General features: G+C 41.9%; 8 protein-coding genes and 2 pseudogenes across 14 annotated transcripts in view; 9 read left to right on the top strand and 1 right to left on the bottom strand.

The window, feature by feature from the left end:
* Positions 1-7,016: 7,016 nt before the first annotated feature.
* On the top strand, positions 7,017-13,060 carry LOC119742899 (monocarboxylate transporter 13-like). The gene is made up of 7 exons (XM_038219155.1): positions 7,017-7,195; positions 8,849-9,078; positions 9,501-9,803; positions 10,317-10,762; positions 11,463-11,688; positions 12,181-12,327; positions 12,658-13,060. Exons 2-7 carry the CDS (start codon positions 8,922-8,924, stop codon positions 12,789-12,791), a joined length of 1,413 nt encoding a protein of 470 aa, XP_038075083.1. The 5' UTR covers positions 7,017-7,195; positions 8,849-8,921; the 3' UTR covers positions 12,792-13,060.
* Positions 13,061-18,574: 5,514 nt separating this feature from the next.
* On the top strand, positions 18,575-22,976 carry LOC119742901 (monocarboxylate transporter 14-like). The gene is made up of 7 exons (XM_038219156.1): positions 18,575-18,680; positions 19,162-19,391; positions 19,804-20,106; positions 20,388-20,812; positions 21,001-21,226; positions 21,724-21,870; positions 22,205-22,976. The coding sequence occupies exons 2-7, from the start codon at positions 19,235-19,237 to the stop codon at positions 22,336-22,338; spliced, it is 1,392 nt and encodes a 463-aa protein (XP_038075084.1). The 5' UTR covers positions 18,575-18,680; positions 19,162-19,234; the 3' UTR covers positions 22,339-22,976.
* A 492-nt stretch (positions 22,977-23,468) lies between these two features.
* LOC119742900 lies at positions 23,469-29,825 on the top strand (annotated as a pseudogene).
* Positions 29,826-32,547: 2,722 nt separating this feature from the next.
* Positions 32,548-37,886, top strand: LOC119742897 (monocarboxylate transporter 13-like). The gene is made up of 6 exons (XM_038219154.1): positions 32,548-32,704; positions 33,157-33,459; positions 33,591-34,036; positions 36,007-36,232; positions 36,771-36,917; positions 37,246-37,886. Exons 1-6 carry the CDS (start codon positions 32,548-32,550, stop codon positions 37,377-37,379), a joined length of 1,413 nt encoding a protein of 470 aa, XP_038075082.1. The 3' UTR covers positions 37,380-37,886.
* A 1,912-nt stretch (positions 37,887-39,798) lies between these two features.
* Positions 39,799-45,570, top strand: LOC119742898 (annotated as a pseudogene).
* Positions 45,571-48,328: 2,758 nt separating this feature from the next.
* On the top strand, positions 48,329-57,286 carry LOC119743216 (monocarboxylate transporter 13-like). The gene is made up of 7 exons (XM_038219601.1): positions 48,329-48,477; positions 51,735-51,960; positions 52,831-53,133; positions 53,583-54,025; positions 55,259-55,484; positions 55,813-55,956; positions 56,353-57,286. The coding sequence occupies exons 2-7, from the start codon at positions 51,804-51,806 to the stop codon at positions 56,502-56,504; spliced, it is 1,425 nt and encodes a 474-aa protein (XP_038075529.1). The 5' UTR covers positions 48,329-48,477; positions 51,735-51,803; the 3' UTR covers positions 56,505-57,286.
* Positions 57,287-60,377: 3,091 nt separating this feature from the next.
* Positions 60,378-86,574, top strand: LOC119743088 (monocarboxylate transporter 9-like). Of its 3 annotated transcripts, none has more exons than XM_038219437.1 (8): positions 60,378-60,450; positions 65,730-65,932; positions 66,671-66,967; positions 67,986-68,156; positions 69,393-69,733; positions 71,435-71,660; positions 73,690-73,836; positions 76,294-77,590. In XM_038219437.1, exons 2-8 carry the CDS (start codon positions 65,776-65,778, stop codon positions 76,449-76,451), a joined length of 1,497 nt encoding a protein of 498 aa, XP_038075365.1. In that variant the 5' UTR covers positions 60,378-60,450; positions 65,730-65,775; the 3' UTR covers positions 76,452-77,590. The 3 variants fall into 3 exon arrangements, with proteins under 3 accessions (XP_038075365.1, XP_038075366.1, XP_038075364.1); XM_038219438.1 differs by lacking the exons at positions 60,378-60,450; positions 76,294-77,590 and adding exons at positions 61,599-61,722; positions 86,501-86,574; XM_038219436.1 differs by lacking the exon at positions 60,378-60,450 and adding an exon at positions 61,599-61,722.
* Positions 86,513-97,724, top strand: LOC119743089 (monocarboxylate transporter 9-like). The gene is made up of 7 exons (XM_038219440.1): positions 86,513-86,699; positions 88,886-89,182; positions 91,669-91,833; positions 92,510-92,850; positions 93,885-94,110; positions 95,698-95,844; positions 97,350-97,724. Exons 1-7 carry the CDS (start codon positions 86,543-86,545, stop codon positions 97,505-97,507), a joined length of 1,491 nt encoding a protein of 496 aa, XP_038075368.1. The 5' UTR covers positions 86,513-86,542; the 3' UTR covers positions 97,508-97,724.
* Positions 97,725-103,127: 5,403 nt separating this feature from the next.
* On the top strand, positions 103,128-116,806 carry LOC119743536 (monocarboxylate transporter 13-like). 5 transcript variants are annotated; one of them, XM_038219959.1, is made up of 7 exons: positions 103,128-103,319; positions 104,256-104,308; positions 109,928-110,224; positions 111,341-111,762; positions 112,395-112,620; positions 114,066-114,212; positions 115,678-116,806. In XM_038219959.1, exons 1-7 carry the CDS (start codon positions 103,225-103,227, stop codon positions 115,839-115,841), a joined length of 1,404 nt encoding a protein of 467 aa, XP_038075887.1. In that variant the 5' UTR covers positions 103,128-103,224; the 3' UTR covers positions 115,842-116,806. The 5 variants fall into 5 exon arrangements, with proteins under 5 accessions (XP_038075887.1, XP_038075888.1, XP_038075891.1 ...); XM_038219960.1 differs by having other exon boundaries at positions 103,241-103,319; positions 104,131-104,308; XM_038219963.1 differs by having other exon boundaries at positions 103,246-103,319; positions 104,144-104,308.
* An 11,983-nt stretch (positions 116,807-128,789) lies between these two features.
* The window catches only part of LOC119742616 (glutathione peroxidase 7-like), a 6,694-nt gene continuing 6,392 nt past the window's right edge, over positions 128,790-129,091 (bottom strand). Inside the window, exon 3 of the mRNA XM_038218738.1 lies at positions 128,790-129,091. This exon is cut by the window's right edge and continues 777 nt beyond it. The gene's annotated coding sequence lies outside the window, so the exon portion shown is untranslated.

The following is a 129,091-nucleotide window of genomic DNA, read 5'->3' as shown; positions in this document are numbered from 1 at the left end:
GCTCAGCTGACATGTTGAGGCTGATAAGGATCGTATACGAAAAAACTAACTGTGTCAGCTCTGCATGATTTCCGAAGTTCTGAAGGCCTAGGCACCGTTACTAGAGTCAGTCAAAACGTAAACATAATCTTAATGCCGCCGCTCGTCGCTGGCCGCCAATTTAAAGTAAATATCGTCTGCAAATGCACTGCTCCCTCACTGCTATACGTTATATTGTGGAACGTGAAAGTACTGCGGGGTACCAGTGAGTACAAGTATAGTCTGGTTTAAACGCGGTCCGCGCATAATGGTTTGGACTGTGGGGCGGGGACTAGTCTACGTGCATGTGATATCACAATGTGATATACAACGGGAGTGTGCCATGCATATTTATCGCCCGGTCAGGTGATCGTCCTGGGCCAATGAAAATACAGTATAAAGACAGAGGTATGACAAATTGCAGTATTCTCAGATAGGCATGTATGTTGAAATGATGATAATAGTAACGTCCACGTATGTAGACGCAAGGCACTAAGAGAACGGTGTTAACATTATCTGCATCCAAGAAACACACTGCGAAACAGAAGATCAACAACTACTCATCGAAGGCTTTCATCTGATCTGCTTTACTAGTATACAACACACAAAACATGGTATCGCCTCCAAGGTCAAACAAGGCACCAAAATATCCAACATTCGGCAGTCTTTTGAAATCTCAGCATTATGGAGAACTTTTACCACCCATATGTGCAGAAAATCGAAGCCCTGCATGCTCTGCGGTCACACACAGGGTGCATTGACCCGGCGACCTGCACAGCCCCACTGCGTAGACCGGACTATACATAAACAGCAGGTCAATCCTCAGAACAAAAGCGATGTCTGATTTGACAAGAAAAGTACCCCTGGTTCTTCTTTACCAATCAAAACGATTGTTACATGAAAGGAAAGCTTATGTTCTCTTTCAGAATCTGTGCGAGGTAATTGTATGCGACCGGGTTCACACGTTCGAAGAAGTAAACTTGCACCCTCAAAAATAGACGAAAATGATGTGCCGTGACCTCCATAGGAAATACGACATTTTCACCTGAGTTGCCCGCTTTTCAGAGGAAAAGTGCATATATTATTCGACTTTACCCATTAAGAGATTCTATTCATTTGATAGAGGAAAACCTCTTTTATAATGCGATGCGAGGGAGTAAAGTTTAACAATACAAATTTCCGCATATTAACGAAAGTTTGCATGCTCAGAGCGCCTAGACACAAACCAGTCTTCCCACGTAAACATAGCTCCAGTAGACAGTGGCGATCGAGTGGGCAAATGCTCCTTAGTACCCCATGCTATCCAATCGACCACCTCCGAAGCTATGGGTACCCATTTTTGCAACCGCAAGCCACCTCCAGTAGAAAATGAGCTCCTTCCAACGATACCCGCAACTCCTTTGTATGCGGAGACTTCAACAGCCGAAACACCGCTTGTCTTCACTGCAGTAGTTACAAGACGGACTACAACAACAGACTGGTTCCGTAAAGATAACATGCCATAGACAACATGTCTACGAGGCGGGTTAATTCCCAAGGGAATTTTTGGTGCTACCAGAAAGAAGGAAAAAACGCACGGCAACGAGCTGGATACTCACCTTGATGACGTCACATGGGCTGGTGCCATGTTTACCTCCCGGACGCGCGGTGGAATCGGCAAATGAAGTGATCAAATTTTGATCATGACTATTAATTATAGGTATAAGGTGTAGTAAAAAGTCCAGGCCCTTGTTATTCCCCCCCCCCCCCCCTTGACAGCGCCAGCAAGCGGTGATTACACCATTCCCCAACGTGCATTCTCCCTTGCCGCTGGCCCAGGCTGCGCACCGGTCGCTTTTATCATGTAAACATTTTCCTTGATGATTATCGAATCCTCATTCATGAACCAGCAATATTTCAACATATTAGGGACTCTGTCACAATATAATGAAGTAGGGAGATCAAGTTTTGTTATGAAACTTGGCGTAATTTAGGATTTTCGTTCAGCTCTCCGTTGCTCATGAAATTTGATGGAGGCCCTCTTGCGTGCACATTGAGAACGTTTATTTGACATGTCGCTTTGAATCACGGTGTTTTCATCATAATTACCGGTCAAAGGTTTTCAACTGTAGATAAATTGATTATTTTTGTGTGTAAAATCAAAGTGCATTAAATCGCTAGGTCAGTGTCATTGTATTTAGTTGATAAATTCGCAGATTATGAGTGACACAAAATAATCTGAGAATTTCGATGAATTGGATTTAATCTCTGAAATAATTATTGTCTTTAGAGAGAAATCCCTTGCTACAGTTTGTAATTGATTCACGGTCTTTACTTTTACTGTATAGCTTAATATATGACTGTTTAAAGACAGGCTGAATTAATTCCCTGTTATCACTGTCAATTTAGAAAATGTTGATTTTTACAATGAAATTTATGTGTTTCTTGAAGAATTTTACAGTTAGGGTGGGTATTGTGCTCTGACACCTCGACAACTCTTTCTCGTAAGTGAAATACTCTCCTAGATATTTATAATTTATGTACAATAGGGTCTCCCTCAGGAACGATGTTACATTTTATGGTTTTCGTTTCGTTTTTCTCCCTTTTCTGTCCTTGTTTGTAATAATTTAATTGTTTCCCCAACGTGCTGTCTCCCTTGCTGCTGGCCTGCGCACCGCTCGCTTTTAACAGAATAAAACCCTCCTATATGCTATGGAAACATGCATTCCGAGCCATGCTGTTACTTGGGTCAATATTGGTCAAGTGACTCATTGGTTTGTTAAAAGTATGCCAGGGGAAGTGGAAGGAAATTTGACCATTTGTGACCTTTTAAACAGCAGGAGAGTTAAAGGAGTGACTCGAACCCGGGTGTTGGTGTGTTTGTTTATTTATTTATTCTCACATCACACTCCAGCGGCTCCCACACAAAGAGCAATCAAATTTCCAGGAGGGAAACTTTAAAAGTCTCATGTGGGTTTTGAATTCTATTGCCGATCGAGTCCAACAACTGCATGATCCACAACACAGGCCAACAACTATAAATCCACTCAAAAAGATACCAATTCTTATTAGGAGGCCTACGTTTAATAATCAAGACACTCAAAAATCTAAATCGGAAATCCTAAAGATCGCTAAAATAAAAATAATAATGTGGCGCTTATATAGCGCTTTAAACGTAAGGCCTCAAAGCGCTTTACCATTATTACCCCTGTTCGGCAGGCCACGAGACCAGTTTCTGCAGATGAGCGTATTCTGATCTCTACCTTCACATATACCCATATATACTCCTGGGTGGAGAGAGGCAATTGTAGTAAAGTGTCTTGCCCAAGAACACAAGCATCATGTTCACCGCCAGGGTTCGAACCCACGTACCACGGCACGTGAATCGAACAGCGTAAACATTGGACCACAGCGCTCCACCCTGAAAATACACCCCGACTATATGGTGCATAAAAACCAAACACTCATTTCTTTTTTTCTGCCGAATCTATAGACCATATGTGGACATCGTGGATTCTTAATTACTGAAGTAATATGCGGAAAGATGGAATCGTACTTTCGATTAATTGCACATTGAGAAAAGCAGCGGTATAATGTTGATGCATGGGCCGTGTCTACACTTTGATGGGGCCCATGGCATGTTCGCTTATAAATGACGTATTCAAACACAACTTATTTCAGTGTGTTGTAGCCATAGTTTCGTAAACAATTATCATGCTATCATTTGTATCACTTTTCGTGGGACCCTCTTCAATGGCACTGTGCTATAACTAATTACCTATTTTTTTTCGATAATCGTTTGCTAAGAGTGATACGGTGGGACTAATTCAAGTCTGTGTTTTTACGAACTGCTATTAGAAAGAAAGACAAAAATTGCATTTGATTTTGTTGATTATGCCAGCAATTGTGGAATAACCTTTGAATTTTCTCTCTTTTTTTGGTCAGACTTTATCATATTATCTTGACCTTTGCTCAAACGTTAGGTTCATTGTTTACTTTAAAGGTTTTTATGCAGAAACCGGACACCGAGAGTACACACACAGCAGTCTATTCGCATCATGTTAACGACTGTGCAAAGAAATTAGTCATGCATAATTATTTTGTGCAACATCAGTTAGCGACATCAGAAACTCATGGTAAGAAGCACTTTGAAATGCCGGATCTCCTTTTTGGCAACACGGTAGGAAATTCATGTAGTGGCTTGGTTGGATGGTGTGGAACAAGCAAACCTCGGATTCACTGCCTGAAGTCCTTTTATTGCTTTAATGTGTACATGCAGTAGTACGCTGGCGAAGTTTCTCGTAGTCTAGTTCCCTGATTATTAATCAAATGACGTCTCTTAATAGATGGTTGGTTGGTTGGTATAGACGTCACATTCAAAAATTGAACACGACGCAGTAAATTCCCCTACCCGGCCTTCGTCCGATCGTATGTCAATAATTATGCCTATATATATACTTGAGTTTCAACGCTGTTACATGTCTGTTTCGTCATGCAGCCTTGACATCTACTGTTCAGTACCTAAGTTTAATATTCGTCAGATACGTCGGAATCTTTTGATCTGGGAACAACACTAGTTTTCCCAAGAATTTATCGGTTTCAAGAAGTGACACATTTTATTAATTTTGAACAGGACTCGGGACTGAATACCGAAATGAAATGCTGCGACAGTAACGGATGCGTATTCTGAGGCTGGTACGGCCGACATGGTGTGCCCATCAGGGTCCCGTTGTGGATGGTGGCGTTGGGCCGTCACATTCGCGACTTTCGGTCTGTTTGTCTTAACTTGTGGACTCCTGTACAACTTCAGCACACTCTGTGAATTTATCAACTAAATACAATGAGACTGACCTAGAGAATTATTGTACTTTGATTTTACACACAAAAACAATCAATTTAACTACAGTTGAAAACCTTTGACCGGTAATTATGATGAAAACACCGTGATTCAAAGCGACATGTCAAATAAACTTTCTCAATGTGAACGCAAGAGGGCCTCCATCAAATTTCATGAGCAACGGAGAGCAAGAAAATCCTAAATTACGCCAAGTTTCATAACATACTCTATCTCTTTACTTCATTATATTGTGACAGAGTCCCTAATATGTTGAAATACTGCTGGTTCATGAATGAGGATTCGATAATCATAAAGAAAAATTTTTACCTGATAAAAGCGAGCGGTGCGCAGCTTGGGCCAGCGGCAAGGGAGAATGCACGTTGGGGAATGGTGTAATCACCGATTGGTGGCGCTGTCAATGGGGGGATAAGAAGGGCCTGGACTTTTTACTACATCTTAATAGTCATGATCAAAATTTGACAGTGCTGACACCAGACTATTTCATGTACTTACGAAGAACTTCAATATCTTGTGCTGAATCAAGGTGCAAAATCTACGAAGGCCGTTATCGACAAGGCAGTGAGGCTACTGAAAAGACAGTGAGGCTACTATTCATGAGGTGTAGCAAAACCGAAACACAACATGGTTCGCATTGGGAGGTAGTGAAGCTGACCTACACCTTGGGACCAGTAATTCCCACTACTTCCCCTCAAACCATGCTATATTTGTATAATCCGGCCACCTATTTTCAAGATTCTATAGGGGTTATTAGGTAAGTAGACAACAATTTCGTTCTTAAATCAACAGGCCTCTTCACTCGTTCTTTGGTAATTTGTTTAATGCCGTCTTTTGGGGTTCCCTCCCCTCCCCCAGTCATGATCCTTCTTGACGGAAAGTAAGGTCGTGTCCGATTTGCTTGGCTGCGGCTGGATGGAAAAAACACGCGGTCAATGTAAGGAGTGGCTGCAGTAGGCGCGTGTCATTAATAAACTCCGAGCCGCCGGGTATCTGCTCCGTTCACAAGCACCCCGGCCCTCACCGGCAAAGGAAATACAGTTGGGGGTGACCGACTGACGCCATCTTGCCTGACTGCAATTCATTTGCCGCGAAGCGAGGCCACTTCGTGTTAATCGAACAAATCCCCTGGTGTATACGTGCGTCACACACAAGGAACGGTGCGAGTCAACCAGTGAAATGTCCCGCCCATGGGGCGTCGTTGTTAGGTTAAAGGGCGCCCTCTTTTGGTAGCGCACGGAGCTCATAGAACTTTCACGTGTGATTGATGAGTTTGTTTTCTATAATACTTTGTTTTTACGAAGATCTGAACCATGGAACGGCCATAAGTATGGCTGATATATTCAAAATGAATATGACAATAATTATATGAAAACGTGTATGCTGTCTAAATTATTGAAGAAAAGCAGAAAAAAATTGACCTGAGCATCAGGTTGCAACGTGATTGGCTCAATGTCGGGATGAGAAAGTCTGGCCACCAAGAAGTTTGATGTCACTGGGGACAGTGAGTTTGGCGGTTTTGAGACATCATCTTTCATTGAAAAAAAAACGTTTTCATTTTGCCGACGCGCATTGCTGCGGCGACGCGCGCGCATACCAGAAACCGGGGACTTTTTTGGGGCCTAATGCGAGGCCACTCATGTAGAGATAATTGAGAGACTCAGAGACCAATCACTTATTAGAGGCTAATTTAACGAGAGGTCCAGCATATGACATGATTCTGTGTAAATAAATCAATCAGTAATGGAGGTCATTGACTGTTGTGTACTAAATTGTCTGTCCTTGTCCAGGAGGTTGAGGGGCGTGGGTGAGTGCTGCTACGCGTATAGGGCGGTATATTTCCATCCAAACGGGCCTGCATTCCCGGCTGCTGGGGTACTGATCCCAAGCTAGGTTGTCTGGGTAAAGGGACGGATCGGGTGACAGATATACCCGCCACAGTATTAAATAGTCACATGCTTTAACCTCTTCGATAATCGTTGGGTAACACTTATGGTGGGATTAATACAATTCTAAAAGTCTGTGTTTTACGAACTCCAATTAGAAAAAGAGAGACAGAGATTGCCCTTTATTTTGTTGCTTATGCCAGCGATTGTGCAATATTATTATAACCTTTGAATTTCCTTTTTTTCTCGGACTTTGTTGTACAGATTATTATCTTGACCTTTGCCCAAACGTTACGACCATTGTTTATTTTACAGGCTTTTTGCAGAAACCATCGATAGAGGCCGGACACCGAGAGTGCACACACAGCAGTCTATTCGCATCATGTTAAACACTGCGCAAAGAAATTTGTTATGAATAATTTTTTTGTGCAACATCAGTGTGCGACATCAGAAACACATGGTAAGAAGAACTTTAAAATGCTGGATTTCCTTTTTTGGCAAAACGGTAAGAAATTCATGTGGTGGCTTGGTTGGATGTGTTGAACTACCACAACAACGGACTGACTGCCTGAAGTTAAGTGCTCTGATGAGTACATGCAGTATACCCTGGTGAAGTTTCTTCTTAGTTCCCTGATTAAACGATCCAATGACGTCTCTTAATAGATCATTGGTTGATACAAACGACACAATCAAAAATTGAACACGACGCAGTAAATTGCCCTGCCCGGCCTTCGCCCAATCGTGTATGCCCACTTGACTTTCAACGCTGTTATAATTTTATGTCTGCTTTGTTATGCGACCTTGCTTGGCATCTAGAACAACACTAAGTTTTCCCAAGAATTCATCGGTTTCAGGAAGTGACACATTTTTATCAATTTTTTAAACAAGAAGGACTAAAGACCGCAATGAAACGCGACAAATTCTGAGCCCGGTGTCGTGCCAAAAACCGTCCGGTGCCAAATAGTGTCCGCTGAGCATGCGCAATAGGCGCCAGACACTATTTGGCATGTAATACATGCCAAATAGTGTCCGGTGCCAAATAGTGTCCGGGCGCCGTCGATCGAGCGAGAACAAGGGCGCACGTACGTACGTACGTCCTGCCGGACAGTATTTTGCAGAAAAAAATCGGATAGTATTTTGCAGAAAACATCGGACAGTATTTTGCAAGGGGAAATCGGACAATATTTGGCAGGGCGGGGAATCGGACAGTATTTGTTGGCAGGAAAAATCGGTCAATATTCAGTAGCGGGGGAATCAGACAATATTTGGCAGGGGGAATCGGACAGTATTTAGCAGGAAAAATCGGACATTTTTTTCGCAGGGAAATCGGACACTATTTTGGCAGGGGGAATCGGACACTGTTTAGCAGGAAAAATCGGACAGTATTCGGCTGGAAATATTGGACAGTATTTGGCAGGGCGGAATCGGACAATATTTGGCAGGAGGAATCGGACAGTTTGGCAGGAAAAATCGGACAATATTTGGCAGGAAAAATCGGACAATATTTGGCAGGAAAAATCGGACAGTATTAGGTGGGAGAAACCGTAAAATATAATGTTGGTTATAATGCTACACACAGCACAGTACGTACTACACACACTTCACACGGCGTTAGGTCTACGTACGTACTGCATGCCAAACAGGTGAACTGACGCGAAAAAACACAAACATTTTGCACAAATATATTATTAGGGAAACCAAGTCAGATAGTTATCACAGATAACAAGGAAAACGTTAAAACAGATTGTAAAAAGCAAATTCAGGTGAAAAGAGATCTTTTCTATACGAGTATTGACAGCTCGACAAGGCACGCAATAGGATGCACGCTAAGCGCGGACACTATTTGGCAAGCGTCCGTAAACAATGTGACGTCATAGACGTATGACCAATCAGATCGCATTATGCTAATTAGCGGACACTATTTGGCACCGGACGGTTTTTGGCACGACACCGGTATAGCCGACATATGGTGTGCCCATCATTAGCAGGGTCCTGCTGCGGATGGTTGCGTTGGGTCGTGCAATTCGCGACTTTCGGTCAGTTTTTCCTAACTCTTGGACCCCTGTTCAACTTCAGTATACCATTCCAGAGTCATTTTCTTTCTATTCTCTAGACGGACGTCTGAAAACATCGAGGAGAAGCGACGGTGAAGGCTCCGCATTCTGAGGCTGCATGGTACGGCCGATATGGTGTGCCCATCAGGGTGCCGTTGCGGATGGTGGCGTTGGGTCGTCACATCCGCGACTTTCGGTCAGTTTTTCTTCACTCTTGGACCCCTGTACAACTTCAGCATACTGTTTGTGAGCCTGCAGGAGGATTTCCATTCCAGTTCGGCGTTGACAGGTTAGTACGGAAATACGATCCAGCGGGATGAGAACTTGATTTGGGTATGTCTGATGCAGGCTAGAGCCGGGCCGTTCGTGGACCGCGTTGCCAAGTAGCGTTTGGAAACTAAGAGCCGCCATAAAAAAGACCGCAGGCCTGAAGCGGTGAATCAAGGTTTGCAAGACAGAGTGATGACGTCATTAAGGGATCTTAATGAGAGAGAAAAAATGGGGGGGGGGCAATATACTATATTGGTCAGTCGGAGGGGCCTGATCATTCAGATTTCACGATTCCGTAGACTATAGAAAGGGGACGAATAGCATCGATTTAAAAGCAGTCTCTGATTCTCTTCTATAGTTGTTTAATGCCTACTAAAAGAATATTTGTTCAGGTAAAAAAGAAACCTCAGGGTAATTTTATAATCCCCATTTCGCTTTCAGGTTGGCTAGGGTCTCTGTCAATTGCACTGACTTGTCTTGCTAGTCCTCTCTGCTCTTTCCTTACACACAAGCTGAGCAGTCGAACCGTCGCCATCTTGGGAGTGATTGCCTTCTGCGCAGGACTGTTGACGACGTCATTCGTTCCCGTGCCAACACTGGGATACGCGTTCTTCACGTTTTCGATCTTGACGGGAGTGGGCGTCAACCTGGCCACGAATGCTTCCTTGGCCCTGCTGCTGGACTGGTTTGCCAAGGCGAACTTCTCGCGGGCGAGTGCCCTCGCTCTAATGGGATCCACAGCCGGTAAATTTGAAGATAGTTTCCCACAACTATGTAGACATACAAGGGCGGATCCAGAACACAATTTTTTGGGGGGCCAAAAAAAATTTTGGTCCCCAAAAAAGTGGGTCAAAAAATTTTTTGGATTCTAGATGCTCTGTGGTGCGATCTGAGGCAATTTCTGACCATTTTAACCAATGTTTTTTTGAGGAAAAGATGGTGGTGTACTCATTGCCTGCCTTTATTGCGATGTCACTTAAAAAAAAAAAAAAATTGGTTTCGTTTTTTTGGGGGGGGGCCATGGCCCCCTTTGGCCCCCCCCCCCTGGATCCGCCCTTGTAGACATACACAGTTTTTCCTTGTCTTCTAAAGAACGAATCCAATTTCTAGCGATGAGAGTGTTTAAGATAATTAAAGATAAGAGCGTTAATGATTGTTTGACTCATTTAAATAATGCACTAGTATATTCTAGTCTACTAGACTAATTTATATTTCATTTTAATGGCAATTTTCTTTGTTAATCTGTCTGATATGCAGGTATGCTTGCCTTTAGCCCTCTGTTGACAGCCTTAATAACTCACTACGGATGGCGTAATGCGCTGAGAATTCTCAGCGGTGGAATACTCGTGATCGGGATAGCTGACGGTCTGCTGCTGGCTGACCCACCATCAACCGAGGACTACGCTAGGGCGCCCGATGAGTCTCCTGGTGACGAGAAACATGAATTGGAGAGCATGGTCCCGGGAAAGCAGGTTCATGATGACGGCTGCATTGAAGGGACTGACGATGAAGCAAGAGAAACTGACGATAAAACTACCAACAATGAGGAAGCACACATTTCAAATCAAGGATCTCTCGAAGTTGGAGAAGAGAGACATTTTCGTGGAAGACTGATTAGTGCTTTAACGAACCCTGATGCTTGGGCGTGGTACTTGGCTGCGGTTTTCTCATTCGTGGGCTGGACTTTCTTCAATACTAATTACGTACGTTTCCCAAAAATCCAAATATTAGGGAAAATGTTGCCTTTTTCTAAGGAGCTTTGGTTTTATAGCTGTGGTAATTGAGGTCCAGTATTGTTTCTGATCAGAATTATACAATTCAAGACAAATATAACTGGAAGGTAATCTCAAGTCGTCACTTGAAATTGTACAGAAGATGTATGTGGGAATCAATGGTGCTCAGTCATCTGCTAATGATGTTGGTTAAGAATCAACGTAAAGTTTCTAAACCACCATCTCTTGAGATTACCATGTTTGACATATTCTTTGTATTATTTGTACGTTTTTCCATGTTTTTCTCCGTAACCGGAAGTGCCTTATAATTTGAAAGTAGAAGACATGTGAACTCGCTTTCAACGATGTTAGCCTCTTGCTACATTGTAAATTACAAAAAATACTGGTGTTGTCTTAAATTGCCTTGTAATATGAAATTGGTAAAAGATATGCTCCTGCTTTCAACGATGTTTTAAAAAGAAAATTACAATTGGCTCTGACCACTCTGCATTTTTCTATTGCATTTTTCTATCATTCTATAACATAACATAAAAAATACAACAAAATATTGCCGAAACAGCCCTGTGTTTGTCCACAAACATAAATTTGGTTTATTTTTCCCTTCTTTTTGGTGAAGCGTAATGTTTCTCGAACGCACAACAACAAAACAAAATTACTTTGGTTCTTGCAGGCTAGTTATATGGATGGACTTGGTCTGGACAGCAACCAAATTGCCTCCGTCATCGTGTACTTTGCTTTGGGGGAACTTGGCGGGAAGGTCCTGATAGCCGTAATTGGAGATCGTCTGCCTTTCTTGTATCTTTATCTATTGATGGCCTCATGTCTCCTGGGAACCGTCGTTCTGGGGTTTCTGACCATTGCCAAGACGTTTGGTGTGATGGCACTTCTTGCAGTGGGTAAGTCAATGCATGTTCTCAGGTTTTTAGTGCAATACTGTACAACAACTTATCTCTTATATAATTATTGCTACTTCGAGATACTTAGGGACCATATAGAAATGGTAGGCATTCTGTTATTGAGAGCGTGTTCCGGATGCTCGGATTTTGGGTGCAACTTTTGAATTGAAATCGAGCTCCTAGAATAGTGTTTTCTCAGAATGTACAGCATCTACCCATCAGGTTACCTGTTAAGCACCCGTCTTTACAGAGTTTCAAAAAATAATGCCACTCGCTCGCTGATGAAGCAAAACGATAGAATGCACATCAAGACAATTAAAGGCCGCTCCATGTTGGCTGATATTGTCTTCCAACGAAAATTCTCGAAGCGGTCAAACATTTCCATTATTCGTTCTGGCATATAGCATAAACACTGTGTCACACAACTTTATAACGTCCGTGGAATGTTTGATTCACATTGTTCGGTTTGTTTGTCTTATGCTTGGCTTCCAGTTTCTGGGGTTCTACGGTCAGGCGTCTTTGGGACACAATTTACAGCCGCAGCTGAACTTTTCCACGAGCAGTATGGCACTAACGGTGTCATGGTAATGTCGTTAGTTCCCTCCGGAATCGGAATTCTGATCAGTGCACCGTTAGCGGGTAAATACGTCCAACACATGGGTGTACATGTTATTTCAACTAGAGAAAGAGTTTATTAGACACAAAAAGTACCATTCGGTAATACATGCAATACCTTTTTTCACTCATTGACCTACTCACAAGGCAGTGCTCTCGTATATGATTACCCTGTAACGCCGGTGAATGGGCTAAATCTGGCCCATTGTACACAGATACAAGAACAGTCTCCTCCATGCAGTGTGAACACACAGCCTGAATTATTGAAAAGAATTGTGTGCATTCAGTGAGCAGCTTTACTATGTTGCGTTGTCTAGCATAAGTGCTTATTTTCTTCTCTTTTCTTTTTGCTAGGTGCAATCTATGACGTCACAGGTGACTACGTTCTTAGTCTTCTTGTCATTGTCGCCCTCTTCCTTTGCGCTTCAGCGGCCTTGATTTTTATTCCAGTAAGGAGGAGAATTATTCAGGCCGTGCATGTTGTGTAAACACGCCCACCCTCTATACGAATATGGAGATTGTGTCCCGAATTTCGTTTCAAAAATAAAGACGAATCCTGGCACGTGATCACTGTACACTCCCGAGGCCCCCTTCAATGGAGAAACCATTGCGCACCCTAATGTACAAAGCAACTTCCCCGTGACGGATTATCAGAACGATAGCTACAATCCCGGCCAAAATGTTAGGGACACTTCCTGAGCCTGCCACGGTCACCCACTCCCCCGCTCCCCCTGTCAATGTTGTTCTCTCCAGCTGATGGAGCACACACCGCGCAATGACAGACAGCATTGAACGGGGGGTTGGGGGCCCAGTGAGATTTGGCCAGGATTGTAGCTCAGTGCTTTTGCCATAGCTTGGGTTCTAGCTGGTGGGGCACACACCGCACAATGAGACACAACACTGAACGGGGGGGGGGGTTCAGCGAGATTTGGCCAGGATTGTAGCTCAGTACTTTTTGCCATAGCTGGGGTTCCCACGGTGAAAAAGGGATAGCATAATAATGGTTTACGATAATATGAATAGAACAGAATCCGTAATTTTTAAGCAAACATGCCATGGGTCCCATCAAAGTGCCCGATATTTTAAACAGAAACGGCCCAAGCCTCAACATTATACCGCTGCTTTTCTCAATGTGCAATTAATCGAAAGTACAGTTCATTCTTTCCGCAAAATCAGTAATTAGGAATCCACGATCTCCGCATGGTCTGTAGATCAGTGGCGGTTCTACGGGGGGGGGGGGTGGCTAGGGGAGGGGCTTTAGCCCCCCTGCCCCCCCCCCCCCATTTTTGTCTAGCCCCCCTTTCAAAAAAATTCCATTAAAAAAAATGCAATATAGCAAAATGCAAGAATTTGACGTACATTGGAGCGGTCTCCCCCTAAGGGTGCATTTGTACACTTTTAGTTAATATAGTGTGCCTGATTGTAGGATTGTTTCAGCTCTCCCCATTGAAAATATGGCACGACACGACCCCCTACCCCCACCCCCCTCCCCCCCCCCCCCCCCCCCACGTATTGATTTTCAGAGGCCTAAGTGTCCGGGGAAAAGAAACCTATCTACATTTCAGCACGCCTAGAACCGCGCCTGCTATAGATTCGGCAGAGAAATGAGCGTCTGGTTTTTATATTCATGCATATTCAGGATGTATTTTAAGGGTGGAGCGCTGTAGTCCAATGTTAACGGTGTTCGACTCAGGTGCCGTGGTACGCGGATTCGAACCCTGACGGGGAACATGTGTTACACCTGCAACAGGGAGAGATGAATATGATGTTCTCTCAGTGTGGTCTTATTCAAGAATCAATCATTTTACAATGATACACAATAGAAATAACATTATTCAATAATAGTTTAACATATAACATGATATAACAGACGTACATAGCTAATGAAAACAACTAAAATAACTGGTGTGGCCATACACAAGACTAGCCTATTTAGCAATTGAGTAACAACGTGCAGAATTCTTCTGGCCAAAAGTCTTGTTACCATGGATACATTGCCTAGAGCTTTGGCAGCACTGAGCTCTGGTCTCCTTATCTAAACAAAGAACTACTGTCTTAGATAATGGATTTAACATCTGGTGCTGGACCGCAGTCCTCTATATACAGTAGTGGTCCCACCCCAGGGGGGGTTTCTGGCCAACTAATTATTTATGCACCAACACTTTCTACCATGCCCATGCTCAACAGTGTAAGTGCCTGAGGCATAATCACTAGCAACATTGTTTCACTACACAAACCGTTCCTCTGTACACAAATGTCCTTGGTCAAAAGACTGCACAGAAAAGTGTGAAAATTACAATACTTATTCTATTCTAACTCCATCTCGTTCTATCTATCAAGTGGTCTAAATTCAGTACTGGGGACAAACCATAACTTCCATTTCATCTTAACTATTAATACTTAAAGGTGCACTCAGTACAGGAAATACTGTACTTCTAATACTAGATTTAAAAGTAACTTATATGCTAACTAGATAAAAGTTAAAGAGATGATTAATAAAGAAATCTACAAAGTAATGTTACAAAAGTATAAACTTGAATTAGAAAAGAACTGATAAATCACTGTTACTTCTGTTCTCAACTTGTACTTAGCCATGATCCTTATTCAGTTAAACACCATCTCAAGAACACAGTATCTTCCTAGATCAAAACCTTCTCCAATGGCTAATTCTGTTATCTAGTTCAACTAAAATGCATTAAAAAGAGAGAAAATATATACAAGTGCAAAGTATTGTCAACTAAAATGTATCAAAATTAAATAGAATAATCTTCAACATACCTGCAACAGGGAGAGATGAATATGATGTTCTCTCAGTGTGGTCTTATTCAAGAATGACCACAAGTAGGCCACATGTTATGCAGGTACAAGTACTAGCTAGTAGGACTATTCCAAAAATAAAAATAGGGGTGCAACAATTTTGTGTGGGGAGGAGCAGATCGGGTCCCTACACATGATGCTTGTGTTTTGGGGCAAGACACTTTACTACTATTGCCTTTCTCCTCCCAGGAGTATATTATGGGTACCAGTGAAGGTAGAGAACAGAATACGCTCAGCTCCAGCTGCTGCAAAAACTGGTCTCGTGGCCTGACGAACAGAGGTAATATTGTTGAAGCGCTTTGAGACCTTTGGTATAAAGCGCTATATATAAGCACCACATTACTGTTATCATTTTAGCGATCTTTTTTTATGATTTCCGATATGGATTTCTTGACTGCCTTGATTATTAAACGTGGACCTCCTAATGAGAATTGGTATCTTTTGAGTGGATTTATTGTTGTTGGCTGGATCTGTTGTGGATCATGCAGTAGTTGGACTCGGAAATAGAATTAAAAACCACAGGAGACTTAAAGTTTCCCTCTTAGATCGCTCCTTGCAAAAAAGAATGAACACAGAATGAACTATCTGTTTGTTATATAAAATTCTTGAAATTATTTTAGTTAGCTGGTCTCCACTACAGTATACGTGTATGTACCCAGGCAAGGGCGGATCCGGGGGGGCCAAAGGGGCCATGGGCCCCCCCCCAAAAAAAAACGAAACCAATTTTTTTTTTTTATGTGACATCGCATAAAGGCAGGCAATGAGTACACCACCATCTTTTCCTCAAAAAAACATTGGTTAAAGTGGTCAGAAATTGCCTCAGATCGCACCACAGAGCATCTAGAATCCAAAAATATTTCGGGGCCCTTAAGCGGGCCCCGAACCCCACGCCGTAATTTTTTGGACCCTAAAAAAAATTGCGTTCTGGATCCGCCCTTGACATGGGCGCGTGTCATGTTTACTTCCCGAACGCGCGGTGGAATCGGCAAATGGAGTGATCAAATTTTGATCATGACTAAGGGAATAAATGTGTGCTCCGGAGGTTTTTATCACTCGTTTAATACCGCTTAGAGTCTGGGTGCTGATAATTACCCGAGCCGGAGGCGAGGGTAATTATCAGCACCCAGACTCTAAGCGGTATTAAACAGAGTGATAAATACCGACCGAGCACATATTTATTCCCATTCATAAATACCTTATTCCGTAAAAAAATATCAAATAATTCGTTCAAAAAATCCCGATTTTGTTCAACAAGTTCACTTCATGCTTTTTGAAACATCCCTCTGGCAAAATAATGGAGTGTTCAGCTGGCGAGTAAGATGTAAACAACCCTTTTATGGAGATTGACGCGCGCGTAACATGTTCTGCGCGATGTCACGCAGAACGCACCTGGGGCGTTGCGTTTTGAATTTAGAACTATGAAATTCTGACTCGCTTGTAGTGTTGCGCATGCCTACGTGAGGATTGTGAACGTTCAACCAATGAAACGGTAAGAGGCACTGGATTTTTAGGAGTCCACATTTTATTGTGACACTGGAAAAGTGTTTAAGACCAGCTAGCCATGTCTTTATCATCCGTTTAAGACCGGCCACGTGACGGGCTCTCGACCAATAGGAATAGCTAAACTGTCTGAGGTATTTATGAATATAAGGTATAGTAAAAAGTCCAGGCCCTTCTTATCCCCCCCCCCCTTGACAGCGCCAGCAAGCGGTGATTACACCATTCCCCAATGTGCATTCTCCCTTGCCGCTGGCCCAGGCTGCGCACCGCTTGCTTTTATCATGTAAACATTTTCCTTGATGATCATCGAATCCTCATTCATGAACCAGCAATATTTCAACATATTAGGGACTCTGTCACAATATAATGAAGTAGAGAGATCAAGTTTTGTTATGAAACTTGGCGTAATTTAGGATTTTCAGCTCAGCTCTCCGTTGCTCATGAAATTTGATGGAGGCCCTCTTGCGTTCACATTGAGAAAGTTTATTTGACATGTCGCTTTGAATCACGGTGTTTTCATCATAATTACTGGTCAAAGTTTTCTGTCCTTGTTTTTAATTGTTTAATTGTTTCCCCAACGTGCTGTCTCCCTTGCGGCTGGCCTGCGCACCGCTCGCTTTTAACAGAATAAAACCGTCCTATATGCTATGGAAACATGCATTCTGAGCCATGCTGTTACTTAGGTCAATATTGGTCAAGTGACTCATTGGTTTGTTAAAAGTTGGCCAGGGGAAGTGGAAGAAAATTTTGACCATTTGTGACCCGTTTTAAACAGCAGGTGAGTTAAAGGAGTGACTCGAACCCGGGTGTTGGTGTGTTTATTTATTTATTCTCACATCACACTCCAGCGGCCCCCACACAAAGAGCAAGTCAAATTTCCAGGAGGGAAACTTTAAAAGTCTCATGTGGGTTTTTGAATTCTATTGCCGATCGAGTCCAACAACTGCATGATCCACAACACAGGTCAACAACAATAAATCCACTCAAAAAGATACCAATTCTTATTAGGAGGCCTGCGTTTAATAATCAAGACACTCAAAAATCTAAATCGGAAATCCTAAAAAAGATCGCTAAAATAATAATAATAATGTGGCGCTTATATAGCGCTTTATACGTTAGGCCTCAAAGCGCTTCACCATTATTACCCCTGTTCGGCAGGCCACGAGACCAGTTTCTGCAGATGAGCGTATTCTGGTCTCTACCTTTACATGTACCCATATATACTCCTGGATGGAGAGCGGCAATTGTAGTAAAGTGTCTTGCCCAAGAACACAAGCATCATGTTCGCCGCCAGGGTTCGAACCCGCGTACCACGGCACGTGAGTCGAACAGCGTAAACATTGGACCACAGCGCTCCAGCCTGAAAAAAAACCGCGACTATATGGTGCATAAAAACCAAACACTCATTTCTTTTTTTTTTGCCGAATCTATAGACCATGTGGACATCGTGGATTCTTAATTACTGAATTAATATGCGGAAAGATGGAATTGTACTTTCGATTAATTGCACATTGAGAAAAGCAGCGGTATAATGTTGATGCATGGGCCGTGTCTACACTTTGATGGGGCCCATGGCATGTTCGCTTATAAATGACGTATTCAAACACAACTTATTTCAGTGTGTTGTAGCCATAGTTTCGTAAACAATTATCATGCTATCATTTGTATCACCGTGGGACCCTCTTCAATGGCAAAAGCACTGTGCTATTTTTTTCGATAATCGTTCGCTAAGAGTGATACGGTGGGACTAATTCAAGTCTGTGTTTTTACGAACTGCTATTAGAAAGAAAGACAAAAATTGCATTTGATTTTGTTGATTATGCCAGCAATTGTGGAATAACCTTTGAATTTTCTCTCTTTTTTGGGTCAGACTTTATCGTATTATTTTGACCTTTGCTCAAACGTTAGGTTCATTGTTTACTTTAAAGGTTTTTATGCAGAACCCGGACACCGAGAGTGCACACACAGCAGTCTATTCGCATCATGTTAACAACTGTGCAAAGAATTAGTCATGCATAATTATTTTGTGCAACATCAGTTAGCGACATCAGAAACTCATGGTAAGAAGCACTTTGAAATGCCGGATCTCCTTTTTGGCAAAACGGTAGGAAATTCATGTAGTGGCTTGGTTGGATGGTGTGGAACAAGCAAACCTCGGATTCACTGCCTGAAGTCCTTTTATTGCTTTAATGTGTACATGCAGTAGTACGCTGGCGAAGTTTCTCGTAGTCTAGTTCCCTGATTATTAATCAAATGACGTCTCTTAATAGATGGTTGGTTGGTTGGTATAGACGTCACATTCAAAAATTGAACACGACGCAGTCCGGCCTTCGTCCGATCGTATGTCAATAATTATGCCTATATATATACTTGAGTTTCAACGCTGTTACATGTCTGTTTCGTCATGCAGCCTTGACATCTACTGTACCTAAGTTTAATATTCGTCAGATACGTCGGAATCTTTTGGTCTGGGAACAACACTAGTTTTCCCAGGAATGTATCGGTTTCAGGAAGTGACACATTTTATAAATTTTTGAACAGGACTAAGGACTGAAGACCGAAATGAAATGCTGCGACAGTAACGGATGTGTATTCTGAGGCTGGTACAGACGACATGGTGTGCCCATCAGGGTCCCGTTGCGGATGGTGGCGTTGGGTCGTCACATTCGCGACTTTCGGTCTGTTTGTCTTAACTCGTGGACTCCAGTACAGCTTCAGCATACTGTTTGTGAGCCTGCAGGAGGATTTCCATTCCAGCTCGGCGTTGACAGGTTAGTACGGAAATACGATCCAGCGAGATGAGAACTTGATTTGGGTATGTCTGATGCTGGCTACAGCCGGGGCATTCGCAGTCGTTGCCAAGCAGCGTTTGGAAACTAAAGCGCTGCCAAAAAAAAAGTCTGCGTGCGTAAAGCGATGAATCAAGCTTTGCAAGGGTGGTGACGTTTATATTCAGGGATTTTTTTGGCATTATGTTAACATTGGTTAGTCGCAGGGGCCTGACTTCTTTAGATTTCCGATTCCAGACTAACCAGGGGACGAGTAGCATCTACATTGTATTTAAAAACAGTGTCTCCTCTTTTAGTGGTAAAAATATTAAAGAGTGTCTGCTAAAAGAATTATTGTGAAGGTACAACAAGTATGCTTTAGGATTATTTTATATAATGCCTGTTTCGCTTTCAGGTTGGCTAGGGTCTCTGTCAATTGCACTGACTTGTCTTGCTAGTCCTCTCTGCTCTCTCCTTACAAACAAGCTGAGCAGTCGTACCGTCGCCATCTTGGGAGTGATTGCCTTCTGCGCAGGACTGTTGACGACGTCATTCGTTCCCGTGCCAACGCTGGGATACATGTTCTTCACGTTTTCGATCTTGACAGGCGTGGGCTCCAACCTAGCTACGAATTCCTCCTTGGCCCTGCTGCTGGACTGGTTTGCCAAGGCGAACTTCTCGCGGGCAAGCGCCCTCGCTCTAATGGGATCCACAGCCGGTAAATGCGATGATAGTTTCCCACAACTATGTAGACACACAGTTTTTCCTTGTCTTTTATAGAACTAAACGCAGTTTGATCCAATTTCTAGCGATTAGAGTTATTAAAAGTCGGTAGAGACGTGAACGTTAATGATTGACTCCATAATGCACTGGCGTGGACCTTATACAGAAAGGAACTGTATGATTTATTCTATATAGTGTACTATATTCTAGTCTACTGTAGACTATTTTAATGTTATTGTAATTGCAAATTGCTCTGTTAATCTGTCTGATATGCAGGTATGCTTGCCTTTAGCCCTTTGTTGACAGCCTTAATAACTCACTACGGATGGCGTAATGCGCTGAGAATTCTCAGCGGTGGAATACTCGTGATCGGGATAGCTGACGGTCTGCTGCTGGCTGACCCACCATCAACCGACGACTACGCTAGAGCGCCCGATGAATCTCCTGGTGTTGAGAAACATGAATTGGAGAGCATGGTCCCGGGGAAGCAGGTTCATGATGACGGCTGCATTGAAGGGACTGACGATGAAACTACCAACAATGAGGAAGCACACATTTCAAATCAAGGATCTCTCGAAGTTGGAGCTGAGAGACATTTTCGTGGAAGGCTGATTAGTGCTTTAACGAACCCTGAGGCTTGGGCGTGGTACTTGGCTTCGGTTTTCTCATACTCGGGCTGGACTTTCTTCAATATTAATTACGTACGTTTCCCACAAATCCACATGACTTTGTAGGGGAAATTGTTAACCTTTTGGGGCATGTTTAGTTGAATAGCTCCCCCCCCCCCCCCCCCCGTCGTCTCTACCCAACTTTGGTAAGCCAACGTTCTCGATCTGACCGGCTCAAAGTTTGAATATAAAAGTAAACTTTGGGGTTTTTTTCCTTGCAGGCTAGTTTGATGCACGGACTTGCTCTGGATAGCAACCAAATTGCCTCCGTCATCGTGTACTTTGCTTTGGCGGAACTTGGCGGGAAGTTCCTCATAGCCGTGATTGGAGATCGTCTGCCTTTCTTGTATCTTTATCTATTGATGGCCTCATGTCTCCTGGGAACCGTCGTTCTGGGGTTGATGACAATTGCCAAGACGTTTGGTGTGATGGTGCTTCTTGCAGTGGGTAAGTCAAGGCATGTTCTCAGGTTTTTAGCCCAAGACAACAACTTATCTCTTAATTATTGCTACTTCGAGATACTTAGGGACCATATAGAAATGGTAGGCATTCTGTTATTGAGAGCGTGTTCCGGATGCTCGGATTTGGGGTGCAACTTTTGAATTGAAATCGAGATCCTAGAATATTGTTTTCTCGGAATGTACAGCATATACCCATCAGGTTACCTGTTAAGCACCCGTCTTTACAGAGTTTCAAAAAAAAATTGCCACTCGCTCGCTGATGAAGCAAAACGATAGAATGCACATCAAGACAATTAAAGGCAGCTCCATGTTGGCTGATATTGTCTTCCAACGAAAACTCTCGAAACGGTCAAACATTTCCATTATTCGTTCTGGCATATAGCCTAAACACTGTGTCACACAACTTTATAACGTCCGTGGAATGTTTGATTCACATTGTTCGGTTTGTTTGTCTTATGTTTGTTTGTTTCTTATGGCTTCCAGTTTCTGGGGTTCTACGGTCAGGCGTCTTTGCGACACAATTTACAGCCCCAGCTGAACTTTTCCACGAGCAGTATGGCACTAATGGTGTCATGGTTATGACGTTAGTTCCCTCTGGAATCGGAGTTCTGATCAGTGCACCGTTAGCGGGTAATTCATGGTCCAACACATAGGTGTACATGTTATTTCAACTAGAGAAAAAGTTTATTAGACACAAAAAGTACCATTCGGTAATACATGTAATACCTTTTTTCACTCATTGACCTACTCACCAGGCAGTGCTGTCGAATAGGATTACCCTGTAACGCTGGTGAATGTGCTAAATCTGGCCCATTGTACACAGATACAAGAACAGTCTCCTCCATGCAGTGTGAACACACAGCCTGAATTATTGAAAAGAATTGTGTGCATTCAGTGAGCAGCTATACTATATGTTGCGTTGTCTAGCATAAGTGCTTATTTTCTTCTCTTTTCTTTTTGCTAGGTGCAATCTATGACGTCACAGGTGACTACGTTCTTAGTCTTCTTGTCATTGCCGCCCTCTTCGTTTGCGCTTTAGCGGCCTTGATTTTTATTCCAGTAAGGAGGAGAATTAATCAGGCCGTGCATGTTGTGTAAACTCGCCCACCCTCTATACGAATATGGAGATTGTGTCCCGAATTTCATTTCAAAAATAATGACGAATCCTGGCACGTGATCACTGTACACTCCCGAGGCCCCCTTCAATGGAGAAACCATTGTACACCCTAATGTACAAAGCAACTTCCCCGTGACGGATTATCAGAACGATAGCTACAATCCCGGCCAAAATGGTTGGGACACTTCCTGAACCTGCCACGGTTACTCACTCCCCCGGTCTCCCGGTCAATGTTGTTCTCTCCAGCTGATGGAGCACACACCGCGCAATGAGAGACAACATTGAATGGGGGTTGTGGGCCCAGTGAGATTTGGCCAGGATTGTAGCTCAGTACTTTTGCCATAGCTGGGGTTCCAGCTGATGGAGCACACACCGTACAATGAGAGACAACATTGAACGGGGGGGGTCCAGCGAGATTTGGCCAGGATTGTAGCTCAGTGCTTTTTGCCATAGCTGGGGTTCCCACGGTGAAAAAGGGATAGCATAATAATGGTTTACGATAATATGAATAGAACAGAATCCGTAATTTTTAAAGAGGTTGTGGAATGCTCGAAAACATTTCCGTCATTTTTTGGGTATATGTAGCCTAAGGTGTGATGAAATAAAAACGACTATTGTGTCTGTCATGAAATGAGTACAAAAGGTACTTTTGAGAGCTATTGTTCAGGTCCTGTTTCGACCCGAACGCGCAATTTGTGTAAAAGTCGTCGTTGCGGGCAGCAAACAAAACACAGTAAATCGTGACGTAATAAACAGGACTCCCGATGCAGAGTAGCATACACGGGTCCTGTTTATTACGTCACATTGGATTTTGTGACTGCCTTGATTATTAAACGTAGACCTCCTAATAAGAATTGGTATCTTTTGAGTGGATTTATTGTTGTTGGCTGGATTTGTTGTGGATCATGCAGTAGTTGGACTCGGAAATAGAATTAAAAACCACAGGAGACTTAAAGTTTCCCCCTTAGATCGTTCCTTGCAAAACAGAATTAACACTGAATGAACTTTGTTTATTATATAAAATTCTTGAAATTATTTTAGTTAGCTGGTCTCCACTACAGTATATGTGTATGTACCCAGGTGGCTTCGGAAACGAAATGGGTTGGGGGATAAGAAGGCCTGGCTGGCCCGCGAATCTTTTTTATCCCAAGCGACATTCATATCCCATCTTCTGTTTGGTCCATTACATGCATATCTAATGCCTTGTTCTCCACAACACAAACCCAACATAGGCTTCACGTCTTTTGAGAAATATTCCTTCCTCACTTTAATTATTTCATATTAAAATACCTGAGACAGTTTACCCATTCCTGTTGGCCAATAGCCCGCCACGTGGGTAGACTTTTAACACCGATCAGAGTTCAAACAACGATGTCCCGACTCCGATAGGCTCGGTCATTTTTTTATCGGCGGCCAGGTAAGCCACCAATCCATTTGTATTGTTATTTGGCGGGACTAATACAAATATACACTTTATCGCGCTGATTATTATCTTGACCTTTGCTCAAACGCTACAATTGTTTATTTTAAAAGGCTTTTTGCAGAAACCATCGATAGAACCCGGACACCGAGAGGGCACACACTGTCTTTTCGCATCATAATAACACTGCAAAGACATTTGTTGTGAATTGTATTGTGCAACATCGATGTGCGACATTAGAAACTCATGTTAAGAAGACTTTGAACAGCGTGAATTTCCTTTTTGGCAAAACGGTAAGAAATTCATGTAGTGGCTTGGTTTTATGGTGTGGAACCGTGACGAGCAAACACCGGATTGACTGCCTGAAGTCTTTTCATTGTTCTTATGAGAACGATCCAATGACGTCTTTTATAGATCATTTGTTGGTGTAGACGTCACATTCAAAAATAGAGCACGACACAGTAAATCGCCCTGTTCTCGTCCGATCGTGTACTTGAGTTTCAACGCTGTTCCGTGTCTGTTTGGTCATGCGACATTGACATCTACAAATTATTTGTCAGATATGGCGGAATCTCAAGTGGTCTGGGAACAACACTAAGTTTTCTCAAGAATTCATCGGTTTCAGGAAGTGACCAATTGTATGATTTTTTGAACAGGAAGGACTGAAGGCCGGAATGAAATGCTGCGACAGTAACGGATGCGTATTCTGAGGCTGGTACAGCCGACATGGTGTGCCCATCAGGGTCCCGTTGCGGATGGTGGCGTTGGGTCGTCACATTCGCGACTTTCGGTCAGTTTTTCTTAACTCTCGGACCCCTGTTCAACTTCAGCATACTGTTTGTGAGCCTGCAGGAGGATTTCCATTCCAGCTCGGCGTTGACAGGTTCGTACGGAAATACGATCCAGCGAGATGATAACTTGATTTGGGTTTGCCTGATGCCGGCTACAGCCGGACCGTTCGTGGTCGTTGGCAAGCCGTTTGGAAGCTTAGGTCTGTCATAAAAAGACCGCATGCTTAAAGCGGTGAATGAAGGTCTGCAAGACAGAGTGATGACGTTACTCAGGGAACTTCATGAAAGAGTTTTTGCTTTATGTTAATTTGCATTATGTTAACATTGGGCAGTCGCAGGGGCCTAGATTTGTTTAGATTCCCGATTCCAGACTATTAAACCAGGGGACGAGTAGCATCTACATTGTATTTAAAAACAGTCTCTCCTCTTGAAGTGGTAAAATTATTTAAAAGTGTCTAGGCCTACTAACAGAATGATTGCTATAAAGATTAAAAGTATACTTCGGGGTTATTTTATCATTGTTATGCCTGTTTCGCTTTCAGGTTGGCTAGGGTCTTTGTCACTTGCACTGGCTTGCATTGCTAGTCCTTTATGCTCTCTCCTTACACGCAAGCTGAGCAGTCGAACCGTCGCCATCTTGGGGGTGATTGCCTTCTGCGCAGGACTGTTGACGACGTCATTCGTTCCCGTGCCATCGCTGGGATACGCGTTCTTCACGTTTTCGATCTTGACGGGCGTGGGCGCCAACCTGGCCACGAATGCCTCCTTGGCCCTCCTGCTTGACTGGTTTTCCAAGGCGAACTTCTCGCGGGCAAGCGCCCTCGCTCAAATGGGATCCACATTCGGTAAAGTAAAATGTTTAATTCGTTCAAAATTATCTTGCACCGTACCTTACAGAAAGCGACTGTATGATGATAGTTTAATATAATTCATGGCAATTGATGTTCTCTCTTACTCTGTTCGATAATTTATGCAGGTATGCTTGCCTTTAGCCCTTTGTTGACAGCCTTCATAACTCACTACGGATGGCGTAATGCGCTGAGAATTCTCAGCGGTGGAATACTCGTGATCGGGATAGCTGACGGTCTGCTGCTGGCTGACCCACCATCAACCGAGGACTACGCTAGGGCGCCCGATGCGTCTCCTGGTGATGAGAAACATGAATTGGAGAGCATGGTCCCGGGGAAGCAGGTTCATGATGACGGCTGCATTGAAGGGACTGACGATGATGCACGAGAAACTGAAAAAAACCACCGACAACGAGGAAGCAAACATTTCAAATCAAGGATCTCTCAAAGTTGGAGATGAGAGGCATTTTCGTGGAAGACTGATTAGTGCTTTAACGAACCCTGAGGCTTGGGCATGGCACTTTGCTGCGGTTTTCTCATTTTTGGGCTGGACTTTCTTCAATACTAATTACGTATGTTTCCCACAAATCCATATGTTGGGGAAAATGTTGCCCTTTTCTTAGCGCCTTTAGTTTCATGGCTTTGGTTATTGAGGTCCAATATTGTTTCTGTAAAATTCAAGAAGAATGTAACTGGAAGGTTAATTTAGTCGGCAATTCCTATTGTATAAAAGATGGTTTTTGCCGTATGTGTGAGAATCAATGGTGCTCAGTCATGTATTACTTCTGTTGTGCAATTACGAATCAACGTAAAGCTTCTAAACCACCATCTCAAATGCAAAATCTATTAGTTTTGGATAACCCATGTTTGACACACTCTTTGTAATATTTGTACTGTTTATGGACGTTTTTAAGTCTCCGCTATAGACGGTTTGTACATGCAGTTTGTGCAGTTTGTACAGACCACTCTGATTTGGCTGTTTCAGCAAACAGCCGAACCAGCCATTGTTTTTGCTCTTTTATTGCGATTGTGGAGTATGGGACACATTTCCCGATGGCTGAACACAATCTATACTTGTACGTTTTTGTTGTGAACAGCCATGTCGTAGACAGATTGCAGGCTTTTTTTTGTTGAGCCGAAATCTGGGGTTAACTGGTCAAGAAATGCGATATTGCGCAACATCCCTTTATACACGTCAATGCGCCTGGCGGCGGGATAGGGGTTGGGGTAGTTTTGACCCAGCCGAAACGTAACTTGCGCAAGAAAATCGCATTTTCCACCTTCAAAAACTTTCTTAAATTACAAAAGCAGGTGTCATTCGGAATAGGTCGGAAAAGTCATTTTTAAATAGCATTTGTACACGTTTTTTTTTTTGTTCCTGGCACTTTGGCCACTAAAATCAATCCGATTGCCTTTATACTTGGCACACTTAGACAAACAGCTGCAGGTGTGTGCCAAATATTGACGTCATCATGACATCATCACGTGTCACTTGACGTCACAATAAAGGTGCATATTTAGAACGTCTATATCTCCGTAACTACATGTCCGATTGGAGTGCAACTTGGTATGTACCTAGACCGGGATGTGTTATAAATGACAAATGGAGTGACGTCATGATGACATCATCATGGGTCACGTGATGTCACGCTAAAGTATAAAATCAACCGTGGGAGACCTGAACTTGACTTTTGCGGGAATTGATGAAATATCCAGGATCTTCATTTTTTTTTCGTGTGTGTCAAATCACGTGACCCTTCCTTCCGGTCCAAGGGGAAGTGCCTTGTAATTTGAAAGTAGAAAAACAAGTGAACTTGCTTTTAACGATGTTAGTCTCTTGCTAGGTTGTCCTTCACAAAAAAAAATTCTGGTGACATCATAAGATATTATTAGCGGCAGGTTGAAAAATGTTTAAAATAAATAATCAGTTGATGTGTATGGCGAAGGGCAGAAAAATTGATGACGTCACCGAAAATCACGAAATTTACTCCTGTTTTTTTGCCTCAAATAGCACAGTTAGCATAGCTCTCGAGCTTTTTGGTAATGACGTTACAATGAGGTAATTAAGTATCAGATTACAAGCAACCAAAGATTTCTAGATTTACTCTTTTAAAATCAATATAAAATCAACTGTGAGAGATCTGATTTTGTTTTTTGATATAACGTTCTAAATCACGTGACCCTTCCTTCCGGTTTTAACCGGAAGTGCCTTGTAATTTGAAAGTGGTAAAATATGCGCACTTGCTTCCAACGATTTTTTTTATTAACCATTGGCTCTGATCACTCTGCATTTTTCAACTGCGTTTTTCTATCACATGACATAAAAATGCAACAAAAACGTGCCGAAACAGCCCTGTGTTTGTCCACAAACATAAACTTGGTTTATTTTTCCTTTCTTTTGGTGAGAGGTCAGTTTTCTCGAACGCACAACAGCCCCCCCCCCCCCCCCCCCATCGTCTCTACCCATCTATGGTTAGCTGACGTTCTCGATCTTACAGGCTCAAAGTTTGAATTAAAAAACCAATGCTTTGGTTCTTGCAGGCTAATTATCTGGACGGACTTGATCTTGACAGCAACTGCATTGCCTCCGTCATCGTGTACTTTGCTTTGGCGGAACTTGGCGGGAAGTTCCTCATAGCCGTGATTGGAGATCGTCTGCCTTTCTTGTATCTTTATCTGTTGATGGCCTCCTGTCTCCTGGGAACCGTCGTTCTGGGGTTTCTGACCATTGCCAAGACGTTTGGTGTGATGGTACTTCTTGCAGTGGGTAAGTCAAGGCATGTTCTCAGATTTTTAGTGCAAGACAACAACTTATCTCTTAATTATTGCTAATGCACAGATGACAAATGATCTGTAAACCACCAAAAAAGACAGGACAATTCCGGAAGGTTAGTGAGCTGTATTCCGATCGAGAAACGTGATACGTGCCGCGATTGATACAGCGTCCCGTCCTAAGTGGTGCCCGGTACGAAGACGTTCACAGCCTAAACTTGCACTGTTCACTGTGTGATCTAGAAGTGTAATACGCAATATTAATGAGGGAATCAGTAGACAGAGTTTCAAACAAGAATTGCCACTCGCTCGCTGATGAAGCAAAACGATAGAATGCACATCAAGACAATTAAAGGCCGCTCCATGTTGGCTGATATTGTATTCCAACGAAAATTCTCAAAACGGTCAAACATTTCCATTATTCGTTCTTGAAAAGCCTAAACACTGTGTCACACAACGTTATAACGTCCGTGGAGTGTTTGATTCACATTGTTCGGTTTGTTTGTCTTATGTTTGTTTGTTATGGCTTCCAGTTTCTGGGGTTCTACGGTCAGGCGTCTATGCAGCACAATTTACAGCCGCAGCTGAACTTTTCCACGGGCAGTATGGCACTAACGGTGTTATGATTATAACGTTAGTTCCCTCCGGAATCGGAGTTCTGATCAGTGCACCGTTAGCGGGTAAATACGTCCAACACATGGGTGTACATGTTATTTCAACTAGAGAAAGAGTTTATTAGACACAAAAAGTACCATTCGGTAATACATGTACATGCAATACTTTTTTCACTCATTGACCTACTCACCAGGCAGTGCTGTCGTATAGGATTAGCCCGTAACGCCGGTGAATGTGCTAAATCTGGCCCATTGTACACAGATACAAGAACAGTCTCCTCCATGCATTGTGAACACACAGCCTGAATTATTAGAAAGAATTGTGTGCATTCAGTGAGCAGCTTACTATGTTGCGTTGTCTAGCATAAGTGCTTATTTTCTTCTCTTTTCTTTTTGCTAGGTGCAATCTATGACGTCACAGGTGACTACGTTCTTAGTCTTCTTGTCATTGCCGCCCTCTTCGTTTGCGCTTCAGCGGCCTATATATTTATTCCAGTAAGAAGGAGAATTAATCAGGCCGTGCATGTTGTGTAAACACGCCCGCCCTCTATACGAATTTGGAGATTGTGTCCCGAATTTCGTTTCAAAAATAATGACGAACCCTGGCACGTGATCACTGTACACTCCCGAGGCCCCCTTCAATGGAGAAACCATTGTGCACCCTAATGTACAAAGCAACTTCCCCGTGACGGATTATCAGAACGATAGCTAGCTCAATGCTTTTGCCATCACTGGGGTTCCCACGGTGAAAAAAAGGATAGCATAATAATGGTTTACGATAATATGAATAGAACATCGGCGTGACACTGAAATAAGTTGTTTGAATCCGTCATTTTTAAGCGAACATGCCATGCGTCCCATCAAAGTGCCCGATATTTTAAACACAAACGGCCCATGCATCAACATTATACCGCTGCTTTTCTCAATGTGCAATTTATCGAAATTACAATTCATTCTTCAGACGCTATAACTGAGCAGTGAAATTCACGAACCCCCCAAAACATGGCATTTTGAACGTTGTGTTTCTCAGAAAAAAATATGCTCGGTATGATTGAAATGTTACATTCCAACTGAAGAAGAAATTCTAAACTTCATGGCAGTAAAAAAAATCGCCGTCATCCATGCCGAAACCTCAGTACTGGTTACTATCAAAGCTGACCTTCAAGCCTGGAAGAAATCGTTCGAAAACTTCCCCAAATGTATGTATTTATCCCAATTCCTAGGAATTTATCCCAGTTGTTGAACTGGGAGTGAGTTAAACACTTATATCGTCTAAGTATATTCCGAATTTCAGCTTAATCTGTTGTTGCGGAGGCTAGTGTTACAACAATCTCCATCGGGAAGAAAAACAAAAAATTGTTTGCCGACCCAACCCGTGTGCATTGTTCAGCAAAGCGCCGTAGGCGCTACGGCTGACCGATTTCGGCCCAGCACACATTGATGACGGGCATATTAGCATATTCATTAGCGTCACTTGGCGTGACATGGCGTGGGTCTCGGCATCGACCAATGGAAGCTGGCAAAAAGGGTGATATTTGTTAATTAACAACTCGTGAAGGAGGCTTTTATCCCATTGTTTACTGCACACCGTAATGGATAGGAACCTAATTAATATTCGTGAGGCTTGAAAAGATAGATATTGCGCACGCCAGTGTTACAATTTTCAAAATTGCACGTAGCGAGACCTATTTTTCCGATTTCAACGAAAAGTAATGAACATATCACAACGACTTTTAGCACATACTTGGATCATTATGGGGGAAATAAATCCTGAAAGTTGTATGAAGATACGGTCTTCCAAACTGGAGAAATTAATTTTCAAAGATTTCACCCGCCAACGTGACCATGTCTGTGAACATGTAGTTTCATTCAAAATAAAGTGTTATCGTAACCTTTAGAAATCGCCCTTCGCAACCATATGGCTGATATTCAGGGTGTATTTTCAGGCTGGAGCGCTGCGGTCCAATGTTTACGGTGTTCGACTCACGTGCCGTGGTACGCAGATTCGAACCCTTACGGGGAACATGATGCTTGTGTTCTGGGCAAGACACTTTACTACAATTGCCTCTCTCCACCCAGGAGTATTATATGGGCACCGGTGAAGGTAGAGACCAGAATACGCTCAGCTCCAGCTGCTGCAAAAACTGGTCTCGTGGCCTGACGAACAGAGGTAATATTGTTGAAGCGCTTTGAGACCTTTGGTATAAAGCGCTATATATAAGCACCACATTACTGTTATCATTTTAGCGATCTTTTTTTATGATTTCCGATTTGGATTTCTTGACTGCCTTGATTATTAAACGTGGACCTCCTAATGAGAATTGGTATCTTTTGAGTGGATTTATTGTTGTTGGCTGGATCTGTTGTGGATCATGCAGTAGTTGGACTCGGAAATAGAATTAAAAACCACAGGAGACTTAAAGTTTCCCCCTTAGATCGTTCCTTGCAAAACAGAATTAACACTGAATGAACTTTGTTTATTATATAAAATTCTTGAAATTATTTTAGTTACCTGGTCTCCACTACAGTATATGTGTATGTACCCAGGTGGCTTCGGAAACGAAATGGGTTGGGGGGGATAAGAAGGCCTGGCTGGCCCGCGAATCTTTTTATCCCAAGCGACATTCATATCCCATCTTCTGTTTGGTCCATTACATGCATATCTAATGCCTTGTTCTCCAAAACACAAACCCAACATAGGCTTCACGTCTTTTGAGAAATATTCCTTCCTCACTTTAATTATTTCATATTAAAATACCTGAGACAGTTTACCCATTCCTGTTGGCCAATAGCCCGCCACGTGGGTAGACTTTTAACACCGATCGGAATTCAAACAACGATGTCCCGACTCCGATAGGCTCGGTCATTATTGATCGGCGGCCAGGTAAGCCACCAATCCATTTTTATTGTTATATGGTGGGACTAATACAAATATAAAAGTCTGTGTCGTACGAACTCCAGTTGGAAAGCCAGAGTCAGAGATTGAACTTGATTTTGTCGATTATGCCAGCGATTGTGCAATTGTACCCTTTGAATTTCCTTTTTCTTTGTCAGACTTTATCGCACTGATCATTATCTTGACCTTTGCTCAAACGCTACCATTGTTTGTTTTTAAAGGCTTTTTGCAGAAACCATCGATAGAACCCGGACACCGGGAGTGCACTCACTGTCTTTTCGCATCATGTTGAAATTGCAAAGACATTTGTTGTGAATTGTTTTGTGCACCATCGATGTGCGACATTACAAACTCATGTTAAGAAGACTTTGAAAAGCGCGGATTTCCTTTTTGGCAAAACGGTAAGAAAGTCATGTAGTGACTTGGTTTCATGGTGTGGAAAGAGCCAACATCGGATTGACTGCCTGAAGTCCTTTTATTGATCTTTTGAGAACGATCCAATGGCGTCTTTTAATAGATCACTGGTTGGTGTAGTCGTCACATTAAAAAAATAGAGCACGACAGGAAATTTGCCATGCCCGGCCCTCGTCCCGATGATCGTGAATTAATATACTTGAGTTTCAACGCTGTTCCGTGTCTGTTTGGTCATGCGACATGACATCTACATTTCCTAAGTATCCGTCAGATATGGCAGACTCTTTTGGTCTGGGAACAACACTAAGTTTTCTCAAGAATTCATCGGTTTCAGGAAGTGACCAATTTTATGATTTTTTGAACAGGAAGGACTGAAGGCCGGAATGAAATGCTGCGACAGTAACGGATGCGTATTCTGAGGCTGGTACCGACGACATGGTGTGCCCATCAGGGTCCCGTTGCGGATGGTGGCGTTGGGTCGTCACATTCGCGACTTTCGGTCAGTTTTTCTTAACTCTCGGACCCCTGTTCAACTTCAGCATTCTGTTTGTGAGCCTGCAGGAGGATTTCCATTCCAGCTCGGCGTTGACAGGTTCGTACGGAAATACGATCCAGCGAGATGATAACTTGATTTCGGTATGCCTGATGCCGGCTACAGCCGGACCGTTCGTGGTCGTTGGCAAGCCGTTTGGAAGCTTAGGTCTGTCATAAAAAGACCGCATGCTTAAAGCGGTGAATGAAGGTCTGCAAGACAGAGTGATGACGTTACCGGCAGGGAACTTCATGAAAGAGTTTTTGCTTTATGTTAATTTGCATTATGTTAACATTGGGCAGTCGCAGGGGCCTAGATTTGTTTAGATTCCCGATTCCAGACTATTAAACCAGGGGACGAGTAGCATCTACATTGTATTTAAAAACAGTCTCTCCTCTTGAAGTGGTAAAATTATTTAAAAGTGTCTAGGCCTACTAACAGAATGATTGCTATAAAGATTAAAAGTATACTTCGGGGTTATTTTATCATTGTTATGCCTGTTTCGCTTTCAGGTTGGCTAGGGTCTTTGTCACTTGCACTGGCTTGCATTGCTAGTCCTTTATGCTCTCTCCTTACACACAAGCTGAGCAGTCGAACCGTCGCCATCTTGGGGGTGATTGCCTTCTGCGCAGGACTGTTGACGACGTCATTCGTTCCCGTGCCATCGCTGGGATATGCGTTCTTCACGTTTTCGATCTTGACGGGCGTGGGCGCCAACCTGGCCACGACTGCCTCCTTGGCCCTCCTGCTTGACTGGTTTGCCAAGGCGAACTTCTCGCGGGCAAGCGCCCTCGCTCAAATGGGATCCACATTCGGTAAAGTAAAATGTTTAATTCGTTCAAAATTATCTTGCACCGTACCTTACAGAAAGCGACTGTATGATGATAGTTTAATATAATTCATGGCAATTGATGTTCTCTCTTACTCTGTTCGATAATTTATGCAGGTATGCTTGCCTTTAGCCCTTTGTTGACAGCCTTCATAACTCACTACGGATGGCGTAATGCGCTGAGAATTCTCAGCGGTGGAATACTCGTGATCGGGATAGTTGACGGTCTGCTGCTGGCTGACCCACCATCAACCGAGGACTACGCTAGGGCGCCCGATGAGTCTCCTGGTGATGAGAAACATGAATTGGAGAGCATGGTCCCGGGGAAGCAGGTTCATGATGACGGCTGCATTGAAGGGACTGACGATGATGCACGAGACACTGACGACAAAACCACCGACAACGAGGAAGCAAACATTTCAAATCAAGGATCTCTCAAAGTTGGAGATGAGAGGCATTTTCGTGGAAGGCTAATTAGTGCTTTAACGAACCCTGAGGCTTGGGCATGGCACTTTGCTGCGGTTTTCTCATTTTTGGGCTGGACTTTCTTCAATACTAATTACGTATGTTTCCCACAAATCTATATGTTGGGGAAAATGTTGCCCTTTTCTTAGCGCCTTTAGTTTCATGGCTTTGGTTATTGAGGTCCAATATTGTTTCTGTAAAATTCAAGAAGAATGTAACTGGAAGGTTAATTTAGTCGGCAATTCCTATTGTATAAAAGATGTTTTTTGCCGTATGTGTGAGAATCAATGGTGCTCAGTCATGTATTACTTCTGTTGTGCAATTACGAATCAACGTAAAGCTTCTAAACCACCATCTCAAATGCAAAATCTATTAGTTTTGGATTACCTATGTTTGACACACTCTTTGTAATATTTGTACTGTTTATGGACGTTTTTAAGTCTCCGCTATAGACGGTTTGTACATGCAGTTTGTGCAGTTTGTACAGACCACTCTGATTTGGCTGTTTCGGCAAACAGCCGAACCAGCCATTGTTTTTGCTCTTTTATTGCGATTGTGGAGTATGGGACACATTTCCCGATGGCTGAACACAATCTATACTTGTACGTTTTTGTTGTGAACAGCCATGTCGTAGACAGATTGCAGGCTTTTTTTGTTGAGCCGAAATCTGGGGTTAACTGGTCAAGAAATGCGATATTGCGCAACATCCCTTTATACACGTCAATGCGCCTGGCGGCGGGATAGGGGTTGGGGTAGTTTTGACCCAGCCGAAACGTAACTTGCGCAAGAAAATCGCATTTTCCACCTTCAAAAACTTTCTTAAATTACAAAAGCAGGTGTCATTCGGAATAGGTCGGAAAAGTCATTTTTAAATAGCATTTGTACACGTTTTTTTTTGTTCCTGGCACTTTGGCCTCTAAAATCAATCCGATTGCCTTTATACTTGGCACACTTAGACAAACAGCTGCAGATGTGTGCCAAATATTGACGTCATCATGACATCATCACGTGTCACTTGACGTCACAATAAAGGTGCATATTTAGAACGTCTATATCTCCGGAACTACATGTCCGATTGGAGTGCAACTTGGTATGTACCTAGACCGGGATGTGTTTTAAATGACAAATGGAGTGACGTCATGATGACATCATCATGGGTCACGTGATGTCACGCTAAAGTATAAAATCAACCGTGGGAGACCTGAACTTGACTTTTGCGGGAATTGATGAAATATCCAGGATCTTCATTTTTTTTTTCGTGTGTGTCAAATCACGTGACCCTTCCTTCCGGTCCAAGGGGGAAGTGCCTTGTAATTTGAGAGTAGAAAAACAAGTGAACTTGCTTTCAACGATGTTAGTCTCTTGCTAGGTTGTCCTTCAAAAAAAAATTCTGGTGACATCATAAGATATTATTAGCGGCAGGTTGAAAAATGTTTAAAATAAATAATCAGTTGATGTGTATGGCGAAGGGCAGAAAAATTGATGACGTCACCGAAAATCACGAAATTTACTCCTGTTTTTTGCCTCAAATAGCACAGTTAGCATAGTTCTCGAGCTTTTTGGTAATGACGTTACAATGAGGTAATTAAGTATCAGATTACAAGCAACCAAAGATTTCTAGATTTACTCTTTTAAAATCAATATAAAATCAACTGTGAGAGATCTGATTTTGTTTTTTGATATAACGTTCTAAATCACGTGACCCTTCCTTCCGGTTTTAACCGGAAGTGCCTTGTAATTTGAAAGTGGTAAAATATGCGCACTTGCTTCCAACGATTTTTTTTATTAACCATTGGCTCTGATCACTCTGCATTTTTCAACTGCGTTTTTCTATCAGTCTATTACATGACATAAAAATGCAACAAAAACATGCCGAAACAGCCCTGTGTTTGTCCACAAACATAAACTTGGTTTATTTTTCCTTTCTTTTGGTGAGAGGTCAGTTTTCTCGAACGCACAACAGCCCCCCCCCCCCCCCCCATCGTCTCTACCCATCTATGGTTAGCTGACGTTCTCGATCTTACAGGCTCAAAGTTTGAATTAAAAAACAATGCTTTGGTTCTTGCAGGCTAATTATCTGGACGGACTTGATCTTGACAGCAACCGCATTGCCTCCGTCATCGTGTACTTTGCTTTGGCGGAACTTGGCGGGAAGTTCCTCATAGCCGTGATTGGAGATCGTCTGCCTTTCTTGTATCTTTATCTGTTGATGGCCTCCTGTCTCCTGGGAACCGTCGTTCTGGGGTTTCTGACCATTGCCAAGACGTTTGGTGTAATGGTACTTCTTGCAGTGGGTAAGTCAAGGCATGTTCTCAGATTTTTAGTGCAAGACAACAACTTATCTCTTAATTATTGCTAATGCACAGATGACAAATGATCTGTAAACAACCAAAAAAGACAGGACAATTCCGGAAGGTTAGTGAGCTGTATTCCGATCGAGAAACGTGATACGTGCCGCGATTGATACAGCGTCCCGTCCTAAGTGGTGCCCGGTACGAATACGTTCACAGCCTAAACTTGCACTGTTCACTGTGTGATCTAGAAGTGTAATACGCAATATTAATGAGGGAATCAGTAGACAGAGTTTCAAACAAGAATTGCCACTCGCTCGCTGATGAAGCAAAACGATAGAATGCACATCAAGACAATTAAAGGCCGCTCCATGTTGGCTGATATTGTATTCCAACGAAAATTCTCAAAACGGTCAAACATTTCCATTATTCGTTCTTGAAAAGCCTAAACACTGTGTCACACAACGTTATAACGTCCGTGGAGTGTTTGATTCACATTGTTCGGTTTGTTTGTCTTATGTTTGTTTGTTATGGCTTCCAGTTTCTGGGGTTCTACGGTCAGGCGTCTATGCAGCACAATTTACAGCCGCAGCTGAACTTTTCCACGGGCAGTATGGCACTAACGGTGTTATGGTTATAACGTTAGTTCCCTCCGGAATCGGAGTTCTGATCAGTGCACCGTTAGCGGGTAAATACGTCCAACACATGGGTGTACATGTTATTTCAACTAGAGAAAGAGTTTATTAGACACAAAAAGTACCATTCGGTAATACATGCAATACTTTTTTCACTCATTGACCTACTCACCAGGCAGTGCTGTCATATAGGATTACCCTGTAACGCCGGTGGATGTGCTAAATCTGGCCCATTGTACACAGATACAAGAACAGTCTCCTCCATGCAGTGTGAACACACAGCCTGAATTATTAGAAAGAATTGTGTGCATTCAGTGAGCAGCTTACTATGTTGCGTTGTCTAGCATAAGTGCTTATTTTCTTCTCTTTTCTTTTTGCTAGGTGCAATCTATGACGTCACAGGTGACTACGTTCTTAGTCTTCTTGTCATTGCCGCCCTCTTCGTTTGCGCTTCAGCGGCCTATATATTTATTCCAGTAAGAAGGAGAATTAATCAGGCCGTGCATGTTGTGTAAACACGCCCGCCCTCTATACGAATTTGGAGATTGTGTCCCGAATTTCGTTTCAAAAATAATGACGAACCCTGGCACGTGATCACTGTACACTCCCGAGGCCCCCTTCAATGGAGAAACCATTGTGCACCCTAATGTACAAAGCAACTTCCCCGTGACGGATTATCAGAACGATAGCTAGCTCAATGCTTTTGCCATCACTGGGGTTCCCACGGTGAAAAAAAGGATAGCATAATAATGGTTTACGATAATATGAATAGAACATCGGCGTGACACTGAAATAAGTTGTTTGAATCCGTCATTTTTAAGCGAACATGCCATGCGTCCCATCAAAGTGCCCGATATTTTAAACACAAACGGCCCATGCATCAACATTATACCGCTGCTTTTCTCAATGTGCAATTTATCGAAATTACAATTCATTCTTCAGACGCTATAACTGAGCAGTGAAATTCACGAACCCCCCAAAACATGGCATTTTGAACGTTGTGTTTCTCAGAAAAATATGCTCGGTATGATTGAAATGTTACATTCCAACTGAAGAAGAAATTCTAAACTTCATGGCAGTAAAAAAAATCGCGGTCATCCATGCCGAAACCTCAGTACTGGTTACTATCAAAGCTGACCTTCAAGCCTGGAAGAAATCGTTCGAAAACTTCCCCAAATGTATGTATTTATCCCAATTCCTAGGAATTTATCCCAGTTGTTGAACTGGGAGTGAGTTGAACACTTATATCGTCTAAGTATATTCCGAATTTCAGCTTAATCTGTTGTTGCGGAGGCTAGTGTTACAACAATCTCCATCGGGAAGAAAAACAAAAAAATTGTTTGCCGACCCAACCCGTGTGCATTGTTCAGCAAAGCGCCGTAGGCGCTACGGCTGACCGATTTCGGCCCAGCACACATTGATGACGGGCATATTAGCATATTCATTAGCGTCACTCGGCGTGACATGGCGTGGGTCTCGGCATCGACCAATGGAAGCCGGCAAAAAGGGTGATATTTGTTAATTAACAACTCGTGAAGGAGGCTTTTATCCCATTGTTTACTGCACACCGTAATGGATAGGAACCTAATTAATATTCGTGAGGCTTGAAAAGATTGATAGATATTGCGCACGCCAGTGTTACAATTTTCAAAATTGCACGTAGCGAGACCTATTTTTCCGATTTCAACGAAAAGTAATGAACATATCACAACGACTTTTAGCACATACTTGGATCATTATGGGGGAAATAAATCCTGAAAGTTGTATGAAGATACGGTCTTCCAAACTGGAGAAATTAATTTTCAAAGATTTCACCCGCCAACGTGACCATGTCTGTGAACATGTAGTTTCATTCAAAATAAAGTGTTATCGTAACCTTTAGAAATCGCCCTTCGCAACCATATGGCTGATATTCAGGGTGTATTTTCAGGCTGGAGCGCTGCGGTCCAATGTTTACGGTGTTCGACCATGGAGCAAGGAAAACGGATTTCCTTGCTCCATGGTTCGACTCACGTGCCGTGGTACGCAGATTCGAACCCTTACGGGGAACATGATGCTTGTGTTCTGGGCAAGACACTTTACTACAATTGCCTCTCTCCACCCAGGAGTATTATATGGGCACCGGTGAAGGTAGAGACCAGAATACGCTCAGCTCCAGCTGCTGCAAAAACTGGTCTCGTGGCCTGACGAACAGAGGTAATATTGTTGAAGCGCTTTGAGACCTTTGGTATAAAGCGCTATATATAAGCACCACATTACTGTTATCATTTTAGCGATCTTTTTTTATGATTTCCGATTTGGATTTCTTGACTGCCTTGATTATTAAACGTGGACCTCCTAATGAGAATTGGTATCTTTTGAGTGGATTTATTGTTGTTGGCTGGATCTGTTGTGGATCATGCAGTAGTTGGACTCGGAAATAGAATAAAAAACCACAGGAGACTTAAAGTTTCCCCCTTAGATCGTTCCTTGCAAAACAGAATTAACACTGAATGAACTTTGTTTATTATATAAAATTCTTGAAATTATTTTAGTTAGCTGGTCTCCACTACAGTATATGTGTATGTACCCAGGTGGCTTCGGAAACGAAATGGGTTGGGGGGGATAAGAAGGCCTGGCTGGCCCGCGAATCTTTTTTATCCCAAGCGACATTCATATCCCATCTTCTGTTTGGTCCATTACATGCATATCTAATGCCTTGTTCTCCACAACACAAACCCAAGATAGGCTTCACGTCTTTTGAGAAATATTCCTTCCTCACTTTAATTATTTCATATTAAAATACCTGAGACAGTTTACCCATTCCTGTTGGCCAATAGCCCGCCACGTGGGTAGACTTTTAACACCGATCAGAGTTCAAACAACGACGTCCCGACTCCGATAGGCTCGGTCATTTTTTTTATCGGCGGCCAGGTAAGCCACCAGTCCATTTTTATTGTTATTTGGCGGGACTAATACAAATATACACTTTATCGCGCTGATTATTATCTTGACCTTTGCTCAAACGCTACCATTGTTTATTTTCAAAGGCTTTTTGCAGAAACCATCGATAGAACCCGGACACCGAGAGGGCACACACTGTCTTTTCGCATCATAATAACACTGCAAAGACATTTGTTGTGAATTGTATTGTGCAACATCGATGTGCGACATTAGAAACTCATGTTAAGAAGACTTTGAACAGCGTGAATTTCCTTTTTGGCAAAACGGTAAGAAATTCATGTAGTGGCTTGGTTTTATGGTGTGGAACCGTGACGAGCAAACACCGGATTGACTGCCTGAAGTCTTTTCATTGCTCTTATGAGAACGATCCAATGACGTCTTTTATAGATCATTTGTTGGTGTAGACGTCACATTCAAAAATAGAGCACGACACAGTAAATCGCCCTGTTCTCGTCCGATCGTGTACTTGAGTTTCAACGCTGTTCCGTGTCTGTTTGGTCATGCGACATTGACATCTACATTTCCTAAGTTATCCGTCAGATATGGCGGAATCTTTTGGTCTGGAAACAACATTAAGTTTTCTCAAGAATTCATCGGTTTCAGGAAGTGACCAATTTTATGATTTTTTGAACAGGAAGGACTGAAGGCCGGAGTGAAATGCTGCGACAGTAACGGATGCGTATTCTGAGACTGGTACAGCTGACATGGTGTGCCCATCAGGGTCCCGTTGCGGATGGTGGCGTTGGGTCGTCACATTCGCGACTTTCGGTCTGTTTGTCTTAACTCGTGGACTCCTGTTCAACTTCAGCATACTGTTTGTGAGCCTGCAGGAGGATTTCCATTCCAGTTCGGCGTTGACAGGTTAGTACGGAAATACGATCCAGCGAGATGAGAACTTGATTTGGGCATGCCTGATGCTGGCTACAGCCGGGCCGTTCGAAGTCGTTGCCAAGCAGCGTTTGGAAACTAAAGCGCTGCCAAAAAAACAGTCTGCATGCGTAAAGCGATGAATCAAGGTTTGCAAGGGTGGTGACGTTTATATTCAGGGATTTTTTTTATTTTTTTTTTGCATTATGTTAACATTGGTTAGTCGCAGGGGACCAGACTTTATTTATTTATTTTTATTTATTTATTTATTTATTTATTTATTTATTTATTTATTTATTCTCATCATGTAAAAACATGAAACTTGTCTCCTCGTTCTGCACACAAATATAATGTATAAAACACTTAAAAACTTCACATTAAAACCAAAAAAACATATAACGTAAATGTACAAATAGGCGTATAAGAACACTGACAAGAGTACACGTAACCAGAAATAGAACAACAAATTTAGCCTAATTAAATAAATAAAGACTTCTTTAGATTTCTGATTTAAGACTAACCAGGGGTCGAATAGCATCTACATAGTATTTAAAAACAGTGTCTCCTCTTTGAAGTGGTACAAATATTAAAAAGTGTCTACTAAAAGAATTATTGTGAAGGTACAACAAGTATGCTTTAGGATTATTTTATATAATGCCTGTTTCGCTTTCAGGTTGGCTAGGGTCTCTGTCAATTGCACTGGCTTGCCTTGCTAGTCCTCTCTGCTATCTCCTTACAAACAAGCTGAGCAGTCGGACCGTCGCCATCTTGGGAGTGATTGCCTTCTGCGCAGGACTGTTGACGACGTCACTCGTTCCCGTGCCAACACTGGGATACGTGTTCTTCACGTTTTCGATCTTGACGGGCGTGGGCGCCAACCTAGCTACGAATTCCTCCTTGGCCCTGCTGCTGGACTGGTTTGCCAAGGCGAACTTCTCGCGGGCAAGCGCCCTCGCTCTAATGGGATCCACAACCGGTAAATGCGATGATAGTTTCCCACAACTATGTAGACACACACAGTTTTTTCTTGTCTTTTATAGAACTAAACGCAGTTTTGATCCAATTTCTAGCGGTTAGAGTTATTAAAAGTCGGTAGAGACGTGCAGGTTAATGATTGACTCCATAATGCACTGCCGTGGACCTTATACAGAAAGGAACTGTATGATTTATTCTATATAGTGTACTATATTCTAGTCTACTGTAGACTATTTTAATGTTATTGTAATTGCAAATTGCTCTGTTAATCTGTCTGATATGCAGGTATGCTTGCCTTTAGCCCTTTGTTGACAGCCTTAATAACTCACTACGGATGGCGTAATGCGCTGAGAATTCTCAGCGGTGGAATACGGTGATCGGGATAGCTGACGGTCTGCTGCTGGCTGACCCACCATCAACCGAGGACTACGCTAGGGCGCCCGATGAGTCTCCTGGTGATGAGAAACATGAATTGGAGAGCATGGTCCCGGGGAAGCAGGTTCATGATGACGGCTGCATTGAAGAGACTGACGATGAAGCAAGAGAAACTGACGATAAAACTACCAACAATGAGGAAGCACACATTTCAAATCAAGGATCTCTCGAAGTTGGAGATAAGAGGCATTTTCGTGGAAGGCTAATTAGTGCTTTAACGAACCCTGAGGCTTGGGCGTGGTACTTGGCTTCGGTTTTCTCATACGTGGGCTGGACTTTCTTCAATATTAATTACGTACGTTTCCCACAAATCCACATGTAGGGGAAATTGTTAACCTTTTGGGGCATGTTTAGTTTAATAGCTTTGGTTTTTGAGGAGGTCCAAAATTGGTTCTGATCAGAATTGTAAAATTTCAGAAGAATGTAACTGGAAGGCAATCTCAAGTCGTCAGTTAAAATGTTACAGAAGATTGGTTTTGCTTGATGTGTTAGAATCAATGGTGCTCAGTCATCTATTTATGCTGTTGTACAGTATAAACGTAAAGCTTCTGAACCACCATCTCAAAATAATGTAACCACACATCAACTGTTTAAATTCTAAACTATAACATACTAATCTATAAGTTTGGGACAACCAAGTTTGATACATGAACAGTTTGTAATATTTGTACTACAGCTGTATAAGGTCTCGTCTATAGACGGTTTGTACATGCAGTTTGTGCAGCTTCTTTCGGTGAGGGGTCATGTTTCTCGAACGCACAACCCCCCCCCCCCCCCCCCCTCCCCGTCGTCTCTACCCAACTTTGGTAAGCCAACGTTCTCGATCTGACCGGCTCAAAGTTGGAATATAAAAGTAAACTTGGGTTTTTTTCTTGCAGGCTAGTTTGATGCACGGACTTGCTCTGGACAGCAACCAAATTGCCTCCGTCATCATGTACTTTGCTTTGGCGGAACTTGGCGGGAAGTTCCTCATAGCCGTGATTGGAGATCGTCTGCCTTTCTTGTATCTTTATCTATTGATGGCCTCATGTCTCCTGGGAACCGTCGTTCTGGGGTTGATGACCATTGCCAAGACGTTTGGTGTGATGGTGCTTCTTGCAGTGAGTAAGTCCAGGCATAATGTTTTCTGGTTTTTAGTGCAAGACAACAGCTAATCTCTTGATGCGAATTCGAGATACGTAGGGGCTATATTGAAATGGCAAGCGTACGAAATACGTATGCGACTGAAAACACTTTCCGGATGCTCGGAATTCGGGCAATTTATTTCTTTTCTTCTTCTTTTTGAAATCGAGATCCTAGATTAGTGTTTTCTGGGAATGTACATATTCACACAGAGCTAATACTTCATCAGGTTAGTTGTTAAGCACCCGGCCGTCTTTAGATTTGAGTACTTGTTACTCCAAACGAAACAAATGCATAACAAATGACCTATTCTACCCGTTAACAACAAAAAGGCAGGACAAGTAAGTGAGCTGTATTCCAATCGAGAAATGTAAATACCCCGGAAAAAATACGTTCACAGCCTGTAAACTTGCACTGTTCACTGTGTGATAATTATGTATTAAACCATTGCTATGACGTCACACTATTGTTAAAAGTGTGGATTCGGATCTACGAATCTTTAGTAAAGTGTGGATTCGGAATTACGAATCCTCACTTTGAACACGTCGGGCAATTGTTCTCCATAATGAGCATGAATAGGACCGTCTGCGTGAAAACTTGCTTTCCGAAAATTACCAATGCATCTTCACTGTCAGATTCTCCGCCGTCACTGCAAAAAACTATTTTTAGTCAGAAAGGAATCGTCGTCTGAACTATCCATTTTGACGTAAGGGGCCTATACACACAAATGACTTGGCTGTACGGGTGTGGCGATATGCTAAACACGCCAGGAAAAATGTTGCAACCTGACGCCATGCACTTCCGCGCTTGTGTACAAAGTCTATGGAGAGTCATTTCAAGTATTTCCAAACAAATTGGAAACATTTCTCAGTCCCAGATCCATGTCTTATCATCATTTTTTGCAACGAATGACCTTCATTGAGATGATATATGAAGAAAAAAGTGGCGTTAGGTTGCAACATTTCTTTCCAATACGTCTGTTGACGCAGTGGTTTAAGTCGAAGAATACACTCGCAAGTGTGGATTCTTAAATTACGAATGCACTCGGCGCTTCGCGCCTCGTGAATTCTTAAATTACGAATCCACACTTTCTTGTATAGGCCTATTCTCTTTAACATACGCGTTATTCATGAGGGAATCATGATGTGGTAGGAGGTTCAACATTTTTGCCACTCGCGCGCTGATGAAGCAAAACGATAGAATATATGCACATGAAAACAATTTTGTGTCTTTCGGGGGGAATGGTCGCCACATGTTGGCTGGCATTGACTTCCAACGAAAATTCTTGAAACCGTCAAACATTTCCATTGTTTTGATCTGAGAGTCTATTAAAAACACTAAGTCACACAAATTTGTAACGTCAGTGGAAATGTTTGATTCACACTGTTTAGTTTGGTCGTCTTATGTTTGCTTGTTTGTTTGTTTGTTTGTAATGGCTTCCAGTTTCTGGGTTTCTACGGTCAAGCGTCTATGCAACACAATTTACAGCTGCAGCTGAACTGTTCCACGGGCAGTATGGCACCAAAGGTGTTATGATTATGACGTTAGTTCCCGACGGAATCGGAGTTCTGATCAGTGCACCGTTAGCGGGTAAATATCTTAAGTACATAGGCGTATACACTGAGTAAAAAGAAGTTATAGTTCAACTAGAGAAAGAGAGTGTTTAATAGACACAAAAAGTACCATTCGGTAATATATCTGGTCCCAGAGGGTCACTTTACACCTATTTTACTGACTGTCTGTAACGCCGATGAATGTGCCGAATCTGGTCCATTGTACACAGATAAATGAATAGTCTCCTCCAGTGTGAACACACAACCTGAATCAATAATTGAAAAGAATTTTGTGCATTTAGTGAGCAGCTGCTTTACTATGCTTGCGCTGTCTGTCATAATTCTCTCAGACTTTCTTGATGCTTATTTCCTTCTCTTTTCCTGTTGCTAGGTGCAATTTATGACGTCACGGGTGACTACGTTCTTAGTCTACTTGTCATTGTCGTCCTCTTCGTTTGCACTTCGGCGGCCTATATATTTATTCCAGTAAGGAGGAGAATAAAACATGTTGTGTAAACACGCCCGCCCCTTTAAGAATTAATAAAGCTTGTGTCCCGAATTTTGTTTCAAAAATATAGACGAATCCGGGCACGTGATCACTGTACACTCCTGAGGCCCCCTTCAATGGAGAAAGTATTGTGCACCCTAGTTTACAAAGCAACTGCCCCGTGACGGTTGAACGATAGCTAGCACAGTGCTTTTGCCATTGAAGGGGGTCCCACGGTGATACAAGTGATAGCATAATAATGGGTTCCGATTCATTGTGGTATGCAGTATAAATTTGGAGAAGAGCCTCCTTCACGCTCTGTCCCAAAAAAAATTATCATACAAATTCCTAAAAAATAACTCGAAACCCCACACTACAGCCCCCCCCCCCTCCCTCAGTTTTTTTATTTCACGGAGGCCAAGTGTCCGGAAAAAAAAAAACCTGTGTACATTTTCAGATTTTTTTGCTGACGAACCCCCCCCCCCCCCCTGCGAAAATTCCTGGATCCGCCCCTGAGATCCGCGACTGCGGCACGTCGGTTGTGTCAACAGAAAAGCCTCGTCGAAAATTTCCATGGAGATGGTTCTGGTTGGTATACTGGCGTTTGCAACAACAGATTAAGCTGAAATTCGGAATATTCTTAGATGATATAAGTGTTGACTGTTGAACTACTCCTTAAATGACAACTTGGAGAGATTCCTAGAAATTGAGGTCAATACATGCATTTGGGGAAGTTTTCGAACGATTTCTTCCAGACTTGAAGGTCAGCTTTACCAGTAACCAGTATTGACGTTTCCGCATCGATGACCGATATTTTTTTCACTGACATGAAGTTTAGAATGTCGTCTTCCGTTATAATTTCACATTTCAATCACACTAAGTATATTTTCTTAGAGACAAAACGTTCAAAAGGCCATGTTTTTTGGGGCGCATGGATTTCACTGCGTATTATAGCGTCTGAGTACATAATCGGATTAGCCTTGCCTAACAACGCCAATCAATGATATCAATCAAAATAGAAGCCGTTTTGAGTTTTCACTACAGTGGTAGCTGTTTTAAAGTACATGTATTTCAATGGATATGGCCATTGTTATTCATTGCGGCTTGCAAATACATGATTTTTGCCCATGTGGTAATGATTTTACCGACAAAGCCAAGTTATTGGTGGGTGGTCACACCCAACCCTCAACCCCTAGCAATGCCCCCGGGTGGGGGGGGGGAGGGGAGGCTGTGAAAAGGAAGTCTATGTAATTTCTGAAATGGTCACTTGCAAATTATTTATTTTCATTTGCTTTGTTATGCAATTAGCAGCTCTTCAAGTCATCATGTCTCTTTGTACTACGATATAGTATACAAATATTGAATGCTTCGAGTGGTGTAGTAAAACTAGGCTCCCGAGGTGATCCATGGACATTCTATTTTCCCGAGGCGAAGCCGAGGGGAAATAGAATGGTCCATGGATCACCGAGGGAGGCTAGTTTTACTTCACCACGATATAAAGCATTCAATATTTGTTTTATAACACTTCACCCACAGAATCTGCTTGATTTTAATATTTTACATGACTTAAATCTGAACACAGTTGAAATAAACTTCAATTTCAATACAAAATCGGTGGAAAATGTATTTCTCTCTTAAAAACTTACCCTTCACGAGATGTTTGAACCCAAGTCTGCGGCGCGCTCTCTTTGCAATAAATAGGCCCTACGCACAACGTGCAACGCGCACACACAAATTGGGTGTTCCACATGCACCACATGACGTTCGACATTGTGTGAATCCTTTCTTTCAATTGACAGACACGACCACGTGAGTAATTTTGCATTATAAGAAAAGACTTTTACATCATGTACATTACAGTAGGCTACACTCACTACAACAGTAACTGTCAGAAATCATTTTTGTTGTAATGCCTATTTATATTATAGTAGTCTTGCAAATGCAGAGCGGCATAGTTCAAAAAATTCCCCTCGTGATGTGACTGCATTGCACACGACGGACATAGCACATATGAAAGGGAGCGGCCGGTATTACGCATATCGTCTGGATAGTTGATAGAACGTAATCGCAATGACCAATCAGAAGCCAGCATTTAACCTACTTAGCATAATTTGGCAGGCAAGTTTGAGGAGCCAACTGGTCCGACCCATAGGACTTTTAGTTCTGATAATTTAGCTTTAGAAAGATGACGGGCAGATTTAATTGTTTGTGAATGCTTGTGTGCTGATGGTTTGGTATACAATTTTGTTATGCTCCTGTACATATAAACCAGACTTTGTGAGGAGAGACACATACAAATACGTTGTGTTCCAGGATTCCTTGTTTCTTGTCTCATCTGGTCACATCTAGCACAAAACAGGGCGTCTCAATATGCACTATTTGTCAAAGAAACTGAATCAAACGAGCACATATTTGTGCACGAGATACACCCCGCTATCTTTAAAACGGAAGGCCGTGTGGAATTAAGGGTTCGTTTAATGGAAACAGCGCCCTCAATAACTCAAAAATGACTTTATATCAAAAACGTCAATATTGAAGTTACACCCTAAGTTTGCCGTGAGGGGGCCGCCTGACACCTTTCTTGGCAACTATAACCTCGTTGTATACTCAGTGTCACATTTGTCATTTTGAGGCTCCCGTACCGATATGCTAGCGCATAACCCACACGTAAATACACCGCGAGTCAATTAAGAGTAATACCCGCCACTCGGAAATACACCCCCAAAATCACTGGCTACGAGGTTGGAATCACTGCAAAAGAAACAATTCAAGTCCATTGCATGCCAGCTACGCGAACTGAGTGGGGGTCCATTATTTGAGAACGAAGCAACACAAAATGAATGGGAGTTGCTGAAAAAAATTCTAAGTCCAAACCATGCAACCACCCTGTTGGCGGCTACGAGGCTACGGAGTGGGAGTCCCCTGAATATGCTTGAGAACGAAGCAACACAAAAGGAATGGGAGTTGCTGAAAAAAGTCCAAACCAACTACCCTGTTGGCGGCTACGCGGTCACGAAGTGGTAGTGCAATGGAGCATGACGCATAGTACATACAATTACAAGTAGCGCTGAGAATGTTTATTGAGGTCAATCAGCCGTGACCTTGTAGCCGGCTACGAGGTGGATAGATCGAGTGGCGGGGTATTCTGCAACTGTGCCGGGAAATGAAGCAACCAGAACTTGTCTAGTAGTAGTACATGGCAGGAAAGCATCTGAAAAAGACATCCAATGAGTGAGTAACAGAAACTGTAGTCCAAACTCAAAAATAAAACGTCAACCGTTACGCATGGCAGCTCGTGATTAACATTGTACTTTATCAGTTTCGTGAAAAATTTCACATCTAGTTTTGCAGTGCAACAAATCTTCGGAAGACAGTTTCAAATGGAAAAAGGAACTGAAACCGAGAATCTCTAAAGCAATGAAAAACTCATTGTAAAGAGATTCACTGCTAGACTGTCCAAATCTGTCTGCAAAATCTCACGGCCGAAAACAAAACTACGGAGGCCTATATCAGGCATGTCAAGTTAACAGAAAAACAGCACCTGATCTGCCAAAAGAATGGAAGAGATTAGAACAGCAGGGTCATTCCATGCCAACTCAACAAATGGTGCACACCATCACCTCTTGGATTGTTTTCTTTGTTGGTGAACTGAAAGATACTTAGGGAAAATGCAAATTCTGAAAATTTGGGGTCTCTATGACTTTTCGTTCTTGCGCAACAGCATTTGAAATTTGAGGTTGGCGGGGCGTTTCGTAAGATAAGAAACTGACAGAGAAAAACAATGAATTTTAACACTAACCGTCACAAAAATGTATAAGGGAGATTACCAAGATAACAAAAAAAAACACTAACAAAAAACACAAACAAACAAAAACAAGCAAATGAAAACAAACAAACCCACACGTACACCCAGATTTGTTTATGGTGTAAATCAAGGATGTTCTATTGTTCTTCTTCCCTTTTCTTTTGTACTCTAAACTGCTCTCATTGGTTTTGAACACGTTTTCTAATCGAGGTCGTGCTTGATTTGGTTCCTGTCCTCGATTCACCAATGATGTTGCACGTGTGTGTCCTCGATTTACACCATAAACACACCGTCGTGTTTTACTATACTCTCGAGGACAATGCTTTGTCTTTTCCTTTGTCCCTGTAATATAACACTCTCCCATAGACTAAGCACACAAACCCACGACCGAGGACCGATTTCAACAAAAGATGAACTCTCGAGGACAACAAAGAATCTGTTGTTCTCCCTTTGTCTGTCTGTCCTCGGGGTGTATATAGTTCACGTACAAACGCACATACCCACACACACACAAACACACAAAAAAGACTGAAACGAGGAAGGATGATTGAAAAGGCAAACAAAAAACTACTAAAAAAATGAATAAATTGAAACGTCGAAAAACGTCTTAGGTGACTTAAGTGGGGAGGATAAAAAAGCAAAGCAGAAACAAACAAAAACCAAAACAACAAAACTGACAAGAAACAGAAAAAGTTACAAAAGTTAAAAGTGACAAGAAAAAGTTAAACATTAAATACAAAAATGATACACCGGAGATAATTACCGTGATCAACAGACACACACACACAAAATATAAGAAGGGGGAAGGATGATAGGAAAAAGACAGAAAATAACACTGAATTTAGACAGAAAAATACAAAAAATATGCGAAAGAAAAAAAAGTTGAGAAAAGTGATTATAAAGACATAGGCCCTAATGATGGAAAAATAATGAGTTAAAAACAATGATTTAAAAAAAAAATTATATAATCAAGAAAAAAAATCTTCATCATCCTCAGTCAGTCCAACAGGGAAGCTGAACGTGCCATTCAGACAGTGAAGCACTTGTAAAAGAAAGGTCAGGATAAAACACCTCACGATGCTTGACTATCGCACTACCCCATCTCGCAAGCTGTTACCTCTCACCTGCTCATGCTCAGCTGCTCATGGGACGCAGGCCTCCAAACAAGCTACCTGTTGCACGAACTCTGCTTCGTCCCGAGGCGCAGAAGACATCTGACATAAAACATCAAATCAACCAAGACAAGGATAAACAACAACAACATTACTTCAACAAGAAAGGACATGACTTACAACCACTTAAAGCTAAAGTCCATCAGTTGCAGCCATCCGAAAAGTAACTGGCGTAATTATTGTTGAAAACAAACTTGGTTGAAAGATAGTAAGGGAACTAAACTCCCTGTGAAATTATTCCTTCTGGGAAGCTGTCATTTTGAAGTAATCAACGAAAGAGGGCATTTCCAACGGTGATTCTTAAGAAGCACCGTAGGAAAATTTAAATTAGTAGTTCGTTTTGTTATTCAGCGCAGCGCGCACAAGTATTGGAACGACGCACACGCGCGCGCGGTTGTTATAATTCGTCGGATCAGTGCCCTACGTTGCGTATGGCTGCAATTCAAAACAATTCAAAACATGATTCAGTAACTTTTGATTTGAAATTGAGATCTTAGAATGCTGTTTTTCTCGATATGTACAGCTGAAGCTTAGCTGAAACTTCATCGGGTTAGTTGTTCAGTATCCTTCATTAGATTTTGAACCCTTTTGTTGCTTCAAACAAACAAAATGCACAAATTACAAATGATGGACTATAGCTTTAAGTCCGGAGACCCGATGAGGATGGCACCATTTTCAGGAGCTAAGCAGTGGGTTCCAGCCACAGTGGTAGATCACTATGAAGCACCAAGGTCGTGCATAGTTCAGTATGGCCACTGCAAGTACTGACACAATTGACGATACCTTCGTCTCTTTACCTACCTGGCCAATAAACCACCCCCACCAGCAGTTTTCCAAAAGCCAAAGCCAGACCATCCATCAATTCCTCAGACGACCACACCTGGCCAGACCCCCAAACCTAACGCGAAATGTCGCGAACCCCAAACCAGCAAACCAAGGCATCAGTCAACCCACAAAGCCACCCTACATAACCAGACACATCGTCAGACCCCCGTCCACATGGACTTTAAACTGGACCTGAACACTCTAGTATCACAAACTACTAATACTCATACTGAAGTAAGTCGTATTCTCAAATTAAGTTAGACAACAAACACAATCCACAAATGCAACTCGGTCACACAAAGTCCGTTTCCTTCACATCAAGTGCCAGATTTTATTGGAAACTCGCACATGGCCATTGTTAAACCTTTGCCGTTCACCTCCATTGCAAATGTTTATTCAAACATACTTACAAACATTAAATGGACAGTTATTAAGTTTATAATTAAAGTTGACCGTTAAAAGTTTACAGTTAAAGTTACAATTTTACAACTCCTTGTATAAAACAGGGAGATGTCATATATGACGTATCATTTTGAAGCTCCCGTACAATGTACCGATATACATTTTTTGTACTACTATGTTCACAACATGAACATTGTAATAAAGCATTGCTTCAGAACCCACCCGTAAATACATGAGTACGTTACACTCAGAACTGCCAGAGTCACTTTCTTGTTATTCTCTAGATGGTCGTCTAAAAACATCAAGGAGAAGTGACGGTGAAGGTTGCGTACTGTGAGACCGGTACGGCCGATATGGTGTGCCCATCAGGATCCCGTTGCGGATGGTGGCGTTGGGTCGTCACATTCGCGTGTTTCGGTCAGTTTTTCTTCACTCTTGGACTCCTGTTCAACTTCAGCATACTGTTTGTGAGCCTGCAGGAGGATTTCCATTCCAGCTCGGCATTGACAGGTTAGTCCCGACATACAGTGCACCGAGATGAGAACTTAACTCCTATTGTGAACAAAACTAGTGCTGCTGTAAGCAAAGGTTAATGTTATGCATGTAGTCACAGGCAATGTGCATGTGGTAACAAGCATTGTACCAAAAAGTGGTTTGTACTGGTAAAGCCTTTTGCCACTTTGCTTAACCAGGCTGTGCTCAACAAAACGTGTACGTTTACGAATGCGTTAGGCATTTGCTGATTCAACTGGGCCAGCCTATATTATCCTCGTCGTACCTAGCTACACTGACTGACACGCTGTCATTTATATGAATAGGACTGACTGTCTCTTAAAGTGGTCGGGGATAAGCCGAGACTTGCCTGTTCATGTATGTTACCTCGCATCATGTGCATTAGTCGGGCGCCACTTGCTTCATATATTAAAGCTACTTTCAAAATACATGTAGCAAATAAGTCCACCCGGTCCAACTACCCACCGTCGTTTACTAAAGTGAGACTTTTGCGTCACAATTCCACGTTCCGGGCCTGGCGGTAATATATTGTGGTAATCGTGTTATAATTGACACGGCTAGTATTTTCTTAGGCAGTTTTTGGACTTTTGGTCACCCCCCTATCCGCCATTCGCCGACACAGATTTACGCCACTGAGAAGGGATGATATGTCATGTCTCCATGTGAAGGACGAAAGGAGATTATTGAGTACCATCACTTTAATACATGTACCACGTTACCTTGTTCCACAAACTTTGTAGCCATTCTGATTCAATTGAATATAATTTTGTGTGCTCTGGGACCTGCTTCGCTAGGCTTGCCTTGTCTATAAGAGGAATGATGATTACTTTATACATAAATTAGTACATGTATCTGTTTTGTTTTCAGGTTGGCTAGGGTCTTTGTCACTTGCACTGGCTGGCCTTGCTAGTCCTCTCTGCTCTCTTCTTACACACAAGCTGAGTGGTCGAATCGTCACAATCTTGGGGGTCATTGCCCTCTGCGCAGGACTGTTGACGACGTCATTCGTTCCCGTGCCAACGCTGGGATACGCCTTCTTCACGTATTCGGTCTTGACGGGCGTGGGCGCCAACCTGACCACGAATGCCTCCTTTGCCCTGCTGCTGGACTGGTTTGCCAAGGCGAACTTCTCGCGGGCGAGTGCCCTCGCTCTATTGGGATCCTCATGCGGTAATACGTGGTCAATTTGTTTTCTCCGACCACTGTGAATTAATTATATGTGGCGACCACGATGGGGGCCATTTACTGAGGTGGCACGATGCTCGCGTACGGGTCGTTGGGACGCACTCTGTGCTCCTTTATGGGAGGCCTGCCACCTCATGCCTGCGATTTTTGGTGCCACCTTAATATTGGCTTCTGATTGTGGTCCCCGTTTTTGACTGAACAAAACCCTATATCTAAAATTGAAAATCAAAATTATAACCCAGTTTATAGCAATGACTGGTTTGAATAATGTTAAAAAGCTGATGTCCTTTGTTTTGAATGGCCAACGTCAGGCAATATTGTCGAACTTGTATACAGGAAGGGAGGATTTTGAATTATTGCATTTAAATTTAACAGTGGATAATTAACATGATTTTTAATGGAAATTTTCTCTTTTAACTCCGTGGGGTATGCAGGTATGCTTGCCTTTAGCCCTTTGTTGACAGCCTTAATAACTCACTACGGATGGCGTAATGCGCTGAGAATTCTCAGCGGTGGAATACTCGTGATCGGGATAGCTGACGGTCTGCTGCTGGCTGACCCACCATCAACCGAGGACTACGCTAAGGCGCCTGATGAGTCTCCTGGTGATGAGAAACATGAATTGGAGAGCATGGTCCCAGGGAAGCAGGTTCATGATGACGGCTGCATTGAAACTGACGATGATGCAAGAGAAATTGACGACAGAACTACCAATGACGAGGAAGCAAACATTTCAAATCAAGGATCTCCCGAACTTGGAGAAGAGAGACATTTTCGTGGAAGGCTAATTAGTGCTTTAACGAACCCTGAGGCTTGGGCGTGGTACTTGGCTACAGTTTTCTCTTTTTTGGGCTGGACTTTCTTCAATATTAATTACGTACGTTGCCCACAAATCCACATTTAGGGGAAATTGTTAACTTTTTTAGCATGTTTAGTTTAATAGCTTTGGTTTTTGAGAAGGTCCAATATTGCTTCTGATCAGAATTTTAAAATTCAAGAAGAATGTAACTGGAAGGATATCTCTCAAGTCGTCAGTTCGAATTGTAAAGAAGATGGGGTTTACCTTATGTTTTTACCCCTCAGCTGAGAGGCTTGAGTGGTATTGTCATCGCCTACGGCGTCCATCCGTCCGTACAGATGTCCGTGCGTCTGTCCGCCCGGGCAGCTTAGTTTTCGGATGATAACCTGAGTTAGATATGTTGTTTAGGATTGAAACTTGGGTAGGGGTTGCCCTTAGGAGTAGGCAAGTTGGGATTGGTTTTGAGGTCAAAGGTCAAGGTCACTGTGGTGAGTTAAGGGTAAAAGGTTTCCGGATGATAACTTGAGTTAGAGAAATGAGATTTTGGTGTCTAACTTTGGTAGGGGGTTGCCCTTGGGAGTAGGCAAGTTGGGACTGGTTTGACGTTCAAAAGGTCAAAGGTCAAGGTCACCGTGGTGAGTTAAAGGTAAATGGTTTCCGGATGATAAGTTGAGTTGGAAATGAGATTTTGGTGTCCAACTTAGGTAGGGGGTTGCCCTGGGTACAGGCAAATTGGGATTTGGTTTTGAGTCAAAGGTCAAGGTTGAGTTAATGGTTTTCGGATGATAACTTGACTCTGGCTGAGGAGTTTCAACAGCAACGCTGTTATATTTGAATCGATGATGCTCAGCCATTATGCTGTGGTGCAATTCATCAACGTATAACCACTGAAATGCAACGAAATGGCGAGTGTTGAAATTCATAATTAGAATTACGGACATCTCTTTGAATAAGTTCATCTGGATTGTTGATAAAGCATGAATTAAGGAGGTTCGAACCTCCTTCATATCACTGCTAAATTATTATTTTGGAATTACCATGTTTGATACACTAGCTCTTTGCAATATTTGTATTTTTTTGTTACATAGATCTCCAATACACAGTAGGTAGTTTGAACAAAGTCATCATCATGCAGCTTCCTCGTACCACTTTTCAAATGTCTTGTTCCTTTGTTTTGTTGAGGGGTTATTTTGGGCTGGATGGACCCCCCCCCCCCAGCTATCCCACTAATGGTTTATAGCCAATATTCTTGATCTAACCGGCTCTAAGGTTGAATTCAACTTAAAAATAAACTTGCTTTGGTTCTTGCAGGCTAGTTTCATGGACGGACTTGGTCTGGACAGCAACAGCATTGCCTCTGTCATCATGTACTTTGCTTTGGCGGAACTTGGCGGGAAGGTCCTGATAGCCGTGATTGGAGATCATCTGCCTTTCTTGGCTCTGTATCTGTTGATGGCCTCATGTCTCTTTGGAACCATCGTTCTGGGGTTTCTGACCATTGCGAAGACGTTTGATGTGATCGTGCTTCTTACAGTGGGTAAGTTAACTCATGTTCACTGGTATTACGTCCAACACAGCTGATCTCTTGTTGCCAAAGTATGGACCATAAATCGCGTACTAGATACTTATGCGGCTCAGAAAAAAAGACGCTTGTTAAATCGTGGCTGACTGAGAACGTGTTCCGGATGTTGATTTCGGGCGCAATTTTTGAAGTCCTAGAATATCGTGTTGTCGTAGTGTACAGCATTCACAGAGCTAAAATTTCCATTATTTCGTTCTTTCATGACTTCATAACGTCCGCGTGGACAGCTTTCACTTTGTTTTGTTTCATGTTTGTTTGTTTGTTTGTTTGTTATGGCTTCTAGTTTCTGGGGTTCTACGGTCAGGCTATACAGCACAATTTACAGCTGCAGCAGAACTTTTCCACGAGCAGTATGGCACTAACGGTGTCATGGTTATGACGTTAGTTCCCACCGGAATCGGAGTACTGATCAGTGCACCATTAGCAGGTAAATACCTCAAGTTCAACACAAAAGGCGTACACTGAGTAAAAGCCGGTATTTTATTTTAATTACAAAGAGACTGTTTATTTGACATAAAAAGTACCATTCGGTAATATAATAATATCTGGTCCCTGAGGGCCACTTTACACCTATTTCACTGACTGACTGCCTCACCGGGCAGTGCTATCGTATAGGATTACCCTGTAATGCCGACGACTGTGCTAAATCTGTCACATTGTTTACACAGATACATGAAAAGTCTCTTGTAGTACCAAATAGGAATTGCCATTCTGAATCCAAGAATTTTGTGCGTTTAGTGAGCAGCTTTTCTTGCATTGTCTTGTACAAAATTTCTCTCTGACTTTCTTAAAGCTTATTTTCTTCTCTTTTTTTTGTTGCTAGGTGTACTGTATGATGTCACGGGTGACTACGTTCTTAGTCTACTCATCATTGCCGGCCTCTTCGTTTGCGCTTCAGCCGCCTATATATTTATTCCAGTAAGGAGGAGAATTAATCAGGCCGTGCATGTTAGTGTAAACACGCCCACCCTCTAGACAAACTCATAAAGCTTGTATTCCTACTTGTTTCAAACACAGACGAATCCGTGCACTTGATCGCTGTGCACTCCCGAGGCCCCCTTCAATGGAGAAACTATTGTGCACCCTAATGTACAAAGCAACTTCCCCTCGACGGATGAACAATAGCTATAGCATAGTGCTTTTGCCATTGAAGGGGGTCCCACGGTGATAAAAGCGATAGCATTATTGGTTTACGATAATGACTAGACATATCGGCACGACACTGAAATAAGGCAGTGTGTTTGAATTCGTCATTTATGGTTGCAGACCAGTAAATAAACTTCCATAGACCCCAATGGTAAATGCTCCCACTTCAGAAATTCGGGAAAAATACTCACAACTCTCCAAGGTGTTCGAAACACACATCAAATTAAAGCTTATTTCATCATCTTTCATTTGTTTTTCAATTTTCGGGGGGTCAACTGATGACTTTTAGGAGAAATTTCTATCCGAAGATGATCACACCTGAAAATAGTCCTGAAGCCCATCGCCATTTTGAAAAACGATGCGTACACTCCATTGCAAAATACAGTGCTTTAAGGGCCCCAATTTCATCCAAATTGAATAAAACTACAAGCTCAGAGTCCTGTGCATGGCTTCCACCCATATTTTTTTTTACAAACCCTCAAGTTCATGGCCCACAGCATGTTCAAATACTGAAGATTTTGAGGGCATGCAAATCGTGATTTGGCCGGCGTAGGCAATAACGGACCGATTTACTGGTCTGCAACCTTAAGCGAACATGCCATGGGCCCCCATCAAACTGACTCGTGCCCGATTTTTTCTAATAGACACGGCCCATGCATCAACATTATACCACTGCTTTTCGCAATGTGCAATCAATCGAAAGTACAATTCATTCTTTCTGAAAATTATTTCAGTTATTAAGAATCCACGATGTCCACGTGCAGTGGTCTACAGATTCGGCAGAAAAAAATAGTGTCTGGTTTTTACACGCCATAATTTTATTCAGGGTGCATTTTAGCAAATACTTTTTTTTATGATTTCTGATTTCGATTTTTGACTTTTGATAATTAAACGTAATAAGAATTGGGATGTTTTGGATTGGTTAATTTATTGTTGGTTCTGTTGTGGGTCATAGTCATATATTCTCTTTTCCCCTTTCTTTCCCCCATTTTCTTAATCTTTTCATTCATATAAATATTTTACCTGAGACAGTTTACTCATTCCTATTGGTCGAGAGCCCGTCACGTGGGTGGTTAAACTGCCGGTAAAACACTGGTCACGTCATTTACGTCAGGGTAAACTGGTCGCGGTGACCGTTTTTAGCCGATTTTCGGCTAACTTTGACATATTTTTTTTTGTTAAACGAGTTTGACAGAAATTTGACAGAATGGATTTTTTGGCAGATTTCTGGCAGAATTCTGCACAAATGGTTATTTGACAGAAAACCATAGCAAATTTGAAAAAAAATGGTACATTTGTATAAAAAGCTTCAATCTTTTTTAAACAAACCCTTGCATAATGGGACAGGACGTTGGCTGGTCTAGGTGCTGAGGTTTACTGGGAACCAGACTTCGTCGTGACGCGCGTTTTGCCTGAAATTTACGCAATAGTTTTGTAACATCTTTGAGTGACTATAGATTGTTTATAATGTAATTTGAACCTTAATTAAGGAAATACTACAACATCTGCATGTGATTGTAAGTGTTCACGGTGTTTTTTCGAGTAATTCTGGGGAATGTGGCTGATTTTTGACAAGTGCATTTTAAGCAGAATTTTGCCATGACCTTACGGTCACCCTGCGCCTAAGATTCGGCTCAGGAATTATCGCCGGTCAGGTGCCTAACTGGCTTTTACCACACGAATATAGCCATGTGGTTGCGAAAGGCGATTTCTAAAGGTTACGTAACACTTTATTTTGAATGAAACTACATGTACACACATGTTCACACAGGCGGGCGAAATCTTTGAAAATTAATTTCTCCCGTTTGGAAGACCGTATCTTCATGCAACTTTCAGGGTTTATTTCCCTTATAATGATCCAAGTAATGTGCTAAAATCGTTGTGATATCTTCTTTACTTGTCGTTGAAATTGGAAAAATAGGCCCACATGGCTACGTGCATATTTGAAAGCTGTAAGTGTAACACTGGCGTTAGCAATGTCTTTTAATCTTTTCAAGCCTTACAAATATTAATAAGGTTCCTACCCATTATAGTGTGCAGTTGCATTAAAGCCTTCTTCACGAGTTTTTAATTGATAAATATCACCCTTTTTGCCGGCTTCCATGCATTGGTCGATACCGAGACCCACGCAAGTCACGCCAGGTGACGCTAATTATGCTAATTAATATACCCACCGTTATTGCGCTGTGCCAGGCCGAAATTGGTCAACCGTAGCGCCTACGGCGCTATGAAAACCATGCAAGTGGGTTGGGTCGAAAAAATCCTCGTCGAGATTTTCCTTAGGAGATATTTTGAGCTGTAACACAAGCGTTAGCGCCAACAGATTAAGCTGAAATTCGGAATATACTTAGATGATATAAATGTTCAACTACTCGTGAAATAACAACTTTCGTAAATTCCTAGAAATTGATATAAATACATAGATTTGGGGACGTATTCGAACGATATCTTCCAGACTTGAAGGTCTGCTTTACCGTACCAGTAACCAGTACTGAGGTTTTGGCATCGATGACGGCGATTTTTTCACTGACATGAAGTTTAGAATTTCTTCTTCCTTTATAATTTAACATTTCAATCATACTGAACATATTTTCTGAGAAACACAACGTTCAAAAGGACATGTTTTGGGGGTTCACGAATTTCACTGCTCTGTTACAGCGTCAAAGTACGTAATCGGATAGGCTTTAACCAGCCAAGCTTCACCCTCGCAACCATAATGGCTGAATATTGTATGCATGGAAACTGCTTAATCACACTTAATATTATCCCCTTATAACTATTTCAAGATATATACTACAGCGTGTGTCAATAAAAACGCAGGATTAGAAACAAAAATATTAAGAATATTCGCGGCTTTGTCTAATTCCGGCAAGTTAAAGGGAATGTACATCATTGGCTTTTGCTGTTATTTTCAGAAATGAACAATTTGAGGGGTTAGTTTAACAGATCAAATATTGTTAAACTGACACGTTTGAAGTTTTGTGTTCGAAAATGCTGGAAAAACCCAAAAAACAGGCATGCAACTTTTCCTCGGATCAGCTGATTTCCTCTTTTTTTAATTCTCAAGTTTGCCATTGAAAATAGAAAAACGCTGTACAAAGTCTTGGAAAGATGTGAATTTCCTCTCTTTTTTTGTGACTTCCCAGCCGCATGCCTGAGAAAAACAAAAATGTTCAAGTAGTCTGGTTCCTTGACTCCAGTAAAGATAAAATGGATCAATTCATAGATGCCTGAAAATTGTAAGGTATATAAGGGAACCAGTCTAGCTGGCCTGCACCCGGATATCCCCGTTCATGAACATGTATGATGTAACCAATAGCAAACGAAATTTTGACTGAAAAAAAAGTTTAAGGTGGAGCAGTTGTTGAAAAATAGTTAGGTTTTTCCAACGGAGGTCGGCCGACCACCATAAGAAATGTATACAAAAATACCATTTTCTTGAAAATGACTTCACACCAGGTGCCACAATTTTACAGGATGCTTTAGACTTGTCATTTACCAACATCCTAGTAGTAAGGTGATTCGTAAAAACTTGGTAGTTTTATTTTTCGATGTTTGCAAATGTTGTATATTCCCTTTAAGCCACAATGGCCTTGACCCGGCGAAAGGCTAGTGTGGCTGCAGACTGCATGGACCGACGCCGACCTTGCTTGACACTTAATTGTTCAGCCTTTAGTTCAGTTGGGCAGCGCAACCGGTACGTCTGTACGTGCATTTGCCATTTGGACTGAGCTGAGCTGACTGCTTTATTTTGTGAGAACTGTCTAAAGCGGAGGTAAGCACAAGTTTCAGCTCTGGTTCAAAGCTGAGGATCGAGGAAATTTAGCGATCTCAATGTTGTGAGCCAATTTGAAGCCAACAATAAACAATTAAAATACTGACACTTCACTCGGGGCCTTTGCTAAATTGCTTTCATGGTCGGAATTTTCAGAAATGTGTAACCGGGGAGAGTGGGATTTATTAGTTTAAAATGTGGCACCCTCCTTACAACCGAGTGGTTCCACTAAAAATAATTTGGGTGGAGCGAAGTTTCTGTTTGTCTACGTCTCAATAATATCAAATGTTTTATTTACAGCACAAATATGAGACAATATACAAATTATTAGGTATTTACAAAAGAATTACAGTATATATATATGAACTTTGGGTATATCAAACGAAACTTTGTTGGGTCTATAAAAACGACAGTCAAAAAGGGAAAATAGGCTAATGAAGTCGCTCCAAGGATGGTATCTGAAATGCATAAAAACAATAAATGATTAATGAATTATGGGAATAACTTCCATATCAAAATACATTATTAACGATATTTAATTCAAAGAAGTTTGGGAAAAACTGGTTTCCTTATTTGTAAATCAAAACACTTTTTTATACATGCATCAGTAAAGGAACAAACTGTGGCATAAAATGATTGTTGCCCAAACAGAAGAATTATTTAAATGGCAATTAACAAAGCATACAAAAGACCAGAATGTTTCATAAATGATGGCATAAAAAGATTCAGGCATAAAAAAGGTTTTAGGCATAAAAAGTGAAATATCAGACAAGGGATTTACTCACCACTTGGGATGGTCTACGTTCATGCCTTCTCCGTGTCCGATGTCAAAATCGAAGTTCAGCAGTGAAAATAGATGAAAATATTTTACTGCTATAGGGAGCCTCTCTCAAAATTTGTAGATGTAAGTGGAGAGTGTAAGAGCTCGCAAAATGATGGTCTGAACGCAACAAGGTGTTGGATCGAAATCAAAGTTATTTCGCAGCAGGCCTTACAAGAAAACTAACCGAAACGCCCGGAATGCCAGCTATTTCTCTTAAACAAAGCGCGGTGGAATGCAAACCTCGCCTGCTCGCTACGCCCATTGCATTTTTGAGCAAAATTCTAGGCGGCGCGCGCTGTAAAAAAAGTTTAGTTGGCCGCGAGAGGGCGTTAGGCAAAAAGCATGATCGTAATGGCTGCTCACATTTGTGACTGAATCGACACAAACACGAAGTTAAGAAGTTATGATAATTGATATGAATGCTGGAGTAAGGAACCTGTCGGGTGAAAGTAAGTACTGAAACCCGACCTGGTTACAAATGGATGGATTTTGGGGTTTTATGGCAAATATTAATATTAAATGTTACACTGACTTGTTTGACGTTTTGGGTTCGTAATGAAAACCAAGAAAAACAATCATGTTCTTGCAGTCTGGTTCCTAGCCCCATAAATGTGGCCAATTTACTGGACTACCTCCGTAAATAAAGGCCACACTTCCACCATGTACAAAAACATGTCGAACTGTGTCAAATTTTGATTTTCAAATTTAGGCTTAGTTTGCAGTTTCATACTCACCCTCTTTATAGGCTAATCAGAAAGTGCTGCCTTTTTCAGATGTCTATTTTTCGTGAAATTTCCAGATTCGTTTGCACACGTTTGCGTATCAAAATTTCAACATGAATTTTTTTACGAAAATTAGACATCTGAAAAAGGCAGCACTTTCTGATTAGCCTATAAAGAGGGTGAGTATGCTTCTAAAGCAAAAATAAACTACAAACTAAGCCTAAATGTGAAAATCAAAATTTTACAAAGTTCGACACATGTTTTTGTACATGGTGGAAGTGTGGCCTTTATTTACAGAGGTAGTCCAGTAAATTGGCCACATTTATGGGGTTATCTGGTTCCCTGACCATCATGACCATGCTAACCCCACTTCACCTAGCTTGAGTAACTCCAGCTGACATGCTCCATATTCATTCACATTTGAATGAATATGGAGCATGTCAGCTGGAGTTACTCAAGCTAACTTCACCCAATGAGCAAATAGATGTCGGGAATTGTAAGGTCAGGGAATCAGTGTATATGGCCTGTATCTATTCACTTTGTGTACTTTTGATTGCAAAGAAGATGCAGACTAACTAAATATAAATTTATAGCAGTATTTGGAAAAAAAGCCAGTTCTTTTCCAATGCTGGTTGGCCGACCAGCGTTGGGAATTGATAAAAAAAAATACCAACCTCGTTTATGGAGGATGAAAAGAGGCTTTTCTGCTACCAATGGGCCTTTGATCTAGTGAAACTTAAGACTGGCCATTCTGTGAAGAGGGTCGGTGATACTATGCTTTAAAACAATCAGGGGACCTGTTCCCGAAATTTTGATTAAACCCTATCCAGCTCTCATTATTTGCTCAGTCATGTCAGTTTGTAGCAGAAAAGCAGATGGCCACTTTTCGGCCGCCTAAGTAAAATCTGCTTTTCCGTTATCCAAAAAGCAGAAAAGTGGAATTGCACAGTTGTCAAAAGGTTCAATCCACTTTTCTGCTCTTCTGAAAGGAGAAAAGCAGATGGCCGCTTTTCGGCCACCTAAGTAAAATCTACTTTTCAGGTGGCAGAAAAGTGGAAAAATGCATTCTCACAAAATGTTCAATCTGCTTTTCTACTTTTCTGATAGCAGAAAAGCAGATGGCCACTTTTCGTCCGCCTGAAAAAGGAGGGAAAGTAAAATGTGCTAAATCAGGAAAGTAGAAAATTCAAATTCTGCTTGCAGAAAAGCAGATGGCCACTTTTCGTCTTCCATACTCGTTTCCACGGGTATGATCTTGGGTGATCTTAACCCCTGAAATTGTGTACTTTAGATGTGCCAAACAGTGGCACATTTAATTGGACTGCAGTCGATGTATCTATCTAAGGCCAAAAAAAAAAATATTCGGTCTCTGGTCAGACCAAAATTCCGGAATTGACGGGGCTTCTTTTTTTTTTTCTTCAAGCTTGGATTGTACAGACAAGGTGGGGTACTATTTTGCTTTTCTGGTGTCCTCATGTACATTGGTGTCCTCCGTAATTTGCCTTGGTGCTTTCGATCATTTGCCTTGGTGCAATTTCCCATTGCTTGGTGCTCGTTGGTAAAAAAAAATTGAGGAGAGGCGGAAATAGAGGGCGCTGTTGGAGCTACCGCGGAACATTTTGGAAAAAAAAAAGATCGACGCGCATGATTAAAATCGACGGGCGCGCTGACCAGAGACCGACTTATTTTTTTTTTGGCCTAACGTAGTGTTTAAAATGTTTTTTTTTTGAAGAATCAATCCTTTCAAACATGATATTTCGACGTTGCGTTATTTAGCAAGGATTTATACTAACTGTACTGTACGTAATTCTGTCGTACCGGTACCTTTACAACGCAAGATACAGGTTTTGGGGGGCAAAAACAACGCTTCCATAATCCATATCGTACAGGCATCGTGTAGATTTGAAAAAAAAAATTGTACGTGATGTGACGTGCAGGAGATGAGGTGCGAGCAGATATAGGGCGTGCAGTCTTCAAAATACGCGCGCAGTGCGCTCTGAATAGCCGGTCAGCATCGTTTCCGTGGTCCTCGCAGCTGGCCGCCAAGGGGTTAGTGAAGGAACGCGCATGCGCCCACGGAGTCGAGGCTGCAAAAATACCTTATTTTCTTGAAAATGTCAGCACACCAGCACCCGATTTCATCAAACTCTTCGTAACTTACGATGCATCGAAATTTGTTAAAAGGTCAAACAAAATGGCGGTCGTGCGATGCAATTTTGAAGGAAAACAAGCTCTCAGTGGACTGTGTAGCTACTTTGAAATTTCAACTCTAATATTCCGGTCTAATTTATAATTATTCAATGAATTTTCCATTTACAACTTTACACACATCGCCTTGAAATTATAATCTCGTTAATGTAATTTTTATGGCATAAAACTGGCTTAGAAATTACTCTTCTTATTTTGCGATACACTAGACACGTCTTAACTTGCGACGTGTTTTAAGCCGTTGTCAAGGAACTTACGACGCGTTCAACACATCGCAACTTTCGTGAAATGGAAGATACGACACGTCGCGAGTTGCGACGTGTTACACGTCGTAACTCGAGTTGCGACGCGTCGCAGCGCTTCGTGAAATCGGGTGCAGGTGCCATGATTTTAAAGGATGTTTTAGACTGTCATTCACTATTACACTAACAGTCCAGTATATTTCAGGATAATTTGGTAGTTTTGTTTTTTGATGTTTGCAAATGTTTGTAGGCGCCTATATTCCCTTTAAGTATTACAAAGAGTTGTTTTTCCTGAAATCCTACTGCAATAGTAATATTGAGTGGCTCAGAGTGGAATGGGAGGAATATTATCGCAAGGTAAAATCTGGACTTCTCTATTTTACGAGGCGAAGCCAAGTGAACTGGAAAAGTCTAGATTTAACCGAGCGATAAGATTCTTCCCATTTCACAATTTAAAGCCACTCAATATTTGTTTTGTGTAACTGACAGATCCTTGTCATTTGATTTACAGTTAAAATGAACTTCTATTTCAATACAAAATTTGTGGGAAAAGTATTTCTCTCTTCCAAACCACCCTTTCATGAACTGTTTGAACCCAACTCTGTAGCTACTTGCTCTTGGGAACAATACGGGCCAAGCTCAACGCGCACACCAGCATGCATTTACTTCACCATGGAACAAGAATGATCCTAACTGTTCAATAGTAAATCCCATTCACCATGGGCAATTGGGAATTTTTGAGACCCGGCGTGAATGGGAGCAATAACCAATGTCACGTGAAGTGAGTTCCACCAATTAAATGACATTATAAGGATCTGTATTTACTATAATCATGCTAATTTAGGAAATGTGAGGCCTGCTAAATATTGCTAAATTTAGTTCCAATTTCCAGGTCTGACTGAGTGTGGCCTCCTTATTACGCAGCAAAACCGGGAGGAAGGGGGGCATCTCTCCCCCCCCCCCCCAACCCACCCCTCCCCCCCCCCCCCACACCCCCTACCCATATCATGAGCCACACAGCAATGTATATTTGTGTCCCTGTAAAAATCCTTCCGTCTTTCCAAACAAAACTTTCTCCAATCCAACAAATCATCTACAGAAAAAGTAGATTTTTCCTGCCATCGGTCGGACATTTGGAATTGTTTTCCTCAAGTTTTTTAAAGTTAGCACTGTGACTTCACCTTCCCCGCCCCCCCCCCCCCCCCATACGGTCCCAACGTTTGAAAGCCATGTTAGAAAATGTGAAGTTACCATCAACTTTCATACTTTTTATCCGAACAACAGAACAGACTCGTGGGCATCTGTGAGTGGTGAACACCCGTCAGCTCCAATGGGCTGCCTTCCCCAAGCCCGCTGCAGATGGTGGCGTTATGTCGTCCCGTTCCTGTTCTTTGTTAATTTCTTCCTGTGCCCGGGGCTTCTCTTCAACTACAGCATTCTGTTTGTGAGTCTGCAAGACGAATTCCAATCCGGTTCAACACTGACAGGTAACCGAGAAAAAAAATGATTGTGGGTCAAAATATCCCAATTGTATGTGGGTGATGCCATAAATTAGTCCGAGTATCACCAGTTATCCACGGATGAGCCAAGTCTCCTGTATAACGCCTGATGTTTACGAAAACGTAATGAGCGACATGTTTACAGATGATGAATTTCGTCAAAATATATCCGCATTTAACATCCTCAGTACGAACATGCTGTGTAGACTCTTACGCCCGCGTAACTATGTATGTAGTTGTTGGCTGTATTGTTACAAGCTACCGTAGGGGGCTATTTAGTCTTGAAGCCGGTCTTTATATCACATGTTAATACACCCCACGTGATCGAGTCTTGACCAAACGGAAGCTATCAACTCTCCAAGGTACGGTTTTTATTAACCCTAACTCCCCAGCCTAATTTACTAGGAACCATACCCATTCTGGCAAATTCCAACACCCACATGGGAAATTGTTCACACGCACTGTTGGACTTAGTTTCTGGAGGTATGCCAAACCCAATGCAAAAGACCATCAGTTTAGGGGTACTCTACCTATCCCAACAGATTTAAACAAAACCTGCTGTTGAACTTTGATGGGTTGAGTTCGGTTAGGGTTTAATGTGATATAGATTCATAACGGTGATTTTGCAATACTGTAACGATAGCAGTTGAAAATCACGTTGCGGAAGCCGTGAAAATAGCCACTACATTTGCAAAATTCGGTTCTTTGTATATTTTTTGTCCCCAGGATGGTTGGGATCTCTGTCCATTGCTTTGCTGTGTCTCCTCAGCCCAGTCAGCAATCTGCTCCACCCAAAGCTGAGCCGACGAGCGGTCGCCCTGGTTGGGATGACCGTCTATTGCGCAGGACTGTTCTTGACGTCGTTGGTGCCTGCCCTGGGCTACGCCTTTGTGACATATGGAGTCCTGACGGGAGTGGGCGGTAACCTCGTCGTCAGCGCATCGATAGGAATGACGCTGGACTGGTTTGTTACGGGAAACTATTCCCGGGCTGCCGCCATTGGTTTCACAGGATCGACGTGTGGTAAATGCAAATGACGTACTTATGGACCAATCAGAACAGGCTATTCACGGAGGCCTCCTTCAGTGGCGAAAGCATTGTGCGAGATATTGTGTGACGGTGTAGCGTGAATATCCGACTTTATAACACCTCACCCACAGATTCTGTGTCTTGATTGGCCGAGAGCGAGTCACATGTTACTTTCTAATTTTGCTATCTTTCTGTGCACGGCCAAAAGTACTATGCGCATAGCAACCAAAGTACTATACCATTAGCAACCAAAGTACTATTTCCACGGCGCGGTATTTGTGTGCAAATGCATGCTGGTGTGCGCGATGTGCGTAGCGCGTATTATTCCAAAGAGAGCGCGCCGCAGATTTGGGTTCAAACATTTCGTGAAGGGGTAGTTTTTAAGAGAGAAATACATTTTCCACCAATTTTGTATTGAAATTGAAGTTTATTTCAACTGTGTTCAGATTTAAATAATTTAAAATATTAAAATCAAGCAAAATCTGTGGGTGAAGTGTTATAAAACAAATATTGAATGCTTTATCTCGTGGTGAAGTAAAACTAGCCTCCCTCGATGATCCATGGACCATTCTATTTTCCCTCGGCTTCGCCTCGGGAAAATAGAATGGTCCATGGATCACCTCGGGAGGCTAGTTTTACTACACCACTCGAAGCATTCAATATTTGTATACCATGAAATATGGACTCATTGGTGGTATTGCGCATGCGAGAGTACGATAATATGCTATTTTTAGGATCATAATGTAAGAGTGACCTGTCACGTGCGAAGGATTAACCAAGGGCCTCTGTGAGTGTACAATGATAGCGTGCTCGGAATGGTCAATCACATCCGGTGGATGTGCATTCTTCTTTCTGATGGGACGGACACAATAGGAGGGCGCCATTTGCTTTGGGTAAATCTGGGAGCAAGTTTGATCAAGGACCATAGTTAACCAAGTAGAAAAAAATTGCCATGAGATGAGTGAGTGTTTCTTTACATAAGAAATTATTTTTTATTTATTTGTTGTTAAAGGCATGCTTAGCTTCAGCCCTTTGCTGACAGCTGCCATCACCCGTTATGGCTGGCGCGGGGCGCTGAGGCTATTTAGCGGTGGGATACTCGCGGTTGGCACACTGACTGGATTGCTCTTCGCTGAACCGCCCACTGCTGAGGCTGAGGGTCAGAACGACAGCGTCGTTAAAGGTAATGGACAACATTTGAACACAAGAGGGCGCTTTTTTACCTCTTTCGAGAGCTCCAGTAAAAATGTACACACATGGGTGAACATACTGGCTCAACTGCAAACAACGCGAAATACACGTGACTACATTCGTTCTGAATGTGCACAGCAAACCTGTCTTGGCGTGAGCGTCAGTGGTCTCCCCCAACTCTCCCTTTTTAATCGTTGAGGGGGTACTTGTGCACAGAGTCCCATAATGTGAATCGAATGATTTCAAGACTAGTAATTTATGGCAGATATCACTGCACTGACCAGTTGAACATTTTGTGTGAATATAGGTGCCAGAAAAAGACAAACAAAAATGGTGGGGTTTTGCAACATCAAAATTACAGTTGCTGCAACTTGTCTCGGGTGAGATTCAACGGTTACAGGCCATGCCTGAGTGCGTCGTTTTTGTCTTGGGAAAAAAATTCCTACCTGTACCTGTATCTGCACAAACGCACAAGGTTAATAGCTGTCTTGCCCCCTAAACAGATCTAGTAAGCTGTTTTTTCCAACATTTGCTTGGCCAAAACTATTGGAAAATGATACAAAATTTTACTTTTCCTAAAATGACAACATGTGCCAAATCTATGATTTCACATGATGATGCCGTTTACCGGTACTTCCAACCAAGTGAGCTTTGTCGTAACAGTTTGACAAAAAACATTTTTTGGGCGAACGTTGTCCTCTTCCTTTAAAGGGAATATACATCATTTGCTTTTGCTGTAATTTTCAGAAATGGATGGAATTGGAGGGTTGGAAATATATAGCAAATATAGTTACACTGACTTTTTTGAGGTTTTGGGTTCGAAAATGCTATAAAAACCAAGAAAAACAATCATTTTCCTGTAGTCTGGTTCCCTGACTCCATATAAGAAGAAACAGAGCAGTTTACATACATTGGGGAATTGTAAGGTCAGGGAACCAGTCTAGCTGGCTCGTACCCGTTCATAGGTTTGTAATCGATTGCAAACAAGTGCGATGGTCAATTGGGGCCAGTATTTGAAAAAAGCCAGTTTTTTCCAACGCTGATCGGCCGATCAGCGTTGGAAATTGATACAAAAATACCACTTTTCTTGAAAATGACAGTATACCAGGTGCCATGATTTTACAGGATGCTTTACACTGTCATTCACTAACAGTCCAGCAAGGTATTTCAAAATGATTTGGTAGTTTTATTTTTTGATGTTTGCAAATGTTGTATTTTCCCTTTAAAGACACCTCTCAAGACCACAAAAACAGCGCCGACACCGAAGTGGCGATGCAGCAGATACGCGCAGGTGGTATGGAAGAGAGTGGGTACAGTGAAGTACAGGGAACAGAGTCAACAGACCCTGACCCTCTGGACCTTCACGATGACGACAAAGACCAGGGTGAGGTTGATAAAACCGAGGCGACAGAAGCTGACGACACCTCTGCCCCACGGGAGGAACCCGTGTACGTGGACACTGCGATCAGCTATGGATATCTGGCCATGATGAAGGACCCAGAGCAATGGCTTTGGAGCATTGGGAACCTTCTGGCCTTTCTGGGCGTGACATTCTTCAATATCAATTTTGTAAGTGAACTTTTCATTCTTGTTATGCCAAATAACTCTGTAAACAATTGGTCGCAGTTCTTCGAATGAATGTCTTTTTTATCTGCAAATGTCTTTTTACAGCAGAGTAATCACAAGTTAAGGGACAATACATCCTGGAATGCGCCCAATTGGGCTGCTAAACACGTTTTAAATGAAATGATGTATGACTTCATGCTTGTTTAGCCGATGTGCAGTGATGTACATTATAATATAAAGTTTGTGTACAAAGTTCACAAAAAGTAATAATGAGCTAGTAGCAGTGTTGGAGTACTCGTACTCGAGTACAACTCGAGTACACACAAGTACTCGGCCCGTACTCGATATCACTACTCGAATTTTGGCACGGACTTGTTGGTTTGGACTCGGTACTTGACCCCAGTACTCGGGAGTACAAATCGAGTACATTTTAAAAAAATAGATTCTATATACAGTGTACATGTAGCTCATCCTGGAATGCAACGCGAGTGCGGCGGCGCGGTTGCAGTCTGTATTACGTCCATAGATATAGAATAAAATGACTAAATCGGCAGCGCGTGCATATGCCCCATTCACTGTGCGATAAATGTGCACCATTTTTGTGTTCTCTTGTGGTTGGCAAAAAATTAGCCTAACTTTATAGCCTTAAGTAGGACATAAAGTTCAAATTATAACAGTGCTCAACGGAAAATAACTTTCAAGCTTTCGGTGTGTAGACCTTCTTCAGGGGGCTATGGCTTAATCCCCTGAAGAAGGTGTACGCACCGAAAGCTTTGGGAGTTATTTTCCGGTGAGCACTTTTATAATTTTAACTCAGTATGTCATAATTATGCTCCATAGTGCTATGCAACATCTCCACTTTTCTCATTCATTATAGCTAAATATGTCCTCCAGAACGTGACCTAGCTCAATGCGCGCGAAGCTAGAAATGCGCACCGAGTATGTAAGCGCTGCGCATACACTTGCCGCTTTCCGTTTCGGTTACGATAATTTTATTTTCTGCAAACTTATAGGCCTAAACGTGTAAACCTTTACATTGTGCAGGCCATTTTTCTCAAGAGCAAATGGTTTTCAGTAAAAGCCTTTGCTGAATTTTTATTCATACAGATGGGAGTAAATGCTAAAAAAATTGGTAGTAATGCAAATGCCAGTTTTTATTCATACGAACTACCGTATGGTATTATTTGTACTTATTATGAACTTTGTTAATATTAATTTTTCGCGATTAACTTTAATAAATGCAGTAATTTTTGCACAAAATTATGTGCATTTATATTTTCCAGGTAGCCCCAACCCAGCCTTGAAATATGACAAGTAAATATTTGAAATCTGAAGCATTTACCCCTTTTATATTCATAAGAAACAAAGTAAACGCTTATAGTGTAGCAAAAGCTAAAAGGTAAAAAGTAATTATTTTCCTGTTTAAGCAAATGGGCAATTACACGGTTACCCACGTTACATTTTTGATGTACTTTTGAGTTTCCTTGGACTGTAATTACCTTACTCAAAAGGTTTAATAACTGTTATCCCCATGGTAGATAGAGTAGACCTAGGCCTACCTAAGCACCAAAGATGACATCCAGAAAAATGTGTTATGTATGATAAACAAGACGCCAAAAATCGGTTACTCACCTTACATTTTCGTAACGTGAGTAACCGATTTATTAATGTCTGTTTTGATTGTGTGATATTATTTGTGCGCAGGCTAGTTTCTTGGACGGTCTCCATTTCGATGACAACCAGATAGCCTCGTCCATTGTGATTTTTGCTAGCGGGGAACTCGGTGGCAAAGTCCTGATATCTGTGGTGGGCGACTGGCTGCCCTTCTCCTATCTGTATGTGCTCGCCGGATCAACCCTCTTATGCACCGTAACACTCGGCTTACTCTCTATCGCTAAGACATATACAGCAATAGCAGTCCTTGCTGTAGGTGAGTAACAAGACAAGGCAAGCCTAAAATTGTAGTCACGCAAACTGCTGTCTGACTGGATTGACCTGAAAATATACAAATCTAGAAAATTGATGCGGCCTGACATTGCAAACTTAACAAATTCTTCTTTAAAACCCTAACTCCCTAGGCCTTTTTGCTAGGATGTAGCCTCAATCCTGCAGAATCCTCCAATTGGACTCAAAATAGCATAAAGCCTGAATCCTGCAAAATCCTCCGGCTATGACTGTCAATAGGCTGAGGCAGAGGCAGTGACATCCTGGAGCTGTGCGGAGGATTTCAAGTATAATCAAGGGCTAAATTTATGCATGGCTGAGCATAAACAACACAAGGTCCGGCCTAAGACCTTGACACAGTGCGTACTCCAAAATCCGCCACGCACTTTTGCCATGTAACCTCAATCCTGCAAAATCCTCCAATTTGCAAAAAGGATTTTGGAGGATTCAGGGCGGTTAGGGTTAAAGGCCAAATGACGGAGGTTAGTTATGGGTGTCTGTCCAAACGATGACGACGTCTCCCCCAATGCAGAAAGGAAAATAAATTTAAAAAAATATAAATTACACACCTATGAACGGATACAAGCCAGCTAGACTTGTTCCCTGACATTACAATTCCTCGACGACTATAAATTGCTCCGTTTCATCACAAGTGGGGTCAGGGAATCAGACTACAGGAACAAGATTGTTTGTCTTGGTTTTCCAGCATCTACGAACACAACTCTTCAAATATGTCAGTGTAACGATATTTGCTGTAAAATACTAAGCCCCCAAATCCATCCATTTCAGAAAATTACAGCGAAAGCAAATGTTGTATATTCCCTTTTAAACAAGCTGTAACTGGAGGATAAACCCAGAGGTACCACGTAGGGTTAGTCTCGATAGTCCGAAGTCCCATTGGTCCGAAGTCCCATTGGTCCGAAGTCCCATTGGTCCGACGTCCCATTGGTCCGACGTCCCATTGGTCCGAAGTCCCATTGGTCCGAAGTCCCATTGGTCCGAAGTCCCATTGGTCTGACGTCCCATTGGTCTGAAGTCCCATTGGTCTGAAGTCCCATTGGTCTGAAGTCCCATTGGTCCGAAGTCCCATTGGTCCGAAGTCCCATTGGTCCGAAGTCCCATTGGTCCGACGTCCCATTGGTCTGACGTCCCATTGGTCTGACGTCCCATTGGTCCGAAGTCCCATTGGTCCGAAGTCCCATTGGTCCGAAGTCCCATTGGTCTGACGTCCCATTGGTCTGAAGTCCCATTGGTCTGAAGTCCCATTGGTCCGAAGTCCCATTGGTCCGACGTCCCATTGGTCTGACGTCCCATTGGTCTGAAGTCCCATTCGTCTGAAGTCCCATTCGTCCGAAGTCCCATTGGTCTGACGTCCCATTGGTCTGAAGTCCCATTCGTCTGAAGTCCCATTGGTCCGAAGTCCCATTGGTCTGACGTCCCATTGGTCTGAAGTCCCATTGGTCTGAAGTCCCATTGGTCCGACGAAACATAATACAATGTACTGTGTAGTTCCACTTGTTCAGGTTGACTGACCCTAACCCTAACCCTAATCCTATGGGGCGTCGGACCAATGGGACTTGGGACCAATGGGACTTGGGACCAATGGGACTTCAGACCAATGGGACTTCAGACCAATGGGACTTCAGACCAATGGGACTTCAGACCAATGGGACTTCGGACCAATGGGACATTTATACCGATGGAACATAGAGAAATGGGCCGTCAGACCAATGGGACTTCGGACCAATGGGATGTCGGACCAATGGACCGTCGGACCAATGGGACTTTGGACCAATGGGACTTCAGACCAATGGGGCTTCGGACCAATGGGACTTCGGACCAATGGGACTTCGGACCAATGGGACTTCGGACCAATGGGACTTCGGACTAAAGAGACGTCCCCCCCCCCCCCACGTATACCCACATAACATCTTTAAGTAAACCTTGAGTTAGCACATGAGTTAATTTTGCATTCTCCCCTAATTGCATGCTCTCGTTTCTTGATCTGTCATTAGTTTCAGGCTTCTTGCGTGCTGGTGTGTATAGTACGTCCCTGGTAGTCGCTACAGAATTGTTCCACAAGACCTACGGAACAAGCGGCAGCCTGACCCTGTTCATGTTTCCGGTGGGTGTTGGAACCCTTGCTAGTGGACTTCTATCAGGTAGGACACACACTTGTTCGAATCTCATTTTTCATTTGAGTTTTGTGGTGGACCGATGTGAGCGCCACTGTGTGTAAAGAGACTTTCTGCGCCAGTAGTGATTAATAATAAGCTCACTTCAAAACTGGTTCCCATCGCCTCCTGTGGTAGACAAGTTGAAAACAAAACAAGGCAGGCCTCTCTTCCCAGAGCACACATAATTCTTTTCATTCGATTCAGAGTTGCATGTGGCCTACACAGTGGGCCAGATTTAGTCCGTTCATTGGCGTTACGGGGTAATCCTATTACAAACTTTGAGCCCAGTTGAGACTTAGCAAGTGTCATTTACAAGTGGCAGTGAGCCAATGAGGTGTAAAGAGGTCTGTAGGCTAGCCTTGGTCAAGGCTCTCGTCGTTATAATCGCAGTAATCAATCGGCGGCATATCCTCGCGCGCTATATGCAGTGCATGTAAAAATTACAGCGCGAACAGCGACCTCATGCGGCCACTATTTTATGCAAATCAGTTGGACCCGATCGAAAGCCTTGGATCGATCGTCCATATGAGGTTTTGGGGGTGGTGCTCATTATGCTAATAGCCTAAGCTGACCATAAATGTCGTTTTCTTATTGGTTGATAGTTGCGTGGAAACTTGCATAGCGGTGCCAACGTGGCACTGTACATAATGCATACACAAACATGACAAACGTTGTGTGGCTCTGCACACAGCACCAATGCACAAAAAATGTGGTTTCTGTAACGTTCGCAAAAGGCGAATAGCTGCAAATAATTTGATGACGTCAGGATTTACCAAGGCGTGATTGGACACTCCACATATTGGCCCCGCCTACACATTATCTGTATTCGCATACGAGGTCGTGCACTAGAAATCCAGCGCAAAACAAAGAAAAACATAAGCTTTCGCCGACGACTGAACCAAGGCTCTCGATCAGGTCCAACTCAGAGATGAAACTTTTCTGATTTTAATCGGAAATCCGACTTTTTGGATTTCCCAACGAAATTTCTGATTTTTTTACAGTGTGTTCCACAAAATTTGATTTTGTAACGATTTTTTCACAAAATGTCATTTTATTTCAATCATAATTTCAAAGAAATGTCGATGAAAAGTCGATGGAAATGGCACGTTATAATCATCGCGAACGTAGTTTTAATCTCTTTCGCCTAAAGCTAAAGCCCCCCCCCCCCAAAAAAAAACAATATTCCATAAAAAAAAAAAATTACACTAGCAAAATGTAAGAATGTGACATACATGCGAATGGTCTCCCCTAGATAAATAGTTGTGAGAAGGGTGCATTTGTACACTTTTAGTTAATATAGTGTGCCTGATTGTAGAATTTTATCAGCGCTCCCCATTGAATATGGCACAAGCCCCCCCCCCCCCCCCCCCCCCCCCCAATTGATTTTCGGAAGCCCACGTGTCCGGAGAAAATAACGGGTCTACATTTCAGCACGCCTACCGGGTACATGAACACAATTTCTTGATCCACCCTGCTAACCCCCCAAATATATTGGCTTTAGAACCGCGCCTGCTACACATACCTTTTAGTTTCAATATTAAATGCCGAAATAGCGCACAAATCTATATTCTTAATCCCCTTTTTGAAAAAAAAATACTTAAGTCCTCCGCCCCCCCCCAAGAAATTTGGCTCTGGATCTGACCTTGATGACACTATACATGATTGTAGCAGTAAGCTACCCATAATTCCTTGCAAAGCTTGCATTTCCTCCACAAGATTTCTTAAATGGAAATATTGTTGATGTCTCATAACGTGGCGCACTTTGATTTTTCGCCTCTAGCGCCTGCCTAGAGCAAAAATTTCGCATTCCTGTCATATATTGTGAGTTTATCTACCCCTTACAAAGGTAGCAGGGAAATTTACTTTGGCTTGATTTTCCGATTTTATTTCAAAGTGAACCCTTTGAAAATGCGCCCAGAAATAATAAAACAATTTTCTGACAAATTTCAAGTTGGGTATGTGAGTGGAGATTATAATGGTTTATCAGAATTTTTCAACTTGAAAGAAATTCTTAAATGTTAACTTGAGATTTTCAGAGATTCGTCAAGTGCGCCACGTTATGGAACAATCAGCTGATTTTTTGCCCAATTTCCGAACGCCACTGTTTTTGAATGTCGGGCTAAATTTGATGACACTGGAATTGTTGGCAAAGGTTCAACAGTGAGCATTATTAAGGTAAAAGTTCCAGTATGTATTACTGAATGAATTTGAAGTTCGTCAAGAAAGAAGTTTGGCAACACTATATGAGGAAAGTCAGGGGAAACATCAAAGTGTGCCACGTTTAAGGAGCACGACAAAATTTCTGCGCAGTTGAGTGATAGCACAAATCCTGCACAGATCACACCGATTGAGCAAATGTACAATTGAGATGTGTTTGGTAGTGTTATCGCGTCTCTGAGTTGACAAGTCTTTTTCCCTCTTGCGTTTTTCTCCTGTTGCCAGGCATCTTGTACGACATATCGGGTGATTACGTCCTCAGTCTGATCGTCATTGCCGCCATCTTTCTCTGCGGCTCGACCGCCTTGTTGGCCATTCCACTACGCAGAAGGATTCGATCACGTGGTCTGTGTACGCACGAAACACATTCCATCCAAGGATAAAATCGTCGTGTGACAAGGAAAAGGACGTTAGCAGGCCAGGCACACAAAAAGCACTTTTGGAGATAATCGAGTTGAAAGTTTTTGTGCTGCCATTTCTTGATTAAAAATCACATAAGGTTGAAATTTTGACTGATGACATTCGTTAATAATTACAATAATATTGTAAATTTTTATGTCAAAAAATTACTTAAGTTATTTCAATTTTCATGCTAACGTCCTTTTACCGTGAACTTCCCAAGCCTTAAACGTACGTTTTTAAAGCAGCATGTTAAATCCTTACGTCCTTTTGCCGGGAACAAAATTGGCTTTGCGTACCCACTTGAGTGGGAAGTTAGCTCGCTTCGAACATTTTTTGTTACATTAGTATTACACGTTAACGTCCTTTTGCCGGGCACAAATAATGAAAACTGCCCTCCGTCTTTTGTTTACTGTTAATTACTACAGAATACGTAGCCCCTTGAAACAGTATGTTTATCAAATGAAAAATATTTCCAAGCTCTATCGATTATCCGAAAAATCTGACTTTGACCTTTTGACCCATTTTTTGCCCTTACGACCTTCTTCCAGGCACCCGACGAAATATACTCTCAAGGTCTAGCAAATTTCAGCAGATATGTGTCCTAATGTAATTCTGGAAAAAGAAAAATTTCCTTTGGGGATAATTTTGTTTGCAGGATGAAGCTTCAAATATTGAGAAATAAATAAAAGTCTATTAAAAATGCTTCGGACTGCAGTGACCTCAAATCTGGCATATGACCCAACCATACGAAGCGATTTCTAATTAGTCACAAAGCTACATTTGAGATACAGGCCTTTGTAAAAATGTCACACATTTTTTATCCACATATTGTCCAACTTCAATGGAATGTCGAAGTGTGTGATATTATTACATTGAAGAGCCAAGTTTACTCTTCTAAGTGTGGCCTACATGTTGAAATGAATAAGTGAACAAAAATGTCCTTAAACTCAGGTTTTGAGCTAAGCACCAGTGTGTTGTACATTTTGTATACAAATAAATCGTGACTATTTATTTTGACAAAATATTATATATACAGGTAGTATAGAATAATTTCAGGGTGTTTTTTTCCTAGGGTGTGTGTGCAAATTGAAATAAATGACTGAAAAAGCATTAAACAATACTGTGTTTTTGTCAATCTGGTCTTGCAGCTTATTGCAATAAATCTCGATTTTTGACTTGTCAATGTCATCTCGTAAGGATAAGCCCTTGTTAGCAAAATCTTGCATTCTGGGGAAAAAAAGAGGGAGGCTTTCATTTCCTTTACATTTTTCCTGTGTGGTCATAATGGACCTAGGGAGAGGGTTTACCCACCCCCGGTAATTTTTCAGTCGACATTTTTCAGTCGGTATAACGAACCATCAAGATATCCCTTGCTTTGCTTCACTCTCCAAAACACTTAAATGTTTGCAAATTTTGTTTGTGAAGTCAATGGCCTGTGTTAGGGTTAATCTTGTCAGGAGATTCCCATTTTAATGTGATTCGTCACATGAATAGCGCCACGTAGTGTCAGATGTCTAGTGATGTCGCAATGAAGATCACCTTCATATTAATGATGTCTAGCCAAATCCCCCTCTGCACGCCATTTCAACCCCAAAATGTAAAACTGATGATCGTTTTACCCCCCAAAAAGTTGGTTGCACTGGTCAAAAATTGCCTCAGATCGGACCACAGAGCGTCTAGTAGTGAGGTACCTTAGTGAAAAAATTGTGACACAGTGGACAAAAGCACAATTTTTTCACCAAAGCATCTCCATGGTATACCTTTTCGAAAAAAAGACGGACGCAAAAAATTGGATGATGGGAAGGGCATATCTAATTATTACATGAAAAAAATATAAATTGATAATAATCTTCAGAACTACAAGCATTACAACAACAAATGTGGTATCAAATTAAAGGGGACAGCAAGCTCTTTCATTTGAGTGGTATGTCATGGGGATGGAATATAGTTAAGGGTGATTTTGTGGGTCAAAAAAAACCTTTTTTGGTCAAAAGACATGTTTTTTAGGCTAAAATCATGGATTTTGGGTAGTCACATTGACACTTTGTTTAAACATGCAAACAGTAAGTGGTATTGTGAGATGTTGTTTTTAAGTTTGAGAGAAAAGTTCAAATTCTATGCCAAAAGAGTTTTTGTAATTGATTATTAGTATCATAAATATGTTTAAACTTGTTCCAAAGATAAGCGGAAAAGTGAGGCATCTTATAGCGAGCTACATTAGTAACAAAAATGCTAAGGATCGTTACATGGTATTTAAAAGCACCATTTTTTTCACCAAAGCTTTGCCAATGTGTTACGATCAAAAATAGGGTAGGATGCCAAAAATCAGATGACAGGAAGGGTACTTTATGACGTAATAATGACATCACAATATACTACCGAGCTCGTACAGTAATTAATTGTAGAAAATAAGGTCGTGAAGCGTTGTGATGAGATTCCAAGTAATTAATTTGACATTTTGAGGGTCGGGGAATTGAAGAGTGATATAATCAGTGACATTTAAGTAACAATAAGCTGATTTGCTGTTGCAGTGACGTCACTATTTTCAAATTTTCATGAAAAATCTAAGCATTTTTGATTATGGACAAAAGTGCTACAATGACGGTATTTGTCACGCAGAAAATAAATTGTGTGAAATTGTGCGGCTCCTTGAATTTGGTCTTTACCACATCCATTTGTTTTGACCATTTACTATAGCTGGAAGACGTAACATTCTTATATGTGTTGTATATAATGGGTAATGAGGTATGGGTTAGGAGCCAGACAGAAAGGAACGTGGTAACCTGAAATAGATTAACAGATTGGCCGGAAATGGTGATGGTACGTCTTTTAACAATGTATTACAAACGGGGGCCGCTCGATAGTCCGAAGGTCCAATAGTCCGAAGGTTCTTTAGTCCGAAGGTTCGATAGTTCAAATGCACAAAATTTCCATGATAAGGGGGGTTCGTTAGTCTGAAAATGAAATAAGGTTCGTTAATCCGAACATTTGATGCGATAGTCCGAAGGTTCATTAATCCGAAGGTTCATCAGTCTGAAGGTTTATTTATCCGAAGGTTCGATAGTCCGAATTTAGAATAAGGTTAATCATTCCGAAGGTTCAATAGTCGGAAACGAAAATAACAAGCCCGCGGGAACGGGGGGGTGCTGTGGGTGCTGCAGCACCCCCAACTTTTTGGATTGGGGTGCTGAAATATGCTTCAGCACCCCCTACTCCCGGGCAAAAATGTGTTCCAGCCAGCAGTTTTCTACGACGTTGAAATTGCGCCACTGCGCTATACATTATGCTTGCTCTAAAAATATCTCCTTCGTTTTGTTCGTTTCTAGTTTTGCCGCGGCTAAGCGCGGCGCTTAGAACGTCTAGCACAAAGTAATACTGTAAAATATCAGGAGGAGGTATTTTCTAAATTTTCAGGCAGTGCAGAATCGATATTTCTCTCAATGTATCTAAAATCATGACATGTCTATGATATATTTCCGCCATGATGGAAGCTTTGACCCGAAAAAAATAACCTCGGCCATGACAATGGTGGCAAAGTTGATTATGCTTGCCACGATTTTTTTCTTTCGATCTTTCAATAGGGGCAAAGTTCATACCTTTCCCCTGAAGGTTTTTCTTTTCATTTAAAAGTTTCATTGACGTTGCTAGCATTCTGTACTCAACATTAACAAATATCAAAGTTCACACACATCCCAACCTAATAGGAGTGGGACGGGCTTCCATTGAAACTAGTTCCAGTGTAGTTTCGTTTTAATAAAAAAGCTATTCATGTGTTACCCTTTGCAAGTTTTTTCTCATAAAAACTCAGTAGACCGATAAATCCTTGCCTAGCCCCAAATTTGCCACCTACCGATCATAAACATAAAGATGCATTTGGTCTGTTAGTCTTTTATATTTGCCATTCCCTGTAACAAACAAATAACACTGCAACTATATCAAGAGCTACATCGTTTAGGCCTATGTGAGTATTTTTATGAACAGAAATTCACCCGCTTCCAGTGGAACAATTCACCCGCTTCCAGTGGAACCATTTTGTTTTAACTTGAACCAAAAAACACCCTTTCGGGTTTTATAAGTGTAAGTATATACTTCAGTATATTTCATCACAGTGCATCCAGAATCCAACATTTTCAGGGGCCTTAAAGCAGGCCCCTTGCCCTGTGGCCCGACGCTGTAAGGGCTCGGAAAATAAAACAAAACATACAGGACGGAATTTACTAAATGTAAGAAAGCAGCCTAGCAACAATAATATTTACATGCGATGTCATGCATAATGATACAATTCTTTGTCCAGAATTAAATGGAACAAAGAATGGAGATAAAAATACAGGGTTTTCGACTTTTCAGTACAGTAGAAACGTTATAAGAGCAACAGTATATTCTAAACAAAAAAGTGAAATAAATTGTCTTAATAATCTCAAAAAAACGTTTGCTAAAAAAGTCATATGAAAGTGGCCAGAATTCGCCTCATATTGCACCACAGAGCATCCATATTCCAAAACTTTTAGGGGCCATGCCACGCCGTAAGGGCTTTGCGCTCCACGTTCGCATTAATTTTGTCCGTCCTTTAGAAATTCCAGCACCCCCTGGCAAAAGTTTGTTCCAGCGGGCTTGAAAATAAGGTTCAATAGTCCGAAGGTTCGATAGTCCGAATTGACAATAAGGTTCGATAGTCCGAAAGACTCTATGATGGTCCGATGGTCCGAATCGACAGTAAGGTCCGATAGTCCGAATCGACAATAAGGTCTGATAGTCCGAATCAACAGTAAGGTCCGATAGTCCGAAGAGTCATACTGACGAACCGTATTGCCCATTCAGACAATCGAACCTTATTCTCAATTCGGACTATCGAACCTTTTTCTCAATTCGGACTATCGAACCCTATCATCTATTCGGACTATCGAACCTTCGGATTAATTAACCGTATTCTATTTTCGGACTAATGGGACCTTCGGACTATCGAACCTTCGGATTATCGAACCTTCGGACTATTGAACCTACGGACTAACGAACCTTTGGACTAATGACCCTTCGGACTAGAGAACCTTCGTACTATCGGGCTGTAACCATTACAAACACAATACCAGTGCAGCAAGTCATGTCCTGCAGTTTGTAAAGGTTTTTAGTTTGGGACGTGAAAAAGACAAACAATTATCCATGATGCACAAGCACAAGTGTGTTTCTCGATTAAATGCACCATCCTTGTCGTTGATGGACCGTCTATCCTATTGAAGTATCCATCAGACATCATCTTCTGTGTGACACGAGCAGAGCATCTCTGAAGGTCCACTGTGTGAGTAGTTTATCCTTTCTTGTTTCCACAAAGCTGGATTGCGACTGAGATCGTGCAAATAAATAATCTTTAAAAAAGCTTCATCTGTAGTCTTGTTTATTAATTATTAGAGATTTTGGTAAAAATGAACAGAAGTCTTTGTAGAAATTGTAGATATAATTCATCTTGCGTAAAATATACCTTTGCAAGTTTACAAACTTCCACAAAACGTATTATTTTGCAACATTGGAACGTATAATTGGTTTGAACATTCTACCTTTTTATTGCTTATGTGAACTGTTACTATCGTATTTCCAGGACAGTCATCATGGATTGGACTGCTTGGATTATCTGCATGCAAACTACACCAGAAAAACTACGTTGTCCACAAAAAGGCTTAAATTGTAACGCCGGAGAAGTATATGCTCAATTCCTGGCTAATGTTGAAGGGTTTAGGGCAATAAATGCATTGCCAGTTGATGTAGAATACGGAGCCTAAGGGACAGTGGAAACGTTTGTGGAAAATAATGCCTCGTGGCATCAGTCCTGAGGTAACATTGATGAGATAATCATGACGTAAGACATTGCATTTTAACGAATCATTGATCACAACAGGGGATAGGAGCGAGGGTCAAATGTACATGTACATACATGTTTAATTTAATACATTAAATTAGAAAACATCCCTCATTTTATCAAACTATTTGTATTTAAATCTTTTAAAGAACTAAGAACAAAATTGGCAACTGCACTGATTTCCTTGATCTCAGAAACGTATATTAAATGTAAAAAAACAATCCATGGCTTATATTCCTAACTAATATCTCAATTTTAATGTATAAGTGTGTAATAATTAGCCGATGACGTCATAATGATGTAATAAATGGCCCTTCCCATCATCCAATTTTTGTATCCTACCTTGTTTTCGAAAAGGTAAACAATGGAGATGCTTTGGTGTGAAAATGGTGCTTTTGTCCACCCGTGTCACGATTTTCTCACTAAGGTACCTCACTTTTCCGCTTATCTTTGGAACAAGTTTAAACATTTAAGATACTAATAATCAATTACAAAAACTCTTTTGGCATAGAATTTGAGCCTTTCTCTCTGACTTAAAAACTCTTTTTGGTCTTTTTTGACCAAAAAGGTTTTTTTGACCCACAAAATCACCCTCAACTATATTCCATCCCAATGACATACCACTCAAATGAAAGATCTTGTTGTCCCCTTTAATTTGATACCAAATTTGATGTTGAGAAGCTTGCAGTTCTGAAGATTATTATTAATTTATATTTTTTTCATGTAATAATTAGCTGATGACGTCATAATGACGTCATACATGCCCTTTCCATCATCCAATTTTTTGCGTCCGTCTTTTTTTCAAAAAGGTATACCATGGAGATGCTTTGGTGAAAAAATGGTGCTAATTTTGTCCACTGTGTAACGATCCTTAGCATTTTTGTTACTAATGTACTCACTATAGCATTTGTTCGGATCAAAGTACATTCCCTCTTCCACTTTTGAGAAGCAATTGACGCCCTTGCAGCCACGCCCACTTCGTCGGTCCATTACAGAAAGGATCATAATACCGACCCAATATCAGCAAATGTGTTCACCTAAGTTTCAGCAGCAGGCTACATCATCGTTGGAGTACTTATTCTAACGGCGGCAAAAGAACGATTAACTTGTAAGTTATTTTCATACAGAAAATTCTCACATGATTGTACATGTATTAACTTTAACGGTGGAGGATCACTGAAACCATTAAAGTTATAATAGCTTTAGCTTGAGTAACTCCAGCTGACATGCTCATATTCATTCACATGTAGCTACATGTGAATACGGACCCAATGCATGTCAGCAAATGTGTTCACCTAAGTTTCAGCAGCAGATCATCGTTGGAGTACTTATTCTAACGGCAGCAAAAGAACGATTAACTTGTAAGTTTTTTGATACAGAAAATTCTCACATGATTGTACATGTATTAACTTTAACGGTGGAGGATCACTGAAACCATTAAAGTTATAATAGCTTTAGCTTGAGTAACTCCAGCTGACATGCTCATATTCATTCACATGTAGCTACATGTGAATGAATATGAGCATGTCAGCTGGAGTTACTCAAGCTATAATAGCTTGTGCTGTGAACCCGTTTTAGCACGTTATATGGTTTGACTTAACAACTTGACAGTGGTGTATTTGCTGGTGGTGCCCTATTGGCGGGGGTGCAGGGGGGGGGGATCGTTTTCTCGTTGGTCACTCACAAACAATGAAAACATGAAATGGGCACAACCAATGAAAAAAAACCCACTTTTTTTGGGGGGGGGCATTCCCACAAATTCTGAGTTGGGGTTGGCTCAAGCTGGAGATGGTTGGGCCCCAGTGCCCTTGGTGTTCCAGTTTTTTAACCGTCACTGAAACTTGGACACAATTTGTCCAACAAAACTAGATCCAGAATTCTCAAGCTAATGTATTTGCAGTCCTGTTGTAAAACATTAAAAGAATGTTTTCTGATTGCAGGTTCAACATGAACATAGATAAAAAAAAATGCTAGTTTGGAACACCTTTTCGTAACATTGTGCCATGTACATGTAGTATATACCCGGACATCAACAAAACCGTGGACTCGGTGGGGCGGATCCAGAAATCAGACAGAATGGGGGGGGGGCGGGACTCACTCTTTAGTTGAAGCCTTTGAAGATATTTTGTGTAGAACTAGCTTTGTGAAACGGCAACAATTCTGTGTCATTCACAGGTATACTGAAACAGCCGTGTGGAACCAAATTCTGAGAATTTGGGGACTGGGTGATAATCAAGCAAAAAATGGAGCTTCACCCACTCCCACCTCACACACACACACCCATTCTGGAATTTGTATTCCTGTGGAGACATTTCTTTGTTCTCGTGTAGTAAAGTTTTCGAGTTTGAAATTGAAGTTTCAAAATGCTCTTACTTTAACCTGAATTAATTTCCTGGGCTGAAATTTGGACTAAATATCCCTTTTCTAAAACTCTTCCATTTGCGACAGATCAACCTAACTTGGAAATTCCTAGTTTTTGAGTAAAATCCATATATCTATTTCGTGAAATTCTTGTGGAGACGTATTCATCTATAGAAATGTTCTTCTGGAGACGTACACAATCTTTTGTTCCCTATTGTGTTCATGTCTCCGTAAGGTAGTAAATTCCAGCACACACCCACACATGTGTTCACCACTGATCGTGGGCATCCTATTGTCCCTCTTTTGTTTGTACTCTAACTTTTTAGGAAGACTCCCATAGGTTTTGCACACGGCCCAATCGCGGACGTGTGCTGGGAATCGTGGACAATATTGTTCTCTTTTGTTCTCTGGTATTTTTCGTCCACAATTTGAAAAGATGAACACGTACATCCTGACCACCAACACTAGCCCCTCTGTCTCCACCACTGACCAGAAACTATACTCGGGCTCGATTATGGCCTTTTGGCAAAACCACCACATGCAATACTGTACATGCATGGACCGGCCTTCACCGTTATGGCTGAGCTGACACTCTGTTCAGGTGTCTGTGACAGGGCTTATTATGAGTTTTGTATTATCATGTGGTTTAAACGTATTGTGCCAATTGTGCACAATGACAGTGATTGAGCTGGCTGCTTGATGTGTATGAGAACTGTTGGATGTATAGAAAAGCAAAGGTCATCAGCAGCACAATTTTCAGCAGTTCAAAGCTGCAGAAAGTAATTTCAGTGTGAGGTATGCATCATCCATTTTTTCCCACAGTAAATTCATGTGAGATTTGACCTCAGTGAGGTCATGTTGTGCATCGTTGTATAGGATTGATGACGTCATATACACACAGATGCCAACAAAATACTAACACTTGCCATATGTGACCCGCTCTGCAAAAATGAGTCTGATGTCGCATAGCTTGAATTCCAGCTTTCACCACTTTTAAATGGAAACAGTGAAAATTTGCTCAAAATTTGGATTTTTTGTTTTTGTTTTATTTCGGTTGTTTGATAGTTTTAGTTCAGATATCTTACACAGAAATTTAAATATTGTAAGAAAAAGACTAACAAATTTATGATTTTTGGTGATTTTCTTGGTTAGTTACAGTGTATTTGTAATTTTTAAACCCTTTTTTCTTCATTGAGACATTTCTTGCTTTGCAAAAACTTGACAGAATTAAAAAAGGCACAACAACCAAACGTCCTAGAGAGGCCCATGATATACCAAATTATTGCTTACTTCATTCCCATTTTATTAATGTAGTTAACTCAAAATGTCAGTTTTGCCACAACAGACTCATTTTTGTGGAGCGGGTCACATATTAAGTTTCATAATTGTTGTTTTAAGTAGTAAGTATAGTATTTACTAATGATGCCAAATGTAGCCGTCGGGCCTGCTTTCGAATTGAGTTCCAATTTCCGGGTCTGACTGAATATGGCATCATTATTATGCAGCAAAACCACCCCCACACCCCCGACCCCAGCCCATATCATGAGCACCACACAGCAACGCATTTTCGTCCCTGTAAAAATCCGACAGTCATTTCATTCGCAAACTTTCTCCAATTTTCCCCTCGCAGGATAACAAATTGTCTGCAGAAAAAAATTGATTTTTCCTGCCATTGAACGACATTTGGGATTTTTCCTCAAGTTGTTTGTAGTAATTTAACACTGAGACTCCGCCCTCCCCCCGCCCCCCACAACATTCGAATTAGCCATGTTGGAAATGTTAAGTTTCGATCAAGTTTCATATTTTTTATCCAAACAGCAGAACAGACTCGTGGCCATCTGTGAGTGGTGCCCATCAGCTCCAATGGTCTGCCTTCCCCAAGCCCGCTGCAGATGGTGGCGTTATGTCGTCCCGTTCCTGTTTTTTGTTCAGTTCTTCCTGTGCCTGGGGCTTCTGTTCAACTACAGCATTCTGTTTGTGAGTCTGCAAGACGAATTCCAATCCGGGGCAGCACTGACAGGTAACCCAAAAAATTGAAGGGCAAATTTAATTTGATTAATATCACCCAGACGCGAAATTTCATCTTATAACAAAAAATTGTTATTGGTCAAAATATCCCAAAAACCGTATGTGGGGAATGATCACTCAAGCTAGGCTATCGATATACCCAGCCCCACTGGAACAAATTTTTCCAGGGGGTGCTGGAATTTCCTGAAATAAAAATGTGAGCCCGGAGCACCGAAGCCCTTGTGGCATGGGTTTCGGGGCCCTTAGGTTAGTGTCACCCCTTATCCACAGAGCTAAGTCTCCTGTGTAACGTCTTATATGTCTAAACATGCAGATATATATATGCAAGCCGCGCGCCAGCCAATCGGAGTCGACTTTATTAAATCGTGACGTCATTTCATTCCCAAATCAGGACTAATGGTTTGATTGGTCAATTTGAATACAGCTAGCGTATTGTAATGCAACAACAGCCGCACGCGTGTCGCGTAATATAATAGCGCGTGACCAACGCCTTTGTTGCTGTGTCTAGCGGGGTTATTTTTATCCATGTCTAGATGCGACAAAGGAGAATGACCGAAGACCCGACATAGAAAGGGCCCACTGATTGGTCATAATCTAGAGGTCAAGATGTGGTTGTCTGGCCTCATTAATCGGCGAATCTGTTTTGATATGTAATAGACTACCCTTAGATGGGCCCCGACCTAAACATGCAGATATATGCAAGCTGCGTGCCAGCCAGTCGGAGTCGGCTTTATTAAATCGTGGCGTCATTTCATTTCCAAATCAGGACTAATGGTTTGATTGGTCAATTTGAATACAGCTAGTGTATTGTAATGCAACAACAGCCGCACGCGTGTCGCGTAATATAATAGCGCGTAATATAATAGATTTTTATCCATGTCTAGATGCGACAAAGGTGAATGACCAAAGACCCGACATAGAAAGCGCCCGCTGATTGGTCAAAATCTAGAGGTCAAGATGTGGTTGTCTTGCCTCATTAATCGGCGAATCTGTTTTGATATGTAATAGACTACCCTTAGATGGGCCCCTGAAAAATATTGGATTCTAGATGTTCTGTGGTACAACCTGAGGCAATTCATGGCCATTTTGACCTGACTTTTGTACGCAAGAAATTTTAAGATTACAGGGAGAATTTATTTCATTATTTTGTTTTATACTGTTGCTCTTATAAAGTTTTTTTCTGCACTCAAAAGTCGAGAACTCTCCGGTTTTCTTTCTCATTTTTATTTTTGAAAAGGGATTGTATCATTATGTTTGACATAATTGTAAATTGTTGCAAGGCTGCTTTCCTATGTTCACAAATTTCTTCCTGTTTTATCAAAGTTGAAATTGTTAGGTTATCAGTATTAAGAATGGGTAGAAAAAATGCTTGAATATTTATTGAATTTTACATTGAAATCAAATTTGAAATCAGTGTAATTGGATCAAGTGAAACTCAAACAGAAGAGCAAGTTCATTGCAATTTCACACAAAAGCCATGTCATGACTATGAACATTTAAGTTTCCAAACCCCCATACCACCCTCCTTTGGCATGTAAGTTGCAGTTTTTGCCTGATTTTTTTTATCCTGATTTTTGTCTTGGTTTATTTCACTCCCGATCCTACTTTGTCCGGGGTGGGATAGGTAGCGATTCCCAAAGTCGTGATTTCACTACGTTGTCAAAACCAGCATTTTGTTGTGGTTTTAGTTCACTCCTGAAAATTTTAACTCTTGAAAATTGAAACTGGCCAGTTTAAATTATCAAGAACTAGGGCTTGGGTTCAGACTTGTTTGTAAATAAGTCCATCGGCAGAGTGGTTGTGTAGGCCTGGTGTACTGGCCACATCCGACGGAAAATAGTCATCAGGATTGTTATTCCCACATGGTACAACACAGAAAAGTTGAAGGCGGTATCATCAATTTTTTTATGTAAAAAATATGCAGTAATTGTGTTCCATAATGCAAGGGTTTGTGTAAAGATTGAAGCTTGTTCTTAACAAATGTACCATTTCTTTTCAAATTTGCTATATTTTTCTGTCAAAGATTCATTTTTGCAGACTTCTGCCAGAAATCTGCCCAAAAATCTTATCTGTCAAATTTTCTGTCAAACATGTTTTTTTTACAAAAAAAATCTGTCAAAGTTTGCCGAAAATTGGCTAAAACGGTCATCTTGGTTCTTTGTATACTTTTGTCCCTAGGATGGTTGGGATCTCTGTCCATTGCTTTGCTGTGTCTCCTCAGCCCAATCAGCAATCTACTCCACCTAAAGCTGAGCCGACGAGCGGTCGCCCTGGTTGGGATGACCGTCTATTGCGCAGGACTGTTCTTGACGTCGTTGGTGCCCGCCCTGGGCTACGCCTTTGTGACATATGGAGTCCTGACGGGAGTGGGCGGTAACCTCGTTACCAGCGCTTGCGTAAGAATGCTGCTGGACTGGTTTGCTACGGGAAACTATTCCCGAGCTGCCGCCATTGGTATCATGGGACCAACGTGTGGTAAATACAATGACGTACTCTTAAATCTTAAAGACCATTGAGAGCAGGCTATGACTGTACATTCACGGAGGCCTCCTTCGACGGCGAAAGCATAGTGGGGAGATATTTTGCGAATTAACTGCCCCATGACGGATTCTCTGAACAGTAGCTGGCACAATGAGTTTGCCATTGAAGGGGGGCTCCATGAGTGTACCAAGGGCGGATCCAGGAGGGGGCAAAGGGGGCCATAGCCCCTAACAAAGGAACCCATTTTTTTAAAGTGACGTCGTAATGAAGGCAGGCAATGAGTACACCAACATCTTTTCCTCAAAAACACTGTTTAAGGTGGTCAGAAATTGCCTCAGATTGCACCACTGAGCATCTAGAATCCAAATTTTTTTTCAAGGCCCTTAAGCGTGCCCAGAATCCCACGTCGTAATTTGTTTTGGACCCACTTTTTGGGGCCAAAAAAAAAATTGTTTGCCCCCCAAAAGAATTGTGTTCTGGATCCGCCTGTGGAGTGTAAAATGATATGGGGAGTCAATTAGTTGGCGTAGCGGTACTTTCCTTGCCTTCCACCACTGTGAACAAGGTTAGATTCCTGCCTGGGCCAATATGTGGATTGGATTTTCAGTCCCTGCTTGATTCCGGGGGTTTAACTCAGAATATTCTTCTCGGGAAAACCAGTTGTCTCTTAAGTTTGTTTCTTCGTCGATGGGGTTGCTCAGTAAAGCAACTTACAGTGCTTGCACTTTTCCCACTCTACCTGGTTCGTTTTGTTTAATAATAATAATAATGGGGTTTTCCTCCCACATCTAAAACTGTCATTTCGTCACATTGTTTTCTCTTTACTGGGCCCCATGGGAGACAAGTGGATTCCACTGAATGGGCTATACCCAGTTAAAATAAGAGACAAATGAATATATAGCTTGCTGGGAACGGTCAATAACACGCACATTCTCCTTTTAAAAATATGATGGACACAATGTGAGGGCGCTATCTGGTTTAGACACCCCTTGGTATATACCATAGACATCTTAAATACCTTTAGACCGGCGATTTGCCCCATAATTTTCTTACACAACGCTTTGGCTCACGAACACTCGTCCAAGGTGCGGGAACACGCAAGGAGACGGTCGCATGACATGCATGTTATTTATGCCTGCGGCTCGTCCTTCACCTTTGATGAGTGTTCACGTGACACAGCATTTAAGCATACCGAAATCTCGGACAAATCGCCGGTCCAGGTTTTTAAGATGTCTGTTGTATTTAATAATGTAAAGTGCTTTGATCTCAGTTAAAAGCACCCATTATTATAAGATTTCAAAATCATGACGTCATCAGACGGGGAGTTACTTCAGGGAGAATTTGAAAATGATCATTTTGACAAATTTTAATCCATCATTTGATCCGTGTCTCGATCATAATGATATCCGGTACAATGTTGACCGTTGGCTTCCAAGTACTGTGAGGTCTTTATTAATACCGGTACATGCACGGACAATTTCCACATTTTCAGAGGTTCTGTTTACTTTATGATGAACTTGTATCCTCTCAAAACTATATTAGTATTTATTGTCCCCTTTTTGACTGATGACATCATCAAGCCAGCAATAACTTGTACGTGTACATGAAATGTACAGGGTGTTTCAATAAAAAGGAAACCCAACTTTGAAGAACCAGTATGGACAGACTAAATGTTTACTGGCTATAAAACTGGTATCATCTAAAAGCGTAATCTCTATGCTTTTCAATGATACCTTGTTTACATTTCCAGGGTCATGCATCACTGAGCGCCACTGTCATGAGATTTTGATGCAAAATTGCAGTTGGTTCACTTTCATGTCAAACACAATAGGCATGGTGTGCATGATAATAAGTATTCAAGAAGAAGACACGAGTGCATAAAAAGAAACCAAAAAACAAGTCGGGTTGGTTTCAAAACTGGATTTTATTGTTTGCCATGATTTTCTCGTTTTGACCAAGCCATGTTCAAAACAATGTGCCATTTTCCCGAGGATTAACATTCAATCAAGTCATTTCACAGACATTTCCGTAACAATAGGCACACCGTGCCCAGTGTTTTTTTTTATGAAAGTGAACCAACTGCATTTTTGCATCCAGTTTTCAAGACAATGATGCTCAGTGATGCATGACTCAGAACACTGTATCATTGAAAAGCATAGAGATTACGCTTTCAGATGATACCAGTTTTATAGCCAGTAAACATATCGTCTGTCCATACTCATCCTTTGAAATTGAGTTTCTTTTTTTTTTAAACACCCTGTATACTGAAATTTATCATACCCAAAGCTTTTTTTTTTCTAAACAAAAAAAATGGTTGTACTAGAAAGGCTGAATTTTGTGATCCTTTTTTTCTGTTCTGACACTGATAAAAATATTCACAAATTAACTGTGCAGTAAAAAATTAACGAAATAGTTGTCTGCCTAATCACTCTGTGTTTGTAACTCAACAAACTTTAGTTTTGATTTCTTTTTTGTTAAAGGCATGCTTAGCTTCAGCTATTTGCTGACGGCTGCCATCGCCCATTATGGCTGGCGCGGGGCGCTGAGGATATTTAGCGGTGGGATACTCGCAATTGGCACACTGACTGGATTGCTCTTCGCTGAACCACCCACTCGTGAGGATCAGAACGACAGCATCATTCAAGGTACATAGAAAGAATGTCAATCTGTTTTAATGGACTGAACACCGTGCATGAACACAAAATGGTGCTTTTTCTATAACTTGCGATAACCCCATTGAGAGGGGCACACCACTGGCTGGCACGTACAACGCGAAGTACGTACAAACAAATTTTGCTCTGAATATTTACTACAAATCTGTATCGTCTTCACATGAGTGTCTCTCCCAGTGGTCTCCCCCAACTCTAGAACTCAACTCTGGTATGCCAGCGTACTCTAGAGGTCAATTAACTTATCGCGGTAGAATCGCGCCAATGCAGCTTGTGAAATATTGTCCAATTACATGATATACAAATGGACGCGGAACGCGCAAAATCTGAGACAAACAAAACTTAGCGTACAAAAATTCCATAGGGTTGTCTAAGGGGCGTGGCTAACTCGCAAACGGCGATAGGTCAATAGCTGGCTTGCCCTGCAAAGGAGGTACATGTAGTCAATTGCCTTTCTTCCAACGATTGCTTGGCTGGCTATTGTTGGAAAATGCTACAATTTTTGTTTTTCTTAAAATGGCAGCATACCAGATGCTACGATTCCACATGATGCTACTGTTTACTTATAACCAACTAAGCTTTGTTTACATAATATATTGACAATTTCATTTGGGATTTTTTTTTTTTATATGTTTTTCCATCGCCTTTAAAGGCACCTCTCAAGACCAGAAAAACGGTGCCGACAATGCATTAGCGATGCAGCAGATACACAATGGTGGCATGGAAGATAGTGGTGAAAGAGAAGTGCAGGCAGCTGACCCCAACTCTCAAGACGTCCACGATGGCAACAAAGATGATGGGGAGGGTGATAATACGAACGTGATAAAGGCGACAGAAGCAGATGACACTAATACCCCACAGAAGGAACCCATGCACGTGGACACTGCAAACTCCTATGGATTGCTGGCCATGATTAAGGACCCAGAACCATGGCTTTGGACCATTGGGAAACTTCTAGCTTATCTGGGTCTGTCATTTTTCAATATCAATTTTGTAAGTGGACATTTCATTTAATATTGATCAAAATGATTCTGTAAACATGGTTGTGGTTCTTTGAATGGATGTTTTCACAGCAGATCGTCACAAATTAATCATAAGTCAATCACATGTACTTCAGTCTCAAGAGACAAACTGTTGAAAACGAACTTTGATAAAAACAATTTGTTTATACTTGTTACCTGCCTTGTGATTCACTTGTGAGTTTACTTTTGATTGTACTTATGATTGATTTGATTTCAAATCCAATGAAATGGTTCCTTATCTGTTATTATGCTGCCATCTGTTATTTTTGTAAGATGTATGTATTAAATCCTAATTCTGGGGGTTCTGCCATATGCAGCTGCCAGGTAGCAAGAATGCTATGAGCCCCCTACTTAGTTTATTTAAAGGTATAGTCCATCATTTGTAATTTGTGCATTTTGTTCGTTTGAAGCAACAAACTCAAAACTGAAAAAGGGTACTGAACAACTAACCTGATAAAGTTTCAGCTCAGCTTCAGCTGTGTATTCTGAGAAAAACAGCATTCTAGGATCTTGATTTCAAATCAAAAGTTGCTGAATCATGTTTTGATTTTGGCCTAAATTCAGCATCCGAGACACGTTCTCACTGAGCCGATTACAGCTATGTGATGTCGCACACTGATCCGACGAACTATAGCAACTGCGCGCGCGTGTGCATCGTGTCAATGCTTGCGCACGCTTCGCCAAATAACAAAACGACCTACTAATTTAAATTTCCTACGGTGCGTCTTAAGAAGCACGGTTGGAAAGGCCTTCGTTTGTTGATTTCTTCAAAATGACAGCTTGCCAGAAAGAATAACTAAACAGGGAGTTTAGTCCCCTTACTATCTTTCAACCAAGAATGTTTTTCAACAATAATTACGCCAGTTACTTTTTGGATAGCTGCAAATGATGGACTCTAGCTTTAGCTAGCCTTTCCAACTAGCGCCCTCCTATTATGTCTGTCATATCTCAAAATGACTTATATTGTCTGATTTGATTACAGTGTATGTGATTTTTTTTTTGCAGGCCAGTTTCTTGGAAGGGCTCCATTTTGATGTCAACCAGATAGCCTCGTCCATTGCGATTTATGCTAGCGGGGAACTCGGTGGCAAAGTCCTGATGGCCGTGGTAGGCGACCGGCTGCCCTTCTCCTATCTGTACGTGCTCGCCGGATCGTGTATTTTAAGCACCGTGACACTCGGCTTACTCTCTATTGCTAAGACATTTACGGCAATAGCAGTCCTTGCTGTTGGTGAGTAACAAGACAAGACAAGCCTAGTAAACTGGTCCCAGATCACTATGAACTAAACTGGTCCCAGATCACTATAAACATCTTCATCCCTTAAAAATTCATTAAAAGTCCATTTCTCCGTGAAAAGAATCTTTAAGAGATGTTTCACGGACGTTTACATGGGGCTTATATAGGACTAATCCTGTATAAATGTATTTTCACGGTTTTTTAATGACCCTGGCCACTGAGGTTATCATTGGTTATTCATAACGGTACACTGGGTCTATCTCCATGGGTAAACAAAGGGCTTTCTTAAAGGTGTTTTCACGGACTCCTAATCTGGCTTAATATGTTGAAAAATCCGCGAAAATTTAGTTAACTGTAATTTCAAGGGAAAATGGCTCTTTAACGAATTTTTAAGGGATGAAGATATTCATACATCACAAACAAATTCTAGTCAATCAATAAGCCATTTTAACTTTGAATTCTCCAGACCAAAGACACTATTGCTAATCACATGATTCGGGGCAAGCTCTTGCATAGTTACGTAAGAGACACTCAGCACTAATACATTGTTCACAATGGGTGAGAATGGCACAAAGACACCAGACCATGCCGGCGCTTGGGTTGCTAGTGTAAGGCTTGCCCCGAATCACGTGATATAGTAACAGTCGCTTTGGTCTGGAGAATGCAAAGTTAAAATGTGCAAAGCATTGGATTCAGTCAGCGTTCCCGATTTTATTCAAATTTAACTCGCAAATGGCTTATTCAGAATGGCTGTTCACTGGAAGTCTTTCCATGTATGTGGCCTACACAATGGGCTGAATTTAGCCACTCTTCATCTGACACACTTTCTTGGCACTTCCTATTGCAAGCTTTAGAGTGAAATTCAAATTGAAATACATCTGACTTGGTTAATCCCTCTTCTTTTCTTTTTCAGTATTTCATCTTGCACCTTTTGTTATTTACTTTTTATTAAAATTGTTTGGGTAATTTTGTTTGTGTGTTACTTTTTGAGATTTTTTTTGTGAGGGAGCAAGGGCGTCAATCGCTTTTCAAAAGTGGGGGCGACATTCGTTGATCAGAACTTTTGCGAGCGCGAAGCCCGAAGCCCTGACGGCGTGGGGTTCAGGGCCCGCTTAAGGGCCCCGAAAAGTTTTTGATTGTAGATGCTTTGTGGTGCGATTTGATGCAATTTCAAATTTTTAAGCAAATAATAATAATAATAATAATTTGAGTTTGGAGTAATTGAATTAGCTATTCTGAGCTATAAAATCATATGTAGGCTACATTTTTTTGGAGGCGGATGAAAAAGTGGGGGGGGGGGACAAACTATATGATATCCCCCTCACTTTGAAAAGTGGGGGGGGGGGACTTGCTCCCCCCGTCCCCCACCGATTGACGCCCATATGAGGGAGGCATGTTTAAACTCCCCAAACACAATTAACTGAGTGGTGCATACATTGTACGGGGAAGCATGGAACAATTATACAAGCCGTAACCGGAGGTACCGCGTATAACCCCGTAAATTCGTGAGGAAAACGTCAAGTTGCTCCCTGCTTAATTGTGCATTCTTACCTAAATGTGTGTTTTTTGATCTGTCATTAGTTTCGGGCTTCTTGCGTGCTGGTGTGAATGCTACGTCCCTGGTTGTCAGTACAGAATTGTTCCAGCAGACTTACGGACCAAACGGCACCCTGACCCTGTACTTGTGTCCCATAGGTGTTGGAACCCTATTGGGTGGACTTCTATCAGGTACGGAACACAGTTTTGCGACTAGCTTAGCGGGCAATCGAGTCGCCTGCTTCAAGCGCGATAAATTTCTGAACATGTACATGTACACACATACTTACGCACTCTTTGCGCTTTATTGTATACATGTAGTAGTGATGAGTTCACTTCAAAACTGGTTTCTGTTGAAAACAAAACTGGCTTCTGTTGAAAAAAAAAACAAGGCAAGCTAATAGTTTCGTTCGACCCCTTCCCCCACCCCCCCCCCCCCCCCACACACACACACACACACACCCAGTCGTTTTTTGCTATGCTTCCGAGGATTGGCTTTGTGTTTTCCTTTGTCCCTGTAATATAACACTCTCCCATAGACTAAGCACACAAACCTGCGTTCGAGGACAATAGGCACCTTCCTTCGAGGATCAATGGCCCCTTTGTGCTCCTTTTGTTGTCTGTCCTCAGGCGTAATGCCATGCAGGAACAGCCTTACACAGGCATAGAAGTGGGGTACTTCCTTTGTTCTCATGTACTAAAATTTTGCAATGTTGCACACTAATTTCAAAATGCTCTTATTTTCAACCAGAATTAATTTCCTGGGCTGAAATTTGGACTTAATATCCCTTTTCTAAAACTCTTCCATTTGCGACTGATCAACCCACCTTGGAAATTCCTAGTTTTTGAGTAAAATCCAGAATTAATTTCCTGGCGGGCTGAAATTCGGACTTAATATCCCTTTTCTAAAACTCTTCCATTTGCGACTGATCAACCCACCTTGGAAATTCCTAGTTTTTGAGTAAAATCCATCTATTTCGTGAAAACCTTGTGGGGTACCAAAACGGTACCCCGCAAGTCGGTGGGCATTCCTTGTGGGGCACCTCCCATTGTTCCGGTACCCCATAAGGCAGTGTTTATATGTTCACACACAACCCCCCCCCCCCAACCCATCCCAGCATACGGGCCTGTCTGTGGCATGTGGCCTGCACAGTACACCAGATTTAGCCCATTCATTGGCGTATGGGGTAATCGTATTCAAAACTTTTGGGCCAAGGTGAGACTTATTGGAGAACCCAAAAGTGACACAGTGAGGTGCAAAAAGGACCATAGGCTGGCGCTTCTCGGACCAACAAAAACAATATTTAGTTGTGATCTTGGGTCAACACTTGTAGCAAAGCAGTATGATACCCATAATGCCTTGCAAAGCTTGCATTTCCTCCACGAGATTTCTTCAACGAAAGTAGTATTAATCAGTGCCCTCAGATTTTTGGGAGGTTGTGATTATAGGTGATGCGTTGGGCACTGCCATCGATCAATCAGCCTTTTCTTTCTAATTCATGGCTGGCTCAAGAGGATTGAGTTCAGAAAGGGTAGTAACTTCATACAGGATCAACGCAAACGTATTTCTGCGCAGTTGAGTTATAGCACAAATCCAACGATCACACACCCATCAAATATGAGACGTGTTTGGCAGTGTAATCGCGTCTCTGAGTTGACAAGTCTTTTTCCCTCTTGCTTTTTTCTCTCGTTTCCAGGCATCTTGTACGACATATCGGGTGATTACGTCCTCAGTCTGATCGTCATTGCCGCCATCTTTCTTTGCGGCTCGGTGGCCTTGCTGGCCATTCCACTACGCAGGAGGATTCGATCACGTGGTCTGTGTTCGCACGAAACACATTCCATCCAAGGATAAAATACACTATCAAGGTCTAGCAATTACCAGCAAATATGTGTCCTGTGCAATTTATAATTCTCAATTTTTATTGAGGGGGAATTTTGTTTGCAGAATGAAACTTTGCAGTGACCTGAAATCTGACGTACGGTCCAACCATACAAAGTGATTTTGGAAGTCACTAAGTCTACTTTCGGAAAACAGACCTTTAGGCCAAAAAAAAGTCTGCGGTTTCTGGTATGGAGCTTTGCCAAAAAACGGTGGTGCGGCGACACAGGGTTTTTTTTCTCCTACTTTTTTTTGTCTTCAAACGTCGGCTGATGTTGCAGATGAAGCTTCGATCCCCTTAAAACTCTCAAAAATATCCTTCAGCGTGGAGCTTGAGGTGACCTCAGTAAGGCCATGAGGCTTGAGAAGTCTGCACCCACTTACGATCTCAACCGATATTCTTCGGGGAATTTGGATAAAGTCAAGACAAAAATCAGAGAAAACGGTAATGTTAGACCATACAGCTGGTCTTTAGTCTATTCCCTTATATATTGCCCTGATTAAAAAGCGTTTACAGGTTCCAGATACACGACCATCGCTCTCTCAGTTTGGCTTCCAGATGCAATATTACAACACCGTCTGCAAATGGTTTCGACTTGAACTAAATTTGACCCATCTAAAAACATGTTAAAATTGTGCAGCAGCAGGATTCCAGTCAAACCAGTGAGTTTGACAGTTTTGAGACATCATCTTACATTGAAAAAAAAAATTTTCATTTTGCTGACACACCAGGCTACGGTGATGCGGGTGCTGACCAGAAACCGGAGACTTTATTTTTTGGCCTTAAAGAGATGTCGCACTCTTTTCATCCATATTATTGTCAAACTTCAGCAAAATGTCAAACTTTGTGACGATATTATCCAATTGAAAAGCTGAGTTTATTAAGTCCTACATGTTGAATGAATAAGTGAACAAAATATTTTCTTAAACTCATGTTTTGACACAAACATCATTGTAAAAAAGATATTGTGACTATTTTTGCTAAAATATTATAGTGTATAATAATTTTAGGGTTTTTTTTCCTGGAGTGAGTGCAAATTAAATAAATGACTGAATAAGCATTAAACAATACTGTGTTTTTCATCATTCTGGTCTTGCAACTTATTGCAATAAATCTCGATATTTGACAAGGACGAGCCCTTGTTAGCAAATTGCAAAATCTTGCATTGTTCTTAGAAAAAGAGGGAGGTGTTCATTTCCTTTACATTTTTCCTGCGTGGTCATGGGAGACAAGGGCCTAGGGAACGGGTGCAGACCTAAAAAGGCCTAGAATTTCCTATGCACGGCAAATCAGGATTTGTATACCCTCAATTTGTTACTGTTATTTTTGAGGACCATGAATTGAAGGTTTGTAAATAAAGACGGGTGGAAGCCGTGCACTATTTTGCCCTGTTTTTCAAATGGCGATGGGCCTCAGAACTTCTTTTAGGGGTGAGCATCTTTGGATGGAATCTTCTCCCAAAAGTCATTGGGTTATCCCCAAAAGAAGTGAACAGAAAATGAAAGATGATGAAATAAGCTTATTTGATGGGCGTCTCAAACACCTTGGAGAGTTGTGAGTATTTTTAATAAGTGTAATTATCGCTGAGGTCTTTGGGAGTCGGTTTACCTTTCTGCACCCTTCGGGGTCCAGACCAGTGATGATGTTCGTCCTTTGCATGCGAAGAAGACCCATGACGTGTGCGAAGATGCCCGATAAGGCCGATCCTCGCGCGGTATGACTGGTTGCAGTGAGGGCAAGTGTTGGTTGGGGGCTGACTAGGTGAGAAGGAGGAACTTGATCTGTTCCTGCAGAGCTGTCGTTTCCTTTCGGCCTCACAGATGTGGCCTTTCTCATACTTCGTCACGCTGTGCTTGACCAAATTACGCCAGTTGGTGTGGTGCTGCAAAACACCCCCCCCCCCCCCACGTTTCTGGATCTATGCTGCAACTTTTGAGGGAGGCCTTTAGGGGTGTCTTTGTAAGTTTCCTCTGGCTACTTTGCTAGCACTTTTTGTGACAGTGTTCGCCGTAGAGCAGTCTCTTTGGCAGGCGCTCCTCTGGCATGCGACGGAAATGACTGGCCCATGTCAGCTGGGAATGCTTGAGTGTGGCGTGGATGCTTTCCATTTCAGCCCTGTGTAAGACCTCCGTGTCTGGAAGTTTGTCCTGCCTTTTAATGTGGAGAAGCTTCCTGAGACATCTCATGTGGAAGGCATTGAGCTGCTTGGCATGCCGGCTGTATACAGTCCAGGTTTCACAGGCCTAAAGGAGGGAGGGGAGCACAACAGGGCGGTAGACTTTGAGCTTAGTCTTAAGGGTAATTGCTCTAAGCTCCCACACCGAGGCGTGAAGTCTGCCGAAGGCAGTGCTTGCGAGAGCGATCCTATAGGCAACCTCATCGTCGATGTTGCCAATGCGAGACAGGGTGCTGCCTATAGGTAGACGAACTTGTCTGCCACGTCCGTCGTCCACGGTGATGTAGGGCTCTGTGTAGGGGACTGAGGAGGGGGGATGAACCTGATGAAGTGGGACCGTAGATAGCCTCGAGGGTGCTGTAGACGTTCTTGCTGTCATTCCGGTCTGCGTAGGACTGTGATTCATCAGCTTTCCTGTTCAGCCAGGCGTCCTGCATATGACACAGCTCCCTTTGGACGGTTGATTTGATCTTGAAAGCAGACTGCTTTAAAGCAGATATTGGGTCGTTAAGGAGGGCTCTGTGCAGACATTGCTTCTCGTGGAGAAGATCTCTGATGTTGTCGTCACTCTCATCTAACCAGTCCTGGTGCCTGCGAACTGTAGGTCCTACTTCATCGAGGGCAACAGCATTAATGATGCCTCTGAAAGGACCCCATTCCTCTTCAGTGTTTCCTTAGGTACTGGGGTTCTGTAGCTTGCTGGAGAGCTCTTCAGTCATGAACTGTCTAACGGGTGAGCTTGGGAGCCTGGAGACGTTGATACGCTTTTGGGCTTTGGTGCCTTGAGGTCTCCTGGGTGGGTGTATCCAGGAAGTCCTGTTACACCGTTGGAAGGCAGAAGACGGAGTTGGTGATCAAGAGCTTGTGTGCCGCGCATGCTTCTAGAAGAAGGGTGCTGTTGTTGTTGGTGTTGCAGCTAGCAATGCTGGTTTTTGACGAGGACACTTTCCCATGACTCATGGCAGGTGCCGACTCTGGCGTTGAAGTTACCAAGAATGATGAGCTTGTCTGCCCTGGGCACTGCAGTGATGGTGGAGGTAAGGTCCTCATAGAACTTCTCCTTCAGATCATCAAGGTTGGTCATCGTGGCAGTGTAGGCACTGATGAGCGTGGCAAAACGTTTACCTGGGAGTGGCAGTCTCATGGTCAGCCGGTTATTGACACCTTTAGGGGGTACAGCCAGCTTGCTGCCAAGTTGGTTTTGACAGCAAAGCCAACCCCTGCCTCGTGTCGCTCTGCTTCGCTACGGTCGATCCAAAAAAGTGTAGCCAGCACCGACTTCTGACAGCTGACCCTATCCTGGAGGGCGGGTCTCACTCAGGGCGGCGATCTGGATGCCATACCTGACCAGTTCTCTGGCGATCAAGGCAGATCTCTTTCTGGTCTAGGGGCGCCAGTGTGCGCACATTCCATTCGCTTGGGTGATCAATGTCACCTTTCTTTTTGTTTTTCCCCTTGTTGCTTACCACTGGTACTGGGACTCCTGCCAGCCGCGGCCACCTGGCCAGGAATCGGTGAGGCAGTCAATGTTTGGGCACCTTTTCTAGCCCACTCCTCATGCCAGGGAAATGAGCAGTGCGGCCCTGAAGAGGGCTGCTCAGTCACCTGGGCTGCCAAATTCCAGCGCTGCCTTTGGTCACTGGAAGGCTACCATATGGCCCGAGCCGCCTATGTGCGGGTTTGTTGCTACGGCTCAGTATGTCCACACCTGCCGCATTGTCATTTCCCCATCGCCGCAGGATCTTGAGACGATGATGTCATGGGAATGGAAGGGTGAAGTCATGACTGCACGATGGCTTGGATTATAGAGAGGTGGCGTTGCGCTGCGCTGACCTCACTCTCTCGCCCGAGACCATATATTGCAAGACAGAGCCAAGAGAGCTGGAGATAAATCTGGGTGCAGTGGATGGTCTGGATGTTTTCTGTGCCCCATCCAACTTACAGCTTTCCACAAAGCGTGTTGGTATCGCCGTCCCGCCCGTCGGATCACTAGAGTCTCCTCTGCACATTCAGCCGAAAACCAGTATTTGCATGCTCAGGGTAGGCAAGCCCTCAATCACCAAGATGCTTGGTGCAATATCACCAGAAGGTCTGAAACCCGTTGGCTACCCTCAACCTTGCCCAACCGGCATGGTCGCATGCCGAACAGTTACTTGGAGCCACAGGTTAGAGTTGAGAAGTAGACTGCCGTCTAAGGTTAACGGGTTCTACCCAACCAGTTAATAGACTGCCACAGACCTTAGTGGTAGTTACGCGTTCTCCCAAATTATTACAACTTTATAAAAAATACTCAAAACTCTCTGAGGTGTTCAAGACACGCATCAAATAACGCATCTGTTTTATCTGCAGCCACGAGCTAAAATTTCATGCAGCTTAGTTGTCATGCATTCAACATTTGCAATTTTGTTTCTACAAATAAAAAAACAAATAGGCCTACACGAAAGAGGATGGCGTACCCTATCCCCTTTTATGCAAACATATGACAAGTGACGATCTTTTTTTGTGTGTGTGGTAAGCTCGTATAAATTTGGATGAAGTTAGCCCAAAATGGATTTATTTTGCAAAGGAGCGTTGGCGTCCATTTTCAAAATTGCGATGGGTATAAGCTTCAGGCCTGCTTTTAGGGGTGCACGGTGTAACTTGCGTGATCATCGTTGGATGAAATTTCCCCCGAAAACTAGAACAAGAATTGAACAGAAAGTGAAAGATTATGGAATAAGCTTTAATTTGATATGTATCTCAAACGCATTGGAGAGTTGTGGGTATTTTTAATAATTTTGGGAAGTGCGCGTTATTACCACTAAGGCCTATATGGTGGTGTATTTACTGGTCTGCACCCTTTTAAGTTCGGACTTCAAATATAGGGACAGCTCAGGTAGCAAGCGGTATAGAAGCGCTCTGATGTATGGAAATTTATTATGCATGACCCGTTACAGGTCTGAATCCCGCCTCCTGAATCACGCAATGTTTGTCCGCAACCATCCTATTGCAAAATGGCATTTTCAGAGGTGATAAGCTTCGATTTTTGCTGAATTCGAAAGTGTCTCTGGCAAATATCAATAAAGAGAGCAAAATTACTCTTCAGTATTTAAAACCTATGCAGTTGAAATGCTAGAAAGTTACCTTCATGGAGTCACTAACGATTTTGCGTACTTTTTGTGGCAAGACAAAGAGTGAGGTTTTTTTTATAATCGTGTGTTCAATCACCGTCTGTGCACAGAGAGCTCAACCGCGATTTGAAAATAAACAAATATGGTGCGTGCGTGCAAAGGTGATCCAGTCAATGGCTTTGAATGGGAGAGCCGGGATGGATGGGGGCCGGGAAACAGTCTAAGGGGTACAGATCATCGATCATGCGCTGAGCCAGTATTTTTTTGTAAACATGCGTACAATAAGAGAATGATAAACAACTTCTATCCCTGGTGGATGCTTTTATACAATTGCAGTACGGTTGGGTAAACTTCAAAAACTGCACTTAACAATAAGCAAAGCAACAATATGCGGCGCTGAGCGATGCATCTATTGCACACTGTACGTGTACATCTGAGTTTCGGTATATCGCCATTGGAGTACTTATCCTGTAGCGGCGGCGAAAGAACGATTAACTTGTAAGTAAGAACAAAATGATTATTATCACCTTAAACTTTGGATGATCACTGAAACCTTTAAAGCTAATATAACTTGTACTGTGAATCCGTTTTTTAATCATGATATCGAGTTGACTTGATGACAGATGGCGTAGGCCTATCTGCTGCTTGGTGCCATTTTGTCGCACAGGGCCGGGGTACACCTGGGAAGTGGTCTTTGTTTTTTTCGTGGGTAACTCACAAACAATGAAAACATGAAATGGGCACAACCGATGGGGAAAAAAGCTGTCTTTTTTTATTTCCCACAATTTCTGAGTTGGGGGTGCACTTTGCCTTAGCTGAGTTGATTGCGCCCATGCTCTCCCTTCGTGTTCCAGTTTAACGTCACTGAAGCTCAAAACACAATAATACATTTGTCCGACTGGAATACATGTATAACCCAGAAGTCTCGGACTAAGATGTTTTCGTTCCTGAAAAATGTAAAGGGTTGTTTTCTGACAATTATCAGACAAAATATATTGTGCCATGATAATGTGATGAAATAACAGGAATTGGAGAACATGTGCATGTGATTATTCAGATGTTATAGTAATAGGCCTACTTCCCCTGTGGAGATGACACAACCGTACCTGATGTCGCTTCATTATAGATGCCCGCGGAAGTTCGGGGCCATTCATAGACTAACATTGCATCCAAACGGAACAGTTTCGGACCAATGCTGTCACAGGAAGCTCAATATTGCAAGCGTTGGTGAAGAAGCGTTTGGTTTGTGTTACTGATTTTCAGCTACATTGTTTATGCGCTGAGCAAGGGCTTCAACATCCTTCCATAGATCTGTTTTCCAGCTCAAGTTCAACCTCAAGTCATGGCCTGCCTGTGCTGGTGGTGGCGCTGGGTAGTCACACTAGCGGCATTCAATGTGACATTTCTCTGTCTCGGACTTCTGTACAACTACAGCATACTCTTCGTGAGTTTGAAGGAGGAATTCCATGCTGGATCCGCAGCAACAGGTAGGCTAAACACCCAAACGTTAGAAGTATAGCACCTTTTTGGGATAAGGTGCACGCGCGTGCGGCCCTTATGGAATAAAGAATTAGTTAAAGGCACGTAGGAATTGAAAACATACCTGAAGTGGACCAACCCGAAGGTAGAGTACAGCATTTTGTAATGTGTGCATAATGTTAGTTTGAAGCATCGAAAGTGCTCATAACCTAAGACGGGCAGTGTTGTAGTCGAGACCGGATAGTCCGAGACCGAGACCAAGACCGAGACCTGAAGATTCGAGACCGAGACCGAGACCGAGACCAGCCCCTTCAAGGCGGACCGAGACCGAGACCAATATGGTCCGAGACCGAGACCCAGAGTTGTAACGAGTCACTGATTTTTGTGACTCGAGTCGAGTCGAGTCATTTTTAAGAAGTGACTCGAGTCGAGTCGAGTCATTAGGTCAACAAGGTCGAGTCGAGTCGAGTCGAGTCACAGAGTGTGGTCGAGTCGAGTCGAGTCGAGTCAAGTATTTAGCTCGAGTCAATTCGAGTCACAAATATTTGAACACTTAATTACAATAAAAAGCAACAAACACAAGAGAGAGAATACAAGGCACCAGTCTATTACGGAAATCCAAAGACATAAAGTATGCTGTATGGTACCCAACCAACAGTTTTCATTGCTAGCTCACGTCACAGATAAGAAGATGTGAAACTTCGGTCTTATAACTGGTTTGGCTTCGGGTCTAGATTTTATTGTTCGCTGATCGCTGACAACGTTAAAACCTAATTGCATACAAAACTGTTTCTGATTATTTAAAGGTGGGCCCGTCCGTATCCATTTTTGTGTGTGAAATCGGGACATGAATTTAGCCAGCGTTCCACCAAGAACTTCAAAATCGCCCGAAACCAATGATGAAACCACGGATTGAGAAATGCGTTTTAAGTCTGGTTCCGGGTTTAGCATTACATGCTATAGAACCACAAGGTGGGAGTCCGCGACACGGTGTATGTTTGTTGTTTCATTATGGAGGAAGGAAACAGACTGCCGCTGTATATAAACGTACATTATTCGCGAACATTAACATGACGTGAACAAAAACTGGCAACGCGAACGGCGCAGCGTAAGTCATTGCAAATATTTTTCGCAAGTAAGTTTTGCTTTTATTTTGGGACTCGAGTCTTATTAGCCTTCCTCGAGTCGAGTCGAGTCATTCTGATGAGGGACTCGAGTCGAGTCGAGTCATTTGCTCGCAGTGACTCGAGTCGAGTCGAGTCATTTACCCGTCGGGACTCGAGTCGAGTCGAGTCGCCAAAAAATGTGACTCGAGTCGGACTCGAGTCGAGTCATTGACTCGAGTCATTACAACTCTGCCGAGACCGAGACCGAGACCGCTGATAATGAATAACAAAAGTCGAAATTAAAAAAAACAAGACACGTTATTATAGTTGAAAAATTTACCTTTCTATTCACAAAGAATACAGACCAAAATTTCGACCAGTGGCAGTGTTGACAAATTGATACATGACACCTTACTTGAGCAAAAAGTAGTTACACTTAAGAAACATGGGCTTTGACATGTTGTCTACACCCAATCGTGACAAAAGTAAAAAGTTAAGGATAGATGTTTCATCTGTTATAGGAACTCAGATCCTAAACTCCACATTCACCCCCTTGGTTTCAGCTATGACTTCTAACGGATATTTAAAGATGCAATTTTAATTTTACATTGCCTCTTTTTTCCTAAAATAAAATTAGGACTTAACTTCTAACAAGACTTGTGTACTTGATTTTAAAAAATGGGAGCTAGAAAATGTTGAATTAATTTTTAAAATTTTTGTCATAGAATGTGGACTTGTACATGTAGACCCACAAGTTGCGAGGTGGTAGCCAGAATGTGCTAGATATGGATTTTTAATTTTTTCTGAACGGGATTTTTAATTTTTGAGGAATAATGGGGTACTTTAAAATGAGCAGCCAGAAAATGGGGTCTCATCATACACTCTCATGGCAACAGTGGGTGGTAACTTGTACATGTAAGGGGCCATTCAGAATTTTCAATGTTTTAAAATTTCGACTTTTTTTCCAAATTATTTTGACCCACCCACCCACCCCTAATTTCGATTAATAAAAAAACTGAACATGACTGTACATGTACATGCACTTGCATGTACATGTACTTGAACACCATGTACATGTACATGTGTGTCTAGTTCAGTGACGGCGTGAAGTTGTTGGTCATCCTCTTTTATGTGATAAAATGTGTGATACCTCACCAAAAAGTATCTTTTAACGAAATTCAATCAGAATATTTATCCATTTTTTTTTTTTAATGTTTAATTGTTGTTTTACTTGTTGGTGTCCCTGCCACACTGTACGATGGTGTAGCCGTGCGTTATGCACGTGGATTGTATACTTTCGTTTTGACGGGGACTTTACTGAATAGAGTCTGGTGACTGTACATAGAAATTTCTTTGAATAAAAAACGAATCGTTCATTCATGTGCACTTGTTATGCAAAGCAGGGGCAGTGGTTCAAGGATATCCAGTCGACTTGCAGAAAGTGTGCAAGAACGCGACTTGAATGCTTTTATGTGTCCACAATACAACGACGCTTTTTAGTTATTTCACTGTGTGACACAGTGAACATTTTTGGAATCATAGGCCTAATGGCGTCAGCGATACTTGCTGGGGAGCTCTTGCGTACGACTTTCTGTACTTTGGTACTGTTATTTCCAGGACAATTGTGTGTACGGTAACCCGACGTACCAAGATTTTTAAAGACGAAATTGCCGACCTCAAACTTGTTAGTGCCATATTTGGCAACTATATGTGCGTTATTAGTTTAATTAAACAAATGAACAGGTTAATTAAACATAGTACCATTGAAGGTACCTAAAAGTAAACATAACACCATAGAAGACCGACAGACGAACAAAAAATGTTACAAAATAAACATATTTGTCTGGATAATTTTTTTAGGGCGTTACCGGAAAGTTAACACAAACTTGGTGTCAAATAGATCATGAGAGTTACTTTTCTTTGACTTTTCATACAAGTTTACATAACTTTAACTGTATGACCTGCAGTGGCGTAGCCACGGGGGGGGGCGTGGGAGGCGCCACCCCCCTCCCCCCCCCCCCTCCATGAAACCTTGTCGCCCACCCCCCAGTCGCCTCCCCCACTGAGATTTTGAGTTTCGAAAAAAAAATCATTGATCTACATGACGCCCCCCCCCCCATGAAATGTTCAAGCCCCCCCCCCCCCCCCCCCCCCCCCACACACACACACACACACACACTGAAAAATTCCTGGCTATGCCACTGACAGTACATACAGGGGACGAAGTTGGAAAAGAAACACGCATCGCGATATTTCGCGTTTGCAAGTCAAAAGATCTATCTTTCTTTGTTTTTGTATCTTTTTTTCCCTGGAAAGTGAATTTCGATTTTCAATTATTTAGCTTGACCCACCCACCCACAATTTGGAAAAAGATCGAAATTTTAAAACACTGAAAATTCTGAATGGCCGCTAAGAGTGTGTGAGTTAAAATCTGGAAAATCAGGTAGAAAAATTTACTTTTAAAAATACTGTCAAAATACTGTCCTAAATAAAAGAGAACATTGTGTGGGGTCGAAAATATAACTAATTTGAAGCACCTCATTTAATATCAGAATACAAAATGCAAGTGATTACGCCCACAGGGGTGGGCTAAACTACACAATCCCCGAAAATGGTTGACACTTATTGCATAAATTGTTACATGTACAAGTTTATACTTTGCTTTATGTGGCCGATTCAACAGATAAATGCCGAACTTGTTCCAAATCGTTCAGTAACTGGTACTGCTGGAGCTTTACATGTACTTTGGGGACTTTCCAACGTGCAGGCGAGTCCAAACCGACCGCGATATATAACAAGCTTGATCTACGGGCTAGCAAATGTTTTAAATAACAACGGTACTGAACGAAGTGAACACAAAGTAATCGATCGAGCTGTAAAAGCTACAATATTGCCGGTCTCGACCCGAGACCAGCCAAAATATCGAGACCAAAGGGGACCGAGACCGAGACCAAGACCGAGACCACAGCATCCGAGACCGAGACCGAGACCAGCAAAAAGTGGTCTCGAGACCGGTCTCGAGACCGAGACCGGTCTCGAGACCGGTCTCGAGACCGAGACCGGTCTCGAGACCTACAACACTGAAGACGGGTGCTGAACCACTAACCTGGAGGAGTTTTAGCTCAGTGAATGCTGTAGTCCTATATTCTGAGAAAACAGTATTCTTGGATCTCGGTTTCAATTCAAAAGTTGCCGAGTCATGTTTTGAATTGCGCCCAAATTCAGTGTCCGGGACACGTTCTCATTCAGCCGATTGCAGTTACGCGATGTCGCGCAATGAACCGACGAATTATAGCAACCGCGCGCGCGTGTGCGTACTGTCAACGCTTGCGCGCGCTTCGCCGAATTAGAAAAACAAAATACTAATAGAAATTTCCAAAAATGCGTCTTTAGACACATCGTTGGAAATGACCTTCTTTTATTGTTTTCTTCAAAATGACAGCATGACAGAAAGAACAATTTCACAGGGAGTTTGAGTGCCATATTACTATATCTTTAAACCAAGTAAGCTTTTCAACAAGTTTTGTCAGTGACTTTTTTGACATTTGCAAATGATACTCTTTAATGAGAAAAAAACTCGCTCAAAGTGAAGACGGGGACGGTATCAAATACCGTGTGGAATTAGTCCGCTAGAAATGGTATCGTTCGGAAGAAACAAACCATTGATAGAAGAGGTTTTCTTTGAGGGAGGCACTTACCAGTCCTAAATTCTGTATGACCGTATGTATATGTTAAAGTTTTTTGAATTACTTTTATTTCCTAAACATTCACCTGAATTGCATAAAACTTGGACACGAGCATCATTGAGTAGCAAAGATAATGTGGAATTTATTTCAGGTCATAGGTCAACTGAGGTTAATAATGATGTAATGCACAGTTTTGGGGGAAAGTTTACAACATTGTACGTGCTTTCCTTGATTTTGATGAAACTTGCATGCAGTGACCCTTGGGTAGGAAAACAATTCTTCATCGGATTACTGGGGCCAGAGGTCATGTAGGGGTCATTAGAGGTCATTGTTCAAATATGCTTCAAATATATTGTCTACAGAATTTGATGGATTGTAATGTCACTTGGATGGAGTAATCCCTTGGGTGGGGGTTCATCACAGTTCTTCCAAAATTGAAGGTCAAAGGTCATCTAGGGGTCATTTGTGGTCGTTGAAAAATGCCCCAAATGTGGGTTTTTTGTAAGAACACAACACATATAAGGATCGACCGCGGAAAAAGGCGACATGCGGTCCGCGGACCACTTGTTTTTAAAAACGTGTGCCGTGCGTTGGCAGCGAAATCCAGTGACGATATCGGCACATGTGCGTTTGTTGTCTGTGTTTTTTTCCGAATTGTAGTGTATAAGCCATTGAACTGAAACTTCGGTTAGTTGTTATGCACCCAAAAATTAAGTGTTCACATTTCGGCCTTTAGTTCCAACACAAAAGTTCCAAATATCCACACATTATGCGTGCACTTGAGCCACTGAATGTGTTTAATTATAGGACGCTCAATTTGTTTGCTAAATTTCAGGTTGGGTTGGTTCCGTGGCTATAGCCCTTACCGGCCTCTGTAGCCCTCTCACGGTCATCCTCGAACGCAAGCTGAGCAAGCGAACTATTGTCAACCTAGGAGTTGTCGTCTTCAGCGCAGGACTGTTCGTGACGTCATTCGTTCCGGCCCTAGGCTACGCCTATTTCACGTTTGGAGTTATGACGGGGGTCGGTGCGAACTTCATCAACCAGCCCACAATGGTAGTGGTTTTGGAGTGGTTTGCGAGAAAGAATTTCTCCCGTGCAATGGTCTTTACTTTGTTAGGATCAACTTGCGGTAATTATAGATTCGCTCGTATCCACCGCCCAAACTGCTAGGGCGCTGGGGAAGGGCTAGTCTCTTTCACAAAATTATGTGAAGGAAGCACAGGCGTTGCAAAGCACTGTGGTAGTTTGCTGCCTTAATCAATGCACGTACCTTCAGCGGTTACACCTCTATGTTCCGACACGCCTAGGTTCCGACACCCCTATATTCCGACAACTCAACCTATGGTCCGACACCCCTATGTTACGACTTCTCGACCGTGCTCCGACACTGTTCCGACTGCACATATTCTTATCCCTATAACTAGCCCTAAACCTAACCCTATAACTCTCACCGGGAGTAACACAATATTTTGTGCAGGTTGTCAGAACATAGGAGTGTCGGAACATATAGGGTAGTGTCTGAAGATAGGTTGAGCAGTCGGAATTAACATAGGAGTGTCGGAACATAGGTTGAGTTGTCGGAACGTAGAGGTGTCGGAACAAAGGGGTGTCGGAACATAGGTGTCGGAACATAGAGCAGCCACCACATGCACATTCAGCGCTCTGACAAAAATCTATAAAATGAGGGCTCGACGAAATTGACCTGTCGCCGTTTGGAATTTTGTGCGTTAAGTTTTGTTTGTCTCAGATGTTTCGCGTTCCGCGTCCATTCGTATATCGCGAATTGGACGATATTTCACAAGCTGCATTGACACGATTCTACCGCGACAAGGACATGAGGGTGGGTCCTGAAGAAATTAGCCCTTCCAGCGCCCTGTTTGGGTGGGGTACGAGCGAATAATTAAAATCACATGTAGTTGTTACCCGTAATTATTCACCGATTGAGGGCTCTGTCGTTATTTCGTTTTTAATACGTTTAAACTAATACAGAATTGAATGCGCTATTATGAAAGTGACGTTGATTTTTTCGTACTTTCTCAAGTTGTACAATTTCAGTATTTTTTTTAAACTTCAAAATGATAGCTTCCGAATCGTCAGGCCAGGCTCTGTCATTATTAACAGGGCGTCGATCGATATGCACTCTTGCCAATGAAAAGTCTTTTCAGGAAATTGCAGACTTCCTTTGTTGCCATTGGGGCTTTCGTCTCGGAAAATTTAAGTATTAATTCTCGGTTACCTTTTACAGGTATGTTGGTATTCAGTCCCGTGCTAACGACGTGCATTAGTCACTACGGATGGCGCGGTGCACTGAGAATTCTGGGCGGTGGCATCCTCGTTTTGGGCGTCGCGAACGGCATGTTTCTGACCGACCCACCAACTGAAGACTACACTGCGGCGCCCGATGATGAGCCTCCTGACGAAAAACACGAACTGGAGAACATGGACAAGGTGAAGCAAGTTCCGGAAGGGGGCACCGAGGGGTCTGATTATGAAAAGCGAAGCAGCAAGGGTCACGGTGCTGACTTAAGTGAAGGGAACATTGATCTCCAAGTGAACAACATCGACAACTCTGGATTTCTGCACCTTATTAAGAGCCTTGAGGTCTGGTTGTGGTCCATTGGTGTGCTGTTCAGTTACCTTGGGTGGAATTTCTTCAATATCAATTTTGTGAGTAGCCTAAATGTAACGCCTGAGCAGGCTGAAATAATATGAAAGGTTTATTATACAAATACAACATTCTTTTTAGGGGTAACAAGTGCATTACATATAACATATTTGACATACCTTTTTTGTTAATTTCATTGAGAAGTGCACTTCTTTAAATAAAAAATGTAATTGTCCATGCTTTTGCGGACAACTGAGGACGCTGTTGCAGTGATGTCATTTCAGGAAGACACTGTTCAGTTATGGGTTTTCTGTTTAAATTGTGAACCCCAGCGATTGCTTATTGAAACTATTATGTTGAGAGAGAAGTTTGCTCATTGGCTTATTGCCGGTACTGACACAACGAATCACCAAAGAAAAGAAAATTTACGACGGAGAAATGCCCAAAATTCTGGCAACTTTTGCTGCTGAATAGCTGTAACGTTGAGGTTTCTGCCTGAAATGACATCACACTATTGCTCGTCAATATGGAATTTAGCATCAGCATAAAAATCAAAAAGGCAGTAAAATACCCTTGGAAATGACATAACGAACATTTAAAAAAAAATAGAGTGAAATGGAAGTGAGTCTAGGGCCAACCTTGGCGTACCAACGCATGATGTTTTTCACTAACGAACTGTCTTCTCTTAATAAAGGCCAGTTTCATGGAAGGACTTGATTTCAGCAGCAGCCAGACAGCCTCTGCCATTATGCTCTTTGCTTGTGGGGAGATTGGCGGGAAATTGCTCATAGGTGTGATCGGAGATCGTCTGCCCTTCATGTCCTTGTACTTGCTCGTTATATCGTGTATCTTTGGAACTGTCGTCCTGGGATTGCTGGCCATTGTTAAGACTTTTACAACGGTTGCTGTCGTCGCTGTAGGTAAGTTGTTCAATGCTTCGACCTATACAGGGCGAGTAAAAATAAGACGATACCCAAAATGTCGGGACTATTGTTATAGTGAAGTTGTGCATGTAGCACTTTCAAAATCTAGGATATAAAAGTCCAATTCATAAGCTTTCTTTTAGTACAAGAATCAATCAAATCACTCGTGTAATTGTTAAGTTATGGAATTATAAACACAACCACCGTTTTAAAGTTCTGTCCACGGATCACAAAAAGGTACGTGTTCTTTCAGCAAAACGAAACCAAATCACATAGGGATGTGTGTGAATTGCTTTCGTTTTGCTGAAAGAACGCACACCTTTTTTGTGATTCGTGGACAGAACTTTAAAACGGTGGTTGTGTTTAAAATTCCGCAACTAAAAAGTACATGGGTGATTTAAATGAAAGTGCAACATGCAGAAAAATAAAACAATAGTCCCGACATTTGGGTTTCGCTTCTTTTTTTTTTTTTACTCACACTGTATAGTAATTCATGGGCGGCCTAGAGCAAGTTCGGGCGAGGGCCATTAGTCGACTGGGTTATTTGTGACGTTAATTGCGTCTGCGCACTAATAGCAACGTGCGAACTCCTCTAGTCAAACGATGGTCGAAACGTCAACACAAAACGTGTTGGTCCTGGCTCCTAGTTGTGGATAATGATGCGCATGCCTATTGGTAACAAGCGATGGAAATGTGCCCTGTGGTCCGGTTCCAAATAGTCGATTAGAGTATACAGTCTAACCATCCCGCCTTATTTTGAGCGAATTTAGTCGAACTAATAACTAGATATAACTCCCGCCCGAATTTGCTCATAGTCTTTTTTCCCATTTGGTATAGGAGACCGAACGAACTCAACCAGATCCTACGAAGAAAAGTCTATTGAACATTTTATTTTTAAATTTATTTTAACATGAACAAATTACTGGCTCTTCATGTTGATATACTTGATGATTATAAGGAATAAAATGTCAGTAAAGGTGTTGACAGTTCCTTTTTATTTCCATTGTGCCAAATTTGTTTGACACGGCTCGTCAAAAGTAGTCAAGGGCGGATCCCCCCCCCCAAAAAAAAAACATTTGTTTTAAAGTGATGTCGCAATAAATTTAAAGGCGGGCACTGCGTTCACCACCATCTGTGTACACCAAAGCATTTAGAATCCAAAAAAACTTTCGGGGCCCTTGAGCGGCCCCCCAAAAATTTTTAAAAAAAATTGTGTTCTGGATCCGCCCATGAGAGTAGTTAGACTAATTTCTAATTGAATTAGGTAAGGAAGTATTTTTTTGTGTGTGGGGATATTAATGACAAATGTTTTATTTTGTTTCACCCAGGGCACCGGCACTGGAATCATCACGCCCCAGTAAACCCACCCCGGCACCCTATTGCCAACGCGTCTTTGGACGAAAAAAAAACAACGAATATGTTTTCTTTTTTCCCCATTTTAGTGTCCGGCTTACTGCGATCGTGTATCTATGGGACAACTATTCCAAGTGCAGCGCAGTTGTTTCACGAGGCATATGGCGCCCATACTGTCGAGGTGTTATCGTTTGTGCCACCGGGGATCGGAACGCTGATAAGTGCACCTGTATCAGGTAAAGTTGATCAAAGTGTGAAATGTTCTCAAGGTGTAAGAAAAACAAACTCGGTCGGATCTCAGAAGCTGCGGAAAAACGAATTCCCGTTCACATTATTTTGACCTTTGACCTCATAACTGTATAGGTCAGATGAAGAGGTGACAATGGACATCTTTTTAATGTTTGACCATATGGAGGTAGGGGATTTGACCATGGCCATTTGAGCTTTTTTGAAATTTGACGTTATTTTGACCTTGACCCCATGATGACCTCAAGTTGACCCCAGTTTGGTCATGTAACAGTTTGGGGCTGGGCTACTGATGATCCTTTTGACAAAGTTTGGTTGAAATTGGTCAAAATATGTAGGAGCAATAGACAATGTCAACGTTTTTGTTACTATTACTCACTAACTAACTAGCTAACGCACGGACTAACGCAACGGTGACCAATTTCGGTCAGCATGGCCTCTCCTTGAGATTTTGCCCAATCCGATCTTGGGAATTTAGGACAGGCCTTGGGAATATGTCGCTGAGCCTTAGGATTTTTTTGCATACTGTGAACGCACAAAAGTATAGATTGCGCATGCGCAAAATGTTATCTGAGGCACTTTGTGAGCCCCATTCACATAAAAATATGGTGCTGTTATTGTGATGCATAGTGCTAATATCTTGGGAAATCTTGGGAATTTTTCAGAGGACATCTTGGGAATTTCTAATTAGATGGATGGCCACGCTGAATTCGGTTGCTGCGCGTGCCGATGTTGCCAACGGTAAAGGCTGCTCTTACAAGGGCGGATCCAGAACACATTTTTTGGGGGGGCCAAAAAAAAATTTTTGGTCCCCCCAAAAAGTGGGTCTAAAAAATTACGGCGTGGGGTTCGGGGCCCGCAAGGGCCCCGAAAATTTTTTGGATTCTAGATGCTCTGTGGTGCGATCTGAGGCAATTTCTGACCACTTTAACCAATTTTTTTTGAGGAAAAGATGGTGGTGTACTCATTGCCTGCCTTTATTGCGATGTCACATTAAAAAAAAAAAAAATTGGTTTCGTTTTGGGGGGGGCCATGGCCCCCTTTGGCCCCCCCCCCCCCCCCCCCCCCCCCTGGATCCGCCCTTGTGCTCTTAAGCTGTGGCGATGACTAGCGCAGGCTAGTCGAAACGTTGAGACCAAAGACAAGTTTGTTATAATTTAAAGCAGGACTGTTCTTTTCAGAACTAAAACTACGTCGCGAAAGTTGATAATAAGCAGGACAAGTTCTTTTCAGAACTAAATATCTTCTAAGCAGTAGTTATTACCACATGGTGTTACCGCAAACCGAAACGATAGCATTCCCTGAAAATACCCGAAGTTTTTCGAACATGGTTTTGTTGGCACAAGAATTTTGAGCCCCGATAAATCTTCATTTTCCTTCAGTTGATGCAGCATGCAAATTAGAAGGTTTAAAACTTGTTCATTTGTGTTTCGTATGTTTCGATCTCGTTGCTAGGTGTATTGTATGACGTCACGGGTGACTACGTCCTCGGCATTTTTGTCATCGCCGCCATCTTTGTCTGTGCGTCGGCAGCGTTGCTTGGCATTCCCTTGCACAGGAGGTTTGGGTCTCGTGGATTGTCTGGCTCGGGTGGATCAAGCCTTCCCGTTCCATTATAAGCTGCTGGTACAGAGATAACGCCGCCATATTTATACCTCCATAGGCCATAATTGAGCGCTTGAGGGCGCACTGTACTGACGCCATTTTCTGGATATGGACATCGATGGTACAGACACTAAGAATATCACGTTTAACATTTCATTCATAAAATTTACAACTTGTAAACTGGGTTTTTTTTTATTACAGCAACAATTGGACTACATCGCCCTCAGTCGCTGAAAACTATGACCTATTGGTAATAGGCCGATCCACTAAGCCCCTCCCACTGCGCACATACTGCATTATTCCAGACGCGCGCGTCGTACTTAAAATTAGTGTTTAGACTGTTATTTTCGCTGGACATTATTTTGGTTAAGCGGTCACGGCTGATGCGATTGGTCAAATTTTCGTAGACGGGCTGAATGGATCGGTCTATTGCGACTGAGAAAACATACAACAATGTAGCCTGGGAATAGTTGTTGAGTATGTTCAGATGCACCATACATGTGTATTTGCAAGTTACGCATGATGTCATTCTTAAGGCCTCCCTTACAGAAATGTCCCATGGGCATCCCATGGGATGCCCACGGGGTCATCAATAACACCATGTTAGTTAAAATGATCACCATGGGAGATTTTATGCTCATCATGGAAAAACCATGGGAACACCATGGAGATTGCATGAACACCATGGGAACACCATGGAGATTGCATGGACACCATGGGAATACCATGGAGATTTTATGAGCTCCATGGGCACACCATAGAGGAATTTATGAACACCATGGAAACACCATGGGTATTTTATGGACACCATTGGAACACAATGGGGTATTTATGAACACCATGGGAACACCATGGGGATTTTGTGGACACCATGGCAACATCATGAGGAAACTGACGTATGTAAATGTACAGTCGACTCCCGTTAGTACAAACTCTGTTAATACAAAATTCTGGTTTTAACAAACATAAAGCCTTGGTCCCGACTGTGCATTTATATGCACAATGAATGGGACTGATGTTCCTCTTAATACAAAATTCTGATATAACAAACAATGCGGCAAGGTCCAAACGAGTTTGTTATAACGAGAGTCGACTGTACATACTACTACGCTGCATCGGGAGTCCTGTTTATTACGTCACGATTTACTATGTTTTGTTTGCTGCCCCCAGCGACGACTTTTACACAAATTGCACGTTCGGGTCGAAACAGGACCTGAAAAACAGCTCTCAAAGTACCTTTTGTACTCATTTCATTAGGCTACATATACCCGAAAAATGACGGAAATGTCTTCGAGCATTTCCCAACCTCTTTAAGAACAGGTTGAATGTTGCAACAGTGTTGGTAATTTTGCTTGATAAATTGAGGTTCACGATGTGAACTTGTATTACGTTTCTGTTGCATGTATAGCATGCATCGTAATATCGCTAAAGGATTCTTAAATGTAATGATTCAACCATACTGTCTTCATTTTGCATGTTGAAATAAGGTTATAGTGTTTTATGTGTGTGGTGTGGGGTTTTAGTTAGGTATAACGTATAAATTTGTATTCTTTTATGATGCCTAATGTGTTTTTCATAGAAGCCTCCCTTTTAGTGTTGTAATAGTTTTGAATTTGGGGTGCCGGGTCACTGTATCATATCATGTTTGGATCATATTTAAGTTCTTATATTTAAATGATTACGGCTGGGTGTATATTTAATCTTTGTATTTAGAGACATTTGACTAATTCTAAAATGTATACAGCCAGGGTACATCTTTCATATTTTAATTAGAGATATTTAGAAATAGACCTACGTGTTTTTATTGAGTAATTGTACAATTTATACAGGGTACAGATTTAATATTTTATTAACAGACATTTATGTATAGGCCTACATGTTTTCATGACTTAATACTAAAATTTGTATTGTGCTTTATTGTGATATTAAAGGGCCTAGGCAACTTTCGAATCCTCTCAATTGTATAAAAAAAAATATATGACGTCCTTTTTTGCACTACATATATTGAGAAGTACACTTCTTTCAACATATAAAATTGCCCATGTCTTTCCGGACAACTGAGGGTGCTGTTACGCGCGAGTGTCTTTTCAGCGGCTCAGGAAGACACTGTTCATTTTAGGTGTTTTCTGTTTTTGAACAAAAAATTAATGTTCATTGAAAACATTTGTGAGAAAAGTTTGCTCACTTCCTTACTGTCATGTACTACAAACGAATCATTAAAGAAAAGAAAATTTACGACAGCGAAATATCCAAGACTCTGGCAACTTTTGGTGCTGAAACCTAGTTGTAACATGGAGGTTTCTGCCTAGAATGACATCACACTTTTGCTCATGAATATGGAAATTTGACTAAGCATAAAAATACAAAGGCACAAAAATACCCTTGAATATTGGCCAGCCAAAATTTAAAAATATGGATAAAGGGGACGCAAAGGTGCATTTTCAAGGATTGCATTAAAAACAATTACAGTGCATATCCCTTTAAACCAATACTCCCTCTAGCGCCCGAAATCGCATTAGGCGAACAATGATTTCATGGATTCTTCAGTGAATAAATGAAATTGTAACACACAAATGTTTTCAATAAGCACATTTTTTAGTTCACAATTTGAACCAAAAACCCCGGTTAACCTGAACAGTGTCTTCCTGAAATGACATCACTGCAACAGCGCCCTCAGTTGTCTGAAAAAGCATGGAGTTTTTAAAATGTTTTGTGTTATTATTATTCATTATTCTTTATAAATAAGCCATACATTTTACATCACCTTTCGTAGATTTTGTCTGATTATCTTACTGTTGTGTTGTATCCGTGACATTGATCACTAAACTCAGAAATCTGCGGAAGCCGAATAGTGCTACTATATCGGGATGAACTTTTGCGACATGAAGTTGATTGTTCCCGAACATCGAGAGTGACATAGTTATGCCTTACATATGTATTTTCAGATTGCACTAATCATAGTTGTCTAGGGGGCGCTGTTCAAGTTGGCAGAGACGACACGGGAACTACAGGGTGCAACCCTGCAAAAAATCCCATAGACACTAGTGCTAAATGCGCATACTTCAAAATTCTTTTAAAAATACTCAGAACTCTCACAGGTAATCAAGCTGCACAGAAAAATGATGATAAATGTGTCCTCTTTCATTTTCTTTTCATTTTTTGGTGGGTTGAACATTGACTTTTCGAGATATTCTAACCCAAACAAGACGACCCCTATTTTCCCCAAAGCGGAAAAGTAGCCATCTTGAAAAACGATCTCTCCACAATAAACATGGCAAAATAGCGCAACTTTCGAGCCCAATAGCATCCAAAATGCTCAGAATTGAAAGAGACACTATAGAGACACTACTGTTCTGCATGAAATGACATCACGCTTTGGCTCATGAATAGTGAAATTGTCATCATAAAAACTAAAATGTTAAAATTTCTCCCTTTTACTGCTACAAAGGAGGTGGAAAGTCAAAGTAACATGGCAAGAAAGCTGCTTTAAAGGGAAAATACAACATTTGCAAACATCAAAAAATAAAACTACCAAATCATTTTGAAATACTTTGCTGGACTGTTAGTGAATGACAGTGTAAATCATCCTGTAAAATCATGGCACCTGGTATACTGTCATTTTCAAGAAAAGTGGTATTTTTGTATCAATTTCCAACGCTGATCGGCCGATCAGCGTAGGAAAAAACTGGCTTTTTTCAAATACTGGCCCCAATTGACCATTGCACTTGTTTGCAATCGATTACAAACCTATGAACGAGTACGAGCCAGCTAGACTGGTTCCCTGACCTTACAATTCCCCAATGTATGTAAACTGCTCTGTTTCTTCTTATATGGAGTCAGGGAACCAGCCTACTAGGAAAATGATTGTTTTTCTTGGTTTTTATAGCATTTTCGAACCCAAAACCTCAAAAAAGTCAGTGAAACTATATTTGCTATATATTTCCAACCCCCCAATTCCATCCATTTCTGAAAATTACAGTAAAAGCAAATGATGTATATTCCCTTTAAATGTATATAAGTCATAAAAATCCTATTGTATGTTTCCTTTAACGATCTCATTCCCCAAAATGGACCTTTATTGCAGTTGATCATCACTTCTTTCTGAAAATTCCGCCACGAAATTCCCTGGGACACATTTTTTTATCTCATGCCAAAGCGGGGATTTGCTCTGCAAACTCGAAGATTAAACTGACCTTACTTGTATACCATGCGAACAACACTCACAAACAACAGTACAACTTGTCCAGAATCCTTTGCTCAAATATTTGTGCGTTCCAAAAAAGCGCGAACGTTTGACGCCGTGGATATGGGCACGGCGCTCATGTTCTGAGCAGAAAAACAACCAGACAAACCTCCGACATAATAACAACAGCAAACAAACATAATCCGTCCAGAAAAAAAGGTGTTATTGGTTAATTACGTTTAGAGAACCTGAGCTTTCTTTTCAACTTGATGAAAATTCCAAAATATTTTGTCCGGTCGAGGTATTCAAAGGGAAAGAAAACTCAGAATATTTTCAAAAGTGCCATGCCATTATCAAACTAATCGAATGTCACATGCGCAGGAAGTATGACAAAAGACAGGGTTGTGTACATACTAGGCTCAATCCCCGCCCCCTTTTGTGTACAGAATGCTAGATCCTGCCCCTTGCCTGATGGAATCAAGCCCCCCCCCCCCCCCCCCCCCCCCGCCTTTTCTGTTTTGTATAGGCTATTGAAATTGAGTGGTCGTGAATTCACGAATGAGGGACTCGTCTCCAAGAATGGTCCTCCAAACTGCTACAAGAAATGTAAATATTGCAAAAGCGAAAGAACGGGGCATTGCGTTTGTATTTTTAGAACGAAACCATCAGTGGCGTACGTAACGCCAAGTGGGAAAGTTGGGGACTCGGGGATAGGGTATTGGTTGACTCCATCACGCGCAAGTCCATCACAGGTCCAGTCACAAGAGACAGGGATGGACTTTATGAGAAAAAAAAGCAAAGACTTTTGTCAAAGTTCTGTTGAAATGGCTGTGGTTCGACTGGAGAACTTGACTCAAGTTTGTGATAGACTTGTGATAGACTTGTGAGGACTAGCGCGGACTTATGGACCCGACTACATGTACTCGATTGAGTGTTCTTCCACTTCCCCCACCCATACCGAACACAAACCTACTCTAAATGCAGCGTTCACTACCATTGGCTATAGCCATTACGGCGTACTCTTTCTGCTCGTTCCATCATCAGTGATCATAAACCAAGCTAGCTGTCCAAACTGTAGTTGGGATGGGACCCAATTATAGTTGGGGTAGTCCCAACCATAGTTGGGCCCATTGGTTATTCATTACGGCTTATACTATTTCTGCTCGTTCTATCATCAGTAATGTTACAACCAAACTATAGCACCGTTCAAACTATAGTTGGGATGGGACCCATATAGCTGGGGTAGTCCCAGCCATAGTTGGGTCCATTGGCTGTTCATTACGGCTTACTATTTCTGCTCGTTCCATATCATCAGTGATGTTGCAACTGTCCAACTGTAGTTGGGATGTCCCAATTAAAGCTGTGGGCAGTCCCAACTATAGGTGGGTCCATTGTTATAGTTGGGATGTTACAGCAATGGCTGTACTTATTCTTGTGAAGAAGATTAACCGTGAACCTAGTTCGAAATTCTTGGCCCGTTTAGTCCGGGATCTGCACTTTGATTTTAGCACTTTTTCGGTAACTTGGAACCCATGATTGAACAGTCTTATTTTTTGCGCGCTGTATACATTCTTCTCCTTAAGCCCTTAAGTAAACCACACGGTTGAAGAAAAAACTGTTGTTTGAGTCAAACAAACCAAGTACTGTGGGAGTTACGTGTTTGTGAGTTTGCAGACGTCTTTCAACAGAACACTCACACGGTCTTTCACATGCATCAAGTTATTTTGGGAGGCAAGAAACGATAGTGCAAACCTCATGCAACTTTGAGAGCACTTGAGAGGATTCTTGGCGTGCATACCTCTAGTGGATGTTGCCACCCAGTAATGAGTGACCCTCTTCCCAGTCTCCCGACGTCTGCGATTCGTTTGAAAGCAAGACGATAATAATTTTAACGGTAAATGCAGGACACATATAGGTAAAAAGTGAAATATTCAAAAGAAAGTGAACCGGAGTGAAGATTTTATATTCTATAAAAAATTCAAAATTGATGCACAAATGAAGTATGTCAAATTTTTAAATAAATCACTTGCTTCATATATCTTACAGTTATGATATACAGTTTTATGTTTCTGTAATTGACTAATGATGACCTGGAATCTTCAAAGTGAGGTACCTAAATAGCACTGTTAGCAGGCGGAGCCGAGTGGAGACCACACCGAGTTTTGGTACATCCCTGTTACGATCGTCAAATCATTAGTACATGATGACGCACTAAAGTTCGCCCCTCGTACGATCCGAGTGCATACTTGTTTTTACTTGATGCCCAAAATCGTCGTTGAATTTCAAGTTTTCTAAATGCAAGCAATGATTATTAATTATCAACTCATTTTGTAAAGTTATTAATAAGCAAGGTAGTTAATAAAACCTATATTATACTCGGAAACACCCGGCGGGCGCTTTCCGATTGTCGACGAAATGAATTCGGCAAACTTTGGACATTTTCGGAAAAAGGAGGCATTCCTCCCGTTTTAGTCACGTGCCGCATATATATTTTGTATAGATATACTAGCGGCTATATCTGAACTAAGATTCATCAGAAATAATCAGAAAATTTTGGTCTGGGCACCAGACTACGGCAGCTCCAGAATAGCGCGCGGTGATGTTGCATCGAATGATGGGGACCAGACAGGAAACCAAGTTGCAGTGCCATCACCGTTTTTTCTGGGTGAAAAGAAAGTCATTTCAGTACATGACTTCATCGCTTGAAAAAAAAAGATGGAAGCTGAGGAATTTCTGAGCATATTATGCGGTGTTATATAGTGAAGGAATAGGAAGTGTTTTTGACTCAACGCCTCTGGCCTTCTTGCATGGCATGTCAAGCATGATTTCTTTGTAACGTACACTCTGACTTTCGAAGTTTAGATATATCTGATTACTTTCGATATAAGTTTGTTACCTGGACTATAACTGATGCATGGTAACCGAAGCAAAACTGAGAACTCTCAACATTTTATTTTTTTCCAGCTAAAGTGTATGTCAACAGTACTGGCCTATATTAACCAAAAAAGTTTAGCCAATGTTAAACTCATAGCAACTTGTTTATTGCTAGTAATATAAACGCAGAAATCCAAAGTACACTCAATGATGTTGCTCTATGGCAACGATGGAACGAACAGTCAAGTTTATTGTGTTCGATCCGTATTCATTCTGTTCAAGAATGGAATATAAGTTATTCGCAGATTTGATATATCTGTGACAGACCGGTATTGCTGATATAAATCAAGTGACCACGTGATATTCGAAGACCAATGCAAATTAACTATTGGTCTGAGAATTACACGATACATTATCCAAAACAAAGATCGCATCAATTTAAAGTTTGGTGTTATCTTCACATGTGTAAGGTTTGTCGATCGAATGTGAATAATCATTTAATCCTCGTTTGCGATGGTTAAAATAGTTCTGAGTGTGATAGATGAGAACACACAACTGTTAAAGGGAAAAGTACATTTGCTTTTACTGCAGTTTTGAGAAATAAATGGATTTGGAGGATTAGAATATGTCATAGCAAATATTGTTTAAATAATTTTACGATTTTACAGGGAGTGCTTCAGACTGTCATTCCCTAACAATCCAGCTGGGTATTTTGTTGATAATTCGATCATTCCGTTTTGTGATGTTTGCAAATGTTGTATCTTCCCTCTAGCGTTGGTTTTGACAAATTGTAAATAAATTTGGTCGAAATTAAAAAATTGCGCGGTAGGGTACTGGGCAGCATATAATTGACCTGTTATTAATAATGGCTTTTCAAGGTCTGCATCCTTGTCAAATTACTGGCGTTCTAAACAAAAGTCCCCCCCCCCCTCCGGTTGCCGCCGTCAATTAAGTCGCTAATCACCATACGACTGGCAAATTAAAGCAAACTTTCAAATTACACTCTTTCTTTGCATAAGCAGGCTTCGCGCCAAAAGGAAAAAAAAAGCTAAGTCTAGCTCTAAAAGCCTTTTCTTTTTTAATCCACATGATAGAGCGTGCGAGTGGCTAAAACGCAGAGTGTTTGTATTAGGGTTGGGAGAGCTATGGCTTTTTGTGTGTGAAGACCCCTCCGTTCGTTTGCTGTATCCTAGACAACACAATCAGTCATCATCGAGCCAACTATTGTTATGCATGAGACCCCTGAAAAACCGGATTAAAAACCTGGCTGTGTTGAGTAATTAACCCTTCGCTTCATTATTTGCTGGTCAGCTGTAGAAAGCCCGCCCATTTTCCCCCAACCACGGCACAGGTCACATACAGTACACGCGAGGTGGTATACACTGCGAAAATGCTATACAACGAGTGGAAGGATCTCTGTTGTGCAGCAGGGTTACTCTATGGTCGTAAGCAGTGATGCGTGGTTGTCGTTACCCTACATTCACCACCATGGATTGGGTCACCAAGAAAACACAAAAGCCAAGTGATTTGAATGTCAATGGTGCACGTAGAACGCCTATAATACAAAAACCAGCAAACAATAGTGCAGTGGAATGCGGCATTTTATTGGCATGGGGTGGTTGGCGAGTAAGGCCTACTGCGTGATCGGGTGGGGGACCGGTCACGGCGTGGTGTTAGCCTCCATTATTCACCTGTTGAAAACACAGATGAGTGGTGGAACGCCCTGCGTCCGTACCCACAGAGAAAACCCACTGGGCCGTGCGAATTTAAAGGCGGTTCCGGTGCCTCGTGGTGGCATTCGTGACATGGAAGCGATGGCGATCATCTCGTAGCCGTACTTTACCCACAACCGCCATTCACCGCGTCACGTCCTACGCTACCGCATACCGAGAGGAAAATCGACCGGCAATCCAACGGTGTCATCCCCACTGAGCCAACCGTGACGTGATGGTAAGTTGTGATTAACATCCTGCATATACAGTGTCCATGTAGAACTGCAAAAGATAATTGAACTTATGGTATCCATCAAATCCCTCTGCTTGGTTTTTTCCGTTTACTTAACAGTTTTCGTTTATCATTAAAACTAGCAGTACAAAATAATGTGAAGTTTTATCACGTTTTTTTAACTACACGTGTTGCATCTCTGCGCTACCTTTATGCGTATAGCCTGCGCCTCGCCGCCCAAGTTTGCCTAAATTTAATGTTGCCATGCACAAATTTTATATTCGTAGTCCATGAAATTTAGAGGCCATTTTCCCAATCGAATATCATGCGAGTTTGTACCATGCCACCAACCACCACTAACGCTATATCGATTGCTCAGTGACCCGATAGCCCCATTGTTGAACCATTCATCTGATCGTGTTAATACTGCATTGGGGGTTCGTGAATAGTGCGTCGTCATTTTCCCGCGAGTACTTGTACTAGTGTCGACGACTGGTGCTCAAATGTTACCAACGTTTCTTTACGCGTATACGATACAGAGGTCAACCATACTGTAGTTGCATGGGTCTACCAACATAAAACAAAACAAAAATTCTTATTGAAATTCTCAAAGTTGTACTGTAGATTGTCCTTTTGATCATGTTTTTGTTCCTTCCTCCATGTTTTGATCAAGATCTTTTACAGTTCCAAAACAAAATTCTCATTGAAGTTCTCAAAGTTGTAGAACTGTCCTTTTGATCGAGATCTTTTAAAGTTCCACGAGTTGCGCTTCAACCCGTGAACCTTGACCTACCAATGGAACCATTACGAAATCTTTTGTGAAAAACCTTTATTTTTTGACAATTTCTTGGCAAACGTGTGCTTTTTGACAAGCCAATTGTCACTCCGGGGATTTGTGAAATAAAATTTGTCACCAAAATGCTCGAATTTAACCATTTGCTGAATGCGAAGTTTGGCTCTGCGGTCAACAGTTTCCCGCCAATTTGTGTTTCTAAGAAATCCCACATTATCATCCTCTGCACTTTAAGTCTAGCACTATGGGAATGATTCCGTCACGCAGGTAGTGATTGTACCGCAAATGCTTTCAGTCAATACTGTCTATTCAACGTGCGGGTTGGCACAATTGGTTGTTACGTAATGGTCTTATCGTGGTATTTGCAGATGAAAAAAAATCCATACCATGATATACTGTACATGTACATGAAGGTATCCATGCATGCATGGAGCAAGGAAGCTCTTCATGTCATGGAAACAAAACGCTGCATTTTTAACGATCTGGCTTCCTTTTTGTAGCTTTACTCCCTAAGGAAAAAAGTTAAGTGTACCATTTATTGTTTGGCTTACAAAATCGAATTACTTTTCTGTACCATCTTGGACAATTTACTGTCTTTAATCGCAAAACATCCACACAACATTTTTAAGCAAGATGTGGTTTTAGAAGGTATGCACAAAATTCAGGATTCACTTTAAATTTCAGGCAGGTTTCGGGTTTGATGTGGTTTTTTTTTATCAATTCCTACGCGCATGCGATTTCAGTATTTGAACGGAACGTGGTACGGCTCAATCAATAAGGTAAATATGCCACGCTACGGTTTAAAATCAACCTGTATACATAGAACACACCCCGGCTTATCTTTATCACAATGCAAAGAAAAAGGACCTTTGGCCCGTTGCTAATATGCTGTGGAATTGTGGTCCATTTTGCGCTGCGTAGTGTGTATGAGCGTTTAGCGCTGGGCCGTAATTAAACACTGGTATCGCACTCAAGGTCAGTTCGCACGCTAGTTATCCGTAACACTGCCGGTTTTTTTTCCTGCATTTATTTATAGTATAGGCCTGCATCTCCGTTGTTGGTTAGGCTTGATGCGGCTAATGGTTGGTATAATTAATGGTGCCTTAATTATATCGGTGGTGTCTTATTTTGGATGTACATTAGCCCACTTGTTTAACAGCGTGTCTGCATGTTGGTATGTTGCTGTGCCGAGGTTAAAATCTCACACGATTTTGGTATGTCATGTTGTCGTTTTGACATGGAAGGTCAGGGTATTGTTGATTATATTAAACCCACTGTACATTTGTACGTGTGTACTGATAATTGATGTAGCGCACATGTCGTTTAATTAATGAAATTCTGTTAATTCTCTGTTATGCGCATATCGATGTTATGCTCTCAGAACTCTTATCATGGGTGCAGTTGCCAACGACCTGTTGCTTGAAGATCTCGCCTGACAACCGTGGAGCAATTCCTTTTGAATAGCACCATGGGGCCTGGGGAAACATACCAGCATACACCTTCGAAAAATTTAAAAATTTTGCTGTTTCTGCCATTGCCAGGTTTTCTCCATTGATACTTTTGAGTGCCGAAGAGGCAAGATGTTGGCATAGCTGTGTCCAACGACATATTTTCAGCTGTGCCTACATACTGCCATTTTGTCACTTGTAAATGCCTTCAGGAGGAACAGTAACCTTCCAGGATGTGCACCGAATTCCGAGTACAATTCCTATACACCGTAACATTGATTTTCTGTACGACCATGTTCTTACCATCACTTTAAACATGTATTGTTCTTGTACAAACTGCAAGCCCGCCATTCTCCTCTTGTGTTCATTTGGCCTATTCATGCAATGTTTGATCTTCGCCAGGCGTGCCCATGTGACGTGCACACAATCTTACGTAACTTTTGAGTGGTCATCGCTGGTTGTTGTGGAGCCCACTGAAGCTGCTAAAGAACATGTTCAAATTAGCGAGTGTAGAAAAGGCAAGATGTTGGCATAGCTGTTGTTGCCAAAAAACCAGCTGTACCTACATATTGCCATTTGTCCACTTGCCCAATCTTCGCAGTTGTCGACAGCACAGCGAACGAATCCAACCATCAGTGAGACTGTACGTTTATACTCTCAAGGTACTTGATATTTTTTGTCTCCACAGATATGCAGAGGCAGTGATGCTTGAGTAACTACGCTTTGGATCACAGATCGGGTGTGGAGAAGGCAAGATGTTGGCATAGCTGTTTGATTCAAATTCTCAGCTGTGCTCACATATTGCCATTTATGCACTTGTAAGAATCATCCACTGCAGCGACTCGACACTAAATGAACACCATTCGTGTCGTGTCGGTGTGCCTGATCGGAGCCGGGTACCCGAGTAGGCCTATAGGCTATACCCAGATTATGAGATCGGGTAGCCGTAACCAACTTACAAGTTGCTTCAATATAATACAGTCGAACACCTTTATAGCAAGGTCCTTGGGTCTTTACAAATTACCTGTTTATAACAGGTACCTTGTATGATCAGTAATGGAAAACAAAGAAAAAGACTTGGGGCCTAACATTTTCCTTGTTTTAAGCAGGATGTTGTATTAACGGTGCTCTTCTTATGAGGGTTCGACCGTATTTACAATTCTTGGACAAAAATAGTGTGGAAATGGAATGCTTCTGATGGAGAGTTTTTAAAAACTTCTATACTGAACAGATTTCGCGTTTTGTGTGCATTTAAACGCGCGAAAGATGACCCCACAAAAGTTGAACGTGCAGCTCACACCGTAAAGCTACATTGTACGAAAGCCTTCAGACATCTTCCTGGGTTTTTGAATTTAGGGTTGGGTTCCTTTACGGGTACCTTGAACCCTGTGTTGTACTAATAAATAGGTTACCTGCTGTTCCCGCAAGACCCGTTCATGCACACCACTAAAAATTGTGTTTCCACTTATTCACTTTTGCTCATGTCATTACCTCTTCCTTGTGTATACGGGTCTGTAATGGGTTTACGTTTTCGGTGAAAACGGTATTTTTTACAAAAATGAATTGTTTCATAATATATGCTAATAATTTCTGATAGCACGTGGCAATCAGTTATGTGCAGTGTACTTGTGCATGTACATGTACATGATACGTAAAGCAACTGAATGTAGATCGGCTATGTAACATAGTTATAGGAGCACATTCATTTAAGAAGAGCAATTATTTTATTCCGCTTAAAGATAATTTACTGCACCCATGACTGAATACGGACCGTACACAACATTGTTATAAATCGCATTCATGTTTTATACTGGTGCTTTCAAAATGCTTGGATCAAGGTTCATTTTTCATTTGCCTCAATAATTAAAGGCCACGAGCTTAAGCTAGATGTTAATTAAATGGTAACTATATGAAATCTGAAATGATCTTTAACTTGTCAATGCACACAAGTGTCTTGAGGTTTGTTTTTTAATTGCATACGGATTACGGAAACTATTTTGTTATAGTGAATGTAAAAACTAC

Source organism: Patiria miniata, unplaced genomic scaffold (genome assembly GCF_015706575.1).
Source record: "Patiria miniata isolate m_02_andy unplaced genomic scaffold, ASM1570657v1 HiC_scaffold_6, whole genome shotgun sequence".
Taxonomy (NCBI): Eukaryota; Metazoa; Echinodermata; class Asteroidea; order Valvatida; family Asterinidae; genus Patiria; species Patiria miniata.
This window is presented reverse-complemented; position numbering and strand designations above follow the sequence as displayed.

Coding starts and splice junctions, on each gene's coding strand:
- LOC119743216 (XM_038219601.1), top strand. CDS start 51,804: ATGGTGTGCCCATCAGGATCCCGTTGCGGATGGTGGCGTTGGGTCGTC. Junction 55,485..55,812: donor GATCGTGCTTCTTACAGTGG/GTAAGTTAACTC, acceptor TATGGCTTCTAG/TTTCTGGGGTTCTACGGTCA. Junction 55,957..56,352: donor GATCAGTGCACCATTAGCAG/GTAAATACCTCA, acceptor TTTTGTTGCTAG/GTGTACTGTATGATGTCACG.
- LOC119743089 (XM_038219440.1), top strand. CDS start 86,543: ATGGTCTGCCTTCCCCAAGCCCGCTGCAGATGGTGGCGTTATGTCGTC. Junction 91,834..92,509: donor GAACGACAGCATCATTCAAG/GTACATAGAAAG, acceptor TCGCCTTTAAAG/GCACCTCTCAAGACCAGAAA. Junction 94,111..95,697: donor AATAGCAGTCCTTGCTGTTG/GTGAGTAACAAG, acceptor ATCTGTCATTAG/TTTCGGGCTTCTTGCGTGCT.
- LOC119743088 (XM_038219437.1), top strand. CDS start 65,776: ATGGGCTGCCTTCCCCAAGCCCGCTGCAGATGGTGGCGTTATGTCGTC. Junction 68,157..69,392: donor GAACGACAGCGTCGTTAAAG/GTAATGGACAAC, acceptor TTCCCTTTAAAG/ACACCTCTCAAGACCACAAA. Junction 73,837..76,293: donor TGCTAGTGGACTTCTATCAG/GTAGGACACACA, acceptor TCCTGTTGCCAG/GCATCTTGTACGACATATCG.
- LOC119742901 (XM_038219156.1), top strand. CDS start 19,235: ATGGTGTGCCCATCAGGGTCCCGTTGCGGATGGTGGCGTTGGGTCGTC. Junction 20,107..20,387: donor TCTAATGGGATCCACAGCCG/GTAAATGCGATG, acceptor TCTGATATGCAG/GTATGCTTGCCTTTAGCCCT. Junction 21,871..22,204: donor GATCAGTGCACCGTTAGCGG/GTAATTCATGGT, acceptor TCTTTTTGCTAG/GTGCAATCTATGACGTCACA.
- LOC119742899 (XM_038219155.1), top strand. CDS start 8,922: ATGGTGTGCCCATCAGGGTGCCGTTGCGGATGGTGGCGTTGGGTCGTC. Junction 9,079..9,500: donor TTCCAGTTCGGCGTTGACAG/GTTAGTACGGAA, acceptor TTTCGCTTTCAG/GTTGGCTAGGGTCTCTGTCA. Junction 11,689..12,180: donor GATGGCACTTCTTGCAGTGG/GTAAGTCAATGC, acceptor CTTGGCTTCCAG/TTTCTGGGGTTCTACGGTCA.
- LOC119742897 (XM_038219154.1), top strand. CDS start 32,548: ATGGTGTGCCCATCAGGGTCCCGTTGCGGATGGTGGCGTTGGGTCGTC. Junction 33,460..33,590: donor TCAAATGGGATCCACATTCG/GTAAAGTAAAAT, acceptor TAATTTATGCAG/GTATGCTTGCCTTTAGCCCT. Junction 36,918..37,245: donor GATCAGTGCACCGTTAGCGG/GTAAATACGTCC, acceptor TCTTTTTGCTAG/GTGCAATCTATGACGTCACA.
- LOC119743536 (XM_038219959.1), top strand. CDS start 103,225: ATGCATCTATTGCACACTGTACGTGTACATCTGAGTTTCGGTATATCG. Junction 111,763..112,394: donor ATTTCTTCAATATCAATTTT/GTGAGTAGCCTA, acceptor CTCTTAATAAAG/GCCAGTTTCATGGAAGGACT. Junction 114,213..115,677: donor GATAAGTGCACCTGTATCAG/GTAAAGTTGATC, acceptor TCTCGTTGCTAG/GTGTATTGTATGACGTCACG.